The sequence below is a fragment of the Macrotis lagotis genome, chromosome 4, assembly GCF_037893015.1.
Source record: "Macrotis lagotis isolate mMagLag1 chromosome 4, bilby.v1.9.chrom.fasta, whole genome shotgun sequence".
Lineage (NCBI taxonomy): Eukaryota > Metazoa > Chordata > Mammalia > Peramelemorphia > Peramelidae > Macrotis > Macrotis lagotis.
Window position 1 is genome coordinate 90,109,000 of NC_133661.1, and position 144,179 is coordinate 90,253,178.

At 36.0% G+C, this 144,179-nt stretch overlaps 1 protein-coding gene across 9 annotated transcripts; it reads left to right on the plus strand.

The window, feature by feature from the left end:
- Positions 1 to 3,941: 3,941 nt before the first annotated feature.
- Positions 3,942 to 115,742, plus strand: FGFR2 (fibroblast growth factor receptor 2). 9 transcript variants are annotated; one of them, XM_074233499.1, is made up of 18 exons: positions 3,945 to 4,572; positions 9,800 to 10,084; positions 37,652 to 37,918; positions 39,362 to 39,436; positions 49,773 to 49,942; positions 58,960 to 59,083; positions 76,131 to 76,321; positions 77,596 to 77,743; positions 81,957 to 82,159; positions 94,567 to 94,718; positions 97,907 to 98,028; positions 101,182 to 101,292; positions 102,119 to 102,309; positions 105,424 to 105,546; positions 107,948 to 108,018; positions 109,656 to 109,793; positions 111,515 to 111,620; positions 114,004 to 115,742. In XM_074233499.1, exons 2-18 carry the CDS (start codon positions 9,919 to 9,921, stop codon positions 114,166 to 114,168), a joined length of 2,523 nt encoding a protein of 840 aa, XP_074089600.1. In that variant the 5' UTR covers positions 3,945 to 4,572; positions 9,800 to 9,918; the 3' UTR covers positions 114,169 to 115,742. The 9 variants fall into 9 exon arrangements, with proteins under 9 accessions (XP_074089606.1, XP_074089607.1, XP_074089608.1 ...); XM_074233501.1 differs by having other exon boundaries at positions 81,957 to 82,153; XM_074233500.1 differs by lacking the exon at positions 77,596 to 77,743 and adding an exon at positions 79,543 to 79,687 and having other exon boundaries at positions 3,946 to 4,572.
- Positions 115,743 to 144,179: the final 28,437 nt, after the last annotated feature.

A 144,179-nucleotide genomic window follows, 5' to 3' on the forward strand; every position in this document is an offset into this window, starting at 1 on the left:
CTATCCTTAGACACTTTCTAGCTATGTGACCCTGGGTAAGTCAATTAACCCTATTGACATCAGTTTCCCCATCTGTAAAATGAGTGGGAGAAAGAAATGGCAAATGACTCCAGTATTTTTGCCAAGAAAACCTCAATGCCATCACAAAGTATCAGATACAACTGAAAAAATCAAAACATCTTCATCATGACTCCTCTTCTGTATCATTAAAGTCTTATCTAAGCCTAAATGAGGATTTTATTTTTACTCTTTAAAGAAGGAAACCTGAAAGCCATCAACCTAATGAGGGAGACAACATGGAAACCAATATATACAAAACAAGTTATATGCAGAAATTAGGAAATGTCCTAATTAACAGAGGGAAGGCATTAGAATTAAGAGGACTTGGACAAAGATTCCAGTAAAAGTTGGGATTTCAGTTGGGACTTAAAGGAAGCCAGGGAAATCAGGAGGCCAAATTGAGGAGGGAAAAATATTCTAGCCATGGGGGACAGCCAGAGAAAATGCCTGCAGCTGAGGGATGGAGTGTGTTGTTGATGGAACAGCCAGAAGGTCAGTGTCACTGAATCCGAGAGTAAGGAATCTTGACTTTTTTGTGTATGTCATGGACCTCTTAGGCAGTTTGGTCAAGCCTACCAACCCTTTCTCACAATGTTTTTAAATATATAAAACAAAATGCATAGGATCACAGAGGATGCCAGTTATATTGAAGTAAGTTATCCAAATATTATTTAAAAAATCAAGGTTACCAGGTTAAGAAAACTTGTTCCAGAAAAATAGCTTTTTGGAAAAAAAATTGACCCCTCAAATTTCATTTTTAATTCTCTATTTATAATTATCAACAATATTGGGATTTAATGACTGATGATTTCACAAATTCAGTGAAATATTGTGTCCTCATTTAAAATTCATTTTCCCCTACTGTTTCCCTAAATTTAATGAACTTATTAGGACAGTATTCAGCATTTAAATGTCAGTAATTTCGAAGTATAAATAGCATCAGATGGGATGAAGAATCCTACCACCCCCAATATAAAAGGGACACACAAAAAAACTGAGATCATTTTTAAAAAAAATAGTCTGGCAGTTAAGAGCTCCCTTGGCCTTTCCTTATTTCTTTCTATTGCTGGTACAGTGAAAACAACAGCAACAACAAAAAAAAAAAAACCCAGAAGAATTTGCTTCTTAAAACTTAAGAGTGCATAGAAGTATTGGTGTCCTCATTTTTCTTCCCTTGTATTGAGGTATCATTACTAGAGAGAAAAAAAAAACAAGGCGTCTCAAGAGCTTTTGAAAAAAAAATGGGTGACTACTCAAGACACTTTGTAAAAGGGTAAAAACTGCAAAGAAAAAAGGGCTCAGTAGGGGGTAGAAGGATTCTGAATGTGGGCCTTGTCTGTCTTTTCTTTCAGCTGAAACCTGGAGCTGTTGTTCCTATTTCAGCGCAAACTGTCACCTTTAGTTCTTGATGGCTTCACTGCCCTTGCTCCTGAACCTCAACAGATTGGGACTGATTTACCTATTCACACTCCTCTGTGGAACCTCATTAATAGGCTTATTAGCAGCACCATTCACAGGAGGCAGATTGAAAAAAAAGTTCCAGCCACTTTAAGGAGAGGGAGGAAAAAAAACTGTAAAGAGATTATTCTCTCATTCAGCAGCCTAACTGGTGTGAAAGGTTCTCTGGACCCACTGAGGTCACTTGAAGCCTAAATATGATGACAGAACTGATTTTGCCCCTTAAATTCCAAACATACTTCTGTTCTTCCCCCTCCCCACCCCTAACCATTTTAAAAGCTGAAGAGTCGATGTTGTGGGCTTGGATGTTAGCTTAAAACACACACACACACACACACACACACACACACACACACACACACACACTAACTCACTCACATACACATACACACAAAGGCAAAAACTGGTCACTTTAAAGTGAATAAGATGCTATTGATAGATGGGTGTCTTTTCTTCTGTAGAAAGAATAAATTCTGTGAATTACTTTGGGATGTTAAAATAGGTGTCCTTATTTGTCATTTTTAGTGAAATGCTTCCTTTCTATTCAGCGTATATAAAGCTATTGATGAATGGGGGAATAGGTACTGCAGTTTCCAGTGCCATTAATTTATGTGAGAATGTATTAACAGTATTTTCAATGGTTGGTAGCTATGTCCCTGGATGGGAAAATATATACACATGGAAATATAGCCCAGAAAGAGTAGTGTTTCCCTACTAATCGGTGAAGAATTTGTAATGCCAGGCATTGTAGAATATAAATACACCAAGAAGAAGAAGGAGGGGGGTAGAGGAGGAGGGGGAGGGGGGAGGAGGAGGAGGAAAAGAAGAGAAGAAGAAAAAGGAGGAGGAAATGGAGGAGGAGGAGACGGAGAAGAAGGAGAAGGAGGAGGTGGAGAAGGAGAAAGAGGAGAAGCAGAAGGAGGAGAAGAGGGAGGAGGAGGAGGAGGAGGAGGAGGAGGAGAAGCAGGAGGAGGAGGAGGAGAAGAAGAAGAAGAAGAAGAAGAAGAAGAAGAAGAAGAAGAAGAAGAAGAAGAAGAAGAAGAAAGAGGAGAAGAAGGAAAAGGAGGAGGAGGAGGAGGAGAAGGAGGAGGAGGAAGAAGAAGAGAAAAGAAGGAAAAGGAGAAGAAAAGAGGAGAGAAGAAGAAAAGAATGCAAAGGAAAAGAAGAAGAGAAAAAGCTTCAAGATCTCCTAGGTGAAAAGACTTCAGCTGTTCTATTGCCCTTCCCAAAGTGATACAAAAAAATGACAAAAATACAATTTTATATTAGCATTTCAAATTACACATAAGCAATAGCTTTTTAACAGAAGCAGGAATAGATTTCCCTTGAAGAAAAGTAATTCCCTCCATGTGTCCTGTTTGAAGTCTATAGTTTCTAATGAATAATGTATAGTGGATAATATTTTTTAAGCTTGTGAAATATTTTAAGCATTTCTGAAGTATCTATTAAGGGACAAAAATGACTACCAACCACTTGTTTTCTCTTCTTCACACGTTTCATTGATTTCAAAAACATTCCTTCTCTTAAAAAATAGATTTTGAAGCAAAAACACAGTAAATGAATTGGATGGGAATTAGGCAAGAAATAGAATTTTCCTCCTCCCCTTAAAGTAAGCAAAAGTAAAAGTACAACATTCATAGTCTGCTGATGAATTAAGCCAAATGGACCAGGAAGAGCAGAATGAATGAATCATAGAAAGTTAGAGCTGGGAAGGAAATTAGAGACCATTCAATCTAACTTCTTAGTGTGAATCATTCGACTTGTCTAAGTTCACGTAGTTAGTGGCATGGCCTGAACAACTGACTTGACTAAAATTTTCACTTTCTTAACTAATTTTGGGGTTTAGAAAGAGAGGAGGCAGAAGTGCGTGTGTGTGTGTGTGTGGGGGGGGGATAATTTTATTAGAGTTTATTTCTTTTAACTTGATTTCAAGTCATTTCTTACAGGATTAAAAGTTTCTGGGGGAGCCTATATGTTTTTAGTTGCATTTATCTTCACCCCTCCCCTAATAATATTCAGCTCAATAAAATCAAGAGCATTTTTAAAAATCCATATAATCACCGATATGTCTTTATTTAAACAAACCTCCAAAATCTGTCTATCAATCGCTAGAATTCCTTTGAGGAGCTAAGGGGCGGGCCATGGGAAGTAGCCGGTCATCGGGAATACGAGAAATTATTTTATCTTCTGGCCAGATTGTATCAAGGCTCCCTTTTTCTTGTGTGTGTGGGTGAATTTGGGCCACTTGGAGGCGTAGTCAAAGTGAATGGCCGCGTCCCAGCCCGGAGCGCCGGCGTCCCGCGAGCATCTCTTCGGAGAACACACAGTTAAACATTTGCAGGCGAGGATTCTGATTGGAAGAGCCGGGCAGAGCTGTCCAGGAAATGGCTCAGGTTTCAGCAGAGGCGGGGAGTGACCTGATGAGGAGAAGGGAGGAGAGGAGAGAGTGAGAGAGAGAGAAAGAGAGAGAGAGGGAGAGAGAGAGAGAGAGAGAGAGGAGGGAGTGTGTGTGTGCGTGTGCGTGTGCGTGTGCGTGGAGCAGAAAGGATCTGAGATTGGACAAAACTCTCCAGATTCCAAAGGGGAATTCTACATGAAGTCTACCTGGATCCCAGAGGTCTCGTTTTAGGAGAGCGATGTTTTCTGCCAGAAGCTACTCTGTGCTTTTCCAAGGCTGGATGTGTTGGACAAGCTTTAACTATTCAGAAGTGGAAAAAAAGTTTTGTTGATGAAACTTAAGGGCTGATTTTTTTTTTTCTTCTTTTTTCCTTTCCATCTTCTTCCATCCGAAGCCTGCCCGCGGATCACGGGAGTCATGTTTACGCGCTTCCATAATCTGGGTTTTGCATCCAAGTTTTGAGCACCACGATCCGGGAATAACTGAGGGACAATTGTATTTTTTTTTCTTCTGGTGGTCCCCCCCCCCCCCAAAGGGACCCGGGGTTCGTCACTTTGATTCATCTAGTTCAAACGCGCTTACTTGCCGGAGCAAAAAAAAAAAAAAAAAAAAAAAAAAAGACAGATCGCGTTTTTCTGGGAGCTTTGCCATTCAAGGTAATTGTACCGGGGCTGCGCAAGTCTGAGGCGAACCCGAACAGATAGGGAAGAGAAGCCGGAGGGAGAAGAGCTCTGCCGGAGGGGCTGGGGGCGGGGAGCCCGCGGGGAGCCCCCCATTCCCCTGGATTTTCGCTCCTCCGCTGGCTTTCCCGGAGTCGGGGCCAGGCTGAGACGGTCCTGGCTCGGGCTTGGGGGACTGGATGCAGCGCCTACTCACTGGCCCCCTCTTTCCCTCCTCGCCAAGCCTCCCCCTGTCAAAGCTGCAGTCTGGCTTGTTCCCCAGTTCCCCTTTCCTACTGGCGCCCGGCTTTAGACTCACCACCTAGGGAGCGGCGCTGCGCGGAGGCTGGAAAGGCAGCGAGGATGCACCCAGACCCCTCTCCCCCCAAAAAAAAGGGGGGCTTGCTGGCGGGAGAGGCGGCGCTTTGCCTAGGCTGGATCCTTTTTAGTTCAGTGGCCCCGGCACGTGAGATCTGCACCCAGGATCCATGGAGACGAACATCCCCCCCTGCCCCCCATCCCTTGTTTGTACCCCGGCCGAAGGGATGGCTTACTCCCTCCGCCCCCTCCCCGCCCCCGTCCCCCGTTATTATCCAGCTAATTCTTGTCGTCTGCAGCAGTTCTAAGGGCCGAGAATGGGTCTCCGGCTTGGGGTGGAGGGCATTGGTACACTTTCCCTTAGGGCCGCCCGGATGTCCCGGGAAAGCTCAGCACCACTCCCTTGGAGCGTGTCTGCAGAGAGGGCGATGGGGAGGACCCATCGGGAGCCGGGCTGATGCCGATGGACTCTTTCCCTCCGCAGAGATGGGAAGGGACTGAGCTTCAACTCTTTTATTCTTACTTTCCCTCAAAGGCCAGTGCGTCGAAATGGCAAACGAGTGCTAATCCCCTTCCCCGAGAGGGACGCGCTCACCCCGCACATGCAGTCTGAGCACACTGGCCAGAAGTCCGGGGTGTCCATGGGGAGCAGCAGCTCCGGGTTCAAGGGGAGCCCTGGGAAAATTAGACAGAAAAGTAACTTAGAGCCCCAGAGCCCGAGGTGGGCGGGAGCCTTCCTGGATCCTCCGGGTGTTTTCCTACAAACTTGGTTTTTGGAAACCCATAAATTTCCCTTTCTCAAATGAATAAAATGTATATTTAAAGCAAAAGCTATCTTTTCACACAGTGACCCATTATGTGTTTGGTGTGAAAAGCTATCAACATTTAAAACCCCATTGTCTGCTTTGTACCAAATCCCTGTAAATCTTCTACTAGCCTTTACTCATTTTCATCTGAAAAGCCTGTTTAGTTTGAATAGAAAGCAATCAGTAGCCCCTCCGCTCTCCCTGGAATGTCAATTAATATGCAGATTGTCCCCCCCCCTTTTAGTGGTGAAAGATTTGGAGAAAAACAGGATATTCCAGGCTAGCAAATGAAAGAAATCCAACAATGAAATTGAGAGAGAAAAAGAAAAAAAAAAGACCGGCTCTGCCTACAAATTCTCTTTACGCTTTCAAGAATTAACATGTAGGGACCGTGCTATCGAGTCTGGGACTTTCTTGTTTTGAGATTTAAATATGTGGAGGAATTTTATTTTTACATTAGCTGCTGAACTTTGTTAGCGCCTCGGCTCCCTGGTAATCCCTTAGGAAAAGCTGAAAGACTTGGATCTTAAGGATTTTTCCTTAGGAAATGAAGGCAATCTGTCCAGCTTTGGGTCTCCTGCCTGGGTCCATCACTGCGTTAGCTTCCCTTGATTTTCTTGGCGTAGTATCTCCAAAAGAGAGATCTCTCCCAGGAGAACTAATCGTCATTAAATCTACAATGGCATAGGATTAAAAAAAAAAGAACATTGAAAGCTAATCTTGGTGAGCATTACTACTTGTTTAGTTGTTGGGTGTTTTTCTTTTTCCTTTTAGTTGTTTGCTTTTTAAAGTTCAGATGTAGCTCGGATGAACTGGGCCGGTTCTCCTGCATCCCAAGCTGCTTTCTCTAGCCTGTCTGTTTGGCAAAGTAATTTGGGCAGGTATGTGACGAGGTGAAAATTGACTTGATGAGGGGTGGCCGGGAGAACGATCAATCATTGGAAGCTGACAGCTCCTCCCCAAGTACAGGCTGAGCACAGAGACAGAGTTCCCTTTCAAGGGGAAAAATAAACACTACGTGCGGCTTTCACTGAGTCTAAGACTCCAGGAGGGATTATGGTATTGTAGTCAGGAAGCTGGGATTGTGGAGGCCAGAAGCATGCTGGGGCTGTGTTCCAAACATTGAAATAGAGGTACATAATTATCCAGTGTAGGAGGTCTTGCCATACATTGGAAACTCTGGCGGGGAGCACTAGGAAAGAGCTTGATTTCATTGAATGTTGTCATAGGCCCTGGCAACCTTAAAATGAGGGAATGCCTCTCTGATGAGGGTTTAATCTGAAAACGTCTAGGTATAGGATTGGTCACTGGTAGAGAAAATGATGGCAGCTATGGACCTGCGCTTCAGGGTTTTGTTTCTAGGATGCTGAGGGACACTAGACACATTTTGTCATCTTAGAAGGTCTTCTGTTGAGATCATTCATGTCATGAAAAAAAATTGACTTGTGATTGGAACTCTGAAGGAGTTTTGTTTGTAGTGAAAGATTGTCAGAGAACTGAAAACTCCTGAAGGATCAGGAAAGTGTTGGGTTTTTTTTGATCAACCTTGGGAATATTTGTGGTCATCAGTAAAAAAGGTTTATTTCTCTTCTGCTTTAGATGTATGTGGAAAAGTTTTAAAATGAGATGCAATTATAATCTAAAGACTGAAAATTCTATCACAGAAAACACCAGGGGTTAAACAAAAAAGCAAAGTTTTTAAAATGGGACTGAGGTGGAAACAGGGTTCTATATTCATATAGCTGAACAGATCTACATGTATTATTATCTCTATATAAAACACTGGTATGTGCATACTTCTATACATTTTTATATATGCATATATGGGTGTATATGTTTTTTTAGAGGAGTAGAGTCTAGAATTAACACAGACAGTTTCTCCTCCCCCTAAGACCTTTGGTTCTCTTAATTTCTCCTCCTGAAAATAGTGTTGCATCCTCTTTAAAATTATTTCTGCCAATTATCTTTACAGTGGTAATGTTGTTAGTTAAGGTCAATTTGGGATATTATGTGAAAGCTCATGCAATGTTGAAATAAATTTCATAACTGGATCATCAAGTTGATGAGAAATTTGGGGAAAAGCTGTTGTTTTGAAACCTTATTTTAAAGGTCAGCATCCATAGATTGCAGAAAAAAGTGCACAGTGCATGATCCAAGAGCTTCACAGTCTGAAATCTGAAATTGTGATTAGCTCCACCTACTTGCCTTTTGAGAGTCAGATTCTCTAAGGCTGTAAACTTCTTTTTTTTAGAACAACAATACTGTTCCCTTATGTTTGCATGACATTATTTGTTCTTTATGACAGCCCTGAGAGGTAGGTAGGGCAGGCATGATTCTGACATCTTACTCATGAGGAAAACTGAGGCTGGTGATTTTAATGACTTGCTGTAGCCCTACAAATTACAGGAGATGGGGGAGCAGGTAAGAGGCTTATTAGAAATGGTTTTTCTTAGTCATCACTCATCCTGTAAGGTCAATGCTGTTATTATCATAGAATGGTATATTTAGGGTTAGAAGAGACTGTAGAGGCCAATGAGTCCAACTGCTTCATTTTACAGATGAAGAAACTGACACACATGGAAGTCAAGCACTTCCAGTGCTGTGCTGTTTCCCATCCAGTATAATCTGTTTCTAGGTTGAATATTTGAGAAGATTGCTAAAATGAAAGGTAATTTGTTAACATTTTACTCTTCTATAAACATCCTTCAGAAGAAGGGTTAATATAGGTCCAAGGAAATAGCAAAAATAACAAGTTGAGTTCATTTTTACAACTGTCACTTTTGAAGTTTTGATAAATGCTTGCTAAACTTAAGTTATTGGTCAAATCCTAGATCGGCATTGCTCTCTTAGAGATATAGACATGATCTGGGGTTTTCTGTTGGTTTACTCCCTAGGCTTGACTTCTCTGTAGCTTATATATTTAGGTATTGTCAGTTTGCCAATCTGTTTGATCCAGGTCAAAGATGGTTTCTCCTGGGTTAGCCCCAACCCCCCCAGTGAGTAATTAGTGGATGAGGATCTAGATTGGGCATTGGGAGTCCTGAGTTCAGATTGTCTCTGCGACACCCTAAATTGCCATGGCTAAGTTGCTTAACCTCTATGTGCCTCAGTTTCTTCATCTGTAAAATGAAGGAATTGGACTCAGTGAACTCTGCAGTCCTTTCCAGCTCTCAATCTGTGATTCTTTTATGATAATAGTACCTACCTTACTGGTTGGATGATTGAGGAGCAGATGAAATATGGATTGAAAGTACTTTGCAAACTCCAAAACATTAAATAAAAGTAGGCTACTGTTATTTGTGATTGTGGGCACACATTGATTCATGATGGTGGCAGGATGGTTTATTCATTCCTTTAATCGAACGATCAGTTTGAAGAAAGAAAGAGTTAACCACCTGCATTTGAAGTTGATTTGTGACCAAAGGGAAACTGGTAGAAATTGTTTTCTCTGAGGCTTCCAAACAATTGTTTTTATTCTGATGTGTTTGTTACCTTTCCCTTTTCCTTGGTACAATGAGAAGGGCATTCTGTTCTTCTGGGCTAGTTGCTTGCCCAGCATAAATATGCCTATAACCAGGGCTCTTCCTTCACATTTACATTGTTGCCAAGCACAAAGTTGAAGGAAAAGAAGTTAACAAATCCTTTTCTGCCAACGAGTATTTTTAACTTTCTTTTGTAGCTGCTGCTTGTACTGCCCTTGAAACTAAGGTCAGGATTGTTTCTTTTGCTCTAGGGAAGAGAGGTTGTGATGGGGAGGAATCAAAATGTCCACATGATAAAGGAATATACATTGAATTACTGAAATAACTTTGGTTATTTATTCTCTTCTGTGGTATCCATGGATGCCCTTTTCTTTCAGATATTTTTGGAGGGGAGAAATAATCTAACTTTGTAATGATTGGCATAAACCCCAATCATTTTTGCACTTTGATTCTAAAAATACTGGGGGACCCGAGGTGATGATGGAAATAATTCATAGATAGTGAATGATAACTCTTTTTTCATATTGGAGAAACCCTCCCACTCTAGGTTGAAGGTAAATTTTTCAGTTGGCATTCAGGATGATTTCACTGACAGACCAAATCTCTTTCCTTTTGCAGAAGCAGCAGTAGCAGCAGTAGGAGCAGCAGCAGCAGCAGCCACAATAGCAGTCATATTTCCGAGCCTTTTGAAGGCTGAAGGCAGTGCTTGTGGTCCATGCTTGTTTAGAGGTGTTCAGATGGGATTAATGTCCACATGGAACTATGGAAAAGGACCCGGGATTGGCACTGTGAAGATGGTCAGTTGGGGTCGATTCATGTGCCTGGTCTTGGTCACCATGGCAACATTTTCCCTGGCCAGACCATCATTCAATTTAGTTGAGGATACTACCTTAGAACCTGAAGGTAAGTTATTTCCTTACACTTCTTGGATCCCAAGTTTTATTCCAATTTTCTCTATCTGCAAATGTCATGAATCTTTGAAATTTTATATTTTGTTATTAACTGTTACCTGTACATCATATTTATGTTGAAATGGTCATCAGGTTTATGACTGAAGGGGGTGATGACTTTAGAGGAGCAGAGATATTTACTGGGGAGACATGAGCAGGAAGATGCTTCTTCTGCAGCTCATAATCTGATTGGGGAAAACAGCAAGCAGTTTACCCTTCACTATTCCTTTCCTAAATCCTTGGAAAGCTGTGAAGGATGAATCCTGTTTATTCATTTATATACATACACTGCTGCAGCAGTCCTGCTTGGGTGATATACCTGAGTAAAGTGCGAAGAATTACTACTGCTTCCTAACAAAAGGAACTGTCCAGGGAAACCACCAAACCCCTGCACTATTGGAATTTTAAAAAATTTATCTTTGGAATAATTCTGAAGCTCAGAATGGAGAAGTTAGACATCTAGAAGTCTTTTTGAATTTTAAGTCAATGTAATTTCCCTGAGTTTAGATCACAGAAGCTTGACATTGTTTTTGACTAGTTCTAAAGTAAATTTCACCTTAGTCTCATTTATACATTTACCAGAACTATCCTAACTTTCAAAATTTCATTTTAAAATAAGGTAGAACAATAAGCCTTAGTATTGAGGTTGAATATATTTAGATATATTGGGTCCTTTGGTAGTCTCTTTGGAAATAATATTAGCCAAGTCTTTAGTCAGCGTAAGACTGAAATCTGTCATCACCAAAGAATATCAGTAGCGAGTTATTTTTCAAGTGGTAATCTGAGAATAAAAAAGGAAAAGCCAGACTCTCATCACCACTTAATGAACCTGTTTGTTGATTGCCCACCTGGTGCCCCATTGCTTTTTTAGGAGCACGCCTCCATCATGAATGATCCCCAGCTTCAGGTCAACTGTAATGGGGAAGCTTCAGAGTTATAGGTAAATGATCAGGAATGGGATCACATGAAAGACAGGCTGGAGTAGTGAAGGCATCACAAACATTTTCAGCTTTAGCTAGAAAAACAAATGGTGGTGATTCGTGATGGGGGTGGAGAGGAGAGGAAAGATTGGAATTCTTACATGGGGCAACTCAAGAATTTCAAAAGGAACACTAGAAATATGTGATGTTTTTGAAGAACAAGGTCGAATCTTTTCCTGCACTGAGATACAGTTAACCTGAAGCAATTGCATAAGTCAGAATGCTGAACTTTTCTTAAGGAAAGGGAATGAAGAATTTATAATTAATAGGTCTGATGGTATAATAAAGGCTTTCATAGTCCTGAGAAGGGAGATTGGTGTGGGTTTGCAACTAAGATCAGATAAGTTAAAGATTTACTTCTTGATATTCTTGTTGCATATGTATTACAAACAGAAACTTAATTTTATAAAATAAAATGTATTTTTCAAATAGTGATTTGAAGTCATTTTCAGAAAGATCCTTGATTTCTGATGGTTATGTTTTATTTTTAAAAGTTCATCTTGTCATGAGGTAAAATGGATGTTTTCATGATCACTTCTTTTACCTTGAGTATATGTCATAACACAAGTTGAAAAAGTAGTGCTAAAATTTAAGGGGAAAAAAGTAACATCAGTACATGGTGTATTTTTTTTTTTAAAGAAAGTGGTCTTTTTCATCTGTATTTATATTTCTTTTGTTACAGTGAGGTAATGAATTTATTTCATTAGTAGATGGTCATGGAGGATTTATTTTATAATCCTATTAATAATATGAGAAAGTTAATCTGATCTCAGGATCATAGGTTTAGAGTTGGTGACCGTCTTACTCATTTTACATGTAAGGAAACTGAGGACTAAAGAGGTTAGTTGTCTTCTCAGAATTATCCAGGCAGTAAATGTTAGTGCTGGAATTTAAGCTCAGGTCTTTGGTAGAGAGGAAAAGTAGAGGGAGGTGTATGTGTGTGGAAAGAAGCAGTTCTCCAGGATGGGTTTTTGGGTAAAATTCCTGGTCATTCAATATGTGGGAGATGATGAGACAGATGAGTGCTACTTCTGGTTTTACCACTAAATATTTGCCAGTCATTTTCTTTATCTGTCAATAAAGTTGGGCTAAATGATCTTTTAAGGCTCTAATCATTATTTTGGTTTGTTTTTGTTTTTGCAAGGCAATAGGGTTAAGTGACTTGCCCAAGGCCACACACTTAGGCAATTATTAATTGCCTGAGGTCAAACTTGAACTCAGGTCCTCCTGACTCCACTGTGCCACCTAGCTGTCCCTCCAATCAGTTTTTTTGTTTTTTTTTTTTGTTTTTTGCAAGGCAAACGGGGTTAAGTGGCTTGCCCAAGGCCACACAGCTAGGTAATTATTAAGTGTCTGAGATTGGATTTGACCCCAGGTCCTCCTGACTCCAGGGCCGGTGCTTTATCCACTAGGCCACCTAGCTGCCCCTCCAATCAGTTTTTAAAATGATGTGATGCTAGATATTTCAGTCATATAGTTGATCTTAACACCTACATAATGCCCATTTCCAGTTCTGTAGACTGATAGATTCTTTGGCAGTACATGCCAATGGTTTCCTTTTGAGGAGCTTTGGATACTGACCGAGCAGTGCTATCTTTTTCAAACAGTCATGGTTAGCACAGCCCATAGTATCAGTATAGGTCTTCTACACCATCATATTCTACTAGGGCTTGATTTTCCCCTGAAAGAATGTTTTGGTCAGAGATTGTTACTTAGAGAATCTAATTACATACAAGAAAAGAGTTTAAAAATGAATACTCATTAGCCTTAACAACTGGATTTACTAACTGGTTGATTGTTTTCTTATTGTCTACTTTAACATCTTTGCTGTATAATCATTGAGACATAATTAGAGCAAGGTGTTAAAAGCTTTGGTTTCTTGTATAAGGCTCTCTACTTAAAATTGAGATAAAGTGCCTGTTTTGGTGAACTGTATTTAATTTTAGTAAATAGCAAATTAAACCTGGAGTTATCATAGCATTTATAGCTGGGAAGGACTTCACAGAGCCAAAGTGATCATTTTGCAGGGGAGGACTATGAAGGCTCAGAGAAGTTAATTACTCTACCCAAGGTCATATAGGAAGCAATGGCAGAATTTGAACCCAATCCTCTGACTACATTCAACCAGTCCTCTTGTTTCTTTCTCTTAGGAAATTCTATCTTTGGATATTCTTGGTGATTAATTAACTAGGAAGTTCATTTTAGCAATGTTTTATGGGATTAGGCTAGAGAAAAAAAGTGTCCAGATGGAAAAAATTTCTAAAAGGGTTCACCTGTTAGTGAGAGGTCATTCTAACCCTTACAGAAAGATGAATGACCCTATGCTCCATCATTTCGTTCTATAGTGTAATTCTATCCCAGTGTCTTGACACTATCCCCCTCTTTTTTTTTAGTACAAAAAAACAACTCAGGTCTCTTTAATATAGTTTGTTAATGACAGACCTCCAGAAGACTTTAATTTTGTTAAAAAAAAATCCAACTTGCCTTTGAAATAGGAATTTATTGTCTTCAGGAACCAAGTGCAAAGTTATTGGCTCCAGTAGGTCGTGGATTAATACTCTGATTATTCAAAGTACAGTCAACTCTTGATATTACCCCCGGGAGGAGGCAGATCTCGCTTTCAAGTTGTTACTGACATTGTCACCTACTTTGCTTAATTAAGTCATTGTTGACATTAACAGGATCTTTGTTTATTCTAGCCCAGCTGGAGCTGGAATAAAAGTCCCTTTTTAAACCAAAACACTTAATTACTTTCCCACCCAGGAGAAAGGATGAACCTGAAAAAAGACACATACACACACTCAAGAGGATAATTGCTTACCTTGGGTTTGTACAAGGTGGTGATCCCTTTACCAGGTTGGAGTTTCAGAAGGATGTAGGTGGCCAAGTCAGATTGTCAAAATATGGCTTCCTCTTGTTATCTCAAGTATTGTAATAGAAATTACCCACATATGTGTCCCATGCTACAGAGTTTCCTCATAACAACCTGATAAAGTAGGTAATGCAAACATTATTGCCCCGGTGTTCCAGAGCGTAGAATGAGAGGGTCATAGATTTAGAGATGAAAGGGATCTTAGCTGTCATCTAGTTAGAGTCATCTTTTCTCTTTCACCTTTTACAGAAAAAGGAAACTGAGGCACAATTGTGCCTGGTCATAGAGTAAGAGTCAAAGGCAGAATTTTACCTCTAGGTCACTCATTCTTTCCCTTATGCCAAAAGGTCTTGTAAATTCCTGAAGTATCAGATACTCTTTTATTTTAATGTAGGTTTAAAAAATAACAATAAATCCTCAAGATAGAAATCATTTTAAAATTATTTATTGTTTTATGCGATTTATATCTTTACTATACTCCCTTACTGTTGGTATGTAAGATTTGACTGTAACATGAGAGTCTACTAACAATGACTTATTCTTACCCAGTTAAACTAAATACAGGCTTATGAAGCTGAGTGCACAAAGAAGTACACATCCTTTATTAGTTGTAAAATATTTCACAATTCATAGACAGACCTGTGTTTAATACAACATCTTGAAAACAAGCCTGGCAAATCAGAATAATTTAATTTCCATGGTTTGGGTAGAATTACCATGCTAGCAGCCACCACCCATTCTTTTACCTTAACTTCTCAACCCACATTTTACAGATAAGGAAACTGAGATTTAAGGAAGTAGTGGCTTGAACAAAGACATGAAATATAATGTACATTTGAACTCAGATTTGAGCCCAGATTCAGTGACTTTTCTCTACTCCATAGACAAGTTTAAATTTCTGTGATTCAAGTATCCTAATCTCTGAGGACAATTAGAGGGAGTCCTTAATTTCTGTGGGACTGCAATATGGAAGGGCTTAAATTGGGATAATTTCTAGATTCTGTCCACCTGGAACTTTTTCAGTGTCTGATTCCATACCTTTACAACCTTGCTGGAAGACAGAATCTAAATGCCTTTGCAGCCTAGGGTAAAGAGATGACTATGACAGACACAAGTAATTAAAAGGACTTGAGAAAACCAGCAGCCCTATTTCATCAGGAAAGTCTTTGTTTGCAGTAAAAATTTCCAAATAAAATACATGGGATAGCCATTCAACTTAGAAATGATTTTTTTTAATGTTTACTTTGTCAGGATGGTGGTGAAGATGGCACTAGCCATGCTCAATACTATAGGACATCATTTGTAAGGTTCCTTCTAAACTGTTTTATTATTCTTTAATTAAGAACCTAAGACATTTCTTTGGGATGTCAGTGTGTTAGCCTGTGGATAAAATTAAGTCTGTGATCTGTCTTTTTTTCCCCCTTGAGCTAGCTATTGCATATATTACCTGTTTTCATCTGAGTGGATGATTTCCTTTAGTAGATGCTTGTTTCAGAATGACTCCCACCCCCCAACATTCTCAGATTTGTGTTTCTCTTTCCACACCCAAAGGTTACTGACCCTATAAATTTCATGTGTGACATATAACTATGCTGCATCCTTGTTTCAAAAGGTGAATTTTTGCACTACATTTGACATTGAGATTTAGAGGAGTTCTTCCCCCTAATTTTTCGTTGTCCCTCCATTTAAACTGGTGAGTTTGTCAAATGCATAGCCATTGAATTTGTCCTCTATATATCTTACTCCTTACCCTGCCTCTGGTGTTCTTCTGGGGGGGGGGGGGAGAAGAGAACAAGGTGCTGAGTGATCTGATTGAGAGGTGGAAGTGTTTTTTGTTCTTCAGACTTATCATGGGGCATGTTTGCAAGGAGTGTGTACAAGATCTGGAAGCGAAATTCCTAATTTAAGAAAAATAGTTCACGTGCAGGACTTTTGACACAAGGTTATCTTGAGTTCCATTTTGGTTAGCTGAGTGATAATCACCATGGGATCTGGTGGTCTTCATCTTGCTTTTCTGTAGGGGTGACTACCTCCTCTTCCTTTTGGAACAATCGGATAGTCAAGCTGTGTTTCTACCAGGTCTGGTATGACCTTGTTGCTCTTGATTTCCAAGTGTCTTATGGAATCTGAGGCCAGTTTCTTCATCTTGCTGACATGAAGGATAGGATCAGAACACTATAGCATTCTTTGATAGCAAGTGAAAGACAAAGGAGATGAGTCAGACATTTCTAGGCTGTTAGCAAATATCAGGATTCAGTGAGAGGCATCAGTATTAACCTGTTTGGTGATATTGTGGGTTTTGGGAGTGGTGGCTATTTTAATCTTTGATTATGAGAATGTGAGTTTTGTGAAAGTGCAAGTGTCAAAATACTGTTAATTCCTAACCTTTATAGTTATAATTGTCAGTGCTTAGAAAAACAGAGTTATTAATTATAGATTTAGATCTAGAAGAGACCTTGGAGACCATTTAGTCCATCTTCCTTCCCCACCACATTTTATAGATAAGGAAACTGGGTCCCAAAAAGTGAGTTGCCCAAGACAAATATTAAGCATGTAAATCGGTCTCAGCTTTTTCAAAGATTCTCTAACCATGGAGAAAATGCAAAATGGCAGCCACCAAAAGAAATAGACTCAGAATGGAACAGCACGTTATTATCCTCATAGTCACATCCCGGTTCTAAAATCATTTATTTACTAACTCGTCAGGATTTTGAGAAAGTAGATTAGTGCTGTCATCTTAGCTTTTATGATCAAGTTAAATGCCTAAGTGTAAAATGAAAAAAAAATGTTTTGGAGTGAGGGAAAAGCTTGTATCTTAGCAAAATTTTAAATTTTAGTCATTGACAGTTGACATTTATTCTACTTTGGAAACTGTTCCACTGTTGAGATTATTTGACTAATCCTGATTGTATTAAAATTGCTTTTCTTTCTTTTTGGTTCTTGTGAATCAATATCAAATTGTTGCAGCTCTATTTACCTCTTGCACAACTAGAGAGTAGAAAGTCCCAAGTTATTTCTGAACAGAGATCATATATCTAGAATTACAGCTTATGGTGACACTTTTTATGAGGAGATTGAAAAATAGCTCATAATGAAAATGCTGATAGGCTCAGGAATGAGGTTATAGGGCATATATATTTGTATGATTTATGTAGCACCTTTCCTCAAAAGAACTTGACTCCAACCCAATATATAACTGCAAAAACAAATACTGCGTAAATTTTCATGAATATTTTCTGGCCCTCACTTTCCATCTATATTTCATGTGGATTAGTTCTTTACACATAATAATCTATTGAATTTTTCCATACATGACCAATTGTTTTTAGAAAATATCTGGAAATTCCAAGATAAAGCCAAATTTGTGGTGGGGAAGGGAAGGTTACAAAATGATTAGAGAGATCCTTATTATTGGCAAGTTAAGAATTTAGACCCTTTGAAAGCCCTTCTGCTTTAAATTGAAAGTTGACAATAGGATAGTCCCAAAGGAGTATTTCTGTCTTAGTAGGGGTATTCTTGCTATCCTTTTAAGTCTTCCAGATTTTCAACAAACTGGATATTACATTCTTGGGGAACACATGGTAGTTACACAATTGAATCTATACTATATGCTATAAATTTTTCAAGTTTCAAATCAGTAAAATCTGAAAAAGACATATAGCTCACAATCTTTGCCTCTATTCCTGCATCAATAACCCATTCCTCTTGGGTATAAGTAAAAACAATTATGGTCTTAAATGACACTTGATATTTTATGATTTTATATCCCAAAATAAGTCACAATGGGTATTTTAAAGGGATCTTTGATAGAATAACCTATTGTCCAATACTACATAAAAGAAAATGTCTCCTAATAGAACACATTTGCATTTAGTTTTGAATGCCAGAATTATTTCAGTAAGTGGTTATTTAGTGTCTGCTATGTATTGGGCACCGAGCCTATAGGCTTTGACCTATACTTTCTGCCATCTTGGGTCCCTTTACAAAGTTTGTGAGGTTTAGAAAAGTGTACCTCTTGCTGTTTTCAGTCTCAAAATTTCAATGTTTTTTCTGTTAAAAAGAAGTCAGCTTTTGCAGCAATGCAATAACAAACCAGGGCACACACGTCATTAAGAAAAATATATTTTGGCAAGAAAAGACTTTTCAGTTTCAGGCTTCCAAGGGACTGTCATTAAGGCCTGTGGAAAATTATGGGGGAAAAAGTTACAAAATTTGTGGGAAGTGTAACATGCTTTCCTTGCTTTTGCCCTGAAGATGGATTTTGAACTTTTGGTAACTTGTTGTGGTAATCAATCACATAGTCACTCATGGTTCTAGTTGATGGTAACAATGGGTTTGGGTGTTATTGGATTATGGAGTCAGTGGTGATGGTGACTATTAGAACTGGACAGTTTGTGCATGGTGGTCTGAAAGAGTTAAATGGACTGCCCACCTTCTTTGTTGGATAAATCAGTGAAAGTCAGATGATGTAATGCTTTTCTTTGTGGTGAATGTGATGCTGTCTTGTCTAAAAAGTTTGTGCTGAAAAGATTTTCTGGAAGATTCTTAATTTGGATCTGAAGCATTTCTTAGGGGATTCTCAGGTCTTTGCCTAGATTATATCTAGTTATTTACTCCTTGAATTAAAAAGATAAGAGGCTATTATGATTCTTTATTCTATAACATGCATATACATACACACACACATACACATATTCTATTTGGTCTAAACAACTTGTGTTTAGATAAAATATGTGTATGTATTGATCTGGATTGTTACTTTATATAGAGAGCTCTCCTAGTTCTCCATATATTTAAAGCAGTAAGAGACTTTGAAGTCATTTAGTTTAATCTCATTTTAAAGATGAAGCAATTATGACTCTAAATAAATGTTTAAGTATCTTGCCCAGTGTCACTCAGAAGGTAGTAAATATAGAACCAAGAATTTGAACCTTTTAATTTCCAATCTTTACCTCTGTTCTGTTTTGCTATATGCTAAATCACCATATGCTAAATTTAACATCAAGCACTATTTCCATATACACCTTTCTTTACTTTAGTATTATTCCTCATATTTGCTATTCTATATATTGCCATTTCACCACAAAAATCTATTTAGCTATTGTATAACAGTTGGACATTAAAATTGTTTCCCGTTTTTCTGGATGTATCTTTGTACACAAAATAAATTTCTTTGAAATATACTCTGAAATAAGGATTACTAGGTGAAAAGGTTTGTCTAGGTTTCAAGCCAGTTAATTGTTAATCTTAATTTAATATTTTATGGATTTTTTATACCTTGTTTATTTCCCACTGACTCCTCTTTCTATCTTGTCATTAAACATTCCCTTGAAACAAACAAAATTTAAAGAAAATAAGCCAATACATTTGCCTTTCTGATTGGATAGGCATTGTTCTATACCTGTAACTCATCACATCTCTGCCATAACAGAAATTTAAGCTTGGTGTCTACACTGATCAGGGTTCTATTATTTTTCAAGATTTTTTTGGTACTATTTCCTGGTTCTGCTTACCTTGCATCAGTTCATACAAGTCTTCTCATGCTTCTCTGAATTTGTCATATCCATTATTTCTTAGGGTTCAATAATAGGTCATTGCATGCATATACCATATCTTTTACAGTCATTTCCCAGTGGAGGGCCATCTGTTTTCTTTTTAGCTTTTTGTTGAAAAGGCATAGAGCCATTTAATTGCTATTAAAGTAGAACTTTTTCCTCATATTTTCTTTGGCAACATTTTTAATTTTTAAAGTTAGAATGGATAGAACATCCTATACCAAGCTAGCAGTCATACTATGGGGAGATTAAGGAAGGACTTGGTTCTTTATCCCATGGTAGAGACAAACAACAATGAAACACATGTACACAAAAAAATATATTCTGATTTTAATTGTCACTAAGAGAGAAACAGGGAGCTGGGAAAAAGCTGAAACATAATTCTAAAAATTAGGGACAGAAATTAAACCTAGATCAGAAAAAATTCTTTGCTAATGAAGTTACAGAATAATTATCCTGTGAATAAAGGGGAAAAAAGAAGGAAAACCAGAAGCAGTTCTAAAATGTAGTAATGTTAAATTTGTTTTTTTTAATTTTATCTGTTTTTGTTGTTGTTTGTTTTTCCCTAGTCTGATGTGAATTGAGTCTCTTTGCTCAGCATATTTTGTAAATGTAAAATTCCTAGGCATAGTATGCCTTTAGAGATGAATGCTTAGGAATTGAAGAAAATCATAAAGAATTATAGGAGAGAAATATTGATATGCCAACTTTCCTATACAGCTCTAGAAAATTTAAATTTTTTTTTCTAACAGCTTTGAGAAAAGGAGTGTAGATTAATCCAAGGCTGACTTTGGGAAGAAGTGGATTTAAATCTTGCCTCTGATTTATACCCTCTTTGTCCCTAACCTCTCAGTGTCTCACAAAGCTCCCTAACACTCTAGAAGTCACAAATAAGTTTCCTGGGTGGCCAATATTTCCAGATCAAGAGTTCCATACACCTTTGAAATAAAAAGTCTGGACCAAAAAATTAAAAAAAAAAACCCACAACAACTTAGAAAATGGACTTTTCAGGTATGTTTACATACTTTCTATTTATTCACTTATGCAGCCCAAATAGATCCTTATGGACAGTTTAGTGACCTCATTTCTATTTGAATTTGATACCACTGTTGTAAACTATGAAATTAGAGGTAATTAGATAGTTATATTGACTTTTTTGAGTACTATTGGGTTTAATAGTTGGTAGTAGAGAAGAGGCTTAAATACTTAGTGAATAGCAGGATAATTGATTTGTTGATGATTGAAAGGTGGTAGATACTTAGAAAAGAAAGGAATTTGCATATTTAAGTATAAAGCCTCCCTCTTCCCTATCTCAATGGAAGACAGCTTTAGGGAAACATCAAATATAGGTCATTCCAATCCTACTGCCTACTGCAGAATCATCTAGTTTAGTGATCTGTGTCCTAGAGAAGCACCCGGCCTCAAGTAAGGGATAGAATAGTATGGAGAAATAAGATGTATAGGTAATCGCAGTTGCACATTGTAGTTTATATTTAATTTCAATTTTTCCCCTTACAGAATTCACTACCTATATTTCCTGTCACTACCTATATTTGACAGATTCATGGAGGTTGCTAGCTGTCAAAGAAACAGCCAATATGAGGATAAATCCACAAAAGAAGCAATAAGCTCCTGAATATTGAATTTCTAACCTACATTTAGAGAGCCTCTTAAAATTCACAAAACGCCTTTAACACAATCCAGTGCAGCAGGTAGTGTAAGAATTCTTTTCTCATTTTACAGAATGAGAAACTGAGGCTTATATAGGAAAATAACTCAGCCATGGTTATCCAGTTAGTGGCAAAGGCAACACTGGAACTATGTTGTTTAACCCTGAAGATGTCTGTTTTGATTGTGCCCCCAGAACCCAAACTAAAAGCAACAACCCCCCCCAAAAAATAGCAAAGGTAAGTAGAGGTAAGAGGTGATATTAGCATAGCAAGTTGGCCCTTGTCAGGGATTTGGGAAAAAGGAACTCTAAATACAGTCATAGTTTCATCAAAGGCCTTGTTTATTTGGGATTATCTTTTTATCAGCTCCTACTTCGGCAGTATTTAGAAGAGTGTTTGGGGAAGAAAGGTTAAATGTCATAGTTGGTATCTTAATTTGGAATTTCCTGAATTAATTTGAGTTTAAATTCTCTATCATAAGATTCCTATGTGGGGGAGGTAGGAGAAAGAGGGAGTTTCCTTCTCCTTTTGCAACAGACTGACCCCAAACTACCTCTGTTACTCCCCTAATGTATAAAAGCCAACCTAACATTTCTCCTTCCTAAATGACAGCCCCTCTCTTCCCCATCACAATGGAAGATAGCTTTAGGAAAACATCAAATATAGGTCATTTAAACCTTACTGCTTATTGCAGAATCATCCAGTTTAGTGATCTGTATCCTGGAGAAGCACCGGGCCTCAAACAAACCATTCAAGTGCTAACCAAGCCCAAACTTGCTTAGCTTTGAACACTAGACAAGATCAAACCTATTCAAATGAGGAAGGCCATCTGTTTTCAGGCATCCAGCTGCTCACCCTCCATTTGCAAATTGCTGAGATGCAGATCCTTGGGACCCATCCCAGGACACAAGGATGCATCTGTAGCATCAAAATGAGTGTTGGAACTGAGGTCATGCTGGGAAAAAGACCCAAGCTCTTTCTATAAACTTGCTGAATAAGACCCCCAAAAGATGTCTAGTGAGAGAAGTAAGAGGGAGCCATACCTCAGGACTTCTTAATCTTTTGATAGCTGTGGAATTCTTGTTCATCTTCAGCCCAGGAACATAGAAGTCTTATTCACAGTAAGTATGTTACTTACGTCATAGGGTTTTAGTTTTATTTTTGGTCTAGATATAGTTTCATTGTTGTTAGGAGTTTAGAATTGGGAAATTTTCTCCACCCTTGCAGAGGGGCAACTGGTCATGTAACTTAAGAGTCCTAGAGAATTATCCAGGGACACTGGGAGGTTAAGAGAAATTTGCCCCAAGTCCTTAACCTAGTATACTACTGATCTGTGATTTCAGTGGCCAAGAGATGCTCTGAGAGGAAACTCATCCTAACCTCTCAGATCTTTAGTTCTCTTAGCAAGCTGCCTGGGGGTATCTAGGGGATATGACTGGCCCAGTCCAGTCAGAGGGCTGACTTGAGCCCAAGTGATCCTTATTCAGAGGCTGAGCTCTCTGTCCATGATGCTTTGCTGCCTTTGGAAAACATGGGTTTAAATTGAGTCATTCATGGAATCAGCTTTGGGAACCTGGGCAAATCACTTAGCCTCTCAATATCCCCCAGGCAACTTTGCAAGGACAATTAAAAACCTCATGTGATATTTTCCTTCAGAGAATTTAAGGCATTCTTCAATCACATTGAAATCACAAAGTCAGAAAAGAAGAAAGACCCATGCAAGGAGCTTTATGACCAAAGGCAAATTTTTAACCTCTCAGTTCCGTTATCCATCCATCCATCCAACCATCCATCCATCCATCCATCCATCCATCCATCCATCCATCCATCCATCTATTATCTCTTTCTTCCATCCATTCATCCATTTATCTATTATCTATCTGTCCACACACAAATATATACACAAACCCATATGTATGTGTGTATATATAATATATGAATATTATATATACATATGACACATCTTAAAGGCAAGTCATTTAACTCTTCAGGGTCCCAGACCACTCTAAGACACTTAAATTGTAGCTAAATTGCTAATTTGCATTTGTAAAGGAAGTTCTTCTGTAGGAGAAGATGCTGATAAAATCCTGTCCCTCTGGGAATCTATGCATCTATTCATCTATCTATCTGTCTGTCTATCTATCTATCTATCTATCTCTATTTGTGTCTTTCATCATAACTCCTTTTTTAAACACTTGCTAGTTTGCAAAATTCTTTTCCTTTTACAGAGCATGAGGTGAATGGACTAACTGGAAGTTTTCTTAGCAACCCCTATGAAACATATCTAACTATGACTGCCAAAAGACAAGACTGAGTCATTCAGAAAGAAGGCTTTGTGATGCAGCTAGGGGTCCTTCCTTCCTTCCTTCTTTCCTTCCTTCCTTCCTTCCTTCCTTCCTTCCTTCCTTCCTTCCTTCCTTCCTTCCTTCCAACAGTTTTCCTTGCAATGTACTTGCAAAGTCTAGAGTACTATAAAGAATCTGGAAGACCTACATTTGATTTTTGCCTCTCTGACTCAGTTTTCCCATCTGTAAAATGAAAATAACAATGGCATCTTCTACACAGGGTTGTTAAGAGGATCAGTTGAAATTCTCCAATATGGATGGAGATTTGCAAACCTTAAAGCAGGACATAAATTCTGTTTTATTCAGTGCTCAGCAAAGTGCCTGGAACCTAGTAAGAGTTTAATAAAGGCTTGCAGACTGACTGATGGATCACCTTATGCTCTTTAGATAAATTTAAAATGAGACAAATCCACCTTTGACTACAATTTAAGGATATCCTTTTCAGTCAGATCCATGGAACAGACAGACAGACAGACAGACACTGAGAAGTGTTATTTTAATGAGTCCTGGTGTAAATGAAGAGTAAAAAAGAATTCTAGACCAGAAGTGTCTTTTTTGCCTCCTTATTGTAATTTAGGGAAAAGGTAGCTAGACTGTTCCACACACAGTAGGGGGAAAAATTCTCTTAGGATGCAATTGAGAATAATTAAAGTGAAAGAACTGTACATCTTGGAAGCAGGTCTCCAGAGAAAATGGTGTAATGGATAATAGTCAACAGCTCCCTTTCTGAGCCACACTTGTCCCCACAAGGGATAGAATGGCCAGCTGTGGTGTCAGTGTTAAACACCAAGGAACCAAAGGTGGTAGAGTGGATGGGATTATAGAGAGCAATAAAGAGTGGATGAGGACAGGTGAGAAAAGATAGATGAGACAAACACCTTAATAGTTAGTTTTGCACAGTAAAGAAGGAGGGAATAAGTGAATGGTGAGTTCCTTGAGATACTTCAGTATATGGTTGGAAGTTAGAATTTATTTTTCAGAGATTTTTAACCCTTTTTGGATCCCTTTGGCAAATTGGTGAGCCCTACAATTTATTATTTTTAAATGTAGAAAATGAAATACATAGGATTACAGAAGAAATCAAATGTATTGAAATACAGTTATCAAAATACTTTTTCAAAAGTTCATTTAGCCTGAGTTAATAAAACCCCTGAATTATTGGATGAGGCCCCCAGAGTGGGAGTGATTAAGCTATTCTGTCCATATTTATAATTCCAAAAAGCCTTTAAATGACTTTATTCCTAATTTCTTTATGTCCTGAAAAGAATGATATCACATGCTTCATAAAGTTTTTATTGAGGTGAATTACATTTAAAAAACTGGCAGCTTGTCAGGTACCTAAACATCTAGATGTCATTTTAAAACAGATTTTAAAAATTTACATCTTTTATTTTTATATTACTTTTATTTCCTTCCCCTCCACCTTATTTTTCTTGTTTTCTTTTTCTTTTAAGTTAGGTAGGATAGAGATCTTCCCAGTAAGTGTTAAGAATTTTAGCTTGGATATCCTTTTTGACCTTCCCTGCTTTCTTTCCCTATCCACCTCCCTCCTCCTTTTTCATTTTTAGAATAATTCATAAGAAAAAAAATAGCAGCCTGACTTGGTGGATGGAGCTTTAGTTTTGAAATCAGACAGATCTGGATTCAGGTGCCACTTCTGACACTGTCTGTGTAACCATGGACAAAATACTTATCCCCTCATTATCCAGATAACTCTGAAAACCCAAGTAGCTGAGAAGATGCTAATCTTCATGGTAGGATTTTTTTCACCTGTGATTTCCATCTAATTCACTGATCTGCTGCAAACTTTCCCCTCACGGCAAACAAGTAAACACAAAAAGGCAATAAGAATGAGGATGTAGCTATTGAACTATAAGGTTACCATGCTAACCTTAGAGTACAACAGAAGGGATTTGATGAAAAGGTGGGTGAGGCAATACATATTATAAAGCACCTACTATATGCTAGGCTTTGTACTAAGCACTTTATGATTATCTCATTTGATCCTCAAAATGACATTGTTTAGAATTTAGAATTTATGAAATAAAGATGGTAAGGATCATGTTTTTATTTCTTTTGTATCCTCAAACATAGTAATCTGTTTTTTACTGGATTACTACTACATGAATTTTGTTGAATTATTACAGAAAAAGTACATAATTTGGGTCAGGAGATTCATTTTAATGCTTCTTTGATTACTATTATTATTTTGCATCTGCTAGGAGAGAGAATTTATGGAGTCCTATAAAAAATAGCCCATATTTCTATACTGCTTTAAAGTGTACAAAGTACTCATAACTATGTGAGTGAGGTACTATATCATTACCCCCATATAACAGATGAGAAAAACGAGGCTTATGGAGGCTTATGAATTGCCCTTGGTCACACAGCTAGTAAGTGTTCCAGGCAGGTTTTGAAACAGGTCTTCTAAGTCTTAAGTTCAGTAGTCTTTAGAAATAATTATGATGATTGCTTATAATTATATGCGTCTTTACAGTACTTAAGCACTTTACATATATTTTGCTATTTGATTCTCACAACCCTGCAAGTTGGGAAGCCTAAGTTTTTCTTTCCCCTGTTACAAATGGAATTCAGGGTTTTGGATTTGTCCAAGATCACAAAGCTTGGTGAGAAAGTCATCAGCAAATATTGCAAGTGCTGGGAATACAACTATATTCATAAAGTAAGACAGTTATTGTCCTCAAGGAGCTTAAATTCTATAGAAATAAAACAAAGAAAAGGAAATTGAAAGGGGATGGGGATAATCATTGTAAATGATGAACCCAGATTTGAGCCTTCTTCCATCTCTAAGGGCTCACTTTTCCCTAGGCACCAGATCTCTTCCTTTAAATCTGGTAGAGTGGATGAAGAGCTGACCTCCAAGTCTAGGAGACCCAGATTCAAGTCACAAGTGACTTATTTTGTTTATGTGACGCTAAGTAAGTGGCTTAACCTGCTTCCTAAACTCTTATCAATTGTAGAGTAGAGCCTGATCTGGACCAACAGATGGTTCTCTATGCCAATGAAATCCTAGGTCTGATCCCCGCCCCCCAAAAAGGAAAAAAAAGTATTCACTCTTCTCAACAGAGAATTTTGATGCATTGCTGAAGTCTAAAGAAATCAAAACAAAACAAAACAAACGAAAAAACCAACTCCACATCTAATGTGTGGCCATTGAGGATTTACCCTAATAGCTAAAGGAATATGGTTTTTATGAGTTTGATAACATTGGAAAACTGGTGAATTGTCTTTATGGGGCAGTGTGATGTGATATAACCAGGGCCATTCATTTGGAGAGCCAGCATCTCCATTCCAGTCTAGACTCTTCCATTAGCACTTTTATAACCATAGGTAATGCCCTTGACCTTTCTATCTGAACTTCCATTTCTTCATCTGCAAAAATAGAGATGTTAGTACCTCTCTGAGCTACTTCACAAAGTTATTACGATCAAAGGAGGCAGTGTTTGTGAAAATGCTGTGTGCATTCTCTAAAGAGACATACGAAGGGCAAGTATTTGTTTAATATGGCAACACCTTTACAAAGCATCTACTGTATGCACAGATTGTGTCAATAGAGGATCAGTACAAGTTATGTGAATTTATCCCATGAACTTTTTATTATTGAATCCTGCTCTGTAATACCCAGTCCCTGTCCTGGATACTAAAGGTCATAGGATCATAGATTTGGTGCAAGAGAAAATCTCAGAGCTCTTCTAACCTGATTTTAAAGATGAGAAAACTGAGGTCCAGAAAGGTGTATGTGTATTTTTTTGTATGCTTTATTATATATATATATATATATATATATGTATGTATGTGTGTGTTTATGTCAACACACACATATAGAAGTATATATGTATATATATATATATATATATATATATATATATATATATATATATATCTATATCTATATCTATATTTTCCATGGCGGGCAGCATAGCCAGGATGCAAAGCCTGGTCTTTGAGACTTCAGAAGCCCAGCTCTTTTCTCCTGTCACAATATCAACTTATTGGCATTGAATGTGCCCTAAAAATGACCTACCTTAACGACCCTGAAATTTAGGAAAATGTCACTAGGTCTTAAGATGGTAAGAAATACTAACTTCCTCTGATATTACTGGCAAGTGTATTTTCCTGAAGGAGGCTCTAAATGACTAGGTTTCCAGTGTAACCCGTGGATCACACCATGCTGTATACACAAAACTCCTCATTGTACACTGGAGGAAGGTGAATACTGGTTGATTTGACATAACTCGTTGTGCAAGTTTCTACTTCCTGGCTAGTATAATCTAATGGTCTGTCTCTTGGGTTAATGTTTTTTGAACAGAGTTCAATTTTGGTTTTCTTACTCAAGCAGAGCTGCCAATATCTAGGGATTTTGTATGAATATTGGTCTAATAATGTCTGCATCATATAGGCTGAGTGGAAATTTTGCTTGGGAATAAAGGCTAGACTTGGAACTAAAATACGGATATTTTAGGATTAAGGTCTTGGTCTAGTACAGTAGTCTTGGGACTTAGGGAGGTTTTCACAGGAGTTAGGCAGATCAGTAAATATGTAAAGCAACAAGATATTATTAGCATGTGCTTACATAGAGAAGGAGGCTCCGGACCTGATTTAAGATACTCTGGGTAGAGTCATAGGGCAACAGGGAAAAAGAAAGAAGAGCTTAGGGCACAGGATACTTCTAGATCTCAGGTGAGGGATCCCCAAGTTTCAAAGGTATTAGTTTTTATGCCACAGGAGAAATGAGGGAAGGGATCCTGAGAAAGACTCAGGACCATTGATGGTCTTGACAGATTGCTTGCACACTTGGAACCCTCAAGTTCTGACAGGCTTTGATCATTTCTTTTAGGTGAAGTAATGAGTGGAATACTTGGATCATTGGCTACCTCTTCTTCTGTCTATCTCAGTGATGCAGCTAGAACTGTATGTTATATAGGGAAGTGGAGTAGGGTTCACTCTTGTGCCTGTGACTGGCTTCCCACTTCTGATATCACAGATAGAGATCTCAAGTATTGGACAGAGTATTGGAATGGGGCTTGGAAGTTTTTAGGTACAGAATATTCCAAAAAAGGACAGAGGTGCATGTGAAGGTCAATATCTTTGCAGAAGACTGAAGCAAAGTAACCAAAGCACAAACAATCTGAAAGTTTTTCTGGATCATCTCAGCTTGGGATAAATCTTTTCTTATTTACTTGATGATGAATATCACTAGTGAATTATTCCAGTTTAACATAAGAAAAAAACAAAAAGAAAGTTAAAGCCAAAGTATGACAGACAGTTTCTGAGAACATTCTAATTATTTAATCCTATTTTTTAGGTATGAGGAAACTTTTAAAATTGCAATTTTTTAGGCATAAGGACAGTTTTATGAATTATAATTTCCAATAATTTCATTTTGCATTTCTCTTGAACATCATGTGTATCCATCCATTCATGCATATATACACTTGTATACATAATATAAATGTATACAGTTATGTATCACATATGTATGTTTTATGTTTATATAATATTCATATATGTCACATATATGTGGGTATATATATATATATATATATATATATATATATATATATATATATCCTCTTCAGCTAGGGAATCTTGTTCACAACTGAGTTATTCACAATAAATAAAAGTAACATTTATAAAGCACTTTGAATTATGCAAAGTACTCTAACATATTTTAACTCATTTGATTCTCACAACAACTCTGTGAAGTAGATGCTTTTATTATCCCTATTACATAGATGAGGAAACTGAGATAGACTATAGATAAAATGACTTGCCTAGGGTAGCAATTAGAAAGTATCTGAGGCAGGATTTGAACTCATATCCTCCTAAATCCTTTGCTTTACTATACTGACCACCCAGGTGCCATCAATGGACAGTGACTCAAATGACTTTATGAAAATGCCTAAAATGGTCTTTTTTCCTTAGTAGCTTAAGACATACATTGCTTTGGTGGAACAAAATAGATTATCACCCTTAAACAAGGTCTGCCTTAATTATTTCAACTTGATGTGAAGAAAAATGTCCCAAAGGATGGAGTTGTCCCCAAGTGGAATGAATTGCCTTAAGAGATAGTGAGTTCCTCATTATTAGAGGTCTTCAAGCAGAGACTGAATGACATTTTTTTTTTTGCAGATGTAATAGCAATTCCTGTTCAGGAGCATTTGGAATTGTGTGGCCTCTAAAATCTTTCCATGCTGGGACCTTTAAAGTCTCAGATTGTGTATATGAGATAGCACAAATAACAAACTGAAAGAGTCTCTTGACCTATTAGATTTCTTGCCTCTTTTGACCAATCTAATTGCTTTTTGTGACATTAACCAGTTGGCTCTATTTGTTGAGTTGAGAAATTATTCTCTCCCATGTTTTTGAGTATCTGTGTTAGTGTTGTTTGAGCACAGTGTATAATTATAATAACAAGTCATGTTTATAAAAACCATAGTAAGGTAATTAGTACAAATATTATTATACCTTCTTTTTAAAAACTTAAAAAAAAACCCAAAGGACACAGAGGCTTAGAAATGTGGTGATTTGCCAAAGGTAACACAGCTGGGAAAAGTGATGGAGCTGGGATTTGAACCTAGGTCCAAAACCAGCGGTTCTACTATAACATCAAAAGGATTCTTAGTCGAAGAAACTCCTTGATTGAAAGGAACAGGGGATATTAGCATAGAGAAAAGAAGACTCTAGGGGACATGATAATGACCATGTATTGAATTTGCTTTGTTGAACTCTAGAACAAGCAACAGCAATAAATGGAAGACACAGAGACAAATTTAGGTTTGATGGAGAAAAAGTTAAATGATAGCTTTCTATAGCTTAAAGCTGACCCAAAGTATAATTGATGGTTCAGGTGATTGTGGATCACCTTTCCCCCTTAAAGGTCTTCATGTAGAAAATGGACAACGACTTGTCATCAGGTACATAATATTAAGGTTTGTCAGACTCTGATGCATCTTCCTTCCAGCTCTTCAGTTCTACAGCTGTTTGCGTTTCTAGAATATGAAATATCCCATGTTGTCAAAGGGAAATTTTTATATACTTTTGAGGATTTTGAATAGAAATTGTATAACTGTAACTAAAATGGCTTTTCATTCTAAGGCACTTTGTATGGTGTAGGGCAGAAGAATGATTAATTTTTAGGCTATTCATTATTAATGATATCAAATCAATCAATTGACCATTTGTTTTAACAACCAGTGTAACTCAGGCACTGAGTGTACTGGGGAGACAAAAACAGAAGTGACTCTTTGAACTGCCATGTTCTTTTTCCAAGACCAAGAGTCTATCACATCAGTTGGAAACTGTCTGTGTGCTTTGCATTTCTAAATGACCTAATATTGCCAAAAACCTGCCTTGTTCCACTGCAGGTGACTATCTATAGCCTGTCAGTATACACTTGCAAATTATTTCAGAAATTTTTAGTATAGAAATATTGTGAAAATTCATTGTCCTCTATTACTTCAGTTTATACTAAAAACTAAATATTTGTCAATGAAAAATTCTCTTCTGCAATCCAACTATTGAAATGAGGTAAAGAAGATCATACTTGGGAAACAATGGAGAAGATTAAGATTGCAATCAAGTGGAAATTAACAGAATCAACTACCCCTTGTCATATTTTTGAAGGTCATCCATTTAGCTTGACATCTAACATAAAATTCCTGGTTCTTTCCTTAAGACATTGGATATTTCCAGATATTTATTCCCCTTGCCCAAGGTGACTACATGTCTGGTATAACTCATCTATCCAAGGAGCCAGGAGTTCATGGATAAAAGTCTCAGGAATCTGTGCTGATCTTGTCCAGAATACCTAAAAGCTCCCATGGGAACCTGAAACTGTTGACAGCAGGTAGATATCTCATCCTGTGACCAAGCTGATCTTATAGCCACAGAACACACAGGGGTCTGCCACATATGTGAATGGGACCTGTTGGCATTTTCTCTTCTGTCTTAGGAATCTGAACAGGGATTTACTGCATTTGCTTGTGAGAGTAGGTGTACACAGAGGGTCCAGTTTGGTGCACCCCTACTCTGTTATATAGTGGATTCCAATATGAAATACCTACCTCCACCTGAAGAGGTGATGCATTTCTTGGCTGTAACTTTTAGGAGTATAAAATATGCCTTCCTGGGAAAAAATTCTGGAACAGACTTCATTTTGGAATGTAATGTCGTTTTCACGTTGGCAGAACCTTTTTTTTTTAAACAGTTAAAATCTGTAGTCCGTTCTCCATGAAACGATTGGACAGGACAATACTTTAGTTTCCCATCTGTTCTCTGTTTGCTTTTGGGCACTATTTCAAAAACCACATTGGAAAAGTTTATGGGCAAACATTATAAAAAGTGACAGTCTGAAGTGCTGCTATAGTCTAGTCTGGCAACACTGTGTTACCTGAAATAGCTTACTGTTTCCAAATGCTCTTTAGCCATTTCAATTGTCTCAAGACATCCTCCTGATAATATTAGTGAAGAATTCACTGGAAATGTATGAAAGCCATAGCTTTTGTCTCCCAGACTTAGAAGTATGACTAGAATCATATTGGAGGGTTTTATTTCAGCTTGTTTGCTTATTCAGGGGTTTAGGGTAAATACATTATTTGTCTTTCTTATTATTTGGTGTGAAAGAATAGTATGATGGAAATAGGGTTCATGAAAAGGGTCCCCAAATTGGAATCATGAGATCTAAGTTTTCATCTTGTCTATCACTGACTTACTATGTTAGCTTAGGGAACTTAGAAAACCTCCGAGTATTATTTCCTTTATTTGTTAAAAGGTAACTGGACTCAGTGATTTTTGACTTTTCTTTCATTGCTGGACAGTTTGTTCTAAAAGGAAGACATGGGAAATGTTTTGAGGAAAAGGAAAACAAATGCTTTGGATGTAGATATGAGGATAGATTTACTTGTCACAGAAGTCAGAATCTTGAATCTGTTTTTTAGTAGTCAGCAAATATAATTTTAACAAAAATATTAACCTCATTACTAACCTTTCTTGAATCTTTTTTAAAAATATGTCTGGAGGTCTTAACTGAGTTGATTATATCCACAAAACAAAAATCTTACTATACTATGGAATCAATTAGAAACATGTACGTCATCTGTCCCTATAAAGTCAAACTTGTTACTTTATTCAGTGATTTCAGGTAACATTGAAAAACCATGTCAAATACTGAAATGTTTGTTCCAGCTCTCTTGGTTTTTGAATTTTTATTTCTATTTTGTGCAGACATATTTTTCCATCTGTGGGAGGCTTCTGAATAACATTTGGTACATAATATAACACCTGTCTCATGGATCAATCCACCCATTATGTGTTGGCATGAATAAATGAGGGAAGCATTGTTAGATTGTAGACTCCTTGTCGACTTTTTCTTCTTTTGAAAGGTTAAAAGTATACTATAGCAGCAGAAAAAATAAATCCAGGAAATGTTAATATTACTATAAAAGGTATTGTTTAAGTTTCACAGGGAACACTTTGCCCTATGTAAACTGTCATATTTTACAAAGAGAGGACAAACCTGGTGGACTCAAAAGCAATGTTCTGGTCTAATTTATGTCAGAGAAACATGTTCTGAGTCAGGGAAGAAACATAGCTATCAGAGATCATGTTAATATTCTCAGAAAAGCAGGAACTATGTTGGACTCTAAAATAAATGATGAAAGGAACAATAACGATGATAAAAGAAAAAACCCAATGGTCCAAATTATTGCAGGGAATATGGATGAAGATTGCTGAAGGTACTTAAATGTTTAAGAGAAATAGAGTAATGATGAACCCCAGGAAAAAAAAAACTGTCTCAAGGGTAGGAGCAGTGCTGAGAAAGTCTCTTCCAAAAAGCCAGATGTTTAGATTCCATCTCAGTCTCTCCTGGTGCAGGCTTGGCAGTCTGACCAGAGAGGTCTTTGATGTGCTTTCTGTGTAGGGAGGCAGCTTGTGGCGATGGCCCACTGGTGTGGCATCTGGGATGGTTGTCATTGGCACTCAGACCAGTCCCCCAAATAAGCATCCCTTTCTCCTTTTCCTTTTCTTTTTATCTCATCTCCATTTTCCTTCCTTTCATCTTAATCTACCCTACTTTCCCCCTCCCAACATCCACTTCCCTTTCTTCTCTTTTATTTCCTTCTCCACCTGTGCTATAAAATCTGCTGTTGACTATGAATGTTATGGATAGCATTGTTAGAGATATTGAGGGCCAGAGGGGTTGCTGACCTGAAGTGAAGACATTTCTTTCATACAGGGTGGTGACAGGCTTTAAATATTTATTAATAGAGTTTTCATTTCATGGACTTCGAAGTCATGAGGTATTGATTTTAGGGTAGTTATTTTATTATCTTGGAGATACTTTATAGTTTAATATTATGTACAGAAAGAGAATTATAGCTTTGACCTTTGGTTGTATCAATTTTACTTATATGTTATATTAAATAAACATTACTATCAAGGGTAAGGCCATTTTAATCATCGGCACATTACAGGGTTATGTAAAAACTAAACTTTTGTGACTGAAAAAAATCACACTAGTCACTCAGAAGTGCTAATCAATAAATAAGTATTTACCAAGCACCTATTTCATATATATATATATATATATATATATATATATATATATATACACACACACACAATCAGGCTAATGACTCTGGTAATTTTAATCAATTCATAGGCATTTATTAAGCACCTTCTTTATACTTTCCATTCTTGATAGAAATAGTTTCATTTTTGTCTTTGTATTACCAGCACTCAATCCAGTGCTGATACTTAGTAATTGCTTGTTGATTGATTGATAGATAATTCCAACTGTCAAATGAAAGAAGCTGAGTTCACTCTTGGGATGAAGATTTTTAATAATGTGTCCTCCAAAGGGGACAATTTGAGTCACTTTTGGGATGATATTGTCCCTTTGTCTTCACATGTATGACATGACCAGTTTCTGTAAATCCTTAAGGTGCAACCCTGGAAGTTCCAGTAGATTTTAACTGTTAATTATAGAAGAACAAAACCTTCATCAAGAGTTGCCATTTTTTGAGAATAAGGTTCATTCTTTGACACAACTGGGCATTCTTTGATTTTTTTTTTTAATCTCAGAACTCTCTACCAAATCCTTAGGAATGAATGCTTTTCCTAACTTTGTGTATTCAGAGAAGAAAGATCTTGATCTCTGTAGCTTCAAGTGCCCAAATTGTGGGTTTCTTTCCCTTTTTTCCTTTAAATGGTTTATTTTTTTTTGCATTTGGTGTTATCTAGATGCTTCGGATTTAATTATCCTTGCAATTTCCTTCAGCAATGGAGATCACAGACCCTCTATAACTTACTAGAAAATCTTCAAGAATTACTGAACTTGACTCAACTGGATGGGTCTGTAGATGACCAACACTCAGATCTTCTTAGGTACCTTATACAAAACCTTTCTGGTTTTTCAAGACCTGTCAGAACTTGTAATCCATATCATGGTGAGGCATCGGAGCAGGGCTTGCATGGAGATGTCTCCATCCTCATTACATTATTGTGGAATGATCTCTCCTTTCATTAGAATAAGTTTCTCACAATTCTTAATGATGGTTTAGAGCCTACAGTTGTGTGTACTTTCAAAGTCATTAAGGTTTGTGTTGGTCCTCAGCCTTTCTTTCCTGACACTTCAGATTTCTTTTCTTTCAGTAGAACTTTTCCAAGTCTGCCTTGCTTTACTGGTTTTCATTCTAGTGTGGCCAGTTTTAGACCTGCCCTAAGATTCTCTCCCTAGAGAAAAGAGGTAAAAATTTCTAATATTTCTCAACTCTAATCCAGTCAAGAGGCTAGGAATATACTTTCATCTCCATTACAGCTTACTAAATCTTGCCTGTTGAACATGCTGATTCATCCTCAGACTCAGAACATCCCCATAACCTAACACATGTGTAGATTCCATTGTTTTCCAGTTTCTAGGCTGATAAGAGAAAGAATAAGGAATTGATAGTATATATATATATATATATATATATATATATATATATATATATATATCTCCTAGAGACTGAATCTGGGGAAGTTTGAAATATATTAGGAAGGCGATAAATAACAAAGAAGCAATGGCCTAGATAGTTGAGGAATAAGAATAAAGGAGTCTTCAAAAGCCAGGCCCAGACTAGTAGGATCTTCATAAATATTTGTGGAATTGAATCAGATTAAAATAAGAGAATTACCATTCTGTACATTTGAATCTTAGGGAAGCTGGGATGACAAGCTCCAGAAGAGAAAAAGGATATTGAAGCAGAAGTGGAGAGAAGGCCAAATATAGACTTCAATTATTCAGGACCCCAAAAAGGGGAAAGATTCTTTTCTCTTGCAGCTACAACCTCTAGTAGCACCATGATCTTGGAAAGGATTTAGAGCTAGGCTATTATTATTAGCATTCTATTTCAGCTAGATGATGGGTTAAATTAATTTTTTAAGTGATTTCTGAGACAATAACCTTGATATTCTATTTCTAGCCAATCTTCTGAATTATACTTTTTTCCTAAGTTTAAGACAGTCAAGGATGAATGGATCATCCAGTGAAGTTTCATTTGACTTAGTGGATGTAATCCTCTGTTGCTTCTTCCATTAATGCTTTTTGTTTCCTCAACTTGGTTGTAAACCTGTTTGAAGACAAAGGTTCCTGTTGTATCAGGAATTAGAAATGAATCTTTAATCTCATCTGGACAATCTTATTAAACAAATGAGGAATCTTTGAGCTTGAGAATTTGCTATGTGTCTGATGTCACACTGGTAGGAAGTAATGAAGAACCAAGAGCTAAATGAGTTCCTCTACCTTCAGACTTAGAAGTCTTCTCATTCTATCAATTTGCTGCATCAATTTTACTTATATGTTATATTAAACATTCCCATAATCTAACACAGTGTACACACATGTGACAAGAGTTCAGTAAGTGTATGATGATGGTGGTGATTTATAGAGACCCACATGAACTAGCTCAGAGTATATTTGAATTTTTGAAATAGTGTTGTGCTTTCATTGAGGATTTGTAAACAGCAGTCTCCTTCTGATGCCTGCACAAATTTATATTCATTCTCAGAGCTGTGATTGTTTTTTTTCCTGTCACGGGATATGTGGCACAATTCATGAAATTCATCCTGGACCCTTGTCAAAGCTCATTGCATCAAATATGCTTTCCTATTGCTTTTCCCCAGGTTAGGCTCCTCATTGATGATAAATTCATGAATTTAGAGCTAGGGAAATGAAATTGTCCAACTCCTTAAATTTAAATATGAGAAAATTGAGCCCCAGGGAAATTAAATGACTTTTTCAAAGTAGTAGTAGTAGTAGTAGTAGTAGTAGTAGTAGTAGTAATAGTAGTAGTAGTAGTAGTAGTAGTAGTAGTAGTAGTAGTATTAACTGGCATATAGAGTACTTTAAGGTTTGTAAAACTTCATATGAATCATTCCTGGGAGCTGCTACTATCTTGAGAAAACCAAGGAAAACAGAGGCTAAGTGATTTGCCCAGAGTCCCAAACTTGTAAGTGTCTGAGGCTGCTTTGAACTCAGGTCTTCCAAACTCTCTAGGTTAGCCTTGTATCCACTTGTCACCTTTCTGGCAGAATCATAATTTGAATTCAAATCATCTGATTTCAAACCCAACCCTCCCTCATCTATTCTATGCTACTGCTCAGTCAATGTGTCTAAGAATTTCAGTAAAACTGAAGTTCTTAGTGTTAACTTCCAGTAATCTTTTCCCAGGTTTCACATAATGTATTAGTGACCTTTGAATTACATACCAACTGCAATGTTCATCTAGTGTCTTCTTATTAACTTTATTTTTTAAGACTGTCACCATGCCATGAGGGAACTCTAGCCAGAGCTGCTTCTGCCGGGCTCTTTCTTTGGGTTCATGCTCTAAATATTAAATCTATTATGTGATGGACTATTTTCTAACTTTGACTCCTGTGGGATGCTGGGAGAGGCAGGCTGGTTGATAGCCAGCGGGAATTTGCAAGACAATAATCACAACTCTTGGGATGAAATGGGCCTCCACTGACCTTTGTTGGAAATTCTCTCCTTTCCCTCCTTCTTCTTTCTATCTCCTTTCTCCCACTTTTGCAGAGCCGCCAACCAAATACCAAATCTCTCAGCCAGATGTATATGCTGTTCTGCCAGGAGAGCCCCTTGAATTGCGCTGCCTGTTGAAAGACGCCATCATGATCAGTTGGACTAAGGATGGGGTACAATTGGGGCCCAACAATAGGACAGTTCTTTTTGGGGAATACTTGCAGATTAAAGGCGCCATTCCTAGAGATTCCGGCCTCTATGCTTGCACTGCTGCTAGGACTGTAGACAGTGAAACCTTGTACTTCATGGTCAATGTTACAGGTGAGTGAGTTGACCCTAGTTGATGCTTTTTAAAAACACACCATGATTTCATTGTAGGAGTAAAGTTGGATCTCATTGAGATCTTTGGTGATTGGCAGCCATGTGCGCAGTTTAACAGATTTTTATTAATCCTGCTTTGAAGTATGTTAGCGTTTTCCCAGTGTCTTCAACAGAGTAGGCGCCTGAACAGTGTTTGGTGAATTTAATAGAATTGGAAGGGTCAACAATGAAAAAAATTAATTAAGAATTTTTTAATATGAAAAATCACTAGCAGCACAAACATTTCCATGCTCAAAGAAGGCTAGATAATGGGGATTATATAGGAAACATCTAAGCCTTCATGTACAGCTTTTTCCAAAGAGGAAATTCTTTTAAATAATTTCTTCACTGAATAATTTCCTCAAGATCATCCATTTTCACATGAATGCCTTTATATATAATATATATGTATATGTGTGTGTCTATAGACATATGTTATACACAGATACACTGTGAATATGTGTCCACATATATACTTATTTACACCACTATATAAAATATTTATATGTGGATATGAATATATATATATATATATATATATATATACATACACATATAAAATGAAACTTGTCTGAAAGTGGATGGTCTTGAGGAAAGATATGTGTATGGAAAGGTATGTGTGTATATATACCTATATACAAAGTAGCTATCTGCTTAGAGATTCCTGGTTTCTAGCTGACTTTCCTTCTGAAAATTCTAGTTCAGTTCAATTCAACTCAACAAACATTTAAAAGCATCTACTATGGATAAAGAATTTTGCTGAACTATAAGAGAAATAAAAAGATGATTAAGGCCCTGTCCTCAAAGATAATTTAGGATGGGAGATAATATGTATACAAACCAATTAATACAGAATAGAACATAAGTGAGCAAGAGACTCTCAAAAGTATTTGAACACTTAAAGTGAGAATTTTCAAATAAACTCATTATAAATATTTTTTATTTTTATTGTTAAGTGGTCCAAGGGTTCCTAAGAAAGTAACCCCCTAAAAGTTATTTTAGAAAAAAAATGCTTCAATTTTAAACAATTCATAAATTCACCAATGTATTTTTAATTTGATTTTTCTTAAAAATAATAAACTGTTAAAATAATTCATATTATATAGAATTTTAACATCTGCAAAATTCGTTTCTCCAAATAAATCTATAAGATAGTGCAAATAGTAATATCCTCATTTTATAGATGAGGAAAGTCTTTGAATCAAATAAAATTAGAGGAAATTGAAGGTCATAATATGGACTAAATGATGTTATAAATAAAGACTTTAAACCCCTCAGCATCACTCCTTATTAGATTTTCTTGTGGTTGTGTTTCTTTTAACCCTGAAGGTTCTAAAATGTAGGGAATCATGACATGTTGCTCTATAAAAATGTATATAGGTAAACATGTTCTTTTGACTACAGATGCAATTGCCTCAGGAGATGATGAAGATGACAATGAAGGCTCTGAGGATTTTGTCAATGATAACAATAACATGAGTAAGTAACAACAAACCTCTGGAGGTGACTGCAGTGTCACGCGAAAAAAGCATGATTCTAACCTTTCTTAAGCCAACTGTTAACATCCACATGTCCACTCTGTCTGTTTTCTTGACTTTCAAACTTGAAAATAAACTAAGTGTACTGTCTACCTCTCTCTCTCATTTGTCTTTTCTTTTGGTATGAGTAACTACTTTCCTTCCTGTGGAAATCCCTCATTTTCCTGCTATTTGATTCCTTCTTTTCTATGACCTCACTTATCTGAAGCCTCACTAAGCAAGAAAATTAAAGAAGTCATAAAAACCTTGAGCTAACCTTTGTTGTGATTTTTTTTTACTTGACTTGTATTTCATAGGCATAGTCAACTCTCTTTCTCTATCAATGCATGTATCAGCACCAACTTTACACCTTTAAAGTTTTAGACACTTGCTGAGGGACTGAAGGTTAAATTATTCAACCAGGGTCACACAGATAATACATGTCAGAGGCAACATTTGAGCTCAGATTTTTCTTTCTCCTAGATCTGTACCCTATACCACATACCACATTCTTTAGTTGATCTTATAATTCAGAACTATGTTCATGCATTGCATTATGGGAAAGTTTTTTTGAAAAGATAGAATGAACAGAAAGAATTACTAACAAGTTGCTGTTAAGAAAAAAAAATTTAGAAATGGATATCAATAGACCAACTTGGGGAAGAATAGATAAAATTTGATTTTTTTAATGATAACATGAAAATATTTTAAAAACTTGATTGCTAGATTTTTTCCTTGTTTACTTTAGACATGACAATTTAGAAATTTTAGAACAAATTATGACAGAAATTTGAATGAATTAGAAATATTAGTAGCATAAAAATTTAATTATTTGGGTTTTTTAAATAGTTTTCCTCCATTTTTCTTATAAGATAGTTTAAGGTTAAATATAATTCAAAATGAGATGGTCAAGGATTAAAAACAGAACTGAGAGAGACCATCTAAAGAAATCAGAGGGAGTAGATGTTATCAAACACTCAAGATATACTGGTTTTCAGAATTAGGCTAAGTTTGTTGTTTTTGTATATGAAGACAAAAATATATATGTGATTTTTTTATTTTAGCAAAACAAATCCTTCCTTTTCTGCAAGAAAAATCCCTTTTTCTAGAATTGATCTCACACAGGAATTTTTGTGTGGCTCCTGAAGTAAGGGACATGGAATAATGTAATCTATGGTATAGTTAACTATAATTTTAAAATATACAGAAAATCACAAAGATTAATTGTTTTGCTCTATTAATAAAGGATAAAAGCATAACATTAAATCAGAACTTATTGAAATCCTTGCACTTATTAGCATGCGAGGTTCTTAAAGTGAAGTCAAATACAAGAAACTTAAACTTATCTTGATAGGACATTTTCACATATACTATTCAGGATTATAGGGATTTTTAAAAAAAATTAGAATATAATTATACAATTCACATTAATACTATGTTGAAGGCATGGAACCAACCTTCAATCAATTTATGAGACATGTCAGTAATTTTCAGTTCCTTAAGCTCATCACTATGGCCATCAATTATCATGCTAAAAGACCTAGTTAGTAGAGAATTCTATTTAAAAGAATTGCCTACATCACAGTATTTATTAAACTATTTTCCCCCTGTGAACAGGATGTTATTGAAAATTACTGCTGGACATGTATGTGAAGTGGGCTTGTTTGGTTGATGGGTGATGGTGTTAGGAGTTGTAAGTTAGACACGGTTGTATGTAACTGCTTATGTTTTTTGCCTGGGGTGCTATTTAAGATGATAGAAGTTTTTAGCTGACTATTTGGCCCCTGCCATCTGCTAGTGTGATTAACCCAGTCTGATTCACAGGTGCAGCCTGAAGTGTTTTGAGGCTGAGCAGCTGTAGGTACACTGACAAAGGAATGTGATAGCAAAGATAATTGACAAGAGTGGGAAAAGGATGTTGCCATTAAAACAGATTTTCATCACCTTAAGTGACCAGGGTGTCACCCGATTAATCATGAAAACAACAGAAAAGGAATAATTCCTTGCAGTTTTGGTCCCTGGGTTACATCCATGCACCTTAATTAACTTCTTGAAAATTTTTGGATTGTTCAAAAATACATTCAGCTTTGTTTTATCTTCTTTCCTACATAGATGATGGTATGAGCCAATGAAACTGTAGTTTGTGGTGAAGATTTGAAATTAATATAGGAATAATATGCCTTTCTTTTTGGTGGATGAATTGAAACTCAGTAGTTTACCTTCAGGCTTGGATATTGTGCAATATTTTCCCCTCATTATCACATTAGGGCCATTTAAAGTCATTTTGATGTTTAATTATTAGAGAAGGCTATCTAGTATAATCTAGTTTAATTATTAGAGAAGGCAATCAAGTATAAGAAATGCCTGCCTAGTAGAATTTTATTTCAAAGTCTGAGTTTCTTTCACAGAGAATAATACATCTTTTAAAAGCATACTTGGTGCTTCAAGGATTATGATGCCAGCATTCAAATGTAGTGATAGCCATAAAATTATTGAAAAAAATTGGTATTAAAATAATTTTTAAAGATGTCTTCAAAAAATTAAAAGCACCTTACCAAATTTTTTTATTAAAAATCTCACAGAACTGTCAATAAACCTTTATTAAGGATTTCCTGGGCACTGGAGAGAAGAAGAAAAACATAAAATAGTTCCTGATGCTCAAAAGTACTGTTCTTAATGATATGGACATTCCCTTCACATGTGCTGATTTCTATAAGTGGTAGGGGCTTTAGTAGAGTGTCTATGATCTTTCTAAGTTCCTGTGGCCAAAAAATTCATCTCTCTCTAGCAAATCTGGTGAGGAGTTTTATAACTAGCCTGATCCTTGAATGATAGTTCATTTTCCAGTCTTATGTTTGAGGGTTTACTGCTTTCATAGAATCTTCCAGAACTTGAGTTAAGCTGACATGACCTTGGAGGATCTGAATTATTTCCACTCCCTGATGAGACATTTATACAATCAGCTTCAGAACTAATATTTGCTAATTAAGACAATTATTTAATAATAAAACTTCTTAGTCATTAGATTTCATTGTCATGGAATCTATCTCTTCTAAGTTCAGTGATTTTTTTGATGTGGGCTTGGAGAATTAGGACATTTCTCTGGGAACTATCATGGCCAAAAAATTCATCATTAGGCAGATGTGGTGCTAAACCTCTATAAATTTAGGCTGGACCTTGAGTGATGGCTCTGTAGTCTAGTATTTGGGTCTTTTCCAAGTAGGATTTTTTTTTTTTTTTGATTTAGAGGACCTATTCCTTTGGCATAGTCCCCAAGAATCAAGTATCATCTGGGTTCCTTGACAAGATATTGGAGCAGTACTTTAATGCAAACTCCTCTCTCCCATAACAAAGGTCAAATTCTTACTGGGATTTTGATTATTTTTACAAGTTCAATAGTCTTGAAAAATTTAAACAATCCTAATAGAAAACTATAGCTGAACTAAGGAAATATTTATGACTGATGGTGTAAAGACAGCAAGTCTACCCTTTCTGCAGATTTGTGTTCACAATTTGGAGTAGGTTGCATTAACGCCCAATTTATTTTTAAATCAGTGTTGTAGCCTCAAATGTTAAGGGCATTCTTTAGTTTTTTTCTAACTGTTCAATAATTTATGACTTCATATCTTAACTAACTCTCTCTTTCACTGAATAACCCTGTGATGTCATTGCCATCTTTCCTGCCAGGAAATCACAATTTCTTTATATGCTTTTCAGTGTAACAGATTCTTCTGGACTCAAATGTTCAATTTCCTTTACTGATTTCTAGTTGAAATATATCTAGTTGAAGAGATTGGAAAGTTCAGGGTTCATTTTGTAGTTTTTGAAAGGATGACTCCTAAAAAAAAACAAGTTCCTCTTTTATCATGCTGTAAGTGATTTAATAGGTTACCCATCAGCAAACAAACAAAAAAAAACTCTTCCTGGTTTGTTTCGCATAGTTATCTGAAAATTTTTTTTTTCTTTCAGTTTTTGTTTAAGTGATTAGTATTTCCAAAGAATTCCAGGCTTAGTTCATAAGAATATAATTGACAGAAAACCAAAGCTGAACACCTAACTACCAAGGAATGATGTTACAAGAATTGAATGTCAATCCTTTGAGTTTCTTTAGGATTCCATTGAGGGCAAGAAAGCACATCAACTTTTCAGTTTTAACTTAATTCTAGGTCACTATGGCTACCACCAGTTAACAAAGACCAAGCAAAGAGTTTGTTTTTGTTTTTGTTTATGAATAAGATCAATCCAGAATCAATATTGAGATCCCAGTTGTATTTCCTTGGTTAAGCAATTGATTACTCAGACAATATATTCAGATAACTTTTTGCCAATTGATATATTAACTGGGTAGGAAAATATACCCAGAATCGTAACTGTGAATTTCTTGGTGATAGTTATAGGAATTTTTTCTTTTAAAAAAATATGATGCACTATTGTTTATTTGAAATTTATTGCGTTAAAATTTTACTTTGCTGTTTAATGAGAAAAATTACTGATATAATTAAAATAAACAAATAAGGGTTAGTTTCTTTTTTGTAGTCTTCATCTCTAGTCACATAGTAGAGATAATTTGTAGATTTTCTCCTGTGGAGGTAGACATTGATAAGTCCCTAGGGGGAATTAGTGGGCAAGTTGGTTTAGTTCACAGGGCCAAAACTTGGCAGATTAGTTTTAATACAACTTTATCAGCAAGATAGTTTAATACTAGTATTCTAAAATAAGCTGTGGTTTACTTTTGCATTTGTTATGTGCTTGCTTCCTCTCATACAAAGATAACTGGTATATCTTGAAAATACGTGACTAATTAACAGGGAATGAGTTTTCCCCAAGTAGCAAAGGGTTCTCATGTACTGATTAGGGCAATTTAAAAATGCCTTAATTATGAACTTTGCCAAACACAGAAGCATTGGTGATGTTTCTGGGAGTTTGAGTACTTGATCCAGAAGCAGCGATTTGTGGTTTTTGCTTTTGTTTTGGGGGCATTTTTGCATTTTTTTTGCATCAGTTGAAGCAAAGGAGTTGGCAGACCAACATATAGCAGACATAAATCTGTAAGTTTTGACTTAATTATGCTGAGAGAGTTCAAGGGTCATGTGGAAGGGTGGAAGAACATTGGGCAGAGAGTCAGGAGAAAACAGAATTTCAAGCTGGAAGAGACTTTAAACATCATTTAGTCTGATCTCCTTATTTTATAGTAGAAACCAATCAATCAATCATCAGGTTTTTATTAAGTCTCTGCTATGTCCCAAGTATCATTTAGAATTGAGGTTATCCAAGGATCCTCATTTAGCAGAGTGGAGTACAAGAATGGTTGGTTCATTCCAACTTACTGTCTCCATTAGCTATTTTTCTAGTCCCAATTCTATAACTAACTAGACTTGTGGGATCTCACTTTAATCCTTCCGGACTTCATCTGTAAAATGTGGATGTTAGAATAGAAAATCTCTTTGGTCCTTTTCTAGTCTTGACATTCTCTGAACTTACATTTTGGCTATAAACTCTTAGGCTTTCCTTCCCTCCCCCCTTCCCCATTCTGTTAATAGTAGACAAGCTGAGTGTCCTTAGGGTAGAATATAACTGCTAAAATGCAAAATTGCCCAAGAAGGTGTAAGGGTATACTGCAGAGGCAGTCACAATGGCCTATACACTTATTATGTGTAAGTGCATGTTTTATTTTATAGGTCAGGAAAAGATATATATAGAATCCTGGCGCTGGATGACTGAACCAACTCTTGCATCATAGGCCAACCATGTAATGTAAGGTTTTTATTATATATAAGTGTTATGTTTCAAGGGCTGTTTTGGCTCATGGTGTATCCAAATATGTGCATTTAAGAAACTGAGTTTTAGGAGGATTTTTACTGTGGAACCTAAAACAAACACCTAATGTCACACATCCCCCAAAAGGTTTCAATGAACTGGTTTACCATAGATAAGGACACATATTGTTTTTATATGTACCATTTCTTTAACTTACTATTATTTTAATTGTTAGGAGAACATGATTTTAATCTACCAGATACCTTATTATCATTTATTTTTAATTTCATATGATATGAAAGGCAGCATGGCTTAGTGGAGAGGGAACTAGCCTTGGAGCCAAGAAGACCTGAGTTCAAACATTTCACCTCTAACACATAAAGGCTGTGTGATCTTGGGCAAGTCCATTACTATTTCAATTTTCTGGGCACCTTTCTGAGTCAATAAGTCACAGTCATTGTGCCTTGTCTTTCCATTCCTTATATTAATGAAGTCATAAGTCCAAGCTTTATTCCTGTCAAATGTACAAGGGAGGTGGTGTGGTATGGTGAATAAAATGCCAGACTTGGAGTCACCACCTGTAACAACTGATTACAACATTTGATGATAAGCAAGATATTTGGTCTCCTAAGAATTAAAAAAAATATTGTTACCTTTATAGACTGTGATCTGTACCTTATAGGTTGTGATTTGTATTGAAGGAGGGAATTTCCACACTGATGAAATCATAGATCATTGATGTAAATTTATACTATGTTTTCTCCCATTAAATAAATTCAGAATACCTTTTCCTCACTAAAGAACTGTTAACCTGGGGAAAGCAATAGCGTAAGAGATGCTTATATGATTCGTCTGATTCATTTCACACAAGCTGCCATTTTCAATATTTGAGAACCTACTATATTTAGAGTGGGTCTTTTAAAAAAACTATAATTGAAAACTGTCAGTGCTTTTATAATTTATTGACTTTTAAACTATTTGCTTTTTTGTAAAGCAAAAATTTCACTTAAATGCACTATGCTTATGACTTAGTTGTGAACCATTTTCTTTAGTTAGAAGGAGGAGATCTGTTCTGCTTCATCCCAGCTGTACTTTAATTCAATGGGGGGGGGGGCAGGGCTGGACTTTTGTGTGACTGACTACAAGAATTGCTATAAATATTTGAAGAATGAAAGAGTTTATAGTGGAGCATTAGGCTGCTAATGAAGGAAAGGAAACCAGGGCTCAACTTAAAGTATAATTATTTTTCTGGACCCTTTGAGTACTAAAAATTCCACATTAATTTGATTTATTTCAGGAAGAAGGCATTGCAAAATAATCAAATGCTTCCTTTGTCTCAGTATCTTACTACTAAAAAAAAAGTGAGCTTTGACATGTGAGGAAAAGTCTTATCAGAAAAATAGATAGTTTTTATGGTTTTGTATGTTCCTTGGGGGAAGATTCATTTGGGGTAATCTCCATGAAGCGGGTCAGAATCTGACTGTTGTGGACCCAAATCTCTGTAAATGAATGAACCCAGACACTGTGGTTCTGCCACTGTTGAATTGGTGGGGCACTTGCATCACCTAGAATTCAGGGCTTAAGTTTCCCTGTTTCTACTGTGTTTTTAAAGAATGTGTGGAAGGAAAGATATAGAGGATTTGGATTTGGCAGGGAAAAGGAGGAGTTTATAGTTAATGTTCTTGACATGATTTCTGTGGTCCTAGACAGTTGGGTTTTGCTTTTTTTTTAAACTAAAGAGTATTTCCTGGGCCTGCTATTTTACCTGTGTGAGCTTGGGGTGGGGGAGTCTTTTGACCCCTATGAGACCCAGGTTTTCCCCTCTGTAAATAAGGGTTTTGGACTAGCTCATCTTGAAAGACACTTTCCTACGCTAAATCTATCATCCTAGAGAAACTCAAACAACTTAGCTTACCATCAGTTTAAACTGAGACATCAATTTCAAGTTATGGGGTAGGTCAACTTTTTGATTACTGTTCCACTTCTTTGACCATATTTTGTTTTGCTACCCCCCCATCCCAAAAAATGTTACTGTCTCTAAGGTTGTAAGTGGAGTATGTTACACATATGCAATGGATACATATAAATGTCTGTTTTGCATGAACAGATTTTATGGGTACAGTTTAGATGGTATTTGAAATTTTACTCTAGGGCAATGGCTTCCTGCCAGGCGTTCCAAAGGAATTTTTTCAACCTGGTCCTTAAATCATCCCTTGGGTGCCAACACAAAAGTATGCATTTCTCAGGTCCATATAGACATCTTTTGCTGGTATGGTCTGAGCACAATTTATGGTGATTGTGCACAACTGATTACCAAATTGAGAAGGTACTCTGCATGATGAGTTGGAGCTAGATCATCCCTCTTGGTTCCATCCATTAAATCTTACATTTAATCATTTTTCCTGAAGATTCCAGAACATTTTGTGCAGCGTGCTTAAGTAGCATGTTCTTAGTAAGCAAACATTTTGATGGAGCTGTTCCATAGTAACCGAAGTCAGGTGAGAGAATTACTGTGTAAACTCCACTAATTAAAGGAAAGGGATTCTGAATGCACTTAAACAAATGACAGCCTGGTGGATTTGTAAAAATTATTCATTTCATATTTTCAGTATTGTGGTCTATTCTCCAATTATTGATGCCTTTATTGGGCTAGAAATGAAGAAGAATTTGTAAATAGAAAATAAAATGATGGATCAATGGAATTGCTTCATTGTACTTGTGAGGCCCCGGGCCCTTGTGTTAAAAAGTAATTAAGAACCCTTTGATCAGCTCTTGAGATATCTAGTACCAAAAGGACATTTGAAACCCATAGTCAAAGAGTTTTCAATGGAAAAAATCACTTCAATTGTCTCTTGCTTTTGTGGACACAAAGTCAAGCAAACAACTGGTGAGACACACATAATATTCACAAATGTATATGTATGAATGGAGAAAAAGAAAATATATGCTATATAAATAAGTAGTCTATATAAAAGAGTAAACCTATATAAATAAAATAATCTATATAAAAACTTCACATTTATACCATATTTTAAGAGCAATGGTAAAGGAGGGGCATTTTGAATGTTGAAGATTCCAGTTTCCTAATCTGAAGCAGAGGAATGACAAGAATGCTCAGGTAATCATTGCACAACCATCCATATAGAACAAGACATAACTTAGAGTGGAACTCTTTCCCTGCCTCCATCACTGCCTTTGTGCAAGACCCTGTGTATTTAATAGGGGACTTTAACTGACTCCCACTTCCTAATTAGGGTCATATGCACTCTGAATCACTCATGTTCTTTTCAGTAGAAATAACAAACATTTGTTGGTTCTCTAATATGGATGTGGAAGGAAGGGGACATAGGAGGAGAGCAGCAAATAAAGGAAGGGTCTGTGGGGGTATTAGGTATTATGTCTTAGTCCCTACCTTCAAGGAACCTTTAATCTATATCTATTCATAAGGCAAGTTATAAATAAATAAAACATTAAGTAACTATAAGAAATTTTAAAACAGCATAAGATAATATTAAAAGCCACATCAATTGCATTGGCCAATGTTTGTGTTATTCCTATAGCTCCTCAGGATAACACTGTGATAATCATTTAGTGATGGTAGGTCGAAGGGTGGGGATACTTAAAGGTGTGTTGTCTCTTATTGGTAGACATGGAAGACAGTCCCAGTTTCATTACAGAAAAAAAAGAAACTTAGTGGGCCAAAATTCCTTTATTTTTATTGAAATAATATCCAAATTTGTCTGATTAAAAAACTATTACTATTTTGGGGAGGTTTCAAAAATAATTTGTGGGAATATCATATATGACTTAGGGAATGACTTTAGCAAAAGGCTAAAGCCACTGATCACCTTTTGAATTTGTTTTAGTAGGTAGTGTTACATAAAATAGTTAAAATATCTCAGTTGTAATTATGTATATTGCATCACTACTGATGAATCATATGTCATATATAATATTCTCATGCCTCTTAGAATGCCTGGTGTTCTTCAAGTTTTTGATAGAAAGCTTTCTTCTGCAAGAAGGTTTTCCTAATTTCTAACTACTATTGACTTTTCTTGACATATCTATTTTCTAGTTCCAGTCTACTAGTATCTTCTTCTCTTGTCTATTCTCTATATGTCTTGAAAATAGCTACTTATGTACATGTTATCTTCTTCTTTAAAATATAAGCCCCTTGACTGTGGGTACTATTTTTGCTTTTCTTTTGTATACATTGCTCTTAACCCAGTATCTGACACATAATGCGTGGTTGATTGATTGATATTTGAACTCAAATGTCTTTCTGGCAATAAAAGCAGAAATAAAGTTTGGGAACAAGTTTCTTGATAGGCTTAAATCAATGAATAATATACCTATAGATAATTCTCTTGTGTTGAATACTTTTGAACATCTTTTTCTAAGGTAAATACAACACAATTGTTTTTTATTTTTAAAATGTTTCATAGCTATGAAGCCATTAGCAAGTGTTACATCATTTATTTTTTGCTGGAGAGTTTTCAGTATAATTGATAAATCTTTTTTATGATTATTTTTGGAAATAGGAGCACCATATTGGACCCATACAGAGAAGATGGAAAAACGGTTACATGCTGTCCCAGCAGCTAATACAGTGAAATTTCGTTGTCCTGCTGGAGGAAATCCAGTACCAAGCATGAGATGGTTAAAGAATGGAAAAGAATTCAAGCAAGAGCACCGAATTGGGGGATATAAGGTAATAAATTTTTTTATTTGAGCTTTTGCACAGATAATAATTAAAAAATATGTATCTATTAATATGACCCTATCATTTTTCATCATTATTGAAAATAATGGTTGTAGTTTTCCTGTTTTGATTTAAATTTCAGATTGAGTTCAGGAACAATCTAAATGGTAACTGTGTAGTCCAGGCAATAAACAACTAAAATCTCCATTATTTTTTATCTGAAATGATACTTTTAGATTTTAAGAATTTCTGAAAATTGAACCTAGTTCTTCCCCTTCACTATGTTGCTTTAAGAACTCAAAACTTGAGAGCCTGTTTTCTAAGCAGTTTATGGTCTATAAAACCAGAAACATGAAGAAAAATGTGGGGAAATAAAAGAACAATCATAAAGAGTAGATGAACTAAGTGGAAGAATTTGAGTCTGAAGTATTTCCCACTAAGTATCAGAGAAGTCAGAATTAGTACATTTGTGTTCCATCTTCAGAGATTCTTAGGAAATCAAGTAAGATTGAGGTGAAATTTGATTACATAACTCTCTTGGGGAGATTAAAATTTGGTGATCTTTTCATTTGGGGTATTTTCAGATGGACTCACTGAGCCAATTTGAAATATTAATGGTGCATTTGAACCATAAGTGTGTTAATTAGGGTCTTTGCCTAGTGATTGCAGAAAAGAATTTTATTTAGATATTGACACTAACAGAATGGAGAAGGATGTCACAATTATGGTTCCAACAAAGTGTTTTTAATTTCAGGGTCACAATGGTGATTTCAGCTGCCTTAGGGATTCTTTTAACTCTGTTTAACTGTTGTTCCTGAGTTCCTTTTGTTTCCAAAGCAGTGGGTAAATTAAATTTGCGGTCATAGAAACAAAAGGGGGCATCCATGGGTGTAACTGATGTTACTAGAGGGCAGATATATTTGTTCCAGGAGAGTCAGAAGGTCATTAGGTCGGGACTTTGAGGAATTTTGAATTTGTGGAATAAAACAAACATTTCCATAGCATAGTACCAGTTCTTATTATGGCTATTTATTGGCTGCCTAACATGAGCCAATATGGGGTAGTAGAAAGAGAGCTGGTCTTGAAGTCAGGAAGAGTTGAGTCCAAGTTTCTCTTCAAATACATATATATATATATTAGTTGTGAGCTTGAGAAGGTTCTAAGTAGGGGCGGCTAGGTGGCGTAGTGGATAAAGCACCAGCCTTGGAGTCAGGAGTACCTTGGGTTCAAATCTGGTCTCAGACACTTAATAGTTACCTAGCTGTGTGGCCTTGGGCAAGTCACTTAACCCCATTTGCCTTGCAAAAAGCCTAAAAAAAAGGTTCTAAGTCTTAGAATCTTGACGAAGAAGGTGAAAATTTGTATTAGTAAAATGAGTTTCATTTAGGAGTTTCTCATATCAAAGAAATCACAGATCCATCCCCATCTCTACTATGGGCAAAATTCTAGGCTAGGCTCTCCAAGGGGGATTGGATTCCAAGCAGAATAAAACTTGATTCTTGTTTCTGAAGAAAATAAAATTCAAGCAAAGGGAATAAGACACAGTCACAAAATAAGAGTACAAGAGGCTAAGAGAAAAGCCATGGTCTAGAGAGCAGAGATCACTACTAATTAGAGGGAACTATAGGACATTTTGTACGGGGTGTGGTATTTGTCTAAGCTTTGAAGACTAAATTGAATTATTTTCATATACCTCACATTAGAAGCTCCTAAAGATCCATAGCTTCTGGACATAGGTAAAGTGCCAGGGAAGAGATGCTCCCACCTTCTGAGAATTATTTAAAGTAAATCCTGTCTAAGAATTTTTTAACTAAATTACAAATGTAGGTGAAGCAATTCAAGGCAGCTGTAGAATTAATACTAGAGGTCCTTGCTAGGGGAGGTTCTTTCTTCTTGGGAACTTAATAGAAAACATCTACTTTGTAGATACACATTCTTCTGGCTTGTCTTTTCTCAGCTGTCCTTTTCCTGATGGAGTTCTCACAGGCTGGTATCACCACCACCCGGGGCCAGGACAAGGTACTGATAGACCCCAGGGAAAGTTTGTTTACTTTCCACAGGGAGCCTTAGAGCGTTTTCTGTATCACATGTGATTTGACTTACCTGGAGTAAATACCTATGCACTATAGGAGAACAGAATTAAAATAAGTTATTTGGCAAAAGGTAAAAATGAAAAGAGACATGTTTTTCCTTCTTATGAATTGTTTTCTGAGTAACCGCCTACCTCTAGATCTAGTTTCTATTTTTGCTTGTTTATTGGTGTCTTTTTGTTAGTTTTTTCATAATCCAGATTGACTTTTAAATAGCATGTTCTTCCTAAAATGTCACCTAAGGAAATATATTTGAACTGAGCAAGGTTTTAGAGGCTATTGGGCCAACCTTATTTAGATAGGGAAACTGAGGCTTTTAGTGGTCAAGTGACCTGCTTAAAGTTATACTCATAAAAAAAAACAACAGGATTTTTCATTCTTGAAGGCTCCTTCAAATCAGCAAGCACAGAACAAAAATAAATATATAAATAAAATCCCTTAATACATAAACTGCTCACTTCCCAACCTCCTCACAGAGAGGCTCTTTCTTTTCCATTTTCTCTTAATGAGGAAGGAAGGTGTCAAGTTTTCCAAAATGTAAATTTGCAGAAAGTAACTTCTAGAAAGTTTCCATAAGAAACATTGGTTGTTTCTGTGAGTGTTTCTTTATAAATTTGCTTACTTCATAAACTGTGACTGAGTTCTAGCAGCACAGCTGCCTAGCACCTTCCACCTTTTTATGAGTGGGGTAACTTGGCCACCGTCCATTGATTTACAACTTCTTTGGAGATGTTAGAAAAATAAAGCCAGCTAAGGGGGAAAAAAACAACCCTGAACAAAACCTGGTTGAGAACTATGGCAGGAACCTCATTTTACTGAAAATACCTAGTGGTTGCATAAATAGATACTTTTTGTTTCTGCTGTGTTGACTAAGGAAACAGAACAATCCCCTTGATTAAGAGACAAATTTTTTAATACTATATATTCCACCAACAAAGATGTGACTATAGATATAACAGTGGGTGGTTTGCAGTGGTGTGGTTGACTTAAGGAATTGCTCTCCATGAATGTTTTAGTCAATCCTAGACAATGGTGAGGAAATTTCACCTCTTGGGGTTCAGTTTCCTCATGTGCAAAATGAGAGCATTGGATTAGATCAGTGCCTTTACCCTGGGAGATTCCTAAACTTGCATTGGAAAACAAATTCTATCCTTATTTTCACTAATATTTAAATGAAACTTAGAATTTCCTTCATTTGTGAATTTTAAAAAAATCATTCTTCTGAGAAATTCATAGTATTCACTGGCTAAAAGAGTCCATGAGACAAAATTGATTAAGTAGGTCTGGATTTCTAATCTCTAACTTTTTTTAAAAAAATTCTCACTCTGAATGATTTCAATCATATAAATAATTGCGTTCAAAACTCAGCAAATTTTAAATCTCAAATATAAAGTCTTGTTTTTTTTGAGATAATTCTAGTAGTTAGATTGCCAATATGAGCAGAGTCTGTCTCATTCCTTTTTCTGAGATATTTTAGGGTAGATTCTTATTCATGTATACTTTGGACTTGAAACCTTTTGGTATTTCTTTCAGATCTTATATTCTTTGATTCTAGGTACCTGTAAAAAAATTAAATCAATTCTTGATTAAAATGTAACAGAAAATCAAGAAATTGGTTTAGTTGCTAAACCTTCTTATTTCCCAGTGTCTTGCTAGGAAATTCCTGAGACAAAAGGGAGAAAAGGATTTTCATATACACCCAAACTTTTCATTATTCATACATACATATACACACATATAGCTTGTTATGACCTATAAGGCTTATATACAGCTAACCTATGTTAGGCTTAGAATATTAATTCTGTACTCAAAAACCAGGGTTGAAAAATGCTTTGTTAAAATACTTGAGCTATTTCTTAATAGTGTAAAACAGCCAAAAACAATTTTTTCCCTTATTCATTTCAGATACAAGAAAGGAAAATCTGGTCATTATGCTGTCTTTTCCTATTAATTATCATTAAACCCTATTTATTGTCTTGTGGGCAGATGAATCTGAACTACATTTTTGAGGTTATTGAAATACCATTCTAAAACCTTTCTAATGCAAATTTCATTCTGATTTCAAAAGTGCATAATAAATCTAGACTTTTAAGGGGAAAAAATCCTCAGGACTCATCCTATATTAATGTACTACACTTTTTAGCTTTTTCTATCTTTCAATTATTATCATAATCTAACTGCCTGTAATCATGCAACAAGAGAAGTTAAGAAAGATATCTTTGTTTTTTCCATTCTGATTTTACCCTTTGAGACAGTAACATTAGGGATAAGCCTTGACAAACTTTTTGCTTTCCCCCCCTCCAATGACTTCAGATCCCTGTTAATCCTAGGATTAACTAGCACAATTTTGTATAGGTGTAAGGTTATGTTTGTTTTCAGATCACATTCTTTCTGCAATCAGAGTGACTTTTGAGAAAGGAAGGAGTTGAAGTCTAAGAATGGTAGCTTACTATAGAGATGGCCAGTGTATTGTGTGATTTTGTGATCCACAATTCCTTATCTAGAAATGAGGGTTATTTTCCAAATGAAATGAGGAGTTTCTGTCAGAAGTGAGCATCAGGGAACCCCAGAGCCAAGTTTTCTGGATACTTCTTTAAAAGGAAACCCACTACTATCAGTCTTACTGTTTAAGCATTAACCTACATTTGTTTCCACATCTACATTTTGATAAGCTTCCTTGTCCAGGCCCTCTCTATACACTATAAGTTCAGGTCTTTTAAACACAATAGAAATGGGAGTGATTTCTATTCCCTAGGATTTGTAAAGGTTTTAACTTGAACATTCCACAAAATGGCTTATTTATGAATGATGTATTATGGATTAGTGTCAGTTCAATAATACTTTATTTGTTTTAGTGCTAATAGAAGTTGAATTATATCTTGGTTTCTGCCATTCTGACTGTATGAGAGAGATGTAAAAACTGTGGAATTCTCCAGTTTTATGCTAACAACACAAAAAGGAAGGAAGGGAGAGGGAAGTTTGCAACACTAAGAAACAGTGAGTTGCTTCTAATATAATAAGAATACCTCCAGGAAAAAAAATGGTAGTCATCTGCATGTTTTTTTTCCATCTATGCCAAACATCTGGATATCTAAAAGTATGAAGATACTTCATGTTGTATAGACCAAGTAACTAAGATTGATTAAGTTGTGGACTTTTCCTTTAGGTGCTTTTATGTCATAAAACTATATATCTATAGAGGGAATCCAACCTAAGATACCAAACAAGTACAACTTTCTCTTGGCATCCTCATTTTACAGATGAAGAAAACTGAGGCCAAGAGAGGTGAACTGATTCATCACAGTTAACCCTCTTAACAGAGCTGGTTCAGTGACTGGCAGGATTTGAAGTCATACCAACTTAGCTCAAGTATATACTTTATTTTTTTCTGGGGTGCCTATTGGTGTGGCCAAGAGAAGCAGGCATTAGAAGCCAAGGAATTTAGGAAAAAACCTTCTTCTGATTCAGCTTTTGTACTTTAGTGGAAAAGGTATAGTTTGTAGAATTTTGTATTTGTGTTTTGTTAAAAGGACAAAAAATATCTTTTTTCCTTTCCATTTCAGTATGAAAATGTTGCAAACATGCTTCTTGAGAGCACTATTTAAATTCCTGTGCTTCTCAGTCCAGTTCCTCTGGCCGATGAAGAATAAAGATAACATGCCCTAAGGCTTGGAGGGGGTAGGGAGGACCAAGTGGGGGCTCTTGTAGATCCTGGGCCTGTTGGAGTTGGTCTGCCTGTTGTGAAGGCCTGTAGCAAAGAAGTTACTGCCAGAAGGCTTTCCCAACAACCCCTCCCTGTAGAATGCTTTAAAATGCAGAGGTGTTTTAAAATGCATCTTACTTATCTTTCATAAGGAATTTAGTCCTAAAAAAGGAAGAAGAAGAATTTAGAAAAACCTGCTCAGGCCACATATTTTGTCTTTAAGTTGAAAGAGTTCACACAACTGGGGCAGTGTAGGTGTAGTTGTTTTTAAAATATCTTTGTTTTTCTATTTTTATGAGTTATAAGAACTCATTCTCCAAGTTCCTTAAGGAATGATCATTTAAAATAGTGTGATATATGCATAATCATTGCTTGGGATTTACAAGGGATTTTACATCTGAGAAATGCCATTGCATACTAAAATTTATACTGATGGTCAAGGAATCAAAATTCATATCACTGAAAGGAGAAAATAAGCATCCCTTGCATGATATGGGAGAAATATTGATTACCTACAAAATACAGAAATATTGCATTTTCATAAATATGCTCATCAAACTAAAAGAAATTTGGAATGTTAACTTATTAATTGTCTCAGTGCTGCTCTAGGAAATAAACTGTGCTTGTGTATTCTAGGAGGGAGGGACTTGTGTGGAATGCAATCACACCCAGGGAGAGCTTGATGTAATAATGGATAGCAGGCTACATGGGAGCTTACCATATGCTCTGATGTTAAAAAAAGGCAATGATCTACTAAGCCGTATATGCCAAGGTTCAGTGTCTTGGACTGAGGAAAATAATATTCCCTCCCTTAGCAGTTTGGGTTCAATTCCATTTGGAATACATGATGCCAAATTTGGATCTAAGTGCAAGAAAGACATTGACAGTTTGGATGGAGTCCAGGGAAGGGCACTAGGGATGATTAAAGGCTTATGGGAGTGACATTTGAGTGAGGGCTCAAAGAACTGAATTATTTACAGCATGGCTAAATGATGGATTACATGACTTGGTGACGTAGCCCCCCACACAACTGACTCTGGAGGTTGGGGGAACCCCTTTCAGGGAGGAGAATTCTGATTCTGCTCTCTGAAACCCTTAGAGATGTATCTCTCTCTCCCAAAGTACTGTACTCGACAGATTTCTTTAAAAAAAATAATTTTTTAGCAAAATCTATTAAAAGGTAAAAAAGTATATTTCTCTTTAATTTTTTATGGTATGATCTTTGATATTCAGGTCAGATTTTTTTTTAAGGAATAAGTTAAGGTGTTGATCTAGGTCTAATTTTTCTCACACTATTTTCCAGATTTTTCATTTCTTAGCAATAGGAAATTTTCCCTTAAGTAATAAATATTTTTTTTGAGTTTCATTGTTTCTGATTCTCTTTTGTCTATTTTGTTCCATTGATTCACTTTTCTATTTTTTTTAATCACTACCAAATGCCTTTAATGACTGTTGCTTTGAAAGGTAATTTGAAGTCTGTACATACTATTAATCTCATTCCTACCTTCCTTCACAATTTTCTTTGATATTCTGAAGTTTTTGTTGTTCAAATACATTTTATTATTATTTTGCCTAGCTTTGTGAAGCATACCTTTACAATTGATTGGAATAGAATTAAACTCACAAATTAACTCTGAGAATGTTTTTATTATATTGGCACAAACCAGCTGTGGACACTGAATATTCTTCCAGGTATTTCATCAAAAATTTTGAATAGAAGTTGTCATAACTTACTTTAACTTAAGTATCTTGTCTGTTTAATGTCTTAGGGAGCATATAAGCAGATAATTCTGATCATTAAAGTATCTGAGGATTTAAATTTCCCAATATTTGGAGTTTAGGGCATCTCTTGCCTATAAAAGATAACTAATAAATATTTGGTGAATTTAATTCAAGATATTTTAGGTAAACTCACTTTCTGATAGTCTTTATAAAGTCTGAAAGAAACCAGATGAAAGTTGGAGATGGCTAGTAGGAAGGTCAGCAATGATTTGAAAATGTGCAATTGTTTGTAACCTGACTGAGTCACCGCAGGATCTGTAAAGACAATCCCTGAAAGATCCTCCACTAAAGCTAAGAACTGTTAAGCATAATCTGAGACCCAAGTCCAAGGTATCCAAACCTGAAGGGATCCTTTAGATCTCAGTGACATAATAAAGGTTGTAAAGCCAGAGTGTTTGGTTATTATTTATTGTTTTATTCATTCAACAAATATTTTATTAAATGTCTACTATGTGCACAGCTCCATGATTGTCCTTTCCTTGCTCTCTGGATCATTGGGATGAAGTCCTCAAAACCTCATGGCAGGGGCGGCTAGGTGGCCTAGTGGATAAAGCACTGGCCTTGGAGTCAGGAGTACCTGGGTTCAAATCCAGTCTCAGACACTTAATAATTGCCTAGCTGTGTGGCCTTAGGCAAGCCATGTAACCCCGTTTGCCTTGCAAAAAAAACCCTAAAAAAAACAAAACAAAGCAAAAAAAAACCTCATGGCATGTGAGAACCATAATGTTACAGTCCAGTAAGAGGGGCCTAGGTGCTAAGGAAATTTGGAGAAAGAACAGATTCTTTTAGACTGAGGAGATAAAGAAAAGTCATCCTGAAGAAAATGGCATCTGAGCTGGAACTGGACAGATTTAGAGAGATGAGCATTCTTAACAATGGGAATGCATGAGCCATTCCCCCCCACCCAGGTTAGAAAGTGCAAGTTAATGAAAATGATGATAACATGAGCAGTAGTAGCCTACCTTTATTGATCACATTAATGAGAGATTAGGCTAGAGAATTTGGTCCCTGTCTATTATGATTGGTTCTAACATACCTTTGTACTCTTTATCTGGTGTATAACCTATGAGCCCATTTTGCCATCCCACATTGCAAATCTACCAAATACCTGTTCTTGGCACCCTAGGCTCATGCCTTTTGGTTCAATCATGAAACATTTACATGAGTTAAAATGCCTTTTCGTTTTGTGGATATGAGTCATTGAATGATTGAATAAAGTCATGTAAATTCCCATTGAACACCTGTTAATCATGCTAATGAATATCCTTTAGCTGCCACATTTCTGCACACTTGATTTGAAAGTAAACAGCATTTAAGTCTTCCATATGTTTCTCCCTTGCTCTGTTCTCTTCTTCCTTCCTTCCTTCCCTCTTTCCTTCCTTCCTTCTTTCCTTCCTTTCTTGTGTATAATGGTCAAAACTAATAATTTTAATAAATTTTCATTATTTTAGGTACGAAACCAGCATTGGAGTCTTATCATGGAAAGTGTGGTTCCATCTGACAAAGGAAATTATACCTGTGTAGTTGAAAATGAATATGGATCCATTAACCATACATACCATCTTGATGTTGTTGGTAAGTACAATACCACCTGAATGAATAATTCTGTATCATACTTTTATTTCTCCTTTGAGGCCTAGTTCTTCATTGTTTTTTAAGATTCATTTTTCCTTGGGCAAGCCACTTAACCACATTTGCCTTGCAAAAATCTAAAAAAAAAAAAAGATTCATTTTTGACCTTTTTATGGTGGTTGTCCTTGCCATTTACATTGTTTCAGTCTTTCTTGGCTCTGCATATTTTACTTTACATCAGTAAACTCTTTCCATGTTTCTCAGTTGTTGATCATGGTCATTATTTCTTTTGTTCAGCAATATTTCAAACCTTATTATTCACTTATCACATTTTATTAAGATATTCTCCAGTCAATAGGCATCTATATCCAGGTCTTTGCTGTCTCAAAAAAGTGCTGACATAAGTATTTTAGTGTATATGTAATCTTTCATTTTATCTAGTTTGATTAATTTAAAAGTATAAAGGATGCCTAATTTTATATATGACTTAAGAGAGATGATTAGTTTTTAATACTTTTAAATACAGTGTCTTCTTTGAGAAGAATAATTTGACTTTTTTTAGACAATTCCCTTTTCCCAGATTAGCCAGATTTTATGTGCCATGTGGACTATTTTTAGTTCCCATATGTCATCTTGTGTAAGGTAAGTGTAGAATAAAAGGTACTGACAGTCTTGAAATTTATATTAGCTAGATAAATGTTACTGGATGTCAGGAATAATATAGAAGTAAAGGGTGCAGTACATTGTAATGGAATAAAAAATACAACAGAAGAAAATATCACCTGTGTTTAAATAAAGGGAAGATAACTGTGGTAACAGTTGATGTATGTGGTTGCCACTGAAATTCCCGTCTTTAGTCCTTGGACTGAAGTTATTTTAGAACAGGGTTAGTAATCTTACCTATCATCAGAAGGGAGCAACTAGGATTGCTCATTTAGAACTGAAAGAAACTTTAGAAAGAATCTTGTTCAGATTCTTCATTCTATAGATAAGGAAGCCACTGCCCCGAAGGTGAATTACTTGGTCAAGGATGGAACTCATACATAGATCTCTTGATTCGTTTTCCACTGCCCATTTCACTGCCTAGAGTCTACTCTGATAGTTAACACTGTTTTATGTGAATAGAATTAATTCCCTTTTTTCATAGGAAGATTTCAAACTTGTTAGAAATAGACTGAAAGATGGAAGCACGGAATTCTAGGCCATGTTAGTATGCGAATGATATTAGACTTTGTGAAGGATGTAGCATTCAGTGTTATTCAATTCCTAGATTGTTTCACTAAATATTTGCATTTCTCTTCCCCAACTAGCACTAGTGATTGCAAGGAAGTAAAGAACTATAGTCTATAATAATATGGTTCACAAAATAATAATTGATATTTATGTTGCATTTTAAAATTTGCAATACCCTTCATATACATGAGAACTATACAACCATCCTGCCAGATAGAATATATGGGCATTCTCATCCCCAAGTTATGTATTAGAAAACTGTGAATTGCATAGGTATTAAGTGTCAGAGGTGGAGCACACTTGTGACTCCCAGTCCATCTTCTTCTTATAAACTATAATCTTTGTGGAATAATTTTGATGAAGAGACCTTGAAGACTAAAAGACAATTAAACAGAAATTATTTTGTTGTAGTTGTTGGAAATTGTGAAAATCAAATTGATTCTAAAATATATGAGTTTCCATCTTGAGAAGTACAATCTAGTGATTGGTTTCATCTTGAATATCCCATAAAGGTCCTCCTAATTACCAGAAGATATGTGAAGGTAGAAGGTATAGGAAATTGGACTTCCATCAATAACAAGAAATTTTTTTAGTATTTTTGGTTAATTAAAATCAAGATAGCAGTTTTGTTTGTTCAGTTTGTTTCAGAGAAAGGGAAAAATGGTTGTTTTTAAGTGGGTTATGCTTAATTGAGGATTTTGTTTTCTTTATCATGGTCAGCAGTAGGCAATTGATAAATATTTAATAAACTTAACTGTCCAAGGGATGGTCCCATAGTAAATAATCCAAAGTACACCCCCTGCTATTTGAAAAACCCACCTCCTAGAATATTGGGACCTTATGAAGAGAGATGACTTTAGACACACCATATTCCTTCTAATGACTAAGGCCTAGGAACTGACTGCTACCATTTATTTGGAGAAATGAAGTAAAATTTTAGGGTTCAGTGTTGGTTTCTATGGTCAGACAGATGTGACTCGTATTTGCAGAGTGAGTAATATATTGATACAGAATGTTCTCCAGGTATATTCTGACCTCCAACCTCAACCCCAATACATATACATACTTGAGTTTCATCATGTGGAAGTCTTACCTGTGGTTTGTATCTGTTAAAAAAAAACAGTGGAGGAGGCTATAGTTAGCCCAATTTAGTTACAGCTAGCTTTCTTTTTTTTTTTTTTTGGATGCTCTGAGACTTAATGTGAAGTGTCATGTTTTTTTGGATGATTTTTGCATCTTAGGTACTGATAAGAAAGCAACTTTTTGAACCACATTTTCTCTTCTCCTCCTCCTCTGCCTGCCCCCCCCCGCCCTGAAATCTGTGTAACATTTGCTTAGTGATGTTTGATTTTGATAAAATGAAAGAGGAGCAACCAGTATTTAATTGGTCACCTCAAGGCAAACGACTTAAAGCTTATTTTGGCAGGAAGAATGAAGGGAAATATATAAATAATTGGAAAATTTGGGAATTATACCACTTTGGATTCTAATACTATATGGTGGGTGTGAAAAATCAAATGTTTATTTCTCATGTAAATTAAGTTCATAGGTAGCATGTAGTTAACTATTTTTAAAAAATTCAACTCTGTGATGGGAGCCAAATGTTCAAAGGACAGCATCTCTTCAAAATTGTACTTTCTCATGAACTTACCAGAACTTGGTTAATTGAAATCAGGGTTATTCATGGGAGTTACCAGTTAACATTATCCTGTGCACTTCAGTCATTGTGTAAATTTCATGGCCAAGTTTTAGGTTGAGTTATTTTGTAAAATTTTCAAGGTTTTTTTTTTCCCTCTTCATAAAATTCTGGCAGCTGTTTCATGAGATGCTGAGAAATTTCTTCTTGTTTTAGGATTTGTATTTGATTTGGGCTGCTGAATAAGAGGGTTGTTCACTTTAGAGTTAATCCACAACAATCTGTCTTGTTGAAAAGAGCATGTGATTCTGTGGCATAATTCTGTGGTGTAATGTAGAGGGAGTTGTGAGTCTATGGAGTAAAGTAGAGAAAGGTCTGATGATGTCACAAACTTGGGAGATATCCCAGCTAAACATGAGCCAATAATGACACAATGCTGGTTGGGAATATCCATTAAAGCTTAACTCAAATAATTTTCCAAACCTTGAACCTTCTTTACATGTAGAAGCCAAATGTCACTGGAGTATAAGACATTTTCAGTAAAGATGGAGGTGTGAAATACTCTCATCTTTTCTCAAAACCCTAATAATTGCTTTGAGAGGCACTAATAAAATAAGAATTGAGTCAGCTAAATATTCTCATCTAGACTTTCAAAATTGGCAGGCAGTCATCTGAGGATCTCAGCTAGTGGGGACAAAAAAGAATCAAGTTCAAATGGCCAATTACCAGTGGTCTCCTCTGCCCACATGGATAGAGCCCAAATTTAATACATCCCCATGTTGGGATGACTTTTTCAGCTACCTCTGTTTCACAGAGGGTCAAGGCCCTTTCCCAATGAAAACGACAGCCCATTTTCAGCCATGGTCTTTAAGTTTTGTTTTTGTTGCTATGATACTCAGATTTGCAGTTCAGTTATCATGTGCCATCAGAATGGGTGAGATCTTTTTATTGAAATTCTTCTTTGGAAAAGCTTCTACATCAGCACTATACAGTAAAAGTGGTGCTATTTAAGTGACATTCTCCTGTCCTGTAATTAAATAGCCTGTCATTGTTGAGAACAAGAGTTCAGTTTGTAGGAGCTATTTTTAATGGACTCACTTGAGCCTCATTAAAATGGACAACATCACTATATTCAATCATTTACTTATAAGAGGAAATTATTGTGAAATTCTGGGTTTCAGAAATTGTGGTAATTTAGAAAGTCTCAGAAATAATTATATCCTGAAGTGGCAGGTCATTCCTTTGACTAGATAGCAAGATATTACATAGACTCCTGTACAGTCAAGGAGCTGTGTTCTAGGTTGCTGGTCTCTGCAACTTAGTGGTAATAAAAATAATAACATTTATTATTATTAATATTATAGCTATTATTGTCCTTTAATATATATCAGACACTATACCATGTTCTTTACAATTATTATCTTGATACTCACAAAAACCCTGGGAGGTAAGTGCTATTATCCCTATTTTACAGATGAGGAAACTGAGGCAAATAGGGGTTAATTGACTTGTCAAACTTACTACACAATCGATAAGTATTGGTGATTGAACCTGGACTCAGGTCTTCCTGGATCCTGAATTAACACTCTAAGCATTGTGCAACACTTTGAACAAATCATTTAACCTCTTCAGGGCTCATTTTCCTCATCTTTAAAAAAATCAGCAAGATGATGACGGGATCTCTTTGTACTCTAGAATTCTATGCTTGTGTAAGTTTTACAAGACAGTTTTATAGCAATTGCTTGATGCAATCAAAGGAGCCACAATAAGATGAACCTGATTGCATAGTCATGGATTGTATTATAGTTATTTATGAACATCTTTTATTTTCTGTCCTTCTTAGACTAGAATCTCTTTGAGGCTAAGGACCATCACTTGTGTCATTCTGTAGTCCTAATGCAGAGGACAGTGTAATCTATAGTTGGTTCTTAGTGACTTTAGTGAAATTTCCTTCTTATTTCCAGTTGCATCCTATATGTCACTTAGTTACCTGGATTTTCTTAGTGAAAAAAATGTATACTCATCCTTGAAAATCTATGCTGTTGCTGGTGATTTCCAACTTCAAATGATGTGATGTGATATCATCTGATCTGATATAATATGATCTGATCTGATATAATCTGATCTGATCTGATCTGATAATATGATATAATATCTAATTCAAGATGGATTTGAACCTTAAGACAGTGATAATATTTTAGGATTTCAAGGGACTTAGAAAAATCTAACCTTATTATGTTAAATCTAAAGGTACAATGCACACAGGTTACATAATAGCAGAGCAAGATGAGAACACAGGATTCTAGAGTCTGTCTAATGTTCTTATTACTATACCACAATATTATTATTATTATTATTATTATTATTATTAAATTTTGATTGTTGTGTTAGGTTATCTGAGGTTGCTTCACAAACATGAGAGAAAGGTGCCCCTGTCTACCTTGATATCAACATAGATTACTGCAAGAAGAAATTGGTGAATTATTCCATAGACTTGTTGCAACTAGCAAATTCTTTTGACTTGGAGTCAAGGGTTTCCCTTTCCTTCCCTTCCTTCCCTTCAGATAATGAGACTTTTCAAGGAATTCCCCTCTTCTTTGAGTTCCCTATATATTTTGGGAAAAATGAATGAAGCAAAAGTTTCTTTGCCCAAAGTCAGTGGGTTTGTCCAAGCCAGTCATTTTTGTGACCTGTATTGATTTGATTTTCTAGAAATTCATTTTCATCTGGGGAGAGATTTATTAAGTGACAGACATTGTCTTAATAGATACCTTAGGCTGTGCCTCATTTATGGCTGGGTGGAGGTTCACTGAGGCGTTGCTGCCAGCCCCAACTTGCAGGCTGGCAGACCAGTCTGTGGCTGTTGACTAGCCCTTGACATATTTACCTGAGTGCCGAGGGCCCTGGACATGATAGGACAAAGCCTAAGAGCATGAAGGAATCTGCACTGATGCTTGCCCTCAGGTATTTGTTAGGTTAAGAATGAAGAGCTTTTTATTCAGAGCACTGATAAGCCTGGCTGTAGGTAGATTTTACATCTGGCACTGGACTTTTGGCAACACCCTCAGAGGGAGAAGAAATTACGCAAATTGTTTGATGCTCAGGGCAATGTGCTGGTGCAGACTCACCTAGGAAAACAAAGGCTTTAGTGTGGTCTTTCTACAAGGGGGGAAATGGAGGGGGGTTACTAAAGTCAGGATATCCCCAGATCATCACTTTCAAATGGGAACTTTGGATTTCTTTTTGGGCCGAAGTCAAAATTGTGTTTGTTTAAGTGGAGGAATCCCAGTCTTATTAGTAATCGATGGGTTGGATGAATATGGAATTTGTCAGAAGTAGTATCCTTCCTGCTCGTTCACTTGGGGTGAAGGAGTGGGTTCTTGTCCTGCTATCCATCATGGCATTGCCTCTGGGCATAGCTTTTTGTTTTCCTTTTGACTAATGATGAACATGATAATGTGGTTTTAGCTGTTGAATGGAATAACTTTATAATTATGCATTTCAAATATATTTTTAAAAAAATCTAACTAGAGAGCCAAAACATACAAACTGTTAAAAAAGAGAATTGGAGATTGATTTGTCTGGGACACCTGTCTCACAGAGTAGAAAGTTCACCATAAAGAAAAAAAAAGGATACTTATAGCCAGGAAATCTAAAATAAGCTCATCGGGATTATAAAATCATGGCAGCAATGGATAACATTAATACTACCTTCTCTATGGTGCTTTATGGTATTAAAAGTTCTTTACAAAGAGTATCTCATTTGATTCCCCAGAAAAAGTCTGGAAGGTAGATGATTTTATTAAGTCCATTTTATGGATGGGAAAACTGAGGCTGACAAAAGTTAAGTGAAAATTTTCAAGGTCACACAGCTAGTAAGCATCTGATATTAGATTAGAACTCAGATCTTCTCCAAGTCCAGTGCTCTATCCACCATGGGACATAAGATGGTTTATGGGATAGGTCATGTATCTATTTTGTTTATGACCCTTGAGGACTTCATGAATCCTTGTCAAATTTGTTGAATAGCTAGGTATTTTTATTTCAGGTTTCTAGTCTAAAAAATTTGTCTCTTACTAGCATAAATTTTGCTGTCATAAGTTCTTCAGACACATTTGTGCTCAATGTTTCAATAACTGCTATCACTTTTATAATCAAAAAAAGTTTCTATGAAGAAATTGAACCAACCCCATTTATCATTCAGGTTCTGCCTTGATTGTTTCCTTCTGTTTCTCTATAAGAGCTAAATTATTGAAGTTTGTCACGATAAAGGCTAAATTAGTTTTTATGCATATTTTACAGTGATCCTGAAAAGAAAAACAAATCTCTTACTGTTGTTTTTCTTTTCAGGCTAATTGTAAAAATGTAGAAAAATTGATTTAGTCTTTATCACAACAAGATGTTTTCTAATTTGTTTACCTTGATGTCATGGAAGAGATGGTAGAATACAGGATGGAGTGCTGTAGTAGCTGCAGTAATTTAGCTCTTATATGGAAATAGTCTGAATGATAAATGAACTCCAATTTGCCACTTTGGTGTTTGTTTTCAAAATATCTTCCTTTCATCAGATCCATGAATTAAGATTAGCAAATATTATTCTCACCATTTTACAAGACAAACCAAATTAGAATCAAAAGTTGCTCATGACAAATTCAGCTTCTTCTCCTATAAGATCAGTGCCCTTACCTCTATGCTTCTCAATGCAGAGAGGGGACAGATGAAGGTGGAAATGAGTCATGGTTCACTGTTGGACTGATAACTTTTTTTTTTAATACTTCTCCAGATTTCTCACCTAGGGAATTACCATTAAAGTCTGTAGGAATTCTTTGTATCCTAGAGATGTGCCTGTATCAATAAATCATATGTTGCTCCCACCACTGTGGCTCCCAAGCTCCCACCAAAGCCCAGAGTTTAATGAAGGAATAGATTGATCTTTTGGGTGTGATAAATAATAGTTTTTATTCAACATACATGCTTTCTCAGAACTGGTTTCCCATCACCATCTTTAAAAATTTTTGTTTAAAGTTCAGTGCCATTATACATGATTTAAGAAGATACTATCAGATTTGACATGATAAAGAAATCAACATGGTTTCATTAATAATTGTTTTATTTTCTGAAAAAGAACAAAAACAAACAACATTAACAATGACAATTTCAATAAAAACTCTAGTTATCATTAAATATAGTGGATACAAGATTAATGGCTTGGTACAATCCAGTCAGGTCCAGAAAGTTCAACCAAGAAATTCCATCTTAGTCATCATCGTTAGATTTTCTAGTGAATATTTTGAAGCTTGAATTAATTCAGTTAACTAAACATTTATTAAACATGTAGAAAACTAGGTGTTAAGGGCTAGGGAAGATTGAAAATTGTGATACTTTTGCCTATGGAGTTTATGTTCGAGCAAGGGAGGGATAGTGAGTGGAAATAGAAAGGCTTACTATCAGACCACCACAATATTATAAATGAGTGGTAAAGAGAAACTATTTTTAGGCTGGTAGCAGTGGGGACAGAGAAGAAGGGATGGATATGAGAGAGAATTGCTGAGGTACAATCAGCTGGCTTAATAATAGACTGGAATTTCAGCAATCTGATTTGATCTCACAAGTCCTGAAGATGGAAGGCAAGATTATTAATTCTGATGTCCCTGAAGCTTTTTTATTTAATAAGTTAGAAATATTTCAGGCTTATACCTCTAATAGAAGGGCTAAGTTGCTGACTGGATATTAGTGATGAGAAAGAGGGAGACTCTGAAAGATAGTACTAAAATTTCAAACTCCAAATTTTTATTTGAAGATTGCACAGAGAGTATCTGAGATGACTTTATAACAAAAGAGCATTTATTTTCAGGGTTCAAGTTTTGTCTTCAGGGGAAAAAAAAACTATGGAAGGGGCTTTGCAGGTTCTTACCCTCTTTTTATTTCAATCATTTTCTTCAAAAGCTTTCCATTGTTCTTTCTACTTCCTCCTCCCCCCACCTCTCACCAAAGGGAGGTATTTCTTGTTTGCTCAGATGTGCTTAAAGCTTTTACCTATGCATATGCCATATCAGGGATAAAACAAGTTATCTGAGAGATTAGTGTGACAGACATTCCAGTCTTCCTTAAGCAAAGTAGTTTTTACAGTGGGGAAAGTGATGAAATGCATAGGGTGGCAGTTAATAATAGGCTATGCTGAGAATATTAGTCATTCCCTTGTATTGAAAGCAGAGAATTGAATACAAAAAAAAAATTCATGTTGTATGATTCTCGGTATGATTGGTGGTGGCGCCTCTGTGGTTTGGTTCTAAGCCTCTTCTTTACAAATCATTTTAAAGAAAAAAAATAAACTTTTCATCTTGTAACTTGGGGTGTGTTTAGTTTCAAGTAAATGTTGGCTTTTCAAACCCTCTTCCTCCCTTGAATGGAACAGCTCTGCAAACTCCAGTCCAAAGTTCTGCCTTTCTCAAAAATGATTCATTTCAGAAGCAGGTGGTTTGGTGACTTGTGACCTCAGGAGTTGCTAGGACATTATTGTTCTCAGGTGGTATTTACCAGTTTCTCTCTCTCCTCATGAGGAAGGATGGGCAGAGTGACGTCTGACTTTGACATCAGAGTCAAACATGAAAGATGTCACAGGAGGAGAGTGTGTACAGAGTATTTGCATCAGAGAGGAGGAAAGCCCTTGTTTAGTAAACAAACCTCCAGTGCAACATTTGGCTGTGGGGAAGGTTGGGTTTTTGGACTGAAACTTAAAGTGGTCTTAGCATTGGTTTTTGCTTTTTAATGAAAAAGTAAAGGTGACTTTCAGTAAAAACTAGACAAGATTTGATGGTCACCAAGAGCTCTACAAGCACACATTAGATTTCATTTAAAGAAAAGTAGCAAAACAAAATAAAGAAGGATGGGAAAGGATGATAGTTTGGGGTATTTTGACCCTTTCTGTTATAAATGACATGTAATGTCCTATGGTTCACTCAAGAAAAACCAAACAGACATGCATTTGCGAGAAGCTGCTTAATCTCCCACCAAAGAATATTGTCTATGACGATAATTTGGAGAGGCACTTTGCCTACACCTGTTTAAGTTCTTTCCAGTCTCCTGGAGACACCATCACCCCGTCACTTTGCTTTTGCACATCATTGAACAAACACAAAAGGATTAGTGGTGTTTTCCTTCTAGCATTTCTTGTGGTGCAGCCCCTCAAAGTCATTTGGTTATTCAAGGACTGGAGGCATTAGTTTTCAGAAAAAAAAATCATGCCCATACCCCTTCTGCCTCTTCCCTTTGCCCCCCCAAACAAACTTGCATCTTTAACTTGGGTTCTTAGACTTTACTATCTCTGTTAGAATGTATATATTAAGAAGTATGATGAAAAGTACCAAGTTTTTGGGAAGGAGGTGATATAAAATTCAGAACTGGTGGGACAGAGGACCACATGAGCAAACTTCTCGACAGAAACTCTTTTTTTCTTCCAGTTGTATTTGGATGGTTAATCTTTGGGGTAGAAATTCACAGTTCAAATGTAGAACCAAGGGGCAGATCACTTAACCCTGATTGTCTCCAAAAAAAATGTAGGATCAGATGATCTAATTCAAAATTACAACTAATGACTGTTTAATAGCCCATGAACCTTCCTTTGAAAAAATATCAATATCTTTTGTTTTTACATCATTTTTTTTTTTAGTTTTTGAATATATCATTCTTCCTCTGCTCATTGAGCCATCCTTTATAAAAAAAATATTAAAGAGAAGGTTAGGGTGGGGGAGTTCAGCAAAACTTACCAGAATATTCATTTACTTTGATGATATGTATGGTGTTTCATCCCCATTGATTCCCCCCTCCCCCACCTCTGTAAGGAAGGAAAGGGAGAGCATTTTCTCATTATTATAATGACCTAGCAAGACTGGAACCCTTTGGGAGCTTTGGTATTCTTTTCTTTTTGTTCCCACTCCATCTTCTTCACCCCTCCACCTTCAATACTCCCAAGTTTTTGTCCAGAACTTGGAATGCCCCACATACCAGGCTTGAAAGACTGAGCTTGTCCACTTTAAGTACCTGAGGCGGAACCTTGAAAAGGCAATGAACTCATTCTACTCATTGTAATTAGTGTGAGGTATTTAGCAGGTTATTGGCCTCCTTAAAACTTCCAAGTGCTTTGGTAGCCTTTCTCCTAATGGCTGTGCTGAATTCTAACTGGGTTAGTGCCCCTTTTCTGTAACAAAAACAACTGCCACCTACTCTTTAGAGAAAACCTGATGGAGCCTTAACAAAAAATAAAATCCAGGTTGTTTTCATTTATCTTCCCTTCTTGAAATGTTCTTTTCTCTCCATCTTCTTTTAGTTGCTAAGAAACTGCCATTTCGAGAGAACTGTAATTAAATTTTGATTTTAATTTTAGGATCAAGCAGGAAATGTAACACATGCTCCCTGAAATGAATGGATGATTGATAGCATTAAGCTTGTCTGATTCCAAATCAATGTAGGGAATTCAATGTGATTAGTGGCCCCAAGGATTTCTCCTTTTCAGCTTTTCAAATGTTCTTTTCCAGCAAATGCAACTTAACTTTTTAGAAATAGGAAGGTACTGCTATGGACAATGCCATCCACATCCAGAGGGAAAAAACTATGGCATCTGATATACTATGATGTACTATTACACAGCTTCTTTTATGTTTTTCCTTCCTTTCTCATGTTTTTTTTTTCTTTCCCCTTAGTTCTAATTCCTCTTTTACAACATGGCTAATATGTAAATATGCTAAACATGAATGTACATATATAACTTTTACCAGCCTAATCGCCACCATGGGGAGGGGGAAGGGAAAAGAGGGTGGTTAAAAAAATGTGGAACTCAAAAATTTACAAATGGATGAATGGTGAAAAATGACCGTTGCATATCATTGAAAAAATAAAATAAAATTTCAATTAAACAATAGAAATTAGTTATCCTGAACTGGATTAATTTATAGGTGTAATTTAAGAACCCTCTATTCTTCTGGTCCCAGGGATGCAGAGTAGTGTTTACTGACCTTGAAGACATTAAGCAGCTTTACTGTGTTGGGTGTACATTGGATGACCTTTTGCCATACTATGGCAAAAGTCAGGGAACTGTTATAAGCAAACATGTTATTATGTACAGAGTGGGAATGGAATGTTGGACAACTCAATGGTCAGTTCATAAAGATGTCTTCTTTGTCACTCAGGTATTTTCTCTCTCAATAATTATCCTCTTAGCATGAAGCAGACAATGCCAGCTTTCCTCATCTACACTGTTTAAGTTTCATTATGGCTTTCAGTCACAATAGTTAACTTTTCTCTTTAGATTTAAATACTTTTTTCTTTAGCTTTCACACTTAAACCACATTCCCAAGGACTAGGCTTTAGTCTCTTCAATCTGGGTCTTCTATAGACTGACTTGAACTTCATTCCAGTAGTACAGCCAACCCTCCAATTAGTGATAGCTACCTATCACTTTTGGGACTTCTTTTAATTGCTGATCTTAACTTGGAATTCCCATGAGTGACTCAGGAGTCTTGACTTTAAAGGTATATACACTCACTGTTTTCATGCTCAATTCATTTGTGACTGATTTTTGAACATTATTTTTTTAAAACTGTCATATTTTACAGCATCATAGGTTAGCATTGTTAGCATATCTGATTTTATTAATTTTTTTAAAAAACCAATTTAATAGTAAATTATTTTTTAGTTAGTTGAAACTAAAATTTTTGAAAAATGTAGAATAGCAATTGTGTTATTAAGTAGGAGAAGCAGTGTTGAGACATGAATCACACTTGACTTAATCTATTATCAAGGAGCAATTAGTCCTTAAGTAAGATATAAGCTTTTTGAGGACAGGGACTTTTTCATTTTTTTTTCTTTGCATCTTTAGTGCCTGGAACTCAATAAATATTGAGTGATTTATTCATTTGAATCTCTTTTTCCACCTTTTTTTTGATGAATATAGTACCTTTTGTCCAAGATGTTAACACCAGTGATGAGTCACTATAATCATTATATTTATTAGGCACCATGAATTCAGGGCACTATTACCCATGGCACCTCTCTTTAAGGTCTCTTCCATTGGTGCAGTGAGTAGACAATCCAACTTAATTGCTCAATAGAATTATTAAGCAGTAGGAGAGAAATGAAAATTTCCATTTGTCTTTCTTCTCAATTCTTCAGAATCTAGTGCAAGGATTTTTAAAAAGAAAAGCATGATTATCCAAACTATGAACCTGTCTCTTAGAGGGGAAGAGGTTGAAAGACATTATTGGAAGGTAGATGGAGAGAAATGAAACATTTTTTTCTGCTAAAGCTGGCATACTAGGCCCCATTCCAAGATGTTTCAGACCTTATTCTCTGACTTGTTTAAGGGCAGAGAATAAGGTTGCAAAGGAAATCAAAGCCTTATGTGGAGAAATGAAACATGAGGCCTACTGACTTTTAAAAAACATTTTAAATAACATTCTCTAAGGTTTCATTTTATACTGAAGGCAGCTGTAATAAGTTTTGGGAGATGGTGTAAGGTTTCTATTAAAGAGAGATCATGCTTGCAGTTTTTGTACTCAAAGTGAGAAAGGGGATGTGTGTGTATGTATGCATATGTGTGTGTGGTGTGTGTGTATGTGTGTGTATATGAGTGTGTATGTGTGGTATGTGTGTGTGTGTGTTGGGGGGGAGGATTAGATATTATTTTGTATAAGGTGAGAATGTTTGAAAAGTAAATTGAAGCCTTTAAGGGATAATATATTTGGTATGCTGTAATTCACATATGAAATAATATTGAACCATTCCTAAGTTTTTAAAAATAGCCTGTGAAGCAGTGGAACAATTTAACAGCTACAACCCAAGCATGTTTACTCTAAGTAAAATAAGACTGCTGCTTTGTAGTGACCTGTCGGGGCTGCTTTAGTGACTAAATTCCCATTGGATACTTGGAGCATGCCAGATATATTGGACTGTATGAAAGATCCCATTGTTCATTGAGCATCATTATTTGCTCTTACACTCACAATGTTTGCTTGTGAAATAATTTATTGGAAACAAGCATGTTGAAGAAAGAGCACTTGATTTGAAATTCAGTTGATCTGGCTCAGAATAGTTAAGCTTTTCTAGCGCCTTTGCTCCCAAGAATAAATATTTAGGTTCACTGTACTTAAAACACTTAGCTTAAAGAGGGGGAGAGAGAGAGAGAGAGAGAGAGAGAGAGAGAGAGAGAGAGAGAGAGAGAGAGAGAGAGAGAGAGAGAGATGAAACAAACCACCCCACCTGCCCCAGTACTTTCAGAAGCATGAAGTAAATGACCTGATAGGCAGGCATCCCTCAGCTCTGGATCACTGGTTCACATGTGAACGGAGCCAATAGGGACGGAAATGATTTAAGATTTGACAGGCATGAAAGAGGGTACTTTGTGAAAGGAGAAGGACGGGTATCCAGCCAGGGGGCAATTTTTTTTTTTTGTCTTGCTGAGGACATCTTCATAATTCATGTCAAGTGAAACTCTTGGTCGTGGAATGGGGGGGGTACCTCAGAAGGAGCAATGAACAGGGAGGATTAACTCTATCATTACCATCTTGGCAGGATGGCTAGCCAAAGATTCTACAAGACTTCATGTCTGAGTGAAGAAAGAGCTTAATTCTCCACAGATGCCAAGGTTTTAAGATGCATAAATCATTGTACCATTGGCCAGGCATTCACTGAATAATTATTTGCGAGTACTTGTAGCATTTGATAGTACTGGATACTATGAGGGATGGGTAACTATCATATTTCTTTGAGAGCTTACCTAAGACAAAAATATTTTTGGTGATTTTTCAAAGAGATTACAAATTGCTGTGTACAGTTTCTGAAATGCTCCAAATCTGAGAATCAGAACTTTCAACCTCTAACTGCTGGGTGTGATATGTTGGACAAATTGAATACCTTTTTTTGGTGCTTTGAGATTTCTATAATTACAATGGTCATTGGTAAAGTGGTTTGAGATCCTTAAATGAAAAGTGGCAAATGTAATCATCAGTTCCTGATTTTTAGTTCTTGGAGGTCAATGGCAGATTTGTGTAATAAAACTCATTTGCACATGGTTTGGCTCTTGTACAAAAAAAATCCAGTTAAATCATGATTTATTATTGGTGCCCCTAACATGAAAAGGCTCAATGGATTAAGGATTTAACTACCTGCTTCCAAACCAGAGCATTGGGAGTCTTGGTATGTTATAACGTCTTTGGTTTCCTCATTTTTCTTTTTCAGATTTTTATCAGGCAAAAGGAAGGTACAGGGTACAGCAAGGGTTGTAGAGATGTCCCTCCTTTACTGGGTCCCTTCCTTGGGGAGCAGATGATTTAAATTGAATGTATGGAGAAATTCAGGGGTTGCAGGAAAGTCCCAATAGGGGTATAGCCATCCTGCACTATCATTTGGAATTTAATAAATTCTAAACTAGAGGTCATAATCTTAATGAGCAGATTCAGGATGCAAGATCCAAATATCAAAAGAGTGAAAGGGAAAAGATGGATGAGGATTTGACAGGATCAAATTGGAGCACTCCTCCTTGGTAAATGGATGTTAAAAAAGACAAACAAGGGAAGGGTAGTGACAGAGAAGCAAATTTAGATCTGTTCCTCTGGAAATATCTGATGCCATCTCATTCAGATATTCTCAGAGCATGTCTCCAGATCAAGTTACTTGGAGAAATTGTCTTCTCTGCTAAATCTTAACACAAATTTTTTTCTTGCAAATAACCAGTTGGCCAGTTGGTATTTATGGTGGAGAGGGAAAGCAAGTGTGGTTCTATGACCATAATTTTTCATTTAAATAATATGGATGGGGGCACAGTGGAGAGAGAGCAACAAGTCTGGTGTCATCAACTTTCTGAGTTCAAGTCCAGTCAGACATTTACTGGATATGACTCTGGACAAGTCATTTAATCCTGCCTTCTTCCCTTTCCTCATTTGTAAAATGATCTGGAGAAGGAAATGGTAAACTACTCCAGTATTCAGAAAACCCCAAATGAAGACATGAAGAGTCAGACATGACTGAATTAACTGAATAACAACAAAATTGGATTAGGGTAGGGAATATAAATGGAGCCAGACCAGTCAATGGTAGACATGAGTGTGCAAGACATTTGCAATGGTGCTTCCCAGTATTTTTCATTTTAGTCTAATATAATTTCTAATTTTTTTAATATCTCCATACTTAGTTTTTTAGTACCTTAGCAGCTGAAAAAAAACTATTTGGGGCCATTGAGGTCTATGCAAGAATTTTTCAATTTTGAGGGAATTTTCCAAAACCAGGTTTCCTCTTGGAAGACCCTTTTCCTTGAAGAAGAGTAGGAGTGAAAACTGTAAGGTGACCCTCATGTCTCACTACTCAGGCAGGCATCCTTCAAGAAAAACAAAATACTGGTAGTACTTTTGGCTCCAGTCTCTGTCATTTATGAGACCCTGGAGGATTTCTCTTTGTCTCTTGCTTAATAACCTTGCCAGGATAGCCTTGAAGTCAAAAGTAAATTTCATGTTGGATATGAATTGTAATGAATTTAGCAAGGGAGGAGGGAGGAGATATGTTGGATGAACTTGGGAGGATTGGGAGTCTGACTGAGATGGTTGTCACTTCTCAGAAACGTATTTTCTACTTTATAGATATATAATGGAACTTTCTTTGGAAGTACCATTCTTAGTATTCATTGTGTCACAACTGATGTCCAGTATGTTAGGTTTAAATTCAGGGCGTGAATTATTTGATGAGTTGCCCCCATACATATTCATGGCTTTTGGTCCTAGACTAAATGGACCAAAAGAAAAGAAATCCCAATTTCTCTGTCAAAATGTCAAAAGAAAGTCCTTTCCCAGGCTCATTAGGTGGCTTGTACCTCATCCTATGATCTTGCAAACTCGAGTTTTAACAAGGGTTTGTTTTTTTTCACCCATTTTCTAAATGAGTATTCTTTACACAAGTGCAGTTCTCAGTGGTCTCCTTTGAAGTGTCGTTTTTTTGTTATACATTTGTCTGTAGTGTTATTTCTGAGGAGTCAGCCAACAGGCTTAGAGGCCTCTGGCACAAGTTCACTAATAGTTTTTTTGGCAACATAGCTTATTTATGCATCTTTTCTCCCTTTCTCCCCCCCCCCCCTTCTCTTTCCTGCCCCTAAACCTACTTCCCCCACTCTACCCCCTCCTTTTGCTCTTCTTCCTTTAGAGCGATCTCCCCACCGGCCCATCCTCCAAGCAGGACTGCCAGCAAATGCTTCTACAGTGGTTGGGGGAGATGTGGAATTTGTCTGCAAAGTCTACAGTGATGCCCAGCCTCACATTCAATGGATCAAACATGTAGAAAAGAACGGCAGTAAATATGGGCCAGATGGATTACCTTACCTTAAGGTTCTGAAGGTGAGAATGTTCTTAAACTTCCAATCTCTACCCCACTTACCTGAAAATGTCATAATCCTAGGGGGTCTTGCAGATAGATACATAGTCTAATTTACTCTTCAATTTAAGAGAAAGTTAAATCTTTGACCAGTTGGAATTAAGCATAATTAAGACACTGATGACTGCTCATATTTATTAATAGATTTTTGAAGTTTGAATTAAATCCTTGTTAATTACATGCCATCTTTTAACAAATGATTCTAGGTTTTTCCTTATTTCTTAATCTTCTTTCTTTCTTTTAACCCCTGAAATTCATTCCAAATGATAGTCTAGCAATGTTTTTTTATATTGATGTACTAGTGAAATATGAATATCCTATTTCTTATATTATATAACCACTGCAAAGACCCCATTTTAGAAGCAACATCATCATGTTAGAGCTCTTCATAAAGAGGAAACATGGCTAACCCTGTAGATCATTTGTAGATCAAATGTAGATCATTTAATTAGCTAAAAGTTCATCTCCTAAATCCTAGTACATATCATAAGATCTTGTAATAGTAGATTATTCATAAATGTTTGTTGGTTTGTTGAAAAGCAGATATTGCCTAAGGACCATTATTCTAAAGAATAATCTTTCAAGAAAACTTTAGGCAGATCGTTTTTAAAAATTTCATTCCACACATTTGATTTTCAAATATATCCCTTCACCTTTCCTGCCCCATTGGGTCATCATGTTTGAAAAAGAATGAAAAAAAAATTACCTAGCTGTGTGATCTTGGGCAAGTCACTTAACCCATTGCCTTGCAACCCCCCCCAAATTAAATAAATAAACCAAAAGAATAAAAAAACAGTGATTCAGTGGAACTAATATAGCAATGGAATCTGTCAATATATGTCAAGCTCTCCACCTGTACTCCCCTATCTTTGCAAAGAAGGGAATTTTTTTTTTTCAATTCTTCTTTGGACAGGCAGATTTCTTTAAAGTTTCCACTAATGAGAATTGTTCAGCCAGCAGCACCTAGAGTGAGCAAAGCTGGCAGAATATTATGTCATTGGGATTGAAACCCATTAAGTTAGAGGGCTTGTTTAGATGTTTCTCTCCTCTCTCCCCTTTCCCTTTTTAACAATTATCTTATTATATTCTTTCTTAAAACCACAGCCTTTTGGACATCGGTGTTTAGGTTTAATGGATGAAGTTTAATGATCGACTTTTGGTGGTGGGACCATAGAGAGAGTTAAGTCCTTTCTGGACTGTAGTTACAATGTTCTCCTATGTTATTGGTCTATTCTAGCATTCGGGGATTAATAGTTCCAATGCAGAAGTGCTGACTCTGTACAATGTGACTGAGGCGGACGCTGGAGAATATATTTGTAAGGTCTCCAATTATATAGGGGAGGCCAACCAGTCTGCCTGGCTCACTGTTCTGCCAAATAAACAAGGTAACACTGTTTTTTAAAGAAAGCTGGATGTAGAAGAGAATTGGTGCTTTGGGAGACTGCAGGCAGCTTATAGGATAACTCTTATGGCCTTGGTACATTTACAATAATCCTTCTTTGGTGATGCAACTGGGATCATGCCAGCAGCCATGGAAAAATACCCACAATGTTCAGTTTGTTTGAAATAATTTATTCAAAAGAAAATGCTCCCTGTTCTCATCCCCCATTTGGAAGTTGTTCTTTCTGGTCAATCATATTGATACTACAGTTTTCCCCATCATTGACCCTATACAAAAATTGAGATTTTAAAACACATCTGTCTTGAATACAAGGACTTTACATAGAATAACAATCTTCAATCTCAACCTTAGAGAGACATTTTTGTAATCATATGATATAGTTTGTTAAAGACAGACTTCTTGCTTAGATGTTTGATAGTCCATGACTTACTCTTTTGAGATTTATTTCTCTGTGTTTAATTATTCTTAGGATAGTTTCAAGTATTGAAATAAGTCACTATCTGTTTCTATTGATGACAGAGCATTGAATTTTCCTCCATCTTTTGTCACTCTAAATTTTCAAATATATGCTTTATTAAGATGACAATAACAGAAGTTTATCTTGACCTTAAAGGTCTTTGGAGAACTTCACACATATTGTACCATTTTTTCCATGACTATGAAAATTTTTCTTTGCGCTCTCTTTGTCATAGGATCACAGATGGAAAGCTGGAAGGCCCCTCAGGCTATCTAGTTCACCCCCTCATGTTATAGATGAGAAAACTGAAACCTGGACATTTGAAATGATTTATTTTAAGTCAAGGGTAGTAAGTGCCAGAGATGAGATCTGAACCCAGGTTCAGGTTTTGACACTTAAGCCTGTGTGTGATCATGAGCAATTGCTTAACCTTGTGGGCCTTGTCTGTCTCATCTGCAAAAAAAGGAGGTTGGATTCCCTTCTAGTTTGAAATCTATGATAATGAAATTTGTAGCTCATCCACTATTCATGTAACTATGGAAAAATTGAAAAGGAGAAAGTGATTAAACTTAGAGGAGCATTTGTGGAGTCCTGTGGATGCCCTCAAAGGCTACTGTACTTTTTGTCTTTGCCATATTTCATTCCACAGTACATATTTTTTATCATTAATAATAATAACTTGTATTTAAATTGGTTATAAATTGGCAAAGTACTTTACACCCATCATATCATTTGATCCTCACAAGACAAGTGAGGCAAATGACATAGTCTTATTCCTTATTTTACAGATGTGGAAAGAGTGGCTAAGGAAGCTAAGTATAGGGTCACATAGCTAATCTGAGGTAGACTTCAAACTCAGGTCTTCCTGACTCCAAACCCATTCTTTTTTTCCCACTTTTCTTTTCACAATGGGGAACTACAGTCAAATATATCACAAGTAAACCTGTCTTTGGGGACTGATAGTGCTCCAAAAAAACACTCTAATCCAAAATGAATGAAAAGCAAAAAAATAAAAATAAAAATAAAAGATAAAGAACCTTTGTGGGTTGATTTTTCCATGTCATTTGATTGCATGCATGTTTAGGTGGTGAGGTTAGGTTTGGTGACGGTTGTTTGGTGATTACTCTTGGAGGTGAGCTGGGGTCTCTTGGTAAACATCTTCACCTCTTGGTTGTGGGCTTTGTGGATGGGGTCGAGTCGGAATCTCCTGGTGACCGAGCACCCGCTGACGACAGAGGGGCGGCCAGCGCCTTGTGGTTCCCAAACCCCTTCTACAAGCATTCCTATGGTGTCTAGCCTTGTTTCTTGCTTCCCTTGTTTTCTAGGCCGCCGGTGTTAACACCACGGACAAAGAGATTGAGGTTCTCTATATTCGGAATGTAACTTTTGAGGATGCTGGGGAGTATACGTGCTTGGCGGGTAATTCTATTGGGATATCCTTTCACTCTGCATGGTTGACAGTTCTGCCAGGTATATACTGCTCTCTCTCTCAGTGGTTTTTCCTCTTTTCTTGGTTGATTGCTACAAAATTAACACAGCTTCTGTCACAGAAACAGCCCTTTTTATTACTTTAGAAGGATGAATATCTTAGAGGAAAATGTGTATATATGTAAAATATGTATATACATAAACATACATATATATATATATATATATATATATATATATATATATATTTGTTTTTTTTGATTGGAGGGGAGAAAGTTGCCTCAATAATCCGCTTGCAGACACCATCGTATTTATGATTAAGTAAATTTCACACCTGAACTCTGAAAGAATTAATTTTCTGCACATCTAAAGAGCAATCAAATCAATGTTTAAATTCATACACACACACACACACACACACACACACACACACACACTCACATGCACACTTCTTTCCCTTAAAAAGGAATTAGAATGACTGAAAGATTTTAAATTATTTTTCTCATTTTTAGAGCAATTTCCCCCAAACCCCTAAAATCTTTCAGTTACTTTGAATTGGTTTTTTTTTTTTAAACTCTTCAATGAAACAAAACCAGATCTAGGCATTTTGACGTGCCTTGTGGAGAAGGACCTCTTTGTGGAGGGCGTACAGAAGCAGTGTGTTACCTACCTTTGGGAATCGGTTCAATGCATGTTTTAATAAAATGAATCCTTAATTTGCTTTTACTGCAAAGCATGCTCTTGCCATCTTGGGATTGATGTTATTTCTACCCTGCAGAGAAATCAACATCAATTATGCTTTATTGCCTAAAAATTGTTGCCTGTCTGAATATTTAATCTGAGTACGTCTCTATCCTAGTCAAACTTTCTTGATAATCACTGTCTGCTTAATGCACCTGCCTTGGTATTTCCTTTTTGAAAAACTGAACAGTCTTTGGTTTACTAGCTCCTGACATACTGCTCTAATTATTAATTTCTTATTATTAGATAAAGGTTACCTAGCTGCATGTTTATTTTACATACAGCAAATGAATTGATGGTTAAGTTGCGCTGGCTGTTGAGAGTTCTAAATCTTATCTCGTAGGCTGTTTTTTTCCTGATTAAATTTTATTAAATAATTTCATTGCATCTATTTTCTCTCATTGTGAATCTGCAATGTAAACAAATGCCTCTAAATAGTGAGGCACTGCTAATTTGAGCTTGCTTTTCCATTCAACGCTTGTGTTCTGCAATGCATTAAATGTCCTTTCTTAACTGATCTGCTTGACTATATTATATTAACTACAGAGAGGTATGGGACAAACACTACCTGGGAATAAATATGCTGCTTATAGCTTGACTAATGATTGCCCTAGAAGGCCAAATTTTGAAGGGAAGGAGCTTTTCTATGAAAAAGTTGTAAAAAACACACCTGCCTTTGCATAGAATCAGCTTTTAATATCCCTTCTTTAAAGAGAGAGGCTGTGTTGACAAGAGAATGCCACTCTCCTTTTCTCAACTTCCATTAAAAGTTTATCCAAGCCAACAATTGATAAAGTATTCCAAACTTTTATATTTTCATGAATTCTATAGAAAGTGTGTTGTAGAAGATTCAGTCTTTATATTGACTCTATTTGTTTATTCAGTTGGGCAATACTCTGGATTATATTTAGGAATTCAAAACTTTTTAGGTCAGTTTAAGTAGATGAATATTTATTCACTTCTTCATACATACTTGTATTCATCTGGAATAAATTATTTGTCAGTTTTTCCTTTTGAGAGAGCCTGTCCAAATACATACAAGACCAAAGCCTTCTCCCTACCTCCTAAACACAAAAATGAGCATAGTTCAAATTTTAGAATTTCTATTTTTAACCATTCTTTTAGTCACTCTCATGCCAGAAGAATCTTTGTGTATATGTGTGTATGCAGTGGGGTAGTTTGATGGTATTATAAGTGTAAGAAGCAATAATTGTTCAGAAAATATGGCCCTGTAACTCATCCTGGGTAACTTAGAGGCAGCTATGCATTGAATCAAGGAGATGTACCTACTCTAATTACCTAGGAAGATGACCTGGGCCTCCCTTGATGACATGGAAAGTTCATGTGGGTTCATCTTCATTATGAATAAATGACAGAATAGGGGAAAATTTCAAGGGCTCTCAGGTAGGCTTGGATGTTTGTAAATTTGAATTAAAGTCTTTCTAAGTCTGTCTCTTCTAGGGAGCACAGACAATTTTGGGGTTTGATTCCTTTAGCTGCATTTTTATATATCAGTACTATGTTCTAACTATCTGGCCTGCTTATTCCTCCTCTGTGATTTGCAATCTAGAACCTGTAAGAGAAAAGGAGATTACAGCTTCCCCAGAGTACCTGGAGATAGCCATTTACTGCATAGGGGTCTTCTTAATTGCCTGTATGGTCGTGACAGTTGTGCTGTGCCGCATGAGGACCACCACCAAGAAGCCGGACTTCAGTAGCCAACCAGCTGTACACAAGTTGACCAAGCGCATCCCCTTGAGGAGACAGGTAACAGAAAGTAGATAAAGAGTTTCAAGAAATTTACTCTTTCCCAAACTACTCAGCCAGCATTTGGATTTTTTTCTTCTCTTTTTCTCTCTGGTCTATGCTCCTGAGATTCAGGGTGCAGTGTTCTGAGAAACATTATGACTAAATTAGACAACTATTTGAATTTCACAAGGAAAGGAATATATTTTATAAAATAGTCACTAAGATAGTCTAATACATGGTGATCTTTGACTTCTCCTAAGTCTTTACTGATGATAATGAAGCTGCTAACATTTTCTATAGAAGGAATTAGGACATATTATGAACACATTTACTAAGCAGCAGGTACTTAACTTTGGAACAGCATTGTCCATTGCCAGACCATCCCAAATCAACTCTAAATGGCCCTTTGTCCCTTTGAAGTAACTTGTTCATCTTTGTACTTTTCTACTATTAATGTTAATTCAGAATTGTGAGTAGGGTAGCAATGGTTCAAAGTAAAGAAGACTATCTCATTAGCTGTTGGTATTTGTAATGGCGGCACCACTATTCTTTGGTATTAGGAAGTGCATGTTGACCAAATTGTGCACTGGTTTTTGGGGTGGAAATAGCTTCAGGTAGTTATAGTTTATGTGTCCCCTGTTGTTGTCAAGTTTGTAGGTGATGGCAGTTACCAAGGGTATCCAATGACTCAAAGCTCAGATGGCCAATAATTTGTTTTTCATGAAAGGATTTTTTCATAAGTAGATGGTATACAGCATAGATGCCCCATAAAATTCAGAGAATTCCAGTCCATGTTTGTCTTCTCTTCCTGGTTCCTATCCCCTCTTTTCACATGTCCAATTGCTGCCAATGCTCCCTTTTCTTGCTGCTTCCCTTTCTTCTGCTTCCCTTTTCTTGGTGTTTTATTGGACTAGTGTTACCCAGCTCATGGAAAGTAGAAAATTAAATCTTTGGGGATTCAGGTGATTGAATGCTGTTATCTGTCCTGCTCTTTCCTGAAATTATATTTCTAAAAAATAACCACTCAGAATTTGATCTCTGTTCTGTGAAGGAAAAAGTAGTATTCAGAGCTGTAGGTTTCTTCCAGTAGCAGATGTGAAATTTGGAGCAGCCAGATCATTTTTTTTCTTTTATGCTATTCTTTTCATGTTATTCTTGAATTTCCCTTTTAGTACATGTGTATGAATATGTTGGTGGGGGGTATTGATGGAACCTTAAAGAAACTGTCCTTTTGGTTCCCATTTCCCTTCCCCCCCCCCCCACCCTTTTAAAAATGTGACTTTTTATTTCTCTGTTGTACCTCACTGAAATTTTGGCCATTTTGCTTATTTTGCTTCAGGAGGGATAGAAGGGGAAGGTGGGGAACATTTGGGGCCATTCTCTTGCTTCACAATGCTCTCACTTGTTTTATTTGGAATGTAATTGCCCTGTCTTTAAATATGGTTGATTAGTTTGTACAGACCAAAGGACACACTGGTGTGATGGTCCTGGCAATACCAATCCTCCCCCCACCACCCCTACAAATTAAAACCTCTGGGAGATTGTTAATTTATTAGAGGCAATGGTGACACATCTCCGCTCTCCATATATATTAAAATATAATACATCAATTGTTCTTCACAAAGAGAGCTTTTCAGGCAAAGCCACTTAGCCTGAGAAGGAGATGTGTATCAGGTACCTAGATAAAAGAAGTTTATTGGACTGTGGCCTGACTGAAAAACACTAGAATGGCCTGCAGATATGCCGATGACAGAGAAAATACCATAGACATGCCTAGCATGCCTGGCCTCTGTCTCCAGGTTAGTTTTTAATCAGGTGACATTAAACCTTACTCTCTCTCCAATGGCTAGGTTGCTTGTAAGGTGTTTTCTTTTAATAGCAACCATTTGCTTAAAGTGATCTTATAGAATGCTTAATTTAGTATGGTATAACCAAAAACTTAATAAGTGATGATCATAATGCCTTTCATCATTCAGAACATCTTCTTTCCTTCTCTTCTCCTGAAGCCTATGTTGATATTCTCTGTTTAGAACAACAGAAGGTATTGCTGTCCTTTCTTGAATTTTCATTTCTTATAATTCATTTATATGTGTTGAATTTATTGAATTAAGGCAACACTTCTGTTTCTGGAATTTTAGAAAGGGAAATATTTATTTCTTCTACATTCTATGGAAGAACTTTTTGCAATAATTCTTAGATTTGTAAGTATCCTCTCCTATTCTGATGTTAAAGAAAGTGTGTGTGTGTGTGTGTGTGTGTGTGTGTGTGTGTGTGTATAAAAAGAGTGAGGGGATGAGAGAGACAGAGAGAGATAGAGAGACAGAGACAGAGACACACACACACACACACACACACACACAGAGAGAGAGAGAGAGAGAGAGAGAGAGAGAGAGAGAGAGAGAGGCAGGAACAGAGAATGAGACAAGAGGGACAAGAAGTTTAGAAGAGAAAGATCCTCATTTTTTGGTATCTTTGGTTTCCTCTCCTTTCACCTTCCCTTTCTGATATTTTTGGCACAAATTGTGTTAAATGAGAATAATAAGAGTCATCTTAAAGATGGTAGTCAGTCTGGCAATTTTAATAAGCTCATCTGTTGGTTCTCCAGATTCAGGACCAAGGGAGCCAAGTTGCCTGGTTGCTCCTGTCACTGACAGCCAGCCAGTAATCATTGTTGGGTAGTCTCTGCATTTCGATGTATTAAAGGAAAAAAAAGACTTGGGTTTCTGAGCATTTTCTACAAATCATTTGAAAGAAGAAAACAGAGGATGTTTGTTAAAGAGGCATGTGGTGCTAGTGGATTAACTGAACAGGCTTTTTTTCAGTAGGAACATCAGGTTCCCTTTTGGCTGCCAAGTCTCTATATGGAAATGGGATGGAGATATAAAACATCTCACTTTTTGCATCTCTACATTATAAATTTCCTTTATAACACATACACAATGCTCTCAAAGGACTCTGTCTCTGTCTCTGCCTCTCCATTTTTCTCTTTCTCTCTGTCTCTGCCTCTCTTTGTGTATCTCTCTGTCTCTGTTTCTTTCTCTGTCTCCATCTCTGTCTTTGTCTTTTAGTTTTTCCCATTGAAAAAGGAGCTGTAAGTATGAATAGGTTAAAATATGGAATGGGGGGTCAAATTATCAGAGAATTTCAAGCTGAGGTGTCCTCAGAAGCAAAGGTCAAGGTTTTCCTGAAATACACATATATGAAGGTTTAAGGTGAGAGGAGGTTAAGAAGGAAGAATGAAGGTTTAGGTAACAGAGGCATGGGGCTCAGGGATTGTTTCAGTCATTATATTCATGTCTCCATCTCCTAGCACAGTGACTGGCTTATAAGTGCTTTAATAAATGCTTACCGAGTAATTGATTGTTAGTTGATTAATAATCAGATATACTATGTTGAAAATGAAACCTCTTTTAAGAAAATTAGTCTCTGAAACATTCTAGGCACCACATAATCTTGAGACCTTTCATTTAGGTGAGCCAAACATTCAAAAAAAACCTAACATGCTGAGAAGAATCTCATTGGTTCTAGAAAATATTTTGGTAGTTAAAGAGTTTTCATGGGTCATTTAACTGGAATCTGTCCTTCAGGTTGAGTCCCTTGCCTGCCCCCATCCCCCAGCCTCCTGATACTTTCACCTCACCCACCCTGCAAAGACAGCTTGGTGACTTGGCCTTCTAGTCTGATTTGGACTGGTGGGAAATTATAAGTAAGTACAGCAAGGACTGGGTGGTTATTTCCACAAATTAGCAGTTTGCCCGACAAAACAGGGTCAAGTGAAGAAAACTGGGTTGATGAGAACCTGGTTGGTTTGCTAGGTTTTGTCCCTTGAGCTTTGTTTTGGAACCAAAAGAAACTCCTGAACTTTTATCTCCAGTCTTTATCTTAGCCACCTGCCCAGAGGGAGTAAAAAACATTCATTTGGGGAGTTTGGTGTTAGATCAAAAGAAGCTCTACTGTTTTGTTTCCTGATTAGGAATGGGGGTTAAGCTCCCATTTCATGTAAATTGGGGAACTTTTTGGGGCAGTCCGATGAAAAATTTCTTCTTAAAAAGATGGTGAAAATGTCTTTTCTTTCCCTGTTCCTGACCCTATTTAGCATTCTCTTTGTCTCTGTCTCTCTCTGTCTCTCTCTGTCTCTCTCTCTCTCTGTCTGTCTCTCTCTCTCAGTCTGTCTCTGACTCTCTCTGTCCCTCTGTCTTTGTCTCTCTGTGACTCTGTCTCTGTGACTGTCTCTGTCTCTTCATCTCTCCATCTCTGTCTCTGTCTCTGTCTCTGTCTCTGTCTCTCTCTGTCTCTCTCTCTCTGTCTCTCTCTCTCTCTCTCTCTCTCTCTCTCTCTCTCTCTTGCTCTGTCTGTCTTGCTCTCACTCTCACTCTTGCTCTCACTCTCTCCTTGTTCATCTGGTGGTTAAATCTTAATACAATAGTTAACACTATCACTTGGCATGATCCTTTGAAATAAGCAAAAACAAAACAAACACAAAACTTTGCTTACCCTCCCACAAATACAGTGAGAAAGTATCCAATGAAAAACGTGATTTATGACACATGGTAAAGAGATTTTGGAAAGTGAGGAAGCTGTAGTTGAAACAATGAAAATAAGTACTAAAATATTCCTGCCCAAATCAGGGGATAGGAAAACAACTTTCACAAGAACTCTATCTTTAGTTACTTATTTATTGCAGAAAGATTCTATGGTGAGATTCATTCAGATTGAAAAAAATGCAGATAAATTTAAGAAAAAACTAACATGGGAGGATCATGATTGTTCTGGAAAAAATAGAAATTCTCAATTGGGCAAGAGAAATGATGGGATTTTTGAAATAGAGCAGAAGAAACAACTCCCTAGGAATTAGGAATTTAGAACAGAAGATGAAATGCCATAGAATCACCTGTAAATGAAAATAATCTTCCAAACCTTATACCTCAAAGTAAATGTAAGTGAATAGAAAGATATTCGTTTCTGAACAGAAAAAGAATTTAGAAGCAGTACAAAGGGAAATTTGAAATTAGCTAGTCTAGCCTCTTCATTAAGTGCTTCACAAACTTTAAAAGCACTATATAAATGTAAGATATTATTATTACCATTATTTTACAAGAAAGTAAACTGAACCCCAGAGAGATAGCTTGCCAATCACATAGCAAGTCAGTAATAAAGCAGAAGCTAGACTTTTGGTGTCCTCATTCCTTTTTCAGTGTCTTGAGCTAGCATATCCAGGTAGAAAAACATGGTTCAAAAAGTAGAAGAGAGACTCAAAATATATTTCAGTAAATATACTGATCAAAATTTCTCCCTTCAAATGAAAGCAACATAATAGTGCATTGAGAAAACAAAGACATCCTCCAAAACAACAACCAAGCTCACCCCCCCCCAAAAAAAACCTGTCCTTAAGGAACTTACAGATCAGTTATCGAAATAGCATCCAACAAAATATATAAGAATAAATTGGAAGCATCTGGGTTCAAGACTTCTCTAACACTTGGTATGTGGTATTTATGAGTTGTGACCAAGAAAACTCAACATCTATGGCCAAGCCTCTTTTGGTACTGTTAATGATGTTCCTAATTATAATTATAACAATAACCACCATATCAGTCAACATCTATAGAGTGCTTCAATTTTTATATACACTTACATGTATATGGAATACTTCACATGCATTGTTGTTATTTGACTAATCTCTCCAGTGATAGCTAGTCTGTTCCCTAGAAGAAATTATCACTAGGAAAATCAACAACATTTCTAAAAATCTAATAAAAAAAAGGAATTATTAGAGCATGACTTTTATGGTTGAGTTGTATTTACACATATAAGTATATACATACATTTTATGTATAAACATATATATTTGTGTGATACAAATACCTAGAAATACAATATACAAAACAATGTAAATATAGATAGATATCTCTAAATATACATTATTCAATATATACAAAATATAAACACATTTTGTAATTGTTTACACATTTCAGTGATATAGATATATATTATATATACATATATATGGAGAGAGAGAGAGAGAGAGAGAGAGAGAGAGAGAGAGAGAGAAGATGGCAGGGCTGTCCAACTCAACTTTTTAAAAGTTTTTAGAAACAATAGACAATATATTTTGATTTGCCATTTTAGTGAGAGCTCTGTGGTAGCTCAGTTTCATTGACTAAAGCATTTAGTAAACCCACAGGTGACTGCATAAAAGCCCCGGGGCCACATTTTGAACAGCCCTGATGTAGGGAATAGATAATATAGTGGTGAATAAATAATCAATTTTCAATGGAATTCATATCTTCACTCATTAAGCAAGAATATACAAATCAGAAGTATAGAAAAATCACGAACAGTGCAAGTCACTTAAGTCAGAGGAAATATTAATAATATTATAATATAATAATAATATAACTGTAATGCTGACATTTTCTGACATATAAACCAGACTAATTACATGAGTATTTTAGTCTAAGTTCTAGATCATGGGAACAAATTTAGTCTTTATGAAATATCCATAGTTCCTAGTAAATTGTTACTCTCAAGATGTTATTTGCCAGATAACAAGAAGAAAAATGATGGCAAAAGCATTCAGATAAATAAATGAACAGAAGGTGAATTAAAAAGCATAGGAAAGAGGAAGAGAAGTAGAAGGAAAAGAAAGCTTTTAAAAATGTGCATTAAATTATTATGAATCTCTCCATATTATGTCTAAATTGGAAAATTGGAACTTTGGAAAACTGAATATATCATTCCCAAATTAATTATTATATAAAAAATTAATGAATACATTTCAATGTTCATTGAACTGAAGAATAGCTTTCTCTGATTTCCCCTTCCTTCTTTAAATTCCTAGTCTTATTCTGTTTAGCCTTTCTATAATAGCCCAATTTTTATTTCTTGTGTACATATCTCCCACACCTATTATTTATGGAAAGGGACTGTGTCATTTTAAAAATTCTTTGTATCTACAGTGCTTAGCATATTGCCTTGCCTTTAGCAAGATTTTAATACATATTTGTTGTGTGTTGAATTGAATTCTTGTTAATAAATTCTAACAGACTGTACAATCCTTTTATAGCCAAATACTCCAACTGCAGAATGTCAAAATGCAATTACTGCAAAAAATTCTTAATGGGAAATTCCAACTGACCACAATATATTTATGGGTTTTTTAATAACCCCAACAAAATATCACATAAGATGTTCAGTACAAGAACAAAACAATGAAAAAAGGCTTAAAGATTTAGCAAAGCTAAAAATTTTAATCTTTGAAATTAGGGACATAAACCTCTTTATTTGAAAGGACTGTTGGGGGAAGTCATCTTGTTCATGTCCTATAGTTTTGGACAAAAGAATGGCCACATAGCTTAAGTAGTAGTAGATGACATGGAAGCAAGGAACATGAACTTGGACACACTTGGGGAGATAGTGGAAGACAGAAGGGCTTGACATGCTATCCATCATCCATGGGATCAGAAAGAGTCAGATATGACTTAGTAACATGAGACCACAAATTTCTTTCATTACATAACTTCCAAAAGCTCTTCACCATTAAGTATGATCAGATACCTCTTATAAAATTGCTTCTTAATCTAGGCTCCTGTGTCTGTTATATTTCTCCAGGTCTTGAGAAGCATAATACCTTCTCTACTCCATAACATCTTTCCACTCACACAATCACCACCTTAGACCAGCCCCTCATCACCTCTCATGGGGATGGTTAGCATAGCCTTCTCACTGGTCTCCCTCCAATCCATCTTCCTTTCAGCTGCCCAAATGATTATTCCTAAAGAGCATGTCTGCTGAATTACTGCCTACTCGATAAATTCCAAAGTCCCCCTATTTCTTCTAGCATCAAATGTGAAGCATTTAACAGTTTGCTACCCTTTTAGTCTTATACTTTATTTTTACCCCATTATTTATGAGCCAGGTGTACCACTGCTCCCATTCCCTGACTCTGGGGGATATCTTTGTCTCCTCTTAGCTCCCATTGCTTTCTTCAAAACTCAGCTCCAGTGTCATCTTCTATTGGAGGGCTTTTTTTTGGGGGGGGTCCTCTCTTTGAATCTCCTTTTGAATGTTTCCCCTTGTTCCTCAGTAGGTATCTTGTATGAATGAACCTAATTAGTTAAATGTTATCTCCTCCATTAGAATGTAAACCATTTGAAGGCCGGGATTATGTTTTTTGCCTTTCTTTGAATCTCTAGCAGTTAACACAGTGTTTGCTACCATCTAGTAAGTACTTAATCAAGGTTGAATGGCTTACTTACCTCCTAGTCCTGCTGCATCTCATTTCCTCTGATATACCTGCATTTTTTTATAATGATCTCATGGTTCCACAAGGTTACCTTTTTTTGGAGGTGCTGATGAAAGTAAATCTTAGTGGTACTGACAGAAGCATGACTAAGTCACTGTCTTCAGGCAATGATGGTTATTCTGCATTTGTTTGCATTTATTCAACCAACACCCTGTCTTCTAGAGGAGAAATTAGTTAATGCTTTTGGCATGGTCACAGGTCCCACCTCTCACTGTTTATAGGCATCTTTTCAGAGTGATCTAAGAGTGTGATTATCTTAAATTTGTTAGTTTCATTTACCCTTTAAAGATAGTATTATTGATTATTAACGGACATATTAATGGATATTAATACGTCTTGAAATAGGTTTGAGGAATGATACTTATTTTGCCCCACATTCTTGACTGGTATTCTTGAATTTCTATGACCAGAAAATAGCCATATTAATAGAGAGTATCCCAGTCCTTATACTGCCATATAGCACATTATTTTCTAACTAATCAAATCAGAATAGGCTTGAAATAAAGGCAATTTCACTGAACTTAGCCTTTTGAGTTTTGTAAATAAGTAATATAGCTAGTACAGAGAGTCACAAATGTAGGAAGGACAAAGCCTTTAAAGGGAATTATGAGAATTGAAAACTGCAGAATTATCTAATGGAAAGAGTATGGGACTTGGGAGTCTCTGAAGTCCTGGGTTTCTGTCTTAGCTATTCCATTTTCTAGCTATTTGGTGTTTTTAAGTTTAGGGTTTTTTTTTTTTGCAAGATAGTGGGGTTAAGTGGCTTGCTGAAGGCCACACAGCTAGATTTGAACTCAGGTACTCCTGACTCCAGAGCCGGTGCTCTATCCACTGTGCCACCTAGCTGCCCCCCATTTTCTAGCTATTTGACTATAACATAAGGATGTTCCATGGTTGGGTTTTCAGGAAAGGGTCCAATAGCAAAGAATTATGTTTGTTGAATAGCCATAAATATGAGCTACCTCAATAAATATTTATTATTGAATGCTACCATAATAATGCTAACCTGATAATTCATAAGGGCATATAGTTGGTATTGGTTTCTCATGCCAGTGGATCACAGACTGACAGACTACACTAAACTGAAAAGGCAGGTCACTAGGCAGGAACAGACTGATAGATCTATTATATCAGGTCTAGTTTAGCTAAATGAGTAGAGACTGATTCTTCCCTAGGTTGTCCTAAGACTTAAGAATTTTTCACTATAGCAGCTTTCAGAAGAATATCTTCCAAAGTAAGGGGATGCAATCTGTATTAGTGAGGGAGTACACATATCTATAAAATCACAGATCCTTGAGGTATTATTTTTGTGAGTGACACAGTCATGATATAATTCTACTTGGGGTTCTAGAGTTTGGAATAGATGTTTTGAGCAATTGGTCACAAAGGGAAACATCTCTTTGTCTACATGGTAAAAGCTAGTTAGTTGTCTACTTTCAGTTAAGTCATTTCCTTAAACTTTGTAATTAAGATACTAAAATTTATCTTTAAAATGAGAAGACCTCTTGAATAAGCCATGCAATGCCAAGTGTACTAGTTCTGGGGTCAGACAACTTGGTCAAACCCCATCTTGGATTGCCAATATCCTTTGTGATTTAAGTAAGTCACTTAACTTTTCTGGATTTTGGTTTCCTCATCTCCAAAATTACAAGGTTGGACTGGATGATCCATGTGTTTCTTCCACATCCATATCTATGATGTTAGGAACTTGAAAACTTCAACTCATCTCCCTATAGGAAAGCAAGGTAGCCTATTTAGGATCAGATTTCCGCAGCACTTTAGCCTTTCTTTGCAAAACCATTTTCTGTCATCTTCCTTCAGGATTTTTGTTGTTGCTATTGAATTATTTCAGTTGTGTTTGACTGTTTTTGATCCCATTTGGGGTTTTCTTGGCTAAGATATTATAGTGGCTTACCATTTCCTTCTCCAGCTCATTTGATAGATGAGGAAACTAAGGCAAACAGAGTTAAGTGACTTGCAGAGTTATTAAGTATCAGAGGCTGGATATGAACTCAGAAAGTTTAGTCTTTGTGATTTCAGATGCAACATTCTATCCATTTTGCCAATAATATTTTATATAAATATTGGCAATTTTCAAGCAATGAAGAAACTCATTGGAAAAGCTTCATTGTATTCCCCCCTAACCTCCCAAAGATGCAACCACCCCCCAAAATCCCCAACACTGACTTAAAAGCCAGGAAATCAAAGTTTTGGTCCTAATCTGCCATTAATTAGTTTCTTTGGCCAAGTCACTTCAGTTCTCAGTTTATCTATAAATTAAAGAGATCAGACACAAAGGTCCCTTCCAGAGCTAAAATTCTATATTCTAAAATAATGCCTCTTCTAATTCCAAAAATAAACATGAAAAATGATTCATAACTAAAAAGTGGTCTTACATTATAAATACAAGAGAGTTATTTTAATAATTTATAATGCAATTATTCTAGTTTTTAATATTTTCTTTCATCTAATATATATATATCTAGAAGTAAAAGTTTATTGCTTGTGTACTGTTTGTATTTTCCTTAAGTTATAAAATCCTAAAAGTGATGGAGAATTCTCCTTGCCCAATATTAATAGAGAAACTTATGAAATTTACCAATTTGCATTTGAAACAACAAAAAATCAATACTGTTAAAAAGTGTCCGTACTTTGCATTTAATGTTTTAACTGTCTTTTCCTTCAAACTAGGTTCCTTTCTGATCTTACACTGTCTCAACTTCTAACAAGCAACTAAAGGTCATCTTATTTTACCAAGAGTCAAGTCAAAGTTTAGTGAATAGGAAGTGACAGGGGATGGATAAGAGCATTTGATCCTCTCTTGGGAACCGTACAGGTTCCAGATTTGAAAAATGTTTCCTAGCCAGATCTGTAGAAGTAGAGTTAGCTTTTGATGTATTTTTTCTCTTGCAAGCAAAGCTCTAAATAATTAAAATGGTGTAAAATGCTAATGTGAGACATATCTGAGATGAATTTTTGTGAGGTTCTGGTGTAGATGTTTGATTTCTTCTTCTAGCCCTTGGGTAATCTGTTATAAGACTGATGGCTCCCAGTCATAGGTCCAACATCCCATAAGTTGGCTAAAGTAATACACTGTCCTCAATAGAATATTTATGTTTAGAAGTGACCACCCAGCATGTCCTTGATGCTATTTATATTAGTAGCCTCCAAATCAGTAAAAAGCATTGATTAGGTTGCATGAAAAACCACAATAACAAGCACTCAACAGGTATCCAGAAAATAGCATGATAAATATAACACTCACCCAATCGGAAGCAGGATTAGTTTTTCCTGTGTGACTGAAATAAAACTGAATTTCTGTGGCCATACCTTCCCTGGGTATAATCTGCTGCTTTCTGAAATGAAAGCTGACAAGTGGCAACCCATTTTCATTTAATGGCACCTATGTCTTCAAGTTCCAAGAAGGAATGGTGGGATGAAGCAAGAAAGGCTGCGTTTCATGGTTGGCAGCATTTGGTATGATTAATCTGAGAATATCTCACAACACATGGTTCTCAGATTACCTTGAATAAAGGGAGTTAGAGAAAACTGATCAGCCATCTATCTTTCACATTTCAAATCCTAAGGCTATGTCCCTGAGATGTTTTGGTTTCTGTTTCAAAAACACAGAAGGAGTGCTAAGATAAATGGGTTTTTTCCAAGAGTTTGAATCTAATTTCTCACACAACCTCATTGATTAATGATTTGACTATATCAAAAGCAGTCCATGAAAATTATAAAATGCCCATTTTGTGGCCAGGTTAAGAGTGCTTTAATGATGATGTTAAAGGAGGAATTGTAAATAACCTGGGAACATTAATAATTGGAAGATAAATCTTTTTAGTAAAACATGATCAGGTTTTCTGTAAAAAAGATTGGCTTGAAGATCTGTCCCGAATGTATTAGTAATATAATTTTAGTGAAATGCATTATTAACTTGGGAGGGAAACAAGAGGCTTGTATCCTAAAAAAAAAAGTTTGCACTTTAAATCTGGGGTTTTAACTATCCTACAGTTTCTTTATAACAATTGCAATCTGGCTGAGCTAGTATATCCTGTAGTACCATATTTCAACGCCTGGGTCAGAATTACATCTGTTTCTTTTGCATCTTGTATTCCAATAACAGGTGTCTGCTGATTCTAGTTCCTCCATGAACTCCAATACACCCTTGGTGAGAATAACAACTCGACTGTCCTCAGCAGCTGATGCTCCAATGTTGGCAGGGGTCTCTGAGTACGAATTGCCCGAGGATCCAAAATGGGAATTTCCAAGAGATAAGTTAGTATTTCTTTTTTTTAAGTTTTGTTTAAATTTATTTAAGGCAATGCGGTTAAGTGACTTGCCCAAGGTCACACAGCTAAGCAATTATTAAGTGTCTGCGGTTGGATTTGAACTCAGGTCCTCCTGACTCCAGGGCTGGTGCTCTATCCATTGTTCCACCTAGCTGCCTTATGATAAGTTAGTGTCTCTACTGAAAAGATTTACATGAAACAAGTTTGTTCTTTCCATTGCTATCTTTTAGCACAAAGGTTGTACATTTTATACATACATGCATAATACAATATACATATATGTCAGCATATACATATATTAATTCCATTTGGATGATATTCATTAAGCACTTACTATCTACAAAATTTTGTCCTAGTTCTACTCTACAGCATAAGCAAATTCAGGTATCCAGATACCATAGATTGACATTCTTCAGAAACATGGTAGGCCCACTAAGTTAGACACTATTGCCAAGATTATAAATCAAGTAAAGACTCAGATAGAATGGTAAGATCAGAAGACAGATTGGGGAATTTAACAAATCTCCTTTTGAGTCTTTCATGGGTATTAGAGTTTGACAGTTATTAGAAATATAAGAAACAAAGACCCTATTTCTGGGTCAGTATGCATGAACTATTTTCTGAAAAGATATTTCTGGTTTGGGGAGGTGAACAAATTCTTCCAGAACAATAAAGCAGATAGTTATTTCACTAACTCTTATCTAAAAATTTTTGAAGAATTGATTTTTCCCAATGTAATATATAATTTTTATATATGTAGTCCATCTTTGACATCCAAATATTTAACTTTCACCACATGATTTTACTAGGAACCTCATTTTTACTTTCAGGATAGCAGTGAATAGAGAAAAAAATAAGAGGCACAATGGTCAAGTTTATATCTACAAAAGAAGAAAGTATTTCTAAGTGTTTATGAATCTGCTTTAGAAAGTACTAAAGTAACCTCTCAAGTGCATGATGAGGAAATTGAAAAAATGGAATAGAAGCCAAGTTTGAATATAAATGATGTGATGGTCATCCCTGCCCTGTGACTGTTGGAGGTCTCACCTCCCCAGACTACCAGGATCCAAATAGTTGGACCTGAGTTCTGAGCTGGGAGACCCATGCTTTTTCATGGGGAACAGTTCAACTACTGAGCTAAAAGGGAGATCAGAGATATCTAGCATTACCCCTTTCCCTTTCTTCTTACAACTCTGCCCCTGCACCAACTTCTATCCTGGCTTGATTCTTCTTTCTCTTGCATTTTATTGGTTATTTCATTGTAACTATGTCAGCAAAACAAATGATCAGATTATTGTTTTGTTATTAAAATTGTATAAAGAAAAGTCTATTTTCAACAATCTCTAACAAGATTTCAATTTTTGGTGGTCATGGGAACCTAACCTTCTGTTTTCCATAGGTTTACTTTATCAGTATTCATATGATGACTTTCTTGCTATTTTCTACAAATGTTACCCCCAAAAGTTGAGAATTGACTATATACATACATACATATATATGCATATGTAACCATATATATGTGTATATATATATATATATGCATATAATGTTATTTTTATTGAGAGCAACCTATAGGTACCATATGTCATTTAGTAACAATGCTGGTAGAAATGTAGTTTAAAAGAGGTAGTTATAAGTATTCTTTTAAAAAATGAAGGAAATCTTTTATTAGTTCTCTTGCAATGTTCTATTATTCCTTTAAATATTCCTAGATACTGTGGTGTAATAAAAAGAACTCTGACTCAGACAAATCTTGGTCCTAGCCCTAAGCATGCCATTGACTTTTTATGTGACCTTGCTCTAGTCATTAAACTTCTCTTTGTTTCTGTTCAGTTCTAAGGTCCCTCCCAGCTGAAAAGTTCCATTTATGATATGATATATACAATATAATTATTCATTTAACCACTGGTACACTAGATTGTCATTGTAATTGTCACCTATGATAAAGCCCATAGTTATTAGGCTTCAAATCCATGACTTGATCTGCCCTTCCTGGAGAATTACGCCAAATATGGAAAATCTGAACACTAGAGGTTTAAGAAGAAAATTCAGTGAAAATGTAGGTGGAGCTGATTTTTAATGAAAGAAAGTTATTTAGAGACCATTTATTAGATTGGGGGCCTGCACTTGCACAATGAGTGGATTGTTATGCTTACAGCCATAGAGCAATAGAGCATAAATTAGCCATTTTTCCAATGCAAATGTTTATTTTCTGCCAAGATGTTAAATTTGATTTTAATTCTGGAGAGAAAGCAGAATGACCTCAGCATAGCATACACTGCCTTTCAGTCTTTATGTTGACCCTTTTCAAACCAGTGTATGCTTTTTTTTAAAGACTGTTGACTATTGGTAGCAAGACTCTTTACCAGCCTATGCTCAACTTACAAAACATATTCCTAGGTATTCCAAAGGCTTCTCCATTAGGGAATATCTATTTCTGTTGTTTTTCCGGTAAGGCCTAAGGACAATATACAACTATCTGCATGGAGTGCAGAAAGCTTCCAAACCTGGAAACTTAAGATGTTTGTTGGTCCCAATTTGGAGTAACTTAGTTATTATTCCCTAGTGTAAGGCTTTTCCGAATTGTTGTGTCAAAACAAAATTACTCCCCCCCCACTTTGTTTTTGTTTTTTTCCCCAGCTGGGGAGTTACAGGCAGACACGCTTGAAATTTGTTTCAGATCTGCTTTTTAAACAATCAGGCAAGTGGAATTTGAGAAGACCTTGCCCACAGAGCTTCTAGTCTCTTTGTGTTTGAATCATAATCATTTAAAGCAAATTTGATTTGCTGGGGGTGGGGGTCAAAACTGAAAAAAAAAACCCAATAGCTCTATAGTTTGTGTCTTTTTCTAGGACATTCTCAAAATGCTAAAACTGAAGTGGATCAGGCAGTAAAATTCCTTCATCAGACCTGACCAGCTCACTAACAAGGATCCCCGCCCCCAGTAATAAATAGAGAATTTGAATCCTCAATTTAATAGCCTTGCCCACAGTACTTAAAACGTCACTAAGAAAATACTAAACCTAGTGTGTACCCTATGTCTCATTAGTTCCATATGATAAATGCCCCATGCTCTAGCAAGCTGTTGAAAGATTTTTATATTTAGTTCTGGAATTTCACTAGCTCCATCCCTCCACCAGATGCTGTGTGCTAATCCCCTATTTACACATTTAGGCTGACGCTGGGCAAACCCCTTGGGGAAGGTTGCTTTGGGCAAGTTGTAATGGCAGAAGCAGTGGGAATCGACAAGGACAAGCCCAAGGAAGCGGTTACCGTGGCAGTGAAGATGCTGAAAGGTAAGTTGAGGGAAGGGGGTCAGCATTGGGAAGGGGATGGTGTGGGGAGGGGAGAGGGGCAAGGCAAGTTCTATCAAGAATGTTTCTTTTGTAGCATCTGAACTCTATCATAGTAGGAGGTCAGAGAGCACATAGCTGACCTAGAGGTTGAGAAGTTTTCAGTATAAATCAGTGTCTCTGACAGCCTATTTATCTTGAGAAGTGTATATTTACAAGTAAGGCATAGCCTTGTTAGAATTTGGTGGCTCTTTACCTCAACCATTGCATATTATCCAGGCAACAGTAATTCTTTATTTCCCTTCAGTTATTTTTTATGAACTTGGTAGTAAATTGAAAGGTTGTTAGATCATTAGTCTTAAGGAGTTCACAAATTCTGCATATTCAAAAGACTTAAGCCTAAGACTTAAATAGGATGATAGGATGTGGAGTTGGGAAGGGTACACACTGGACCAACTAGCTGTGAGTTTTGTTTTGCTTTCGAACCAAAGAGAAATGAAGCTGCCTGGGGAAATCACTTAAAAAGTCAGAAATGAACCTAAATGAACACCAGTGCTAGTAGTGTATATCCTTCTGGGATATTTAAACAATTACCCAAAAATGTAAACGCTGAGCTGCTTAATGGGTGTTTGAACATTTATGCATTAACCTTCCAACCCTATTTTATGCTTTCATCTGCGGCACTCGACTGTCACCCATTAAGTGAACTCCTGGCTCCCCTTGTACTCTCTATTGGAGCAGAAATTAGAGGAAAGTGCCCCGGATTACTCAAAGCATCCACCCCCTTCGCTTCTACTCATATGCTGCTGAATGGAGTAGAAGAAAATTAGGAATCTAGACTGAATGAGTCCACTCCTCACTTGTGTTTGCCAATCTCAGCTGGGCAAGACAGTTTTCTACACTTTCTCTATTCTAGTCACCAAACTTCTTTTCTCTTGTCAAGCCTATTCTGGAGATTCTTCCCCTTTATCCTCATGTTGGGGACTTGCTGGTCTCATATTTCACTTCAAAAAAATGGAGGTTGTCCTCAGAGAGCTTCTTCTTCTTCCCATCTCACATGCTTCTGACATCCTCCCCCCCACAATGTTTTCCTTACAGATTGCCCTTGGTAACACCCACATTCTTTTTAGTCTTCTTTCTCTTCTTATCTACTATCCTCCCTGTTGCCTACAATACACCCATGTCTCTTCTATCCTTAAGAAAAAATAAAATATATATATATCTGAAATTTCTTCTGCCATTTACACTAGCTGGTGCCTTATATCCTGCCTTCCTTTCTTGACTAAACTACTTGGGGGAAAGTTATCTATGTTATATACTTTCATTTCCTTTCCTCATCTCTTCTTAATCTTCTCTATTCTGGCTTCTAATCTCATCATTCAAATGAAACTGCTTTTTTCCATAGTTACCAATGATGTCTTAATTGCTAAATAGAGCAACCTTTTCTCAACTTTTTCTACATAACTTCTCTGCAGTATTTGTCACCTTTGATCAACTCTTCCTGGATATTCTCTTCTCTCTGGGTTTTCATGAACCAGTTTTCTCTTGGTTTTCCTGCCACCTTTTTATCTGCTCAGTCTCCTTTGTGGGATCTTCATCCATGTCATGCCCAGTAACTGTGGGTGTCCCCCAAGGCTCTGTTCTGACTCCTTTTCTCTTTTCTTTATAGTCTCTCATTTGGTGATCTCACCAGCTCCATAGTCAATTAACATGTCTATGTAGACAACTCCCAGAGTCCTTATCTCTCCTTTGAGCTCTAGTTACTAACTGCCTATCAGACATTTCAAAGTGAACTCCCAGAGAAAGACTACCTCCTTATAAGACTGTGATTTTTGATTGAAGTAAGAAGCTCACAGTTTCCTTCCTATAAATGTGACTTACTTTATATGTATGAAGATAAAAAGTGAAAATTAGTATTCTCTCTGAAGCTTATAGTTTTAGAAAATTTCCCAGAGGACTGAAAGTTTAGATTATGTTCCAGAGCCACAGAATCTGGTCTTATTGGCTTTCAATTATTATTATATTATATTATATAAATATTATATAATACTGTCTCTCATTAGACATGTCTTTTGTGTGTGTGTGTGTGTGTGTGTATGTGTGTATGTTTTGATAGTGTGTATTTGTCTCTCTCTCTCTCTATATATATATATATATGTATATATTTATATATATATATAAATGTATATATATATTTGCATATATAAAATTAGATACACTAATGGCTGACCAACCTATGTTACTAAAGGAGGTATTTTTGTAGTGTATTTTTCTTTGAAGGTGGTCCCACTAGAATGCTCAGTTGGTTAGGTCAAGGGCAATGGCAGTATGACCCTTCTCTCATGTATATGTATAGTCTTTTAAATAATGGTGTATGTCCCACTCATTCCTAAGCTCCACAACCCTAAATGAAGGATTATTAGGGATCACTCTGACTGCTATCAACTGACAAGAAACTTTGGCAATATTACAGCTACCAGTAGCCATTTGTGCTAATGCATCCTCAGAGACCTAATGTTATGCCTAGTTTTTGATTTGCTTTTTGTCCTTCTGCAACTGCTATGAGTTTAGGTTGCACTGAAGAGACTAGAAGGAAGCAGGCTCCCCCCCACCCAAGACTCAGAATGATACCAGTCCAAGAGCTCATTTGTCTTGGCTTGCTCTAGAACCCTAAAGGAGACTGTGCTACATTCCTTTAGAGCCATGATGCTGGCTGGAAAAAGGAATCCTTAATTCCCTGTCTATAGGCTATAGACATACCTCACTTTATATGACAGAAAGTTAAAAAAAAAGTTTTTTGTAAATCAAATTATTTTTTGAGCATATTAGAGAATCTCACTATTTAAAGGAATTCTATATATAAGACCCTTTCCTAAAATCAATCATTTTCTTTATAAAACCCAAGTTTTATGTATTGATTGGCTTAAAATAATGTATGCCTGTAATGCTTTCATCACAAATAAATGTCTTAACACTTGCTAGGAGCCAACTATGAAAATTTTTTATCTAAGACAAACTTCCAGTTTGAAGTCCTAAGAAGCTTAATTGGGTTTTGAAAATATTCTGTTCCTATTTAGAATCTGTCTATCCTGTATGCAAGGTGTTGTTTTAAAATAGATTTTTATTAATACTTTCTCTGACCCTAACCCCTTCCAGATGATGCTACAGAGAAAGATCTTTCAGATCTAGTATCGGAGATGGAGATGATGAAGATGATTGGAAAACACAAAAATATCATAAATCTTCTTGGAGCCTGTACTCAGGATGGTGAGTTTTTGAAAAAAAAATCCTTGATTTAGCCAAGTTTTAATTTTGACATTGTTGTGTTTATCATCAGATTTATTTTTTAAGCAAATGGTTATGCTATATTGTGATTTAAAATACACTCAATATTTGCAATATGGTTCTTAAGATTGATTTAATATCTTTAGATAATTGTTTCACAGTCTTAACACAAAGAAGAACTCTGGAACATATGAAATTCTTTGATACCCTATAAAAAGAGTGGGTTGTGGTATAGTTTTATTTTAGGCAATAAGATTATATGATACTGCCAGTATGCAGGAATCTAAATTTTAAAAGAGAGTTTCCATATTTGAATTTGCAATTTTCAAATAACAAATTTCAAGGTATCCTGAAATCTTATACTTTATGTTGTTACTATATTTTTAGTTATTATATTTTTGGTACTATACTTTGGTTAAGGAAATTTTTGCTGATCATGTAGAAATTGAAATTGATGTCTTTGTTAATAGAATAGTCCTCTGAATTAAATAGGATTGGAAATGAATGATGGAGAGAGGGAAAAGAACAGAGGAATAATGTCCTTTCCTAAGTGAAATTTGGAACTCTCTTAGTCATTGAAAAGCCTTTTGGAGGGGTGGCTAGGTGGTGTAGTGGATAAAGCACCAGCCTTGGAGTCAGGAGTACCTGGGTTCAAATCTGGTCTGAGACACTTAATAATTACCTAGCCTTGGGCAAGCCACTTAACCCCATTTGCCTTGCAAAAAACCTAAGAAAAAAAGTCTTTTTGGGGAACCATGACTAAAAACTATTTACTTAACATTTGCCATGGATTTCTCCTATATTACAGGTCCACTGTATGTGATAGTTGAGTATGCTTCTAAAGGAAACCTGCGAGAATACCTCCGAGCACGTAGACCCCCTGGGATGGAATATTCATTTGACATTAATCGGGTACCAGAAGAACAGATGACTTTCAAAGACTTGGTATCCTGCACATATCAACTAGCAAGAGGCATGGAATACTTAGCATCACAAAAAGTAGGCTTTTTTGCCTTTAAAGGACTTGATGAAACCAAGCTATAAAATGTCTTTGAAGAAAGCAGGCTAATTGAAAGAACATATTTTCTGTATCAAATTCTTCCTTGTCTTTTACTACTTGGAAGACTTTTCAGTGTATTACTCATTGGGATAGACTAATGAATGTGTTAAGAACAAAATCTGCCTTGCAAATGTAAAGTACCATGATAGTATCATAACTAGGATTAACAAAAGCTTGTTGGAAATAAAATTAACTTAAAGAGACAGAATTCTAATTGAATCCTTCTCTTTGCTATTTTATAAAATTTGGGAAGATTGATGTTGCTTAGATGACTAGTTTGTTTCTGTGTATCTTCTTGTTAAAGGTAACCTGACATAGTGGCTTACCCATAGCAAGATGGAATTTCAGATATTGCCTCTGACATTACTAAATATGTGTCTCTGGACAAATCATTTAACATTTTTATGTTTTAGAAACTCCCTAGGACTTATTCCTGAAGTCTGCAATCTAATGTTTGGTGGAGAGCGTTCCCTCTTGAAGAAACCTCAATTCTTTTGAGTATCTGAGAATAATTTAGGAATCAGGGTTTTAGGGAACTTGGAGAACAAATGAGTGTTTTTAGTGATATTAAATATCGTAGGGAAGCCACTTCTATATCTTGAGTATACCTCCAATTTAAAAAAAAATGGAATTTTAAGTATCATTATTTGTGATACCATGCATGATGGTGAACTGAAATTGTTTGATTCTATAAAGTTAGATCTTGCCAATGTCTTATTCATACAAACTCTGGTCATGCTTGCTGCCATGAAATTAAGAGCATTTTAAATCATTACTCATCCAGTTGGAGAGGTATATGGAGATATGCCCCTCATATAGTAGACTTGGCAGAGTTGTCTATAAAAAATATATGTGCCCTTCTGGGTCACCTTAGTTTCTGAGAGAAGGGGTTAAATTAATTGCCTTTGCATTGTCAGCACATTTTCTAGCAGTACTGGGGCTCTGTAAGCCTTAGTAGAAATATAGCTTAATCTTGAGAGAGAACTTGAGTAATTCTCCATTTTAGCTTGACTGGCTCATTCAAATATACAATTGTAAGACTATAGGTAGATATCTCCATTCACTCTGACTAGCTGTCTAGGTTTGTATATGGCAAGTACTTATGGAATACTTATTTAGATGAGTTAATATACTATTCAAATCATGAGTGAATGACCTTTTCCTAATGTTCAGTAGAGGGAAGAAATGGGGAAGGTGGACCATGAAGGAGACTTTAGGTGAATCGTCACCAGCATCTTCTCTGCATCAGAATGCAAGAAAAACTTTGCATTTATGTTGCTGCTAATTATATTTCAAAGCAGGAGATCCTGGCTTTTGCCAAGTTTTTGTTATCCATATGATACTCTGTCTCCTCAATGTTCCCCTTTTTCTCTCTTCATCTTATGAAGTATGTATATTCTTAAGGATGAACATGATCATACTAGTTTTACAAAAGAAGACATTGGAAAAGAAGTACAAATTAATGTGATACTAGCACATGGCTTGAAACCATTTAGGGATTATGACTCTAAAGATAAGATATCCAGGGATAAGATTGGAAATGAATGACAGAGAGAGATTATAATGATTACTTTAGGTGATAACTATCATGCTGGAATGGAGAGAAAGAATTTTCAATCTGTTGGGAAAAAAGGGAGTTCAGGTAGTTCAAGGGTATGATGACTTCAGGGGACAATTATGGTGCAAATTGAGGCTCTATTTTTTATCCTGACCAAAGATTAAACTGAGAATGAACTGAGATTCCTGTCAGCAACAGTATGGCTCATTTTAAAGTTCTAGAAAGGAAATAAAAGTATACAAAGTAGTTGTCCAGTGTAATTGTTGGCTGGTTTTTAACAAAAAAATAAATAATATCCAAGCCTTAGATCTATTTGCCAAAGTCTTGCTGTTTTTAGTCCAGTTTCACAAAGTGGTTGGGTTTCTTTTTGATGAAACCCTAAGCATCCTTAGTATATAGCTTCCCAGTTGACCCTTGAAGGTTTATAGCATGCTCTTTGCCCTTTGCACCCCACTGGCTTTTACTCATTACAGAAGAGAAAATAAAAATGACCCTACCTCCTCAGTTAACCATTTGAAGTTGACAACTTTGACTTTCTCAAGGGAATAACAGAAATCTCGAAGAAGGAAAGGGGTTTTGTTTTAGATTCTTAGTATCAAATTTATATTCTCTTAGATTAAGGAGATATCAGAGCATTTGTGTGTTTGAGAGAACTGGTATATCAAAAGGACAGAGCCTGCAAAGAAAGTCTGTTTAGTGGAATGGCCCATGGAAAAGGAGACTTATTTAACTTTCATGGAATGAATTAGGAATTATTTGAGCTAGCTATCCTATAACCTATGATATGCAATTGCTTTATTTAATTAGTTAATCAACCAGCTAACAAACAGTATGTTGAATGTATGTACTATCTCCAGGAGTACTGTTAGATACTTAGACTAAAAATATCAATCTCTCCTCCCAAGAAGATTGCATTTTCAAAGGAATAACAAGAATACATGAATGTGTGGATATATATTATATATTTGTGTTTATATAAGAATAAATAAAAAGAGAATATATACATATTCAAATAAAATTAAATAAAAAAGCAAAGCAAATAAAAAAATTAAAAGCAAAAACTATATATTAATAATAAACAAACAAACAAATAAATAAATAAAGTCCAAAGCACCGGCAGTTGTGGCAACCAGCAAAGGTCCCATATAAAAAGTAGTATCAATCTGTAATAATATTTAACACTATGAAGATACAAAAATTGTTAGAAAACAATTTTTATTTACAGTTATTGCAAATTCTGTTAGCTTTTGGGTACCAGCAATGTACTAAGATATTGATAAAATAGCTATTCAATATACTTTGAAGAAAGAAAAAGACAAAAATAATAAAATGACTGATAAAGCTATAAAATCAATAATTTGATTCTAAACATTAAAAAAATCAGATTGACTAGAAAGAAAATATCTTCCCTTTCTCTCTGATGTAAAACATGACTTACTTTTTCTCTTTAGTTATAGTAGATTACTTAAAATGATTTGTCTTTATTTATTTTCAGTGCATTCACCGAGACTTAGCGGCCAGAAATGTTTTGGTGACAGAAAACAATGTGATGAAAATAGCAGATTTTGGTCTGGCCAGAGATATCAACAACATAGATTACTATAAAAAGACCACAAATGTAAGTATATGGCCACCATGATGCAAGGGACAATCTTTTTTAGATAATATATCATAGAATTTCAAAATTGGAATGGATCTTAGAGATCTCTCTTTTTTTTTCAGCTTTTTTGCAAGGCAATGGGGTTAAGTGGCTTGCCCAAGGGTACACAGCTAGGTAATTATTAAGTGTCTGAGATCAGATTTGAACTCAGGTACTCCTGACTCCAGGGCCGGTGCTCTATCCACTGTGCCATCTAGCTGCTCCTTAAGATCTTTTCCTTTAGGGGTGGTACATTGGCTGTGCAATCAGAAGACCTTAGTTCAAATACCTGTGCTGTCTTAGACAAATCACAACTTCCCTGGGTCTTAGAGTATTCATGCACAACAACAAAGTTGACCTAAAAGATCTCTGAGGTCTCTCCCGACTCCAGTTCTACTTAAATTTTCTTATCACAGTCCCTCTTCAGATTTGTTGCATTTGACCATGCCCACTGCTGATAGGATAGGAAATCAAGAATGAATTCAACCGAACTAAATTCAGCATCATAGTTTCATTTACTTCTTCTATTTTGGAACCCACTTTGGGTAGATACTGGACCAACACAAATACCTGTGAATACCACACACCATGATTCCAATGCAAAGAAAGAGATTTAGGGACTAAGAACTATACTATCTTTCTTATTCTTATCCAATTTCCTGAGCATTCATTTCATTGATTTCTTACTACATACCTCATCATGACCAAGTATAGACCTGTTTGGTCAAAGCTTTACTTCATTCCCCTTACTTGGCTGCCTTAAATTCCCCATGATGAAGAGCAGTAAAATAAACTGCTACTTAGGTCAGAGATTTCCCATAGTACTTTCCAAAGGTATTCTCTAGTGAGAACTTTACCCTGCTCTTCCTTCCATCTTTACATACTCACTCTTCTACTATCCTCTTTATTACATTTAAAAAAAAAGAGAAGGTGTGGCTAGGTGACGAAGTGGATAAAGCACCGGCCCTGGAGTCAGGAGTACCTGGGTTCAAATCTGGTCTCAGACATTTAATAATTACCTAGCTGTGTGGCCTTGGGCAAGCTACTTAACTCCATTTGCCTTAACTCCATTGCCTTCCTTAAAAAAAAGGGAAGAATGATTGAAAATGGAAATTTATGATAGTTTCTTTATATTAGATACTGCTGAAGAGGTTGCTATGGTATAGAGCAGAGCTGTCAAGGCCCCCATTTCTGCTCAGTCAGATTAAAAAGAAATTGATAAATGTTTAGCAAAATCAATAGAAGTGCAATTGATATTTAAGAAGTGTTAATCTGTGATTTTCAAAGTTCATATGTGGTTAAAGGGACCTGTTTCTATTTGGGTTTGACACCACTGACATAAAGAAAGAAAACTGATCTTGAATCATGCTTTTGACCCATAGTGGCTACGCAACCTTGAACATGTCATCCAGCAACTCTCTAATATTAGTTGCACAGACAGTGCAACCTTATATTGATTGAAAGAGCTGCCTCATCCAGAATTTTACTATTTTAATGAAATCTCAGAACAAGTTCTATTCCTAAATAAATAACAAACATTTTATGATAGTCCATCTTTCCATATGAGCTCTTTTAGAGAGGTAATATGTTATATTGGGGGCAGCTTGGTAGCATAATATACAGTGATAGACCTCAAATCAGAAAGAACTGAGTTCAAATCTGATATCAGATACTTGTAGCTATGTGACCCTGGGCAAATCACTTAACCCTCTTTGCCTCAGTTTCTTCATCAGTAAAATGAGCTGGAGAATGAAATGGTAAACCATTCTAGGATCTTTGTCAAGAAAACCCCAAATGAAGTGACAAAAACTCAGATATGACAGAAATGTCTAAATAAGAACAACAAAAATGATATATTAGAATTTATTGGAATAAAACCCTTCCTCTGTTGTTTACAACTTTTGTGATGTTGGGTAAGTCACTTAACCAACACTTTTAAAATAAGAGGATTATACTTGGGCCTCTGTGGCTTTTCTAAACTCTGGAGCTACAATTCTGATTCTTCATCCCTTAAGATGGAGGCTCCTCAGAAGAAAGATTAAGAACATAATTTTTTTTGTGTTCATTTTTGCTTCTCAATAATAATAATAATAATAAGGAAAAGTGAGATATGAACACAATGACTCTCTCTGTTTGAACTGAGGAATGAGTCTTTTTTAAGAGGGCTAACTGTCTATGACTGAAAAGTTGTGAAACATGTAACAAGCCCAGATCTGCATCTTAATCCTTACTGGTGATATCTACTCCTTTGTGTAACAGCTGGGCAATATCAAAATGTATTTTTTAAAAATCAAATAGGATATGTCTGGTTTGAAACAGGTTAAGATAAAATCCCTTTCCTTATGTGACTTCCTATTTGTTCTTTCCTTAATATCTGTAGGGACGACTCCCTGTCAAATGGATGGCTCCCGAGGCTCTTTTTGATAGGGTATATACACATCAAAGTGACGTGTAAGTAAAGCTACCTTCTCTTTAGTTTCTTCTTTGGGTTGAGGTTTGAGAATATTGAACATTCTTCAGCTTTCCTCATCTTTAAGTGTTTGTTGCATTTCACACATTAATAGAAGATGCAGGAGGAGTCAGCCTTAGAAAGTGAGGATTTTATGGTAGACTGGTAACCAATGCTCTGTTACTAATCTGCCTGGCTTCAAAGCACATGAAAGGTGGAAAATACTAACCTCCTTCTGTCAGTACGGAAGTTTCCCCCCTTTAAACTTATTTACGGATGTGCAGCGACAAAGCACCTATCTAATTTGCCAGACTCTTGGCATATCCTTAACTTCCTTAAAAAAATAATCCTGAAACTTTTCCCACTCCACTTCAGTTTTCTTTAATTAATATTTTTTTCTTGTTAAAAACAAGACGGATTTATATGAGTTGGAGTTAACTTATATGGTTTACAAAAGCCCTGCCTACTTTATTTATTTTATGAAAAGTTTTCTTGTATATAATCTTAGCATCTCAGATAAAATATCATAGAAGATGGCAATGAAGATTCTGTGGCAAAGTCAACATTCTATTAAGAGGTGTTTCTGTGTGTGTGTGTGTGTGTATGTGTGTATGTGTGTGTGTGTTTAAAAAGTTATCATTCTCATGGTTTACAGAATTCAGATTTGGAATTATGGAAAATATTCCTGACTTTTTCTTAAACTTAACTTTGCCATTTCTTCTTCTGAAATGTAATCAGCCAGCTTTACTTCTCCTTAGTAAAATGCCAGTATAAATGACCAGGAATTTCACATCCACAATTAGTTGGGTCATTTCAATCACAAATCCTTCTCCCTCTCTATCTCTTTTGTTTTAACAGATCATCTTGAAAATTCAGGTCTTTCTATTTGATTGACCCTAACAATGGTGACTGTACTAATTTAGACCTAAAAAAGTCTAAATGGCAACTTTAGAGACTCCTAATATGAAGATAGACATTTTCCCTATGATACTTTTAAAACTTTATTTTTCTTTTGTGAAACTCTCCTGACATATTGGATAGTCCTCTGAGTAAGTGGACTGGAGGCACTGAATTCTTAACTTCTAATCCAGGCTCTATGCTAACTCCCTCTGTGACCTATGCAAGTCACGTAACCTCTGTGCCTCAGATTCTCCACCTGTCAAATGGGGATAATGTTAACTCACAGGGCTCTCTGAAAGAATTAGTTAGCTGGCCCCATTCTGTCATCTGCCTATACTGATACAGAACTACCTTTGTGGTCAGTCATGTGGGGAGACTGAAGAATTAAGACTGAACATCGAAAAATGACTTTGAAGATAAAGAACGTTTAAAAGCCCCTCAAACCAGGGGCTTTAGCCATAAAAAAAATTAATTGGTGGATGGTTCATTTGTTTAAATTGATGTGAATACTCATAGGAAAATTCCATCAGAACACCCATGTGTCATCATTTAGTGTCTGTATAAATATTGGGCCAAGCTCATTGTAGAAGTAAGAGTATGTGAATTGTCAGCACAGTCTATTCATTTGTTTTTCAAAAGCAAGAAAGGACTGGGTGTTTATTTTTAAATAGGATATGTTTAAATTTCTTTTGATTTATAGCAATATGTTCATACTTTACTTTTTTTTCTTTTTCTGCAGCTGGTCATTTGGGGTGTTAATGTGGGAGATCTTCACTTTAGGGGGATCACCTTATCCAGGAATCCCAGTTGAGGAACTCTTTAAGCTGCTTAAGGAAGGCCACAGGATGGACAAACCAGCCAACTGCACCAATGAGCTGTAAGGACCATTGTGTACTCTGGGGGTAGTGCAATGGTTTCACCACATTCAAACTGCATCTACTGATTTATTTAAGTTCCATAAGCCACTTGATTATCTAAACATGCTATAGGAAAGAATAATTGCTGAAGCTTTCTGGGCTCAGTCCCAGAACGAAGATTGATGGCTATACTGACAACCATTACTTGCTCACAAAAGAAAAAGATATCATCCTTAGGTATATAGAGTAAGACTTGGACCTGCTGTCTTTAAATCATGCTACATGCTTTGTTTTCTTTCAAAGGACTCCGTTTTTCTGGTATTCTATCTTCTCACTTGAGTTGCCACTAGTACATTTTTCTGTCATGTTCATCTTTCATCAGAAAGAGAATTAGAATAATATTTCTAAGGCATCTTTGTATTTAGACAGAAATTCATGGTTCTTGCCCCTTTTGGGTTCCCAAGATGAGCTCCCCCTTGTTCTAGGCTCATGTATGGGCTTGCCCAACTAATGGAGAACAGATCCTTCATAAGCCCATTGAAGACTCCTTGATGTAGGTATCTCTGGTTAATACATATAGTCTTTCTTAGAAACTGAGTGGATCAATATAAGATTGACAGTAGTTTGGCTCAGAAATAAAAATGAGTTTTGGATGTCATCTTTAGAATACCAAACATAATCACAAGGCCATTAGAGCTGGTTTCAATGTATACTTTACTTAAATACAAACTATCATTAGTGATATTGTGCTTTCTGTGCAATGTGATCACTCTTTGGAAAGAATGAATCTCCTAAACACAGAGACATAAAATAACCAAGGCATAGAATTGATGAAGAATAAACATGTTATTATAATACCCGAGTGATTGCATAAGAGATTATAGTCTCTATTGTGTGTTGTTTCATCAGGATTTCATACAATTAATCTTATGAGTTCGTTTCAGTGTATGGCAGACTTTTAATGAATGACTATATTATATAAAGACATTTATTGTTTTCTTGTCATTTTTACTATTCTTTTAGTATAATAGATAGGACCAAAGCCATCATCAAGATAAGGTCCATGAATCTAGGTATCAAAGAGCTAATTAATAAGTGAATGATAAGACTAACAGGAATATCTTTAATTCACAAGATCTTTATACAAGGTGGATTCTTGGATATTAATGTAGAATACAGATTATCTTTTTCAGATGTTGAGATTAGACCAATTATTCTTAACAGCAGTGCTCCTATGCAATCATCTATCCTTCATGACATTATTTCACCTAAAATTTGACAATGAATGAATCAGTTAGTAATTTCTATTTGTATCCTTAGTGCTTTGCACAGAGTCTGCAGTCAGACAGTAAACTTTTTAAAGTGCTTCCTATGTATTGAGTACTGGATTAAATGCTGGCACATATCAAAGATTGAGAAATGCTTTCACATTCATTCATTTAAATAAAGAATTGTGTAAAAGATAGATGTAACTTCTTTGATGCAATGAATGTTTTTAAAAAGTTTTGTATAATATATATATATTATTCATATATACTTAATTTGGATATATACATATATTTAATACATATATACATATATATTTAATTTGGATCACTACTCAGAATAATCTGAGAGCAAATTATTTTGTCAAATAAATAGCTGCTAATTTAGCTGTTTGGAAAATATTGTTTGAGTTTTCTTAAAATAGAATACTGTGGTGTCACAAGTGCTAGAAAGAAGTTAATTGACTGTTTTTTAGGTATATGATGATGCGGGATTGTTGGCATGCAGTACCCTCTCAAAGACCAACATTTAAGCAGTTGGTAGAAGACTTGGACCGAATTCTCACTCTCACAACTAATGAGGTAGGTTGCCTCTAAAGAGAAGGTCATCACTCATAAATCAAGAAATGAATATAATTCTTTAAAATACAAAACTCTACTGTCTGACTTTTTAATAGTTTATCATTTTTCCTTCTGGGGTCAGATGGAGTTAAACTATGCATTTTAATCAAATCGTGATTTTTCTTGGAGCTCCCTTCTTTGGATTGTGATTTATTAAACCCCAAAGAAAGTCACACTTTGAGGGTGGACTTCATCATGTTTTTAGTACCACAACTTTCATAAAATGTGCTTGTGTACATTTTTGCGCTCTTCTGGGTGGGAGAGGAGGAGAAGTATTCCACTGTATAATTTTTGTACTGATTTCACATGTGGAGAGTTAATGTACAAATTGGATTTTGCTTTTTAAAGGAAGAGTATATAGTAAATTTCAGACTAACTTGAATGTTTTTGGTGAAGTAATTATTGTTTTCTGCTGACTGTCACCATTAGAGTAAAAGACACATAACTTCCTCTTTGAGGTAGGGATGAATAGCTTCTGTAAAAAACAAAACAAAAACAATAAACCGTGCCATTTTTAGACCAACAAAAGTAGCATCTTAATGTCCTTCAGTGCTTAAGTTCACCCCCAGAAAATTATAACAGTTGCAGCCTCACCTTAATAGACATAAAAATGAGATGGGGGAAATGGGAGAGATGGTCTAGGTATTGGTAGTGTTTATCTAAAGTTTGAAGCCTCATGGACAAAGAAAAGACATGACCTGTTTAAAAAGTTTATAAACCTCTCAACTTTTATCTTTGCCCTGTAAAGAACACTTTGAGTTGAGTTTGAAATGTTTAATAAGAGAATCCTCCATAAACTATTTCAAGTCTAAAATGCTTAAATTAAGTATAGTCATAAAAGTCCTAAAAGGAGAGACTCAAACCCAGTCTTTTAAAAAATCACTAAAAGGAGCCTTTTCTAATGTCTGTTTTAGAAAATAGTTTGTGAGTAGTTTAAAAAAATAATTAAATGTGGCAGTATTAAATCTCAAAGCAGCTGGTTTATCTTGTGGGTCTGATCATGCCTTGTGGTTGGATAAAGGGAGCAACTACATTTAAATAAGTACAGCTGACCATCACAAGTTGAAAGGGAAGAAACGTCTCAAGAAAAAAAAAAAAGAACTTTATTCTGCTGCCAAGATTGTTGAGTCTAGTATAATGTTCCTTAGCCCTAGACTGAATCTACAGATATACTTTCCTTCAGATCTAAAAAATTATAGCTGCTTTAGGAAAACAAGAAAAGTACTAAAGAACTGCTTAAATGAACCAACCACTGTCCTTACTCTTAGGTTATTTATTTATTTGCATTATAAGTAGTTCCATTCATTTCAAAAGTAAAATTTAATATTCTAAAATAAAAAGCAGATAGTCATATTGACCAAAGGAATATTAAAAAAATGAAGTATCTTTCCTTCTGGAAATCATTACCATATGCTAGAGAAAACTGGTTCCATTTAGGACGAAATTTCATTTTTATCATTGTAAGCGAAAAGTTCCCTTTTGATGTGGTGGGCGTGTTTGTTTCCAGTTGTGTGGTTAATGCTGATGTTGTTGGAACTGACACATTCACCATCTCAGATGGGGATTTTTCTTCTTGCCAGCCGTTCTGATGAATTATTGTTATTGGGGGTTTTTTTAATGCCTAGTCGCCAACCTTGTGTCTCGTTTCCTAATAAAGCTGAGGTCCTTTGTACCCATAATATTGTTTGCAAAATCTTTTCCCCAGTAGAGTCTAGTGGAATATAAATGTGCATGAGAATAGCCCCACAACTTACATGGGTGCTGGTAATGCCATTGAAGCATAGTTTGTGGGTATAGCAACTCGGGTTTTTGGCTCATTGGCTACAGTGGTGGTTGTTTTTCACTGAACCAGAGAAGCTACTTTGTTTTAACAAAAGAATTGCCACGCATGCCTAAAAGGTTTCTTTTCCCTCCCCTCTCCAGTAATTTTTCCTGATGTATATACAAAGGAATATTTTGGGAGAGAATATTGATCTCTCAAATTTTTAGGAATATAACCTACATAATATCATATTCTCTTTAGTAATTCATTGTGTTTCCAACATTTATGGATTTATTTTGATATTTATATCTTTCTCATGGATCATGACAGAAGGTGATGAATTTAATGTTAAGTCTCTACTAGAGAATAAGTAGATTCTTTAATATTTGCTAAATATACTAATAATATATATTGCAATATTTTAATGTAAACAATATATGACTTATATGTAATATAATAATATATTCTAAAAATATATTCATGTTTCATGATTATACCACCCAATTCTGGCTTAGATATCATTCTTCACCACAACTTGAAATCACTAGTCCAACATTAAATGCCTTCATTGCTCTTTTTTAGGAATACTTGGACCTGAGTGGACCTCTGGAACAGTATTCACCCAGCTATCCTGACACAAGGAGCTCATGTTCTTCAGGAGATGACTCTGTGTTTTCTCCAGATCCAATGCCTTATGAACCATGCCTTCCCAAGTATCAACACATAAATGGCACTGTTAAAACATGAAAAACAAAGTGAGTTCTCACTTCTTCAAAGAGAAGGACTTTTGGGAACCTAGAACACCAACCTACCTACAAAGAACAGGGAGATGTTTTCTCCAGGAATGTGTTGTTTCGGCTTGTATATAAGAATAATAAGGAATAAATAATACTTGGAGAAAAAAACGGTCGGTTCACGTGTAAGGATTTATACATTTTGAAGCTCTTAACCTTCACCAGGAAAAGATGAATGTTTATGGGGAGTGGACAGCACCGGCTAGCACACCACATCAACTTTCTGGCCTGCGGGAAGCAGCAACTGGAAATTTACTGGCAATGGACTATTTGGACTTAAGGTGAACACACAAGTTCTGCCTTCCTTGTTAATTTTGTAATATTTGGAGAAAATATATGTCAGCACACATTTACAGAGCACAAATGCAGTATATAGTGCTGGATGTATGTAAATATATTCAAAGTATGTATAAATATATATATATATTATATATTTACAATGAATTATTTTTTGTATTGATTTAAAATGGATGTCCCAATGCACCTAGAAAATTAGTATCTTTTTTTTAACAGCTATTTGATAAATGCTGTTCTACACAGAATTTCTTAATTTTTCACCCAATTGAGGTGGAAAAAAGACTTTGCTTTCAGGGAAAATGGTATAACATTAATTTATTAACTAATTGGTAATGTACAAAACAATTAATCTTTTATTTTTTTGTAATTTAAATGGCATTTCTATGCAGGCAGCACAGAGAACTAGTTGACATATTGCTCAGACTATACTAGCTATCAGATCCTTTGAAAAAAGAAATATTTACATTATATAACTAATTTGGGGGAATTAAGCTTTGATTTATTTGTGTTTAAACTATACTGTCAAATGATTATTCTTATCCAACCCAAAATGTCCATATTAAAAGAATCCTTTAATAAGAAGGTATTATATTTTTTATATCCTTGGTATCTATCATTGGAACCTTTGTAACATTTTATTGTCCTTCTCAGGACAATGAGTACCATCATTCTCTTAAGAAGATGCCTTAATCCATTCTTAGAGGATGGAGCTGACTTGTAATGATAGCAGAATGTACTTCTCCCGGCAGCTGGGCTTCTGCCCCCAAGTTGCACATTAATCAGATTAGCTAGTATTCTTTTCAGTGAGTTCTGATAATAGGTTCCAGATTCTTTGGCCTTAAAAGAAGCCTTTTAGGATCTTTAAATATTACAAATGAAAATTAAAATGCAAAGTTATTCTGCTGATGATTGAAGAATACTACCATCTTTTTAAGGGATTGCTTCACCCTAATTCCAATAGGACCTCACCCAAAGATCAGGCCTAGTACTGATGTCAGAGAAAAGATCACTGTATTAATCATTTTGTATTAAAGTATTGTGTTTTGCTTTCAAAACACCCACTCACTTTGTTATAGCCATGCGATATGAATGCAGATTACACTGATTTTACGTATTAAGAAATTGGAGAAAGTATTAAAAAATTGTTAACTTTTGTACTGACAATAAAATGTTTCTACAGATATTAATGTTAACATGACAAAATAAATGTCACACAGCATATTTTTTTAATTCTTGTGTCTTACCAAATGGTTTACTCTCTTTGGTGGTGTTGGCCCCAATGTTGATGTTAATGTTGGTCTTTGGAGAGAAAAACTACTGGGAGGTGATCTATTTCTACAGGAAAACCACTGTCAGAGTAATCCTCCTGAGGAACTAGAGGTCAGAAAAGATGAAGATGTCCAGTCTGTGAACTGCCAGGTTACATAGAGAAAAAGTCTGATGAATGCCCTCAAGACTTGGTTTTAAATTATAATTCACAGGTAAAAAAATGTAAAGATTCCCAAAGGATAGTAAAATTTCCATCATAAAATGAAAAAGATGTAGGTTTTTTTGGTTGTATTTTTTTCTGTGTGTCCATCAATTGATATATGGTCATGACTCAAAACCTTTTTCATATTCCCTTTCAAGTCTTCCTAGCACTAAAGAGTAAGAATAAGAAGCAAACAGTACCTTTTGGTCTTTCTTAACTTTTTTTTCTCTGATTTTGTTATACATTGGCAAAAAAAATCAAATATTCATTAAGTGACTACTAAATTCCACACTATGATGTGTCCTGGAAATAAAAGTTCAAAGAATAAGATAACCTCTACTCTCACAATGAACTTATCTAATAATAACAATAATGATAGCAGTAGTAGTATCTACTTAAGGCTTAAAGATTTGCAAAGCTCTTTATGAACATCTTACTTCATCCTTACAATTACCATGGGAGGAAGATGTGATTATGATATCTACAGATAAGGTAATTGAGGTAAACAGGTTAAGTGACTGGCTCAGGATCACACAGCTTTTGAGTATACCTGAGATCAAATTTGAATTCAGGTCTTTCTGACCTCAGATATTACATTTCATTCACTGCACCATCTAACTCTCTATGTTCCAATGACATTGCCCCAAGATTGAGAATTTACAAAGGAATTTGACATTTCTGTGATCTAGTTTTCTATTTGAAGGAAGAGGAAGGAACAAAGAAAGTGAAAATTTATAACTTGCTATTTTCTCTTTTATAACTTTTTTTGTCTCAGAATTCCTTGTAAAAAACCTATGATCATGGAAAAGAAGGGAAATAGGAGGTTAAAAATGTAGACTAAAATCATTTCTGAATAATCTCCATATAGAAATGCTGTATTGTAATATAGTGATATTGAATCAGGATATAGTTTCCTCTTACTAGTTGTAAGACCTTGCCTCTGATCCTTGTATCCTCAGTCCTAAAATAAGGGGATTAAATAAGAGGGTCTCTGAGGTCATATATGATTCTTAAACTATGAACCCTTTGATGAAATGTACAGTTTTTCTTATTAGACTTAAGAAAAATAAGTTGAATTAATCTGACCATGATGTCATAATTGTCATAGAGCATGATGTCTCATAAATCTTCTCCATTAGAATGCAAACTCTTTGAGGCTAAGGACTGTTTTTTAGTATTTTAATTTTTCTTGGGAAATAAAAATATTTAAATGCTTATTGATGGATATAGCAGTTTTTGAGAGTCCAATAACCAACCCAAGGTCACACAATCAATCAGTGGCAAAGTAAGAGGCATTAATGACTAATGACTATCTGCTCTAAAATCAGCTGATTGTAGAAGAATCTGATTTTAACTTTCCTATAGATAGTGCTATCTTTAAACTTGCAGACACAAAATCTAAAGGGGTTGAAAAACAGCCTCCAAATTCTGACTGGTGACTACCTGAGGTAGTGGACCATAGCCCAACAGCTGACCTGTTTTCTTTTCACAGAGCAGTTTAGGCAAAATAGAGCATTCATCACAAATCAGCAAAAATGGATGCTAGAACTGGATCCTATAGTTGCCCTGTCTTCAAAATGCATTATCATAGGCATTGATTTCTTTAAAGGTCTAATCATGCTGAGTCCTGCACAGCATCTTGAGTAGTCCTCATTATCTCCCAACATTTGAAGATATTTTATACTTCCTGCCGCATTGCTAAAACTATTGTTCATTGGGCAATTACTCTTAAGACTTTCTGTTAAAATTTAACTATTGTGGATGTAGGACCCTCAAACTTGATCATCAACAAAAATTGATAAAGAATTTTCTTCAAAACATTGATAGATATGAGAATATCATAGGTTTTGGCATAGCTAGGAACTTATAGTAGGTTAATAATGAATTTCTACTGAGATAGAATACTGGGTCTTGAGTCAGGAATAGTTGAGTTCAAATCCAGCCTCAGACAATTACTACCTCTGTGATCTTGAGCAAGTCACTTAATCCCTATTTATTTCAATTCCTCATTTATAAAATGGGAACACATTGGAGAAGGAAATACAAATCACTCCAGTAGTGCCACTTCATGACCAGTCCATGGGGTCATGAAGAGTCAGACATAACTGAAAAACTGAACAACAACAAAGACACTTAAAGGTAGGATTCTCAGAAAATGCTGGGCGATTGTTAGGGTAGCAGGACAAGGACTGGCCAAGATTTTCTAACTAAATTCTTTCATTCTTTGATTAAGCATCAACCATAAGTATAGAGCAAGCTTATACTTGGCTAGTTGTCTGTTATTGAAGGAATCCCAGAACATTAGAATAGAGAATAGGGTCAGGGTCAATTTCAGGAATCAACCTGTTAGAAGAATAAAAAAACCCTACTCATTTCATTCCATAAGTAAAAAAAAAATGTAATGGGAAATACTTAACAATATATATAAATACAATAAAACACTGGTTAAAAAAAAGAAGTCACTTAGTATCTAACTGACTTTAACAATATTCTTTAGGTTCCAGTGCCTGCTGCCCCCAAACTTTTTGGTATCACAGATACCAACCTGATCTCAGAATAATGTTTTAAGTGCTTAAAGTAAAATACAGTTATCAAAAATTTTTTTAAGTTCAGCTCTCTCCTCCCTTTCTTCCCTCCCTCCTTCCTGCCCAGGTTAAGAGCTCCTTGTTTAGAGAATTTGTATAGCTAGATTTCTTTGAGACTTTGACTTCCAAATACTAGTCAATTAAATTTTCTAAATGACACAAATGTGTATTTCTAAATGATACAGTGTGAATTGCTCTAATGGGATTTTTGTGATTAGAAGAAAAATTATTTTCTTCCTTTCCAGAGGAGAGGAAGCAAGTTAGAATATAGGCAGGAACAAAGGTTCTGAGTCTTAAAGTCATCCACTTTACCCATAAAGTGGATGAAACACTGAAGGGGTCTCAGTGGAATACTTGCCAAATAGAAAATTATCAGAGATCACAGTTTTTTTTTAGCTCAGACCCCTTATTTTACTGGTGATGGTGATTGAAGGTCAGAGAAGTAATTACTTGCACAAAGTCACAGTTAGTGAATGCCAGAGCCTAAAGATCTCTTGATATACCCTATTACACAGCTACCTCCTGGGAAGATTTCAGAAACCGATAAATCAAGTTCCACCCATCCTGATGTATATGAGTTAAATTGTATATAATGTAAATAGAGCATCAGAAGAGGGATTTTTCTGGTTATAATCCTTGAGTAAATCTGTCTTTCTTTTCCTGGTTTTAACTCAATAAAATCAGAATATATAAGCAATTCTTTCCAACTGTTGAATGTATTATCCTTTCTGTATATAAATTGGAATTCTCATTATGCAGACTTTTTTCATTATTTATTTTTTGATGTTAGTAGAGATGACAGAGAAGTTTATCTTCTCTCACATTTCATTCTCAAGAAGTCTTGAAATGATTTGATTGTCCACCCCAGATAGAACAGATGTCTTTCTATATCTTAAGAGGCCTTTGGGGAGGGATCCTTTATTAGGCTTTTTCCCCTCTAGATTTCCTAGTTGTATTGATGAACTTCTTGAAAGTCACCTCTTAGTTCTTTTCCAACTGTCCAATTCAGTTCTTTTTTGTTTTTAGATTTTTTGCAAGGCAAATGAGGTTAAGTGGCTTGCCCAAGGCCACACAGCTAGGTAATTATTAAATGTTTGAGACCAGATTTGAACCCAGGTACTCCTGACTCCAGGGTCGGTGCTTTATCCACTGTGCCACCTAGCTGCCCCCAATTCAGTTCTAATAGAATAACTTGGCATAGCAGAAGCACATCCTCTCCTTATATCTCAGTTGGGATTTCAGAATTTTTGAGATTTAAACAAACAAAAACCCAACAAGTCATAGACACATTGCAAAAATTGAATTTCTTACAGTTTGCAAAACTGTATTTGTATCTTCATTGTCTAATAGTATGCCTAGCACAGAGTACTTTTTTAATAATTTTTTTTAGATTGAGATTGATGGCTTAAAGTTGATGCCTTCTCATGCTTGACAACTAATATTTGCATCTTTTGCACAAATTTTCTACCATGTTAGAACTTTTTACCTCAATCTTTTCATATCTCCCAGGCCTGTTCTTCTGTCACGTCATCCTTTTAAAATACTTCTCCCCCCCCCATAATGGACATTTATTTGGTACCTACTTTTTGTTGTAGGTGATTCCTTTAAATAGCAAGATTCACTATTTCATGTATAAATACAAGCCAGTCTCTCATTCTTGATACAGGCTCACTTTTTTGGTTGTATTGTCTTCTCCCCAGCTTTATGAGGACAAACCATTAATGGTAATATTCTTCAGTATGCTTGTTCTCCATGCATTTTTCCTTTACTTTTTGGGTAAATTGTAATTTTGATTCTTTCAAAAATAATTCAAAGACTCTTACCAAGACTGAGGGATATTGATGGAAATACAATGACCTTTAATGTCATCTAACAGTTTAGGATTCTCGAAAGAATATTCTTTTGCATCAGTTTCCTGCTCTTCATTTAAATGATCATTACAATAGTTCAGAACCTTATCAATACTCATCTGGACTACTGCAACAACCTTCTAATTGCTATCATAGCAGCACTTTTCCTTCTCTAAACCATCTACAAAGTGGTCAACATGATATTCCTAAAAGTCACTTTTCAGAGCAATATGTTGCAGGGGTTTCCAATAGTCTAGGTTCAATCACAAACTTTTCAGTTTCAAATGTAAAAGTCTCCAACACATGATTAAAGTCTTTCTTTCAATCTTGTTACCCTCAATAGCCAAGCTAGCTTCCTAATGGTCCTCATGTATGTAACATACCATTTCTGTGATTTTGTACCAGGTATATTTAGAATTCACTTTGAAGTTTAGTTAAAACACTACCTCCTACATGAAATCTTTCCATATCTTGTCAAATATCAATTATCTTTTCCCTCCGTCCCAAATTATTCTGTGTTTATCTGATTTTATTTCTATGTTTATGAGCGCTACTTGTATTGCCTTCAAGAAACTGAAAAGCTCTTTCTTTCTTCCTTCCTTCCTTCCTTCCTTCCTTCCTTCCTTCCTTCCTTCCTTCCTTCCTCCCTTTCTTTCTTTCTTTCTTTCTTTCTTTTGACTTTGTTTCATTATTTCTTGATGTCTTGTAGAGTCATTAGATTTCTCTTGTGCAGTTTAATTTATAAGGAATTATTTTTTAATGATATTTTATACTTGTCAAGTCAATTCTACTTTTTAAAGAAGTTCTTATCTTTGATGAATTTTTATATATCCTTTTCCATTTGACCTATTCTGCTTTTAAAGAAGTTCTTATCTTTGGTGATTTTTTGCCTTTTTTTTTTTACCATTAGACTAATTCTGTTTATAATATATTTTTTCAGTATCTGTGTGTGTATGTTTTACCAAGTTGCTAATTTTCTGTTCATAATTTTCTTGTGCCACTCATATGTTTCCTCTAGTTTTTCACAGTTAAGTAATTATTTAGTGTCTGAGGCCAGTTTTGAACTCAGGTCTGCCTGACTCCAGGACCAATGCTCTTTCCACTGTGCCATCTAGCTGCCCCTACTGTACTATTCTTATTGCTTTCTTTAACATGTCCAGGAATTCTTGCTGGCCTTGGATACAGTTAACATTTTTCTTTGAGACTTTTCTTGTAACTGTTTTCACATTTATCTTCTAATTTTATGTCCTGATCTTTCTTGCTACTATAGAAGCATTTTATGGTCAAGTTCTTTGTGTCATTTGCTCATTTTTCAGACTATTTCTTGATTTTGAACTTTAAGTTAAAGTTGGACCCTGCTCACCTGGGGCTGGGGAAGTACTATGCCAATCTTCAGGCTTTTTTATACTGCTGTTTTCAGATACAGTTCTGGTAGTCTGCAAGTTCTCAGAGATTCCAAGTACTGAGATAATCCTGAAGGAGATATGCTCACTGCTCTCCTAGTCTTCTATATGGTCTTTACCAAGGAAGGGTCCTTGTTCCCCTATAGCTATAAATACTTCTCTTACCCTTGGAACTGTGATCCAGAACTGTTTGTGGACAAGAGTTATCATTAGCACCAGCTTCATCTAGTTTCAGCAAAGGGTTCTCTGTGATCTCTTTCTGACCAGTTGTCTGACCTTCTTACTGTCTCTGAGTTGAAACCTCATTGATACTGCTGCCACATCTCTAGGCCTGCCCCTACCTTGGTGTAACAGATTTATCCTATAGCCCTCTAAAATTGTCTTAGGCTGGAAAAAGTTTCCGTTTGACCTTTTGTTGGCTCTATAACTCCAAAATTTTATTTGAGGTGCTGTTTTCAAGTTGTTTAGAGTGCAATATTGGAAGAATTTATCTGGATCCTACCCTGTACTTTGTCATCTTGACTCTACCCCCCCCCCGTTTATTTGTGTGATCTGTTTTATTAGAGGAATCTACTTCAAAGACATCACAAATCCAGTATATTTATATATAATTATGTTGTCTCCCCAAAGAGGATATAAACTCATCAAGAACAAGGTACTCTTTCATTTCATCTCTGTGCCTCCTATAGCTAGATATATGCCTTCCTCTTTGTGTGAGCCTAATAAATATCAGTTGATTCATTAAGTGGCAGAGCATGGATTTAAATCTAGGTCTCTGGTTTTCAGTCACACTACTATTTCCAGTGCTCTATGTTTTGTCAGTCAGTCAACAAACACTTATTAAATCACAGGCATTACTTCTAAGAACTAAGGCACAAATAAAGACAAAAGACATTTATCACCTCAAGGAGCTAGCTCTCTCTTTAAAGTGAGAGAACACACACACACACACACACAACTGTGTACAAAGAAAAAGAATAAATTGAAGATAGGTGAAAAAGTCATCAAAGATGGAAGGCACAAGCATTAAGGGGATTGGGAAAGATTTTGGGATTTTAGAAGAATTTGGAGAAGACCTGAGAAGTCAAGAGACAGTGAAAAAGGAGGAAAGCATTTCTGGCAGGGGAATTGCCTCTTAATGTGAATCAAGCCAATCTCCTCCTCTTCTTTCACATTCTGGGCTCAGATCATTGTTTATCTATACTGTCTATGTATATATCACACAATATATGTGTGTGTATTACATACATGCATGCATATGTCCTTGTATATATACCCATATGTATGTATATGTATATCTATCTAGGTTTATTATTTAACCTCTAGCCAGTTTACAATGCCTATCACAGTATATATTATGATTATGTATATAAACATATCATACCATAACATATCACATTATCATACCATACCATGTCATATCATGCCATATCATACTATACCATACATATCATATCATATGTGAAATGATGTAAAAACAGCAGAGGCAGAGTTAAATCCACACCCTCTAGCTCACAGTCCAACACTCAACACTCTGTACTGCCAACTCAACAGAACAGGCTTCTTATTAAATATCTCCTATGTGCCAAACATTATGCTTTACAGATCCTTGGACACCTGTTGACATGACTAATGCAAGCAACATAAAGGTTTTCATGTAAAAGGACACTGGGAGGGTTTGTATCAAATTTGGATGATTCCTTTATTCACTACCTATTTTTAAAAAATTTTTTAGCCCTCCCCCTACTTCCATCTAATTATCACAGCAGGAGGAAAAATTCAAAAATTCACTTCTTCTCTGGAATTCATCTTTAGATTGTTTCTCATGAGGGTTGTGTTACAGTTGTTTCAGATTAAGCTTTGGATTGAACAAAACTCCACACGGTCCTAATTAATCACTGGCTATTATTCAGGGCCAGCAAGAGGTGTAAAGGTAAAGGAGAAGTCAACAGGCATTAGGTGGTAGAATTGGCAGAGGGAGTCAGGATGGGTGGGTGCACGATTGGGTAAAGGAGCTCAGCTTGATGTGTCATTGAGAGGATGGGTACCCTGACACAGATGGCTTTCTCTGAGAAATTCTGACATTTTGTGATTCTTCTAGTAATATAGCTGACCTGAAAGACTGGGATGAGGGTGGAGGTAGGTGTGGAGGGACTGGGTAAAAGCCAAGGCTTTTGGGCTTCTAGGGAAGGTAGGCAAAGTAATCTGTCTTGACATGAATCTTCCTTGGCACAACTGCCCTCTTTGGAGCTATTTGTTGTCACATGCTGGAAGTTCTCTTCCAAAACAACCTCTTGCGATAATGATACATAAACTCAATGCTACATAATACTCTTTCTTCAGAACAAGGGCAAATGAGAAGCTTATTTTTTAATATTTATTATTTAATAGTGAGAAAATTCAGTCAATTCCAACCTATGTAATACTTGGAGAATTAAATGGGTTTTTTTCCTATTTAATTTACTGTAGAATATGGTTGGTAGTGGGGGTTGATTTTCTTAATACTGCATGAGGTCCTAGACAATTAAAGACACAAATTCTAATCTTTACCATGGTAGAGGAAAAAAGGGATGACCCCCTTTGTTTAGATTTTACATTTGCAGTGCTTATTTTTCAATTTTCTATCTGAATTTGTAACTGAATTTTTAAAAGTTGATTATAAGAATGTAGATATAGAAGGAATAGCTATCAAATTTACATAATAACTATCAAATTTAAACATATAACCACTACACAAAAGGATATTCAAAAGGCTGAAATAATGAATCAATATTAATTTAATAAAAAATCCACAAACATGAAAATATTCATAGCAACAATTTTCATAGTAGTAAAAAATCTGAGAAGAAAGTGCATGCCCCTCAACTGCAGAGTCTAATGTAATAATACTGAACCCTAAGAAATGATGAAAAATGAAGAAATCAGAGAACCATGCGAAAACTTATATGAACTGATAAAGAGTGAAGGAAGCAGAACCAGAAAATAATGTATACCATAAAAAATGGGAAGAATAAAAATAGTGAAATTGAATGCTATATAATTATATTGCCTTGACTTGTCCATATATGAAAAAAATTTACCCTGTTCTATTTTTTTGCAGAAGAAGAGGACTATGAGTGTAACATACTACCTATACTATCAGACCCAACTGATATCTTGGTTTTGTTTCTCCAGATTGCTTAATTTCTCCTTCTCTTTTTTCTTTTTTACAAAGGATGTCTCACCAAATAAAGGAAGAGGAAAGGTTATATTTGGAATTAAAGATGATGCAAAAATAAGACCTTCAAAATATTATTTTCAAACCACCAAAAATGTAATAGGGATACAGATAAAGACTTATAGTAATCTGCTGCACAAGAAAAAGTTGGAGAAGAGGAATAGTAGTTCAGTGAGAAAAAAACACTTGGGAAAGCAGACTATGAGCATGATATGAGTCAGTAGTGTGATGTGGCTTTCAAAAAATCTAATTAGATACTAGACAAAATTAACAGAAGTATAGTGTCCAGAATAATGGAAGTAATAGTTGCACTGTGTTTTATGAGAGCTAGATCTCATCTTGAATATTTAAAAATAATATTCATCACATTTCTTAATTATTAGTTAAAACACATAAAAGGAGGGATATTGAAAAAATGGAATTATGCCCAAATGAGGAAATAGGAGGTTGGGTGGATAAGGACTTGGATGCTAGTCTTGAATAAATCATAAACTAGAATTTACAGGGTTTCTATTTCCTCATCTGTAAAATAAGGAAGTTGGGATTTAAAAGAAAAATCCAAAGTTTATTCTAGGTAAAATATTCTGTGGTTTTGTGTTCATGTAATGTGAAGAATAGTTTTTAAAGCAATATTTAGAACAGATAATAGGAAGACTTTGAAGATCACCTGGTAGGATAAAGTACCAGACAGTGACGTCCTTTCTCAAACTGATCTGACAAGCAGTCAAACTACTGCAGAGAGAACAATTCGGATGGGCTTGGCCACTTTGTTCCCAAGTGAACTATTTTATGGAGTGAACTAAAACTATCTTATGGAGAACTCATTCAAGAAAGATGGTTACATGGCAGTCAGATGAAGTGATATAAAGATACTCTCAAGGTCTCTCTGAAGAACTTTGGCATTGATTGCATGACATGGGAGACACTGGTACAGGACAATCTAGCATAGCATGTCTGCATCAAAGAAGATATATGTTCTAACTAGAACAAAATCTCTAGTAGTAGCTCAAAAGAAATGGGAGATGTGCAAATTGAGAGACATTTCTGTCCCAAACTTTCATATGGGCTATTTATGACTGACCTATGGCATCCTGAGCTAATGTTCTGATCAGTCACAGTCAGGCGCACTCTACCTTGATGCCAAAATAGTGATGTCACTTTGGTCTTTTTAAAAATGAAGGACAACTCCAATTATACAAACCATTGCCATAAGTTAAGTAGGTCAGGGCCACAGAAGGAACTCTATGGATTGTTTGAAAATTTTCATTAATAAATATCCATTATATAATAGCTTATTACTGTTTGATTGTTTAGTTGTGTCTGACTCTTCATGACTCATTTGGAGTTTTCTTGACTAAGATACCAGAGTGGTTTGCTTTTCCTTGTTCAGGTCATTTTACAGATGAGAAAATTGAGGCAAAGAGGATTAAATGACTTGCTCAGAGCCATATAGTTAGTGTTTAACTGTATTAATAACCATATTTTCCATCTTAATAAAAAAAATCATGAGACACTTTATTGCATGCTTTGTTGAAATCCAGGTATATCATGTCTATGGCAGTTCCCTGATCTACCAATCTGGTAACCTTACAAGAAAAGAAAATGAGGTTGGTATAGCAAATCTTGTTCTAAATGAACCCATGCAGGCTCCCATGTGCTTCCTTTTTTCTTTTAATCATTTCTTTAGAAATGGATTCTAGAATTTTTCTGGAGATTGACATCATACTCATGGCTTCTTAAATATTTATAATCCACTTTCCCTTTTGAAATCTGGGACAATATCTGCATACCTCTTGTCTTCTAGTTTCTTTCCCATTCTTTCCCATGCTCCCCAAAGATGACTGACATCGACTCTATGATCATGCCTACACATTTTTTCAGAATTGATGCAGAAATTTTTTCAGTTCATATTAACTGTGAATTTATTTAATAGTGCTCTCTCATAATTTATTATTCTTTTTTGAAAGCAAGATCTATGCAGTGGATAGAGCACCAGCCCTGGAGTCAGGAGTACATGAGTTCAAATCTGGCCTTAGACACTTAATAATTACCTAGCTGTGTAGCCTTGGGCAAGACACTTAAACCCCATTGCCTTAAATAAAAAAAAAAAACAAAATAAAAGCAAGATCTATAAACAAAACAGCCCTAAAATCCACACTATTGTTGATTTGAAACCGCAGGAAAAAAACTGTAACCAGGAATCTACAGCCCTCCAAAACTAAAGGATATAACAGATGCTACATGAATGAATAGCATCAAGTAAGAGATTGTTGGAAGCAGGATGTAAAACATGGTTGAGTATGATTTCAGTCTTCTATTTCCATCCAATCCCTTATTTCTCAGGGATGAAAGCAAATGAGTTTAGGCAAGGGGAGGAGGAATGAGGTAATGAAGGAAACTGATAAAACAGTCACTAACTCCATCTTCCATACTTATGGGAAGTTGAGAAGTTGGCTGCTATCCAGCAGGGTGGGGTTGGAGAAGAGAACAACTGTAAGATGGTTGGGGGTGAGTATTGGGGAGGCTATACCAAATCTAGATTTTCTTTTACACCAGGCTATATGAGATGAGGAAGGTCCTGATATAGGTGGTGCTCCACTGAAAACTACACCTTCTAAGACGGATCTGATTTACATGACACCTGCAACCCTAAAAGGAACATGAAAATAGATTCCTAATTCCTATTCTAATACACGTGTGCTGGGTTTGTGTGGGGGTGTGTGTGTATGTGTATGTGTGTGCTATCTGAGACCAGGCTTTCACAACCTTTAAGGACAATGAAGACATTCTCTAGAAAAGCTGCCAAATGGTCCCTATCGTGTGAGTTCCAGCAGATTGAGATCTTTAGCCTAACCACAGTGGATTTGGGGAGCAGAAGGAAATTCAGGACACAGATGACACAACTCACTAAAATCTACAAGATTGTCCAGGGGAAGTTTCAGAGCTTCCCCATAACTGTAGGGAAAGGAGAAACAAAAGAATTTGTGAGAGAAAACAGGTTGATTTTGTTCAAATGCAAATGTAAATGCAAATATCTTTGCATTCAATCCACCATCTTCTGAGAGTCCTGGATTTTCCCTTTTAAAGGCAAAAACGTCAAAGGATTCATCAAGATACTTCTTCCTTTCCTTTAAGTCAGCATTCCTTATTTCTTAGATTGTTTGATATAGCTCCTGGTAATAAACAATGAACACCATCTGTTTTGCATGGTCTATAACTAATAGTTTACTTAGGGGGCTATATTCTAGAAAACTCATTTGAGAAATGTGGTTTTAATATAAAAAAAGATAGATGGGTCACACTATGGTGTTTAGGGACACCAAAGGTAATATCCCATTCTAGGAATTTGGAGAGGATACACCTTATAGAATTCAGGAAGTGGACATTGAACAGTAAATTCACCCAATCCTGAATTTAGCCAGAAGGCTGCTTAGAGACAGGTTCCATATTAGAGGACTTTTTTAGCTTGTCACTAGGAAAGCAGTGAGTTTGAGAAATATCAATTGAGAGAAATGATAACATAGAATTCTCTTCAGTATGTCAACCAGATAACAAGTCTGTCACATGCATTTACTGACCACCAACTATGTGATCAAAATTATAACAGGTGTTGTAAGGGAGTAATAATCCCTGGCTCTCTACCTCTATGCTTATCCCTGGGCAAAAGTTCAGGACATATTTTCTATCCTTAAGGAAGTTACAGTCTAGTTGGGGAGATAAGATTAATGTGAAAAAATGATACAAGAAAACAATGAAATGCAAAGTACAATGGCAAAATTAGTAAACTTTGTGTCAGGAGACACCTGACAAATTTAAACTGATAATTATGAGTTATATAACCAGGACAGAGCCTTTAAATATAGTTTCATTGGTTATAAAACGGCACTTTCATGGTTTCTCTCACAAGGTTGCTATGAAGAAAGCAATTCATAAAGAAGTGCTTTAACACATCTTGCAGACTAGCTATTATGACCAGAAAGGACAATAATCAATGTTAGAAGGAATGTGGGAAACCTGGGACACTAATGCATTGTTGGTGGAGCTGAGAATTTATCCAACCCTTCTGGAGAACAATCTGGATTTATGCCCAAAGGGCAACAAAGATGTGCAAATGAGTTTAGGCAAGGGGAGGAGGAATGAGGTAATAAAGGAAACTGATCCAACAATTCCACTACTGGGTCTATACCCAGAAGAGATCATGAAAAGGGGTCAAAACATCACTTGTACAAAAATATTCATAGCAGCCTTGTGTGTGGTGGCAAAAATAATTGGAAATTGAGTGAATGTCCATCAATTGGGGAATGGCTGAACAAACTGTGGTATATGTATGTTATGGAACACTATTGTTCTATTAGAAACCAGGAGGGATGGGAATTCAGGGAAGCCTGGTGGGATTTGCATGAACTGATGCTGAGTGAGATGAGAAGAACTAGAAGAACATTTTACACCCTAACAGCAACATGGGGGTGATAATTGTCCTTAATAGACTTGCTCATTTCATCAGTGCAGCAATCAGGTACAATTTTGGGGCATCTGCAATGGAGAATACCACTATCCAGAGAAAGAATTGTGGAGTTTGAACAAAGACCAAAGACTATTGCTTCTAATTTTTTTAAAAAAAGTTATCTTATGTAATTTTGGTATCTCTTATATTTTATTTTTTTTTTCCTTAAGGATATGATTTCTCTCTCAACACATTCAATTTAGATCAATGTATAGCATGGAAACAATGTAAAGACTAATAGACCGTCTTCTATGGGGGTTGGGGGAGGGAAGTGAGATTAGGGGGAAAATTGCAAAATTCAAAAATCAATAAATAAAATTAAAAAAGAAGTGCTTTAAGAACTACAGAAATGTGAGCTATTGTTACTTCTATTAATTGCCTCAGTTTTCTTATCTGTGAAATGGGAATAATAAACAGAGCTCCAGTGTCTTTGCTAAGAAAACCCCAAATGGGATTACAGAGACTAGTCACATCTGAACATATACAGTAGTACCTATTTCCCAGGGTTGAAAGGAATAATGACACCTACCTCCTAGGTTGTTTTGAGAATTGAATAAGATAATTATAAAACTCTTCCTAGAACATATCAAGCCTATAGAAATGTAAGCTACTTTAAAATTATTATTATTATTATTATTATCATTATTATCATAGCCTGAAGGCATTTCAGGTTGGGAGGAGAATGTGAGTGAAGACATGGGTACATAAATAAGTATGTCTCTTGCAGGAGGCATTGAGAAGATTCCCCCTGCTTGGAAGCCTAGAAAACAGATTGAAAAGAAAAACTAGATAGGGTCAAATTATGGAGGACCTTACAAGCTAGGCTTGGGAATTTGGATTTGTTGTAGAATGGTTGGCAATGGGGAATAAATTGTGAGCTCCCTGAGACAGTGTCCATGTTTTGCTTCTTTTGACATCCTCAGCACTTACCTCCAGTTCCTGATATATTGTAATCATTTAATAAATCTCCATTGACTGACAGGAAGTGTCAAATTAAAGTGGAATTTGTGTAAATTAGTGTGGTAATGATATGTAGAATGGATTTAAGAGAGGCAGAGAATTTAAGATCCGGAGAATCTTAATTTAAGAGGGAGGATTTAAGAGAATAATAAAAAATGAACACAACCAGGAGAGCATCTAGTAAGTCAATTTAATTTAAAAATTAATTATTAAGTGCCAAATATTTAGTAATATCTATCGTGTGGTTACCAAAATGAAAAAAAAGTCACCCTAACATTTAACCAATCATAAAAACCCCACAAAATTTCTTTGCAGAAAGTCCCTGACCTCAAGGTGTTTACTTCCTAATGATAGAGAAAAAACATACGGAAGCTTTCAATTGCAAGTCAGATGGAAAGGGTATATGGTCCTTAGGGTACAGTAGTGAAGAAGCTGGTGACATCCCTTCTTTCATGTCATTTCAATGGATAAAATTATATTAGTTTCTGATTTTGGACCATTTGACAGTGCAAGGAATTAGATGGTTTGAACTTCCTTTTCTGATTCTTAAGTAGATATGACTAAAGCATCTTCAGGATGGCAGTCCTTCAAATAATTGAAAAGTTATCATTTCCTTCCTTCCTCATTCCCTTAAATATTTGTTTGCTAGTTTGTTTGGTTCAATGGTAGGAGAGTGATAGTGGGAGAGTTTAGCTGAAGGGCCAAGAAGGAAAAGTAATAGAATGACAAAAGACTGGAAAGGTAAATAGAGCAAATTACAGAGGATCTTAAATTCCAGATTAAGGAGTTTATATTTTATAACACACTTAGATTTTAGCATTTTAAGGTACACGAAGCACTTTCCTCAAAAATAGTCCTAGGAGATGGGTAATTGTTATCCCGACTTTCCAAATGAAGGTATGAGAATTTGAGATTTGCCATGAGTACACAGCTCAAACACAATTCTGTCTCTAAGAACAGTACCAATTATATCTCTGTGGACATAATAGGGAGGCATTGAGGCTACAGTATGAACTGTATATATCATCATCATCATCAGACATCAATATGATATCTGGAATGGAGAGGAAAAACAGAAATTGGAGAGACAAAAAAGTAGGAAATGAAGACTTGAACCAGAGTGATGGCTGTGAGTGGGAAAGAAAGGATAAAAGAGATAGCTACAGGTTAGTATCTATAACTCTGGCCAACTTGGAAGAGGAGGCCTTTGGGAGAAGATGATGGGTTAAAACTTGAAAATGTTAAGTTTGAGGTGTCCATAAAACATCCAGTAGAAATGTCAAGCAGAAAATTAGATTAATAGTATTATTATGTAGGGGAGTACTATAATCTAGGTCATAGATCTGGGAGCTATCATCATAATGATAATTCACTTATGCATATTTCAAAGCTTTCTTAAACATTAGTTTATTTAAAGTTCACAGCTACACTATAAAGTAGGTAGTGCAAATATTATCTTTACTGTACAGATGAACAAACTGAAGTTTAGAGAGATTCAGTGAATTATTCAGCTTCAGGTCCATGAGTGGTGCCTGTTTCTCCCTTCTAATGATGACACATTAGTGCTAAAGATCCTGGTCACCTGTTCTCTCTGTTTTCCTCCATGGAAAACTGTACAAAGAATGAGCAGCATATGAAACAAATGTTTTACTCTAAGGTTTGTATCTGGGGCTTCAAATCCAATGATTTATGCCTTAACAATTTTCTCCTTTCATTGATATAGAAACATGTCCATTTGGATTTTGCTGCAAAGAAGTCTTTGAAATCATCTAGGTCAGCCTTATCATCTTAGAGATGAGGAAACTGAAGACTAGAGAATTAAATTATTGGCCCAAAGTTGCACAGTAAAATAGTAAGAGGTCTCTTGAGTATTCTAACCACTGAACTAAACACATATGATTAAAGGACAGAATTTATGGTAATATAGAAAACAGCTACTTCAACACTTTCATACTATCATAGTTGAAAGGATCTTCAGGAAGTCATCTCATCCAACCTATTCACTTTACAGATGAGGAAACTGAGACCCATTGGTTGGTTGATTAGTTCTTGTCCTTTGTTCTCAAAGAAGACCCAAATGACATCATTATGTTTGAAACAAATTACAGTGAGGTCAATTAAGTGAGAAAAAAAATCACTTGCTCAAGATTGCACAGATAATAAATAAGAATTGGAATTTAAACCTAAATTCTCTGATTCTAGTATTAGTACTCTCATTATCTCTATCCATGTCCTTATAGATAAGGGAACTTATGCACAGAGCCATATGGCCAATGAAATTATACGCATAGAACCACATAGCAAGTAAAGTGCCAGAATTGGGACTTGAAACCAGATTTCCTGGTTCCAAAGGCAAAAACTCTTTCAAATCCCTAACTTTCCTACCACCAAATGACATCATTATGTTTGAAACAAATTACAGTGAGGTAAATTAAGTGAGAAAAAAATCACTTGCTCAAGATTACACAGATAATAAATAGGAATTGGAATTTAAACCTAAATTCTCTGATTCTAGTATTAGTACTCTCATTATCTCTATCCATGTCCTTATAGATAAGGAAACTTATGTACAGAGCCATATGGCCAATAAAATAATACGCACAGAACCACATAGCAAGTAAAGTGTCAGAACTGGGACTTGAAACCAGATTTTCTGATTCCAAAGGCAAAAACTCTTTCAAATCCTTAACTTTCCTACCACCATTTTTTTCTTCTTTTGCTTTTGTCATCATATCTAATAACATTGTACTGTCTGGTTAATTATTATTGTTTCCCAAACATTCAGTAAGAACCTATATTCCACAATTCTTTTCTTTTGTGTCTAACACCTTTGGTATGACTTTTTTTTCCCTTCCTTCCTTCCTTCCTTCTTCCTTCCTTCCTTCCTTCCTTCCTTCCTTCCTTCCTTCCTTCCTTCCTTCCTTCCTTCCTTCCTTCCTTCCTTCCTTCCTCCCTCCCCTCCCTCTGTCTTCCTTTTTTCCTTTTTTTCTTCTTTCCTTACTACATAGATCCTGACTCCAAAGACATCTTTGTATTTTTAAGGAGTCAGTCTATTATTGAAAAGATGTGGCATGCTAGAATGCAGTCAGCAGTTCCATTAGAAACTGTTTTCTTGCAATTATAATCCAACAAAAAAAGATTTGATCTCAATTAAAACTGGTGGCTCTTCTAAACCACCTTTTCATTCTTGAAGTGCAAAATATGTGTGGTTTGTGGAGGACTGGCATCTGTTTGAGGTTTGGGAGTTTTCTTACTAACCTTTTTCCAACCTTTAGCTTCAAAGCTACAATCAACTACATCTATTTTTTTCTTTTCATGTTCTCTACTAAAGTTCTGCTCTAGTGTCTCCTTCTTGGGGTTGTGAGGAAATGACAATGAATTTTTAGAAGCTATAACCATGGAGCATAAGTTCCAGTGGATACAGTCCAAGCTTCACAGAGGCTTTAGAGAGAGGTTTGCTAACAAACTGTGGTCATTAGCCAAGGGCCATCACAATTTGTTGTCCACTGACTGGACTCCAGTTAATAAATTTTTTCTCATCTGCAGAAACTAATGAAAGCAGTCTATGAAAATACAGGATAGTAAAGATCTGTCTTCTTAGAGGAAATGCCCTTACTCTGAAAATCTGGAGTATAAATTAAAATAGGTTCTTCTTATCCTTCGCTTAAGCAAGAATTCACAAAATCCATTAATGGTCATATTGTAGAATAGCATGTCATCTGACACTTCACTAAATGAGATTTCTCTCAACTCTCTCAATAGGTATTAAAATGACAGAGTAGAAAACTATTTTGATTTGTGGATTGAGTAGTTCTATTTCTTTACAGTTAACATTCGGATGATGTTTCATTTGTTATCTTAGCTTTACCCTTTCCCTAGCTTTATTCTAGCTGTTTTTTCCCTAATGGATTTAGTTATCAGGAAGCAGAGATGATAGACAATGACAAGTGAAAGATTTTCCAAAATCATCTTGAATGACTTATTCACATTCTGTTTTTAGAGTGACATTTGTTTTTACTCCAAATAGGACAGTACTTACCAGACCAAATATCAATTAGGGGCAGCAAGATACAGAAAAAAGCTTAGAACCCCCAGTTCCTATTGAACAATATATACCTTTGACACAGACAAAAAATAGAATCTTTGTTTCTACGTATCCTTAGCTTATGAAATTGGTATGATAAATCCTTCTTAACATCTGTAAGCATGAGATTAATAGTAATTAGTGGAAGACTCAGCTCAAATGCTACAGGAAGCCTCTTCTGATCTCCTTGGTTGAGAATGATCCCTGTTTTCCTCTCTCTGATCATAATGCATATACTTTTCCCTTTACATGTAGTACCTTCAAATTGATGATAAAATCTTTGAATACAGGGTTGGTCTTGTTTTGTTCTGTCTTTTATGATCTCAATGTTTTACCACATGGTAGGTACTTAATAAACTTCTCAGATTGAGTTGAATTAGAGATCTAGATTTGAGACCCAGTCTCCTCCTGTCAAAATATCTAATCTATTTCTTCCTCTTTGATTAATCAATCAATCAACTAATATATATTAAGCACCTACTATTTACCAAGCACTAAATTGGATGCTAGAGTTACAGAAAATAAAACATTATAACAATCTTTGCTTTGCTAGAAGTTTACAATCTAGCCAAGAGAGTTATCCAGAATAGATACCCATAATCTGGGTGTGGTAGGGAGGTATGAGTAGTTAAGGTAGGGTGGGATGGAGTGGGATTTAGCAAAAATTTAATCTAGAAAGGTGGCCAGAGTCATTGGACTAGGGATTCTAAGTAGAGGTGAGGAGGGAGGGCATTACTGGCAAAGAGGAAGAGATGGAGTGCCCTGCATGAGGATTGCTAGGGATATGCTTTTGTATTCTGACTTCATAGTATAAAGATTTAGGGAAGACCTTCATAAGGTATCCTGGGTAGAGACAAGATGGTAGTAGAAGCTAGGGAGCTCTTAGAACTCTTCCCAAAACAATTAAGTTTCAGATACTTAAGGAAGACTTAAGACTTAAGGAAGCAGGGTACACTGGCAAAAATACAAGCTCTAGAATGAAAGGACATGCATTCAAATTCTGATTTGCATTCTTAATACCTGGGAGACTTTGGGCAAGTTTCTTGGACCTCAATTTTTTTAATTTTTTAAAATTTATTTAAGGCAATGGGGTTAAGTGACTTGCCCAAGGTCACACAGCTAGGTAATTAGTAAGTGTCTGAGGCTGGATTTGAACTCAGGTCCTCCTGATTCCAGTGCCAGTGCTCTATCCACTGTGCCACCTAGCTGTCCCAACTTCAATTTTATTGACTATGAAATGAGGAGTTTGGACTAGTTGGTGTCTGAGGTCCTTTTGGTTTATGATCTTATGATTTATCATCTCGATGCCTCTCATTTTGACTCACAGAAACTTCTACATTTTAAGAGAAATTTTATTTGTTTTCATTAAGTTACAGGACTTTATTAGCAACAGAAGATTTCTCACCTTTTGAAGTTCTTCCTTCTCCACCCCCACTCTACCCTTGAGTCGAAAACAAATTTAATATTCCAGGAGGTTACACAGGGTGAAGCTTCCGTCTGACTCACATGTTTATTTTCATGTTTGGGTGCAAATTTCACAAGTTCAAAGTCCACTGGCTTATAAAATACTTTAGAGAAACCAAGGACCATCTAGGGCTCAGGGACCTGCTAAGATAGAAGTGAGCTTAAGTATGGTCTTGCCATATGACTTTCAGTTGATTGTCTTTCATTTAAGTTCTTCTTGCTTTCTACCATATTTCCTATCTTTGGCTGATCAGCCCAAAGGTTACCCTTGACATGGGGGGGGGGGCACATTTTCTCCTTGGCCAGAGATACTGCTTCCCATTGCAGTCAGAAGCCAAGCATACCTTAGCCTTCTCTTGTGGCCATACAATGCCATATTAGGCTGGCCCCCTTTGGAGGGTGGAATCTCTGACTCATCCCTCCCTTTCCACTCCCCCTCCTCCCCACATCCCCAACTTCTGCCAGTTTTGGTCAAGTTTAGAATTCATTCAGATTTGTAGATTCTAAAGTCATTGTGCTATTTCAGGTTGGCAGAGTACAGTATCCTGGTTCAAATCAAAAAAAGAAAAAAGAAACCCCATTCTCAAAAGGTTTTTTACAACTGAAAAGGTGATGATTTCCATGCAGCTGAATCAGTAACCTATGAATAAGCTCCCTTAAAGGGGATGGTAGGGTTGGCTCCCAAGTGGAGGCTGAAATGTCTAATTCTGCTGACCCAGAGAGGTTCCTGGGCATATCTGGCTCCAATCAGGTCCCCGTGGCACATTAGCATTTAGACTTCCGGGTGGCAGTGATTGGTTGGAAATTTGAACTGGGATATAATTCTCATTTGAGAGCCTTCCACTTCCTAAAATTTCAGGCCAGGGGAGAATTTTAGAGAGCATTAGACCTGAAAGCATTAGTCTTTTCTTGGCTGATCAGTTATTCTGAAATGCAGCTTAGGAAGAAGGGCCTATTGGGATAATGAGTCTGTTAGAGTACAATAGCTCCCCACTCCCTTTTCAAAATTGTCTGTTCTTGCTGTATAGTAGACATGGAAAGCTGTACACACCAGGGCCAATCTCTTGGTGTTTTCACACCACTTATCTCTCTTTACCTGATTCCCCCTTTAAATCTTGAAGCCCTGCAGGGAAAATGAGGCAAACCTGGGTCCTTGAGGCAAGAGAAGGATAGATGATTATATAGTCTTATTGGATTCTGCAAAGTAGTTTCCTTCCTTTTACAGCTGCTCTAAAGAGGTAGGCGAGGTCAAGGTCTTCAACTATACCTGGTGCCAACTCAAGTTGTCCTGATTTATATCTTGTCACTGGGTCCCGATGGCTACAGAGATGTGAGACTGGTGACTTCGCACACTTTTCACTCTCATTTAAATCTAATTCTCTTACAAGCCAATACAACACCTTCCTGATGCCATTAGACCTCCTTTTCTCCATCCCTCCCCTTCAGCCTCTCATGCTGTCCCCCAATGCCATATTAGGCTTTGCTACCCTTTACCTGTGGGTGCTCTGCCCAAAGGAATATTGATTTTGATTGCTGAAACCAAACAAGATATCTTGGAGTCTAGAGGCTAGACTTTTTTTCTCTTCCTTACTTATTTATTCTATCATTTAAAAAAATCAAACAAACCTGGTACAATTAGCTCTTTTGGCCCACATAGCTTCATTTATGAATTCTTGAAATACAGCCTAGGAGGCTTTGATAAAGGCCACTGGATTCAAATAGCACAATTTAAATAGCACAATAGCACCATGCTTTAACTCCAAATCACTCTGGCTCTCACTGATTGAACAACTATATAAGTCCTAACCTAAGATTCATTTGGTCATTATTTGACCCAGAGTAAGTGTAAATAGCAATTATTTCTGTATTGGCCAGAAATCCTGAGATTTTCTTCCCAGATTGATTTTCTTTGTCTTTTCTTTTTTTGTGTCTGATCAAGTAAAAGAGGTCATTTTTTTCTCCTCATTTTTTTACCTAACCTTGATCACTGAATGGGTGTTGCTTCAGACAGAGATCTAAGAAAGACCTTACATAGCTTAAAAAGACAAAGTTTTCTAATACCTCCAAGGGCATAGTCAGGTTTCCTGCTCTATGCCTTGGATGACCCTGGATGAGAAGTGACTTTGCACAGTCCTGCCTTACTTAAATTCAATTCACTTGCAAGTCAAAGCATCACCTTCCTGAAGTCATTGATTTTCTTCCAGAACAAAGGACAAACAACAAGAGATAGGTAGTTCAGGAATTAATACCACACTTTCTCTCCCCTTCCCATTTTCTACAGATGTGTAGATAATTAGTTGCCCATTGTTACATAGCAATTGGGATTCAACCCCAGTCCTTTCAGCTGTTTGCTTCTGCATGTGTCTATGATACCTGAATTTTCAGCCTGCAGAAACTGCCTGGAATTGGAGGGTAAAGACAGACTTTTGGGAAAGCCCTGGTATTCACCAGGCAGCCCAGAGGAGAAGGTACTTAGAAGGTCAGTCCATAATCCACACTTTGCATTCCTCCCTCAAATCATCAAAGCAAAGAGATGAAGATATTTTCTCCACTTCCTCTTCCACAAGCTCCTTCTTTCCACTCTTATTTGACTTCATCTCTATTAAAAATATTGATTGAAGGGATGATTTTCTGAGTCATATCTCCTAAGCAAAGACTAAATGATAGGATTTTAAATCTCCTTTGGGTTTAGATTTAAGAATAGCATGGCCTCAGGGAAAACAACCATACTAAAAGTGAGGAAGAGCTAAATTCAAAACCAGTTGATCTCTTATACATCCTGCCTGGTTGACCATGGGAAAGTCACTTGATTTCTTAGGGCCATCATTTCCTAAATCAATGAAATTGTAGGTTCAAACTCCCTGGCTGAAATGAGAGGTTCAGAACACCTACCATCTTCATTCCTTATAAGCCTTTTAAATAGCCAACTTGAAGTCTTCCACAAACTCCTGGGTGCTGTCCTTGTCACTGAGTCTTGTCCAACTTTCTGTGACCTTATTTGGGGTTTTCTTGGCAAAGTGGTCTGCTACTTCCTTCTCTAAGCTTATTTTATAGCTGATCAAGAAATGGAGGCAAACAGGGGTAAGTGACTTGTCCAGGGTCATGCAAGTATCTGAAGCTAGATTGAAACTCAGGAAGACGCATCTTCCTGACTCCAGCTCTAATGCTCCATGCATTATGGTACCACCTAAGTGCTCTAAACTCAGTAGCCACACTCCAATATATACCCTCACATACCTGTTGATCTATGCCCAAACAAACCTAAGCACTGACTCATGGTTCTATCACTCTCCAGTCACTTTTTTTCTCTTCCTTTTCATACTTGACTTCTGCATCTATATTCAAGGGTTGACTTCTTAATATGCCTACTTCAATAAATATGCCTACTTCAATAAACACCAGCATGGTATTTCCTGACCATTCCAGAGGTTAATGAAAGAAGAAAATTATAAGAACTGGGATCTTCTTTTGAGTCAGTAGTATATAGTGCTGTCAATTCAGGCTTCATTAAAGGGTGATTTTGGACTGGACTGGTTGAATTTCTTCTCTGAATTGTTTTCTCATCTATAAAATGAGGCTATTAAACTAAACGATTTCTAAATTCCTTTTCAATGCTAATATTCTGGGGTACCATGAAATATTCTTGAATCAACCAATGCACCCCCCCTTCTCTCTATTTTGTGGCATGTTTCAAATATCTTTTTCCATTGTTTACCAATGGTCAAACATCAGTTTTTCTTAAATGCTTTGCACATTTATTAGGTTTTTGAAGTTTAATTTTCTCTTAGAATCACGGTATATTTCCTGGCAAAATTTGTTAAATTTCAAAGAAGTATATAAAGTACATATCATGTAACACAGAAGCAGCAATATGTATATGTGTGTGCATGTGCATGTATGTATGTATATAAACAGTAACAAAACATAAAGCCTGAAGTTGAGAGATTGGCTATTAACTTACTTTACTTTGACCAAATCTCTTAACTTCATCATCCATAAATTGAATCATCATCCATAAATTTCTGTGGAAGTCCCAAACTAGAAATAAAATAGGTATTCATTGTTTGGGGAGTAATTGAAGAAAACGTGATAGATGAATGTAAGAGAATTTTAATGTGAAGAAATAACAATTATAAGAAATGGAGAGGAGTATGGGGTTTTCACTCTGGATGATATTCATGCAGAGTGAAGTAGAATAACATCAAAAAACAGTCAGATTCAGATGAATGAATCTGAAGAATAGAGAAGCAGAATGTTGCATAATTACTGAGGGTGGTCATTTTGTTGAGTTTGTCTATATTAACCTTTATTACAAAGGAGGTTTCAGTAGAAAGTAGAGGGTTCATTAGGAAATTACTGTTGTAGATAACAAAATGAGTTAATAAAAGTTAGTAAAATAAAGACTTTGGACCACATCATGTCTAAAGTACTATACAGGTTTGACACAAATGGTTCTATCATATGTTACATTAGAAAAACATAATGGAAAGATTATTTAAAAAAAACTTCTCTTCTATTGTACCTCCACAGTTATTATTGTTGCTGTTGTGGTTTGTCTTTTCTTCTCAAAGAGGACCATGACATCAGAGAAATAATGCCATGACAGACAAGTGAATTGATTTAAGTATGGGAGGGTTGGACAAAGTCACCTCCACAGTAGAAAGAAAAAAATCCAACAGTCTATGAGCTCTTTAGAATTCCCCTCTTGAAAACAAATTTAAAATCAGTCTGAATGGAATGGTAATTGGAGTAATTAGATAACAGTGTGAAGGGGTCTCAGATGTGAAGGCATTATCCTTTAGAGGAGAGTGGGCAAGGGCTTATCTCTGAGTGGCTGTAAACAGAAGCAAAGAGTCTGACCCTTCTAAGTATTCACCCCACATCCACCCCACTAGGATATTATAGCCAAGCTGTTACTTGTCCAACTGATGCTATCTCCAGGGTGTGCCTGGTGTGAGATGGAATAAAGACATGACAAGTATCCAGAAGGCAGAGAGATGGAACAAAGCTAGATTTAGATACAGGAACTTTATGACAATATTGTGTTTCTGAGGATCTCTTTGTCTAACGGGGAGAACTAGGCATTTTCCAATCTAGGATTCCAGTATGATATCTCCCTCAGAGACTTTGTTCTAATAGCATTTGATACAAGACATGTAGCCATCCACTTGCTTCAAAGTATTATTTGATGAGTGTTTTAATTTTAAGAACCTGTAAAGTCTAGTGTGAGAAACTCCAATGATACAAAGGACTTCATTTCCTTAGAGAGTTTTCTCACTCTTCAAGCATGGCCCCAATTTAAGAACTTTGGGGAAAAGTATGCAAGGCTCTCCACTGTATAAAGCACACAGTTCATAATACTAGAGATGAAAACTATGTTTTTAAAAAGGAGGAAAACAATATAAAAAAGGAAAAAAACCAAAACAAAGACCATTTGGACTCAGGACTGGAGTTTGATTCATAACTCTTTGGCTTGCTGGCTATGTGATAGACTATGTCACTCTGCAGAGTCTCTGTTTATCTGTAAAACAAAAGATGTTGGACCAGTTCACCTATAAGGTTCACCCAGTCCTAAATCTATAATCCTTTGAATTAACAGCCTCTAACCCTAATTATCCTTGTAAATACTTAGGGTCTCATGTGTGAGAGAGAGTTCTGCTAGTGAAAGCTGTGTCTTCCCCCAAATCCTGTTTTGGCTCACTCCTTTCTCCTAATACAAATTATCAGAAGATCATATGACACTTCCCTCCCCACCCCTTCCTCTCCTATTTCATAATGTTCCTCATGGTCCTCCCAGCTCTGTACTATGCATAGCCACCTGGTGAACCAGTTTCTTTAGTCGAATGAGAACAAATTTATGATATTCTCCAATTTGGGGAAACCATTCCCCTTGTACAAAATGAATACAGAATCCTGGGGCTCTTTTTCATTTTTGTCCCAGCCCTCTCCTAATCAGTTAAGAAACCTTTGTTAGGCTCCAGACTCTAGTCTAAATTAATCCCTCTTTCCCAGTCTCTCCTATTTTCATGCATGCTTTCAAAGGAGAACCTTTTTCTCCCTTATTCAATCAATGTTCTGAAGTCAGAAGAACCTGAGTTCCAATGTGACTTCAGATATACACTAGCCCTGTGATCTTAGGTAAGTCACTTAACTCTGCCTCAAATCTTGGGCCATCACCAGTTGTACTGATCCATATCTGTACCCAGATGACTCTGGAGGAGAAAGTGAGGCTAGGGACTTAGCCCAGCACCCCTCCTCTGCCCCTTCACCTGGGATTCACACTCTTCACCACTTATTCAGCTATTTTTGAAGATGGCAAGAGATAAAAAAAAATACATTCACAAGTTACCCTCCAAGCTGACTGTTCTTAACACTGAGTTGTGCTTTAGATCCAAGGGAAAGAGGTCTCTGATTCTATTGACTCTAATGTAAAATACTTACTCCTCAGCTTAGTGTTTCAGGGCGTTCACATCTTAATCCAATCTTATATCACATAACTTCCCTGCATGGATTCCCCTTTCTAGCCAAATGAGGGAACTAGCTGTTCCCCAACTGGATATTTTATCCTCTGCCTCCAGGCCTTGGCAAAAAATGTGTCCTAGGTCTGGAATGCATTCTTTCCTCATTTCTATCTCTCATAATCCATATGTTCCTTTAAGGCTCAGTTTAGATATCACCTCCCTTGGGAAACTTCCTGTTACTTTGACTTAATATTCTCTCTCCTCAAAATACCCTGCTGTAATTTACGGTCCTTCAGAGAGTGCATCTTTTTTTTTTTTTTTTGTCTTTAAATCTCTGATACCAATGATATTACCTTTTTTTTTTTTAAAAAAAATAAGTGTCTAATAAATATTTGTTGAATAGAATCAAATTGCTTTGGGAATAATTAGGAATGACCTCTCTATGAGAGAGTCTTAAATTTAGCTGTAAAGGCTTCACCCTTTAGAGTTTAGAGAATAGTAGCTACAAGCTTATCTCTGGGTGGTTGCAAATAAATACAATAAGTTGATCTAAGTATTTAATCTTGCTCCCTGGGTTCTTTGCCTCATCTAAACACATATTTCCATTTAGAAAAACAGCCAAGCAATTGCCTAGCTGATACCATCTTCAGGGTGTGTCTGGTGCAAGATGGAATGAAGATATAACTAGCAACTCGGATATAAGTAGATTAAACATTTATGAAAAAAAGTCTTGTTAAGACAGCTCAGGGGATCTTTTTTCCTCTTTAAAAACAGTTCTGACCTTTAAAAACACCAAATAAAAATGGACATTTCTTTATACAAAGTAGAATAGAATAAAAGGTTGTACACAAAACTAAATCTTTATGACATGTAACTTGCATTTCCTTTTAAGTATATAATCAATTCAGCATTTAACTTTCAACGTTGTTTTATTTTCTTTTGATTTTCTTTTTGTTTTCTTTTGTGAATTAAAAAAAGCTTCAATGACCCTCTTCTGTTTTTACAAAAAGTTTTCTATTTTTCTCATTATTAATAACTAGTTCCCATCTTCCATCTTCCCATATTCCAAATGAAAACACACACACACACACACATAAAATTCCTTGTAAAAATATAGTCAAAACAAATTCATGTTATTGATTGAATTTGAAAGTAAATGTCTTACTCTGTTTCACCTCTCTATTGGGAAATTGGAAGCAAGTTTATCATCAGTCTTTTGGACATTTGGCTAGGTCAAACGTCTTGCTAATAGTTCTTAAATCCTTGAAAGTTGTTTTTCTTCATGGTATTGTTATTATAAAAAATGGTCTGCTTCTTCTCATTTCACCTTGCATCAATTCATAGAAGCCTTCCTAATTTTCTTCTTTCCCTTTTTTCCTTCTTTCCCTCTTCCCCTTTCCTTCTTCTCTCTTTCCTTCTGATCTCCTTCTTCTCTTTCCTTCTTCACTCTTATTTTTGTAATTAAAGATTTTATTTATTTTGAGTTTTACAACCCCCCCAATCTTACTCCCCCCCCACAGAAAGCAATTTATCTGTCTTTCCATTGTTTCCATGTTGTACATTCATCCAAATTGAGCGAGATGAGAGAGAAATCCTATCCTTAAGGAAGAAACAAAGTATAAGAGATAACAAGATCAGACAATAAGATATCAGTGTTTTTTTTTAAAT

Excerpts from the sequence above, each read along its gene's own strand:
- FGFR2 (XM_074233499.1), top strand. The coding sequence starts at position 9,919 with ATGGGATTAATGTCCACATGGAACTATGGAAAAGGACCCGGGATTGGC. Across the intron at positions 39,437-49,772 it reads CAATGATAACAATAACATGA|GAGCACCATATTGGACCCAT; the intron begins GTAAGTAACAAC and ends TTTTGGAAATAG. Across the intron at positions 76,322-77,595 it reads CTTACCTTAAGGTTCTGAAG|CATTCGGGGATTAATAGTTC; the intron begins GTGAGAATGTTC and ends GGTCTATTCTAG.